The sequence below is a fragment of the Athene noctua genome, chromosome 13, assembly GCF_965140245.1.
Source record: "Athene noctua chromosome 13, bAthNoc1.hap1.1, whole genome shotgun sequence".
NCBI classification, from domain to species: Eukaryota; Metazoa; Chordata; class Aves; order Strigiformes; family Strigidae; genus Athene; species Athene noctua.
In genome coordinates, this window is record NC_134049.1 from 19715540 (window position 1) to 19821462 (window position 105923).

The 105923-nt window shown below is 40.2% G+C and overlaps 2 protein-coding genes across 7 annotated transcripts; both read right to left on the reverse strand.

The window, feature by feature from the left end:
* Positions 1 to 1578: 1578 nt before the first annotated feature.
* On the reverse strand, positions 1579 to 47184 carry DAPK2 (death associated protein kinase 2). Of its 5 annotated transcripts, none has more exons than XM_074917039.1 (10): positions 47089 to 47184; positions 39566 to 39663; positions 21565 to 21786; positions 13965 to 14103; positions 10904 to 11033; positions 9739 to 9787; positions 9034 to 9060; positions 5199 to 5351; positions 4167 to 4212; positions 1579 to 3285 (listed from the first exon to the last, which is right to left on the reverse strand). In XM_074917039.1, the coding sequence occupies exons 2-10, from the start codon at positions 39640 to 39642 to the stop codon at positions 2650 to 2652; spliced, it is 1479 nt and encodes a 492-aa protein (XP_074773140.1). In that variant the 5' UTR covers positions 39643 to 39663; positions 47089 to 47184; the 3' UTR covers positions 1579 to 2649. The 5 variants fall into 5 exon arrangements, with proteins under 5 accessions (XP_074773140.1, XP_074773142.1, XP_074773141.1 ...); XM_074917041.1 differs by lacking the exon at positions 47089 to 47184 and adding an exon at positions 46794 to 46838; XM_074917040.1 differs by lacking the exon at positions 47089 to 47184 and adding an exon at positions 46444 to 46527.
* A 4387-nt stretch (positions 47185 to 51571) lies between these two features.
* Positions 51572 to 90600, reverse strand: TBC1D2B (TBC1 domain family member 2B). Of its 2 annotated transcripts, XM_074917229.1 has the most exons (14): positions 90268 to 90600; positions 83502 to 83655; positions 78374 to 78539; positions 71593 to 71750; positions 70327 to 70553; positions 66535 to 66927; positions 65061 to 65171; positions 63742 to 63935; positions 62784 to 63278; positions 60804 to 60921; positions 59869 to 60054; positions 58427 to 58548; positions 55250 to 55485; positions 51572 to 51905 (listed from the first exon to the last, which is right to left on the reverse strand). In XM_074917229.1, the coding sequence occupies exons 1-13, from the start codon at positions 90589 to 90591 to the stop codon at positions 55290 to 55292; spliced, it is 2844 nt and encodes a 947-aa protein (XP_074773330.1). In that variant the 5' UTR covers positions 90592 to 90600; the 3' UTR covers positions 51572 to 51905; positions 55250 to 55289. The 2 variants fall into 2 exon arrangements, with proteins under 2 accessions (XP_074773330.1, XP_074773329.1); XM_074917228.1 differs by having other exon boundaries at positions 51572 to 55485.
* Positions 90601 to 105923: the final 15323 nt, after the last annotated feature.

Genomic DNA, 105923 nt, shown 5'->3' on the forward strand with positions numbered 1-105923 from the left:
ACTGGAATACAACTACCAAGCCAGATACCTCAAGAAGCAAGAGTACCAAAGGAGAATGGAAGACACATCAGTGAGGATTTAAACATTTTTTTTCAGCAAAATAATTGATAATGTTTGAAACAACAAAATTGCTTATCTCATCAAATGCTATAGGTATAGCATTTGTGCAGATATCTCAGGGGAAATTCAAGGAGCCAAGGTATCAGCTAGGCCTCTTTCTCAGATATAATACACCATTTGCATACAACAGAAATGGGAATTTTAAGAATTAAATATCATTTCCTCATGCTGCAAATGGCTAGTACAGTGCAACAAAACAGTGACTAGAAATCAATTTGAAGTGGAAATAATGTCACTGGCTAAATGTCAGCTGTACAATCATCATGAAAAATTTCCAAGTGCCCTTTCAGCAGTAGAACCGTCACTGAATCAAAATAGGTCACTTCACAGTACTCCCAAGTAATAACTACCTCTCAATTTCTAAATAGCCTGCAAACCAGTGACCTTGTCATTTTCCCAATCATCAGAATATCTTCTCAAAAGCAGTGTGTCAGTGACCTCCTTCAGCTCAGAGAGCACTAGCCTCAAGGACTGAGTCACAACAGTATTAACCTCACCCAAACATGCTCAGGAACAGAGTGGCCTCATTTAACATTCCTTCTCATCGTGACAGTGCATTTGTTCATAAAGAAAATGAACAGAGAATATGAGATCATGGCTGAGGGATGGCAGACTCTCTTTCTCGAGTCCTTTCTGCAGATACTAACTCTCAGTAGGCTTTAAGTTACTTTTCAAGAATTGGAACTTCCCTCATGAAATATCTGGTTCCCCCAGACAGTATTGTGGGCCTTCGAGCTCAAAGGAACCTGCAGAAGTGACAGCTGAAGCATTCTGAGAGAATAAAAAATGGACACAAGTGAAATACTCAATAGTATTTGTCAACAGTTGAGCCCAATTCTCCCCAACCATCAACACCAGCTTGCTAGGGACATCTCCTTGCTCCCTACACTACTTCGGTGGGTTTTGAAATTTTTACAACTTGTGCAAAGAAAGATGCCACAGAAAGCACATCCAGTTTCCATCCTCCAACAAGTGCAATGACAGGAATAGCAATACCCCTACTGAATAACTGTTTCCAGAACTCTGAATTTTCACCAGCCTCTGCTCATCTTTATGAGGAAATAGTAGTGATTGGTCCACTATACACAAACAAGATTAGAATGTGCTTTTATCTTTTTATCTATAAGTAGGAAACATTATTCTTAATGATGTTATGAACAACAACAGCTCAATTTAATTATGCCATTCACTTTTCTGGAAAAGGAGGAGGAAAGCTGGGCAATGAAAAACATACTCTATTATATATTAAAAGATCCACTCTAGATGGACTTGAGCAGTGATGCAGGGATGCCTGGCTACTACCCCACTGACTCCTGTAGCTGCATAACAGTCACCTTGCAGCAAATTCATACAGCTAAGCAAAGGGGCTCTAAACTAGCTGCAGAACCTAGGCTGGCAACTCTTTTCAGTGCTGGCAACTCTTTTCAGTGCACAGAAACTTGACATCTCTTTTTCAGTCACTAACCACATGATCAGGGAACAATTGCATCCTGCATAAATAACTATTTATTGTGTCCAAAACCAAGATGGGTACATCTGTGCATATTAATACAGTATAATCAAATGACTCCTTTGAAATACAAGACAGCAGGGCATGATTCAAATTGGGGTCAACTTTTACTTCCTAAAACTTAAGGAAAAAAAAATCTTCACAGCAAGAACATTGGTCTCAAATCCCACACCACAGATTAAATTAGTGGGAGCTTTGTCATCATCTTTACTGTAGAGAGCAAACTAGAGGTCTATGTTATCACTTATCACTCACAAATTAATATTTGCTCTGGAAAATTACATACACAGTTATTTCATCAGGTCATTACAAGTGCCCAGTTATATCTTTTGAATAGGATTTCATTGGTATAGGACAGGAAACTTAGCTGAACTTTAAACTAAAGCATTAATCAACAGCTAACACCTTTGATGGTAAAGGATTTCACCCTGCATAACAGGCCTAAAAAATAGTCCTAACTTTTCTTCATCAGCAGCCATTTCAGAGAGAATTCCCACAGTACTAGCTAAATATTAAATTACTACACCATTTACTTTGTTTTATAGGACAGATTCAACCTTTGGAAATATTTCTCTCATATGGTCTATAGAACTGCCTGCAGCAGGTCTACATGACTGCTTCCTTCACCCAGCCAGAGATGCTATCATGAGATTTTTATTAGTTTCCAGGCACTCAGATTCTGCTGACCTACTCTTTATTCCAAGTTAATTACTTAGTAATTTTCAGGAACTGTAATACATGAAGTAGTATGATATAGGCAATGCAAAAGACTGTAGGGTTAGATGTGTCCATACCACTGTGATAATCTAGTTCCTGTAAATTCAGACATCAAATGTGGGAAAAAAACTTCCACACTACAAACCACCGGCAGTTTACACTTTTGGTCAGCACCTTGAACACATCAGAATTTCTATTTTAGTTCTAGGTAATGTTGCTGTGTAGAAGCTACACATTGACCTTCTTAAACTGCTCTACATTGAAACAGGCAGCGAACTCTGCACCTAACCTGATCTATAACATTACTGATTTGATTCTGCTACATCAAGATTCAACCCTGCAAGGAATTCTTCACAGCGAGATCTATTTAACAGCTCAATTAATGATTCATTAATATCTTTGTTGAAAACAGAGTCAGAGTTTCCATTCACACAGGCTTCATTTTCCAGTTGAAAACTACTCATTAAATCCTGTATCCACTTGAGTTCCTCAGAAAGTTCTTGACTGAGAGATTCATACTGACTCTGCAGATCAGCATACTTCCCGGTTATGCCTGTAAGACTAGCGCTTACAGTCTTGATATCATCTTGTAGATGTCTTTTCAGGGATTCAATTTTACGGTATTCATACTTCAGCTGAGATAGCTTGTGCCTCACGCTTTCATTCTCTTCTTTATACCAAGCTTCTTTCTCATTATAAATGGAAACCAGAGCATCAATGTCCTCCTGTACGGAATCATGGGATGCAGCCAAAGTGCTGAAACCCCGTTCCATAAGTGAAATGTCTTCTACTACCCGGGCAAAGCGCTCGAAGTTGATGTAGGTATTGTTGGGAGGCATACTCGAATGGCACTTTATGGTGTACTCTCTCAGGCGTTTTGTCTTCAGCTGTGTGTTCTCAACCTTCTTGTTTTCTTGGACTTTCATTTCTTCTTTCAGCTGGTGAGTCGTCAGACAGAGGAACCAATATTACTGAACGTTTAAAATACAGTGCAGTAATTCAAAAACTCTACACAAAGGATACAGTCTGAACTTCCACAATGCGGGGAAGATTCTCTGCTCTCACAATTTTCCTTCATGCATGTGATTAAAAGGAAAAAAAACCACACACACACAAACCCAAAAACAAATGACAAGTGACATGCATTCATTCCAATGTGATAAGTATGAATAATAGGAACACAATTTATTTTCATGTTAATTTTTAGCAGTTAACAGTCTCAAAGCTATCAATATTTGTAAGAGGAAAAACAATAATCCTGAAAAACTCCAGTTAATGTTTTGTGCAATGCAAAGAAAACTGAATTTAATTCTCATTAGTTATGCTGAGATTAGCTAAATGTATTTCCAGTAAGAGACTTATCCACAGAAGTAATCAATCTTTATGATGAAAAAATACATACAGACACACAAATTTAAGCAAATCAACACAATTGGTACAGCAGTTGTATCTTGAGAGAAAATGTATTTTCCAAATTGGCTGTAGTCAACTGCCAACTCAAGAAAGCACTAAACCCAACACATAGTATATGTCCATGCAAACAGAGAAGGAGGATGGAAAAATGCATAGCCCAGTCTAACACAGGATACTGTAATGTGCAACAAACATCAAAGCTTTTGAAAGTTATGATAATAAAAGAAGTCATATGCAGAAATTCAAGTATTTAGTCAGATCCCACCAATTTCTTCCCAGTGCATCTTTAAGACACCTAGGGTCTCTAAGTACTTAGAGGGCATTTTTCCATTTAACACACAAATAAGAGTGAGATTATTGTCTCTGCTTTGCTCATGGTAAAACATCTGTCTTTATTCAGTCTTACCGTTATCCATGGATGAGACAGAGCTTCCTGAATTGTAAGCCGTTTCCTAAAAAACAACACCACAAAAAACAGCCTTGAATGAGAAATATCTGGTACATAAGTCCATTGACCTGCACTTCTCCCAGGCTTTGTATGAAGCATTTATAAAGATAATGCCAGAACTAACTCTCAGATTTCAGGGTTACGTTTCTCCATGAGGCATACTGCTTGTGTGTAGCTTAGCAATCGTTCTGATCAATCCCAACTTCCTTCTGCATTGTGGCAGTTTGGTGAATGACACACTAAGAGCACTGAGAATCAAAGGCAGAAATGCACAAGGACTGTCTCTGCACATGGGACAAATACCAGTATCACTGACTTGTCCTTTCTTAAAAGGAGGTTGCTAGACATGTGCAAACACCCACCTACTCTAGTTCATTCTAAGGCCCAAGGATTTTCAGAAATCTAGACTGAACAGTATTATGATTATGAATATGATTCATAGGGAAGGAGATGCTACTTCTGCATGAGCTTTATTAAAAGCAAGAAAAACTAAAAAAAAAAACCCAAAAAATCTGTGGTTCCTATAAACTGGAAATAAAGATCTGCATAGCTGTCACACAAATTTTAGGTGATTGCAACAGATGCAGAGAGACTTATGGAACAATTCCATTGTGACTACATGTGAAAATTTCTCTGCTCCTGCACCACTGGTGGCATATTCTGGATCATGTCACCACCCTGCAAGTAGTTCCTAATAGACTGAAATACTGGAGTGGTAGTTACTTTTGTGCACCATTTTCAGCCCTTCACCTACGCTGTATTGTATCAGCTTGACTCAGGTGAGAATTTAGCCCTGAAAGTGAAATTTAACTAAGGAGATATGGTTCCTTTTCTTAAGATTTCTGGGTGCAGCCATTAACTAGGGGCACAGCAGCATATTTCTGTCTTGCTCTTGAAGGGCGATACACGGCTGCAGGGAAAGCTTTGCAGATTACTCTTCAAGCTATGTTTCACCAGGTTTATCTTAGGAGACAAACGGACCCTTCTTACCGCGTATCTTTCACCAGGAGTTTCTGAATAAAATCTTTTGCCAGATCACTAGTATTACTGAAAAATTCTTCATCAAATTCATAATTCACAGCTGTGATGTTGGCAAGCGTTTCTTGTTTAGTTTCTCCAAGGAAAGGCGATGCACCACTAAGCCTAGATAAGCCAGAAAGAATAGTCAAGTGGAAAAATAAGCAGCAGAGGTCCCCTAATGAAATTACAGTGACTGTGTATCATACACTCAGGATTATTTGTGGATCTCGTGTTGTAGCAGCATGCCACATGGGAAATAACAGGTCCAGCTTTGGCTCACTACATCTGTGGTTACGAATCAGGATCATCTTGAAAGTCTCTAGTGCAGCACTAATGTGTACACACAGATAGAAATGCACACCGAAGTCATTGCTAATCAAACAAGAAAAAGCTTCAGCTGAGGAAAGTCTCTATCCCTATGAACCCACAAATGCTGTCAGACAGAAGCTTCTATTGGCTTCAAGCAGATGAAGTAGCGTTTCTTTAGATCTTCTTTGGGTAGGAAAAGTTCTGCCTCTACTGCTTTTCTGTCTACAGAGATACTGGCAACTTCCCTGCACAGTGGGTTCGGCCAAGAGACCTTTCTCAGCTGGAACCAAGATACAGCGTGTGATCGGAAGTCAGATGCATGGTTTTGCCTAGTGCCAACCCCGTCAGAGAGGTAGGGCCATGCTGCTCGTTAAAAGGAATCCACAAACAAAAGGACATTGGCTGCAATAAAATCCAACAGCTTCTGAACAATGCAAAATTTCATTCTGTTGGCACTCTACTCCAACTGCAAGGATATAATGGAGACATCATCACAATAAAATGCCATTCAGCAATCTTTACTTAGAAAAAGCTTTCATCCTGCTTTGCCTATCTCTCAGCTATGACTGATGACCTTCATCTCTGATGACTATTTACTTCTGCTCCATAAAACTCAAGTGTCAGAACAGATTCACTGCAGACTCCTCCTGCCCTGCCTTCGCTCCCCTCCCCTTCCTCCCTTCTCCAATCCACAGGGATGCTGACTTGCAAAAGTCTAGTTTACAGAAAATGTTATTTATACCAAGAAAATTGATCTCATCCTTTTTTTAAAAATCTTCTGGGCTATTATTAAGCTTATCTATTAAGTCTAACTTTGATAGCGTAGTTTCAGGATACAGCAGGCTCAAAACAGGACTGCAGCAAACTCCTAGCATCTAAATGGAGGTTTTGAATAGTAAACTGCTTGCTTACATGATCCTGCCCAACAGACCTTTTACCCTGTGTGTATTGCCACTACCATGTTGACTGGAATTTGGAGGTAAGCAGAAAGTTAGATGGGACCACCTGAGCTATTCAGCCCAGTCCCCAGCTACTATATCTGGTTTTCCACAGAATAAAAATTAGAGTGCATAAAGTGTTTCCTCTCCCTCTACAATCATACAATGACACCAAAGCAGCTGACACAGCAAGGCATGAGTGAGGTCCTCCAGTTGTCTTTGATGCAGTAAATTTCACCCCATAAGCCACAGTTGATCTCACTTCTTAACAGGTTTTACATACTGCCTCTTAAGCTTTTGTTCCATTTCTGCTAGCCACAAAGAAGCCTACAAGCAGGCACATCGCCAGAGAACATGGGCGTTGTTCCAAAACTAAAGCTTGGAAACCTGCCCTAAAGCCTTGGTTTCTCTTCCCTTTCCCAAAACTGTGCCATGAAGCAGCTGTACTTCCACCTTCTGGCCTTTTGCTGGAAGCCAAAGCCAACAGCACTCTATTCTCCTCTGAAATCTGGAAACTCAGTTTTGAGGTCTGTGAAATGGGAGGATTCTCAAATCCCAACACCTAATGGAAATTATTTTTGTCATATCCTGACTCATTGCCGGGAAACATCTAACAGCAGACCTCAGTATTAAAGATTTCGGCCTTACAACCCACTGAATCACTCCACTGGTTGCTGAATTAAGAACTTGTAGGCATTTTGTTCTCTGCACCTCACGAGGGCATCCATTTGGTTGTTGCCACGTTTGCTAAAGTAGGCGGTATCATTCAACACACCCCATTTATTCAGAATTCTTCAGAACAAAAGGCTTTAAAATTAACAGGCAGTACTAGTTAAAGGCATACACATTTCTAGTACATAGCATATCATGCAAGCTGACCCTTCCCATCATAAAAAGCATGCTCTTCTTTTCTGATCATTTGTAGGAAGACAATTTTCAGCCTTAATTACCATGGCAGTCATTACTAGCCAACCAGGTCAAACAGCTCTCCCTCACTGGATACCCTACAGAAACCCTCTTCATTACTCTGCCGCCCAGGACAGAACTCTCAGTGAAACAGGAAAACCTCGAGAGCAACCTGGCTGGCAGTGCATCTCTGTAATTGCATGGTAAGTATTTCCAACTGCTTATCTTCAACTTTTAAGTTTTCCTCTCATCATTTACAAACACACATAAACAACAATTTACAAAGTTTAATGTCCTGTCAAGTGTAGGGGTCACTGAAGACCAGAGTGCTGATAAAAGGCAAGGGTCTGGACATTATTTTAAACCCCTTTACCTGAGCTTGGGTTCAACAAGTATCCCTCAGGACAGAAGGGAATTTGTTGCACTGAATCCGATTTCTCAGACCATAGCTCTTTTACAGGCTTTGGGGCCCAAGCGATGGATATAGCCCAAGAGTGGATTTAATTCCACTACATTTTCCATCCTGAAAAGACAATCTCTCCCCTTCAAGCCTCCATACTCACACTGAGACCTGAGTTCAGGTCTCAGTATGAGTAAATCCCTTTAATACTAGAATGCACCTTCTTTAGTTAGTCAGCAAGTTAGTCCTCAGAGTCACAAGGAACAGCAGAAGCCCACGGTAGGAACGTTTGGGAGAGGCATTTCCAAGCGTGCTGTATCCACCATGAACTGTTCCCCAGAAGTCACAGGAACTTGATTTCGAGGGAAGCAATTAGGTCCAAGGATGCCTGACCACTTCTGTAACTCTCATATCAAACCAGAGGAAAGAATTCTTGCAGAAACAAGTGCTGTCCCTCCACTGCGTGCATCTGCACACAAGCAGTTTCACAAATTGTCAAGCTCCATCTTAAAACTCTCTCAACTGCTTGCCCCCAGGTTGTTCACGGAACCTCATTTCTTCAAGAGTTTGAGCTTATCATAATTTCCTACTTTTATTTGTTCATCCCCAGTTGACACGCTTCTCTTCTAAAAAGTATGTCTTTTTTTTTTTCCCTTGTGCCTACTGACTGCAATGATACTCCCAACCAGCCTTTGCTTTACTGGCTTTAAGAAGCCATTTTTCCTCCTGTATGACAAATTCTCAGTTCCCAGGGTCAACTTCTCTGCTCCTATCCCAGCTCAAATTCACCTTTTTGAATATGAGTGACTGTATTTACACATAGTAATCTAGACTGCTGCCTTTACAAGCAAATTAAATCAGTTGTTTACCTGAAACAACTCAGTTTGTAAATGATACTATTATACTTGCTATTTCTATTCTCTCCACACACCGGTAGCTCACGGCCCTTCTCCAAGGGACCAATATGCTTGGGCCTTTCCATCTTCTACCACTTGGAGCTGATGAGGTCCCATAAAAAGTAGAAATGCCTGGTGATGCTAGAGATGTTTGTTCTTCATCTGCTCAGAATACCCCACTTCTTTTACCCCTTATTTTAAACTTTAAAAGGCTGCAGGGTAACATTTGCCCATTAGACAAACCACTGCCCACTCCATGTGTGCAGCTCATTTCTTAAATGACTAAAGGGAAGCTGTTTCATACTAGTACAAACAAGCTTTAGGAACACTTACAGGAGTGAATCTATAGTACTCACAGTATGTAGGTGATGACTCCAATGCTCCTAAAAAACAAAAGAGATTAATTGCAGGGGTTCTACATGACATGTATTCTTCTTAAGGTACACCACATGAAAAAGTCAACAGTAGCTGCTATATAGGCAGGAGAGTCATTGTGGGTTCAGAGAACTGCTAATCTCTCTCAGAGAATGGTGTTTCAGGGAAAATGTGAATTTTACATATAACTTAAAGTAATGGGGATATTTCAAGTCTTTTTATGTATTTCTACTTTGGCAGGTATTTACTACAGTACACATCAGTAATACAAAGAAACAGAAGCAAGGATGTTTTATTTGGGGTGACTTCTTTTGCCTGCCTTCTCAGCAGATCAGATTAGTACGCACGTCTCCTCTGCATGCAGTGCTCTTATAAATAAATAAAGCTGTCACAAGCACTGCAGGAACATGTTTTCTTTTAAGAGTGCTCCTCTGCAGTGGACAGTGGCAAACTGTTAACTCTATAACTGCCATCATTAAAGTTTTTCACTGTAATTTTGCAGAAATTAAATGCTTATCTTTTAATTTAAAAGAATGGATAAAAACGGAAAGACAGAACAAAGAGTTATTAACTGCACTTAAGTGTTTTAATTTGTTGCAGTATAATGGATTCTATTCAGAGCAAATTGGGAAAAAGTAATAGTAGAGTAACCTTCAAAAAAGCCAAACACAACATAAAGAACTTACCACATATCTGCAGCTAGTCCAAGCGGTTCATAGTTTACTATTTCTGGAGCTGTAAGAAAAATTTAATCAAACATCAGCAACCGATATAACAAATTTTTACCAGGCTGAATTGAGTAGCAGGTCAAGAATTACCAAGAGGGAGAAAGGGGATGGGTCGGGAAAAAAAAGGTGGTTATAGGATTCACTGTTTGTAGTTTTATAGCCCTGATAGGAATTCAAGTTCACAGGTGTCTAGAAGAGATAGAGTAACCTGGAGCATAACGCAACTCAGGAATAAAGGTGAAGCAGATATATACTAATTACAGCGCAAATTAGAACAAATAAATTATTTCACTTCCCAAGGACACTGTTATCCCTAAGAATCTGAGCTTTTGCTTTGTTTTTAACTGGTGCCATTAAAATTAGTTTCTAATGCCCAGTCAGAAACAGCCCTTAGGCAAGAGACTGTAATTACATGCTGGACTACATTGCTATCCATGTCAAACCCTATTATCTTTACAAAAAACATTTCCTTGTTGGAAAGCATCCCCACATAAGACTGCATACAAAAGACCAAGGTGAGGGAATGAGATGAAAAAAGGTGTCTGTAACTACTGTGTTCAACTGGAATATGAATTACAATTCCCTCCTCAGCCCCCAAACCTCTAATGGAAACAAGTAGAAAGGAGTAGGATTAACCTAAAATCCAAGCAAAACAGATAAGAATTATGATCAGTGAGTAACAAAAGGAGAATCAGGTGGAAAAACTTAAGGGGAGGTGAGGGTTTCGTTCTCAACAGGTGTACAGTGTGAGGCAGTTTTATCTAGAAAGCAATGATAGAGATACCCATGTAATTGTGTACCACAACACAGAGAGCTTACTTGCCCCAGGAAACAAGTAAAAAATTGTAATTTGTATTTGCAGGGTTTCACAATCTCAATCCTGAATTTACATCTCTAAATATTTATTTGGCAGCAACCTACTCTCACAGGAGTAGCCCATCTGGTTTAAAGAAAGCACCTTTCGTCTATTTCAGAAAAATAAAGCAAACCTCTAGATTCAGGTCACCTTGATACCAATGAGATTGAAACTGCCTCTTACCCTTAATTTCTTAATTTTGAAAAGATGTCTCAACCTCTTCATGGATCTTGCAATACAATACAAAGGAACGGGTCGGTCACTCACCTACAAATTCTGGAGTTCCAAAAATGTTTTTAAATTCAACTCCATCTTCTATTTTGTGAGCCAGGCCAAAGTCAATGAGTTTGATGTGTGGAATAGGAATATTCTTGTCTAGAAGCATAATGTTTTCAGGCTGAAAATAACAAAAGATAGCTCTTTGTTATAATAATATTAGTATCTTGGGAAAGTAACAGAGTTTTCAAGTGCTTTTTTTTCCTTCACAAATACAGCACTGTAGAACAAGAAGCACATACCTTTGCCTAACCATTTAGAATTCATTCTTTTGAAATGGATTACAACTATGAAATTTGACATCATTGAATTGACCAGAATGTCATAAAAGCAAAGAAAATCATGTAATACTTTCATTCCTTTAATTCTACCTCATGCAAAATCTGCCTTAATTTTCCCGTTAGCACTCCTAAGTTTATTTTCTTCATGATGGCTATTGCCAGGATGAAAAGAAGAGATCCTTGTTTTCACAATGAGACAGAAGTTTTCCACACAAGTGCATGTAGTTCCCTAATCTGCAAAATACGGCACTAGATTATCAGCACAGCAGCACTGTGATAGAAGTGGAAGCTCGGTTTATTTTGTCCCCTCTTAAAACAGAAAATATGTCCCTGGCCCACAGGGCCTCCTGGGCAGATGTCACTTCCTGACCCCACGGATTTCCAGCAATTGGTGCACACATAACAGAGCTAGCAGATACCTTGTGCAGAGATAGACTGCCATGGCTTGATCCTGACAGAGAGCTGCACCACTGGATATTTTGACTGCCAGCAATTTTACTGATCTGTTCTTGGAATTTACACTGGGAAACCTCCCTATTTCTGCCCAGCTGCCCCTATAGTGTATTGGAACGACTGGAAGATGTCTTATTAAACTCTTCTTGAGGGGTTCTAGTCACATCTGAATCTACTTCGAGAAGGAAAATTCTCTCTAAGACTAAATTCACAACTGCAACACCAAGGCAAGGAAAGATCTAGGATTTACTATCTAAACAGTCCAGAACATGAAAAGAGTTGGGATCAGAGGTCCTAGCTCATATATGATAGCAAGCTATTAAAAGAACATGTATCATTTCTTATAGCATTGTAGGAAAAAGCCAAAGCTAGAACTGTGAAATCAAAGCTAACTTTTTCAACCACAGACTTTGACTTTCTTTACCAGATATAATGGATATTTCATAAACTTACTTGTTCAGCTAAATTCATCAATCTTAGTTACTCTCTACCATGGCACTATTTCACAGGTTTCAGAGTAAACTATGGGTTCAATTTACCTCCCGTGAAGAGGTTTAATGCATCAATTTGTCATAACTTAATGATAAGCTCAAGAGCAACAGTGAGACTGTTTGATCCCCTGCTGCCACTGCCTGGCCTTTTCACAGCAGATCCTAACACGGAAGCAGCTCCTGCTAACACATACTCTCAGTCAGAGCTGCACTGGGAAAGAGAGCATAAAATAATTTATTGTCATAATTACTGGACCAAGAATATTTTAGCCGCTGGCTAACAAGTCTGGTTTTCTTGCATGGATCTAGGGCATATGCATTCACCCCAGATAAATGATGTAAGCTTGTTTAGAGCAGACAGAACAGACTGAAATGGCAAAAAGTCACAGTCACTACCTCTTGGACTATTCCTTAGGTGGTATAAATCACTAGCTCCACTGCAGTCAATGGAGTCCTGTCAAGTGACAAGATAATTAAGAATCATCCTCTATCTAATCAGATCTCTGCTTAAAAAAATACACGTCTAATTTAAAACTAGCAAAACTCCAAACTCAGTCCTATAAAACCCAGGAGAGCTATTCTATGAATAAGTTTTAGGTCATTTGACATTCACTATCAGGGAGATGATTCTTTACTTATCCTTTCTGATTTCTATCTTGCATTTCTTGTCACATCTTCATTGACCACCTGACATCACTGATATTAAATATCAAAATTTGTAGAGATCAGATTAGAAAAAGTTGCACCTATATTTTCACAGTAATTTCAGTCCACTAGGTATTACACTGGTTTCTAAAACTTTCAGTCCTTGGCTTCTGGATTCATGCAGTAATTTCAAAATGAAGTGCACATCCTTTATACGGTCACATACCTCCTATGATTTTTTTCACATGCAGCCTGTGAATATTTGGATGGTAGTTTGCTAACCATTTTCTTAGGTTAGATGTGATTTGTAACAACTACATATATGCCATTAACACTGACTCAAGACCAAGCAATTCCAGACAGAGACAGCATTGAGCACCTTCAGCAGAAGGTATCAGCATATATATCCTGAGAATCTGGAAGAAGGCTATCTAATAGCACACATGTAATTAGTAGTAAACTAACCTGGTCTTAAAGTTAGAACAAGAAACATGTAATCTAGCAGTAGAATTTCTTCATTTTTCCTTCATTTTAAAACACTTCCCTTCTCTGTTTTATTCTACTTTCTCCTAGGGAATAAGTGCATTCTGAATGTATTTCTGGAAGTAGCAATGTCTGAGGCAGACAGTTCTGTAGCTGTGAGTCTGCTGCTGCGAAAGCACTTCCCTCTAGTCTCAAGAGTTTCACTCCCAAGACTCCTAGCTTCAGAGAAGCATGCAGCTAAGAAAGCAAGAAGGCTTTCTGCTAACCAAACTGCACTGGATAACAGATACTCCTCATGTAATTCTAAACACAGCGGGGACTGCAAGCAGCAACAGTTTTTTGTAGCCGGATCTGGCTCTCCTCTTCGCAAAAATACATTTCTTTTGTACGTCACTCTAATTTTTTTTATCATTATTTCTTTAAAACAGCATGCTTTGGATGATACCACAAATGCAAACAGCTGAAGAATGAAGACTTACAATTTCTTTTTCTCAGTCAGTAAATATATAAACCTATCCAGAAGTTAGCCAAGGCCTGATGAAGGAGATTGTCTTCTTCAGAGCACTCAGCTGTGAAGTGCTTTTTAAAATTATCTTACCTATTATTTTAGGCATGTTATCAAATACAGATCTCTAACAAACTGTAGAAGGTACAGTCCATCATTAAAAAACAACAGTAAGTCTAAATCAGTATCTTTACCTTTAAATCAAAGTGAGCAATTTTCTTGGAGTGGAGGTAATTCACACCATCCAATATCTGCTTGATGAATCTAGTTGCTTCCTCTTCACTCAAAGACTCTTTCTGTGCCAGGAAGTCAAAAAGTTCTCCTCCAGAAACCCTTATAAAACACACCAGAAAGCATCCAGTTATCTACTACATCGTAAGACATAAAATGCACAGAAAACTTGCAAATGACCTAGAGTTTTGTGTTCTAGCCCCAGGTGTGCCAAAACTTCCTTTTGGCTTCAGCTCCCTTCCCTGTAAATTAAGCTTTTCCTAATTCATTGATACCACAAGGTTTGATTCATCATTTGATTCATAAAGGACCAAAAAAAGGTACATTGTTTGATGAATCTACAGACATGTACATATTTCAATAGGTAGACTTTGATGTTAATGACTTCAACTGCTATTTCTCAACATCTTCATTTAGGATGAGACAGAGGAAATAGAACAAGTTCTAACAGTCAGGAACTGTTATGCTTCTCTTATCAGTTGCCATCAGAAACATGAGGCAATATAATCTGTCAACAGAATCTCTTTTCTTTCCAGAACAGCCATTGCACTGTTCTAATACAGATTTTCTTGCCTGACATAACTGACAAGAAAGCATTTGTCTTGTCCCGAATTTTTAAAAAGAAAGCAGATTGTAGCAGCTTGGAAGGTACCTAAAATTGTTTTCCAAAATCAAGGAAGTGGTATTAGTTACTATGAGTTTTCACATCAAAACTGAAATACATTCCATGCATATCTAGTACATAAGACTTCTATTTTCATTTTTGTGTCTTGTATTGAGAGTTCCAGTGTTATCTTTCTATATATTATGAAACAGGTTGATCTAGATATTGAATTGGACACCATTGGCAGTTGTTATTCATAATTATGCTTACGTTTATTTTTTCCAGTTCACGCTGCCATTGATATTATTGCTATATTCTTATTCAAATTTACTACTGGGGACAGCGACAAAGCAGTTGTTGCTCTTGGGCTCAGGTGCACCACCCATCTGTGTTCACCATTCAGAGTGCAAGCACAAGATGAGAGATCCAACAGTCGTTGTGGAAAACAAGCTTTTGGTCCTGTTGTCTGATGAAATACCTCTAAAAGAAATGGCAGGTTCAGATGCTCTGAGTTAACTAAGTGCTGTGACTCACAGACAAGTTAGATCACACTGTGGGCTGCAGAGGTCTTTCATGCAATCATTCTGATTCTGAGCCCAGGCTCCCACACAACACTGGTGGTGACAAGATGGCGATTCCCTACTCTGTCTCTTTCAGAGTAAACTATTGTGAACAGCTCCAAAAACTGCAAAGAGAAGTCAACTGCAAACAAGAACAATGTGTCAAAAGCCACAAAAACATTGGGCTTATTTCTTCGCTTCTACTGTTGCTGTGGGTGAGAGCATACCTTGCTGTTCCGAAGGCAGACATTTACACGGGGCCTATTGACTTGAACATTGATTACTGGGTATTTTTTCACAGCTCCCACAGAGTCAGGAACCTTCTAAGCCACAACGAGGCAGGACACTTCGCCTGGGCAGAAGTCACCTCAGTTCACCTGGGCAGAAGTCACTTGATGCTTTAACTTTTACAACTAAATGGTTGGCAAACAAAAGTAAACTTACATGACACAGGAATATGTTGCAACTGCTGCCCCTGGCTGCCACCTCCTCCTTCCTATTAATGTCAGTTACTCAGCCTGTGAGACTCTTACTTGGTCTCCGATTTTCCTTTTAGGTGACACATACCAAGGGTATCAGCACAACCATCAGCTTTGCTGGACAGGTTTTGTTTTGCCCTGTGCATTTCAGAGGCCAGGGAACACTGTATTCTTTCCGTATTGTAGTAGGTTTAGGAGCTCGGTTAATTAGTTGAAAGATTATTACAGCTGACTGTGACAAGTCAGTAAAGACATCTGTAAGTAAAACCTGGTAGTCTCTTGGTGAAATATGTGTAGAGAGAGCAGGCAGGTCTTCTTTCCTTAATGATGTCTACTCAAACTGCCCTTCAGCACTCACCTCTGGCAGGCACTATGGCCCGGCCATCAGGAAGCCAGCTGTACCAGGATACTGTCCTGTACTTTTAACCCTCTATGCACACTACTCTGTCTTCCTCTTTTACCCTCTAAAATCTCCTTGGTGATTGCTTCTTAAGGTAGACTCTTTAATCAGGACTAAGAATAAAAATGTCCTCTCTCAGGTCAGGCCAACAGCCCGTGCAGCCCAGCCTCCAGTTCTCCAACACCCACAAAAGATGATACCACTTAAGGAGAGCACACAGGCCGAGCCATTTTGCGAAGTCTTCCCCCTCACCTTCCCCTAGCTCAGAGGACTGTCCTAAGGATTTTAGAGGAAACCTTCCTGCCTGGAGGAGACTGGCAACTTTCTTTTGAGGAATCTCCTTTGCTACACAAAGGTAGGTCAGAAAATTGTTCAGCTGCCAAGATGGGAGGTACTTAATTCACTCTCTTTCTTGCTGCCCCCAAGAGTGGTCACTTAAAACAGCTGGGTTAGCTGCTCAGGGCACACCAGGGATTTTGCCCCAACAGCAACCTCAGCAACATCCTGGCAACCAGCTACACCTAAGGCATCACTGAAGAAACTGTACAGCTCCAAGAACAAGGGGAGATATACTTGCTAGCTCCTTGCTGTATTTTCCCTCTTCCCTCTAGTTCACATTGACCTTGAATCAGGTTAGGCAGGGGGGACTTCCAAGGTACAGAATACAACAGTAAAAAAAGAAACAAAAAAAAGATTCAGGACTGAAGTCCCTCTGTTACTTTATCAGCAAAAGACTTCCTCTTAAAATAACTACACAAGCGTTTCGTTTTCTGAAGATCAGAGATCAGCACACATTACGAACAGCCCATTAATCTCTTGTGGTATAGCCTACGACATTAGGCTAAACTGCAGAGATCTAAAGGAAAATTCAGTAGAAGAGATGTGATGGTTTCTCATTAACAAAGACTCAGGCTTTAAAACCAGGTTTGAGTAAATTGTACAAAGAGAGTGTTAAGTAGTTTAGTTCAGGATGATTCTTATCCAAGTTAAGCACCTGAACTCCACGAAACCCTCAGGCAGAAGAGGCTAGCAATCCCAAAAGCCAGCCGTTAGGGAATTCCAGAAAAAAGTTCAGCACTAACTCCTATGCAGTGAAACACCCGTAACAGCACTACAACTTACATTTGAACGTCCGGGAAGGTGTGTTTTTTAAATCAGCACCACCTACAGAAGAGCAAATGCTCCTTTCACAAAGGACCTTACGTTACAGAAAAACTCCTTCCTCTGGTTCTACATCTTTCCCTTTCACCATGTCACCTTACTCCCGTGGCAAACAAAGCAGCAAGCAAATGATACCTTTGCTCTTCCTTCAAAGTCCAATACAATACAAACTACAGTGCTGCCTTACTTCATGGAAACAGCTGTTTATTTTGTGTTCACAACCTTGACACCAGTAGAGGAGACTGGCATAACAATCACACCTGCCCTTAAGCTACTTTTGTCTGGGCAAAGCAGTCTCAAGGCAGGGCCCCAGAGACAGAGAACAGCAAGGTCACAGACCACTGAAGAGCATATCCCTGAACAATGTGCAGAAGGAAGGGCAAACCATGTACATGCCAAACTGCACTTAACAGCAGTGGACTTGGCAATGCTCTTCCTGCTCTTGAACAGAAGAAACACCACCTGTATGATCAACTGCAAAAAGTTGTTGCTGTAAAAAGGAGATAGTCTTGCCTCTGCCAGCACAGTGAGTTCAGAAGGTCAACATTTTAGGCAAAACCTCTTTTAAACACCAGGGTAGCTTCTTCAACTAATCAAGAATACCAGGGACATTCTTTTGAAGCTGAAATCCACTGTAGCTTAATGTAAGATTAATTGGTCAGGTGCTATAACACTTATTTTGATAAACTGCAGGGAGTATGAGACTGAAATCAGAGTGTCAGGAGGAGAGATCATCTGTTTACAAAGAGAATTTCATTATATTTATTAGCAATTATCATCATCCTCAATTTGTATACAGCAGCTGAATGCAGTGGCCTCAATCAGGTCAAAACTCTGTTGCATCCAGCCTTTTAAAAGTGCAGTGAGCTACAGCCTGAGAACAGGACACACAAAATATACCAGGCCATGTGAGGACAGAAAAAAGCAGAAAGTAATGAAATGGAAGGTTGTTTTAGCACAAAGTAGCTGCCAGTCAGAAAAAGGAAGCTCCTTTCCTGTTTTCCAAAGCATGGCTACAGAGACCAACATTTGCCCATAGACATATAATTAAAAATTAACAGATGCTTACCATCAGTCATATGCCATCTGTCAGCAGTCACATTTAATCTCCAGGAATGCTCCCTGGCCTAAATGCTGGCTCCCCCGGAAAGCTAGTGGTTATATCATCTCACTCAGGGATCGAAGCCTTACTGCCTGGATTACATACACAAGGTCGAGGCAGGTGCCCTAGGGATTGTAGGGTCTACATACCTTCAGCCACAGTGTCTCTGTATTTCCCGATTCATACATACAGAAAAACGGCATCATTTACTCATTACCTAAAAACTGGAGTAAGTAGAAGCCCTCAGGGTGTCTCCTTGCTTACAGCTTTATTTTAGTACCATGAACTGATAGATAAAGGATATGTCATCATCTGCACAGCTGCTCTAAGTCTCAGAGCTTTGCAAACCAGGTGATATTGATTCTGCAACAGAGCAGGACACAGCCCAAAAAAGCTTAATTTGATGTCTGTCTTCCATCACTACATGACAAAATTCATCCCCTTAGGCAAAGACCATACATCCTTACCAGCAAAGCTCCATTTATTAGAAGAGCTACTTCCATTCTAGACTCTGATGAGTACAAGCACACGATTCTAGTCTTTGCTTTGTGTGACAGTGTTCTGGTTTCCCCTGGTTCTCAGAAGAGATTAGGAAGGCTGAGCCACACAAATACACATAGATATAAATCTGCACATGCACTAAGATAATTTACATCCCTTTCAACTCCTTAAGGCAAACCAACAGCACACACTATGAACAGTAGGAGATGCTTTAGACATAGATCTGTATGATTATCGTGCACACAGTCACACATTTCTATTACAGTCTTAATCCTCAACCATGAAACACCCAGAATGGCCACAAGTCAAGTGCCAAGTTTTATCCAAATTCATTATCCCAGCATGAGTTTGGGTATAAAGAGACATAGTCACTTGGTGCCTCTCTTTTTCATTTTTTGAAAAACTAAAAGAATTTTATCATGGCAGATTATTTTTTTACTCAGTAAGTGACATTAGGCAACTGCAAAGTTTTCTTGAAATGACTCTCAAACTAACACATCAACAGTAACATTATCAGATTTGGGGATATCCAAGTGTTCCACAGCATTCAGATGCAGATTGCAATGCAGAGGTGCAACTGATCTTCCTCTGTGACCTCTCAGCCACTACAGGTCAAATCTAACATCATCAGAATGGTTGGGAAATAGCACTGAGAACTGAGAGCCAAACAGCAGCAGGCAACCTAGTTCCCCTCCTAATTTCACAGTGAAGAATTTGCAACCCTGGACTGAGCTGGGGAAGCTGAAATGAATTACATGACCTACCTAAAGGAAGGACAATTTTCTGTAGCATCTAAGACTACATTATATGCAGTCTGATACTCTAATAATCTTCCCTTGGTATTGCACCTAGTAATTGCGAAAACTGCTGCAGCTGGTCTCTATGTCCTGCTCTAGTTCTGCCAAAACAACTCTTTGTTCTTTTGGGATATCACTAGTCCCTTTTCACAAATCCTCTACTGTAGCCTCTTCAATATAAGCTGAAGTCACATAAACAGGAATAACTCTTCTAATGTCATTTTGATTCATATTGGGTTGCAAGTCATTAATGGACGGACTAGGTGATCTTCAAGGTCTTTTCCAACCTAGATGATTCTGTGAAGGCCAGGAGGCAAAAATAACATTTACACAAAGCAAAGCTCTCCTGGCCAGGCAGGAAAGAGCTGATATTTCCCTTTAAAAAAATCAGTCTCCTAGTCCTCTTTATTTGTTAGGGTCCTTCTACCTCACAGTTTTACATAACTGAAGAAATTCCAACACAAGTACATAAGCGTCAGCATTGAAATGACTGTGTAAACTTTACCCTCCACACACATTTCAGATTTGTGTCACATAACCAACCCCTGCATGCAATCCCCAAAACATAATGTCTTTGAAACACTGTTAAAATGATATGGCAGCTTTCTAGAATGTGATCAGGCATGTCTGTCCAAGTGGCAGACTTTAAGAATCTCCAGTCAGGCAGTAGAAAGAAGCAGAACACATTCAAAACAAGTTGTGTTATAAGAGATTACGTCATTAGTCTGTGGTCTGCATCTGTCTCACATTTTACCTCAGTTCCATCAAACACACAGGAAGGGCAATAGGGTGCAAAAATAGCTTGATGTCTTTGGGATGTAGTATTTCTAGGCTGATGAAACAAGCAGCCAAACAGAATTCATGCAGGTAATTTATTAGCTATTGTAGAGACTGACAATTTTGATACTGCTTCCTATTCTAATAAACCAGCATTTTTCTACAGAGTAAACACCTATTAGCCAGATTTTCTCACTTCCTTTCAGTCAGTAAGATTAAATACGGGCAAAAGCATCAAAGGTGACTCCCTGAAATGCAAACTCATGTTCCAACTAAGCCAAGTCTTTGTTAAAATGACTCCTGACCACACTTCCAGCTTCCCTTCCATTTATTCTTCCAGGCAGGGGACATGCACAGGTTCTGAAGAACAAGCCTCAGCCCAGACAGAGCATCTGCTGCTAGCTGGTTTTAAATCGCTCTTAAACAGCACCAACCAGTTTGCATTACATCGCAAATATACGGTTTAAGATAGTCATCCTAAACCAGCAGCCTGAGTACCCAATGGGTCACAATGCAGGGGTGAGGCTACAGCAGCCCACAGACCCCCTGCTTGGGAGGTTCACTTACGGGCAGAACCTAAATGGCAAAGGTTTTCCTTATCACATGGTGGAACCAGAGAAGAGTGAGCACATCATCTTCACTCCCATCCTGCTGCTGTTTATCCTTGATAGTCTTAAATCTAGGGATTAAAAAAAAAACTCTTCCCTTGCCCTCCTCCTCTCTTTTCCCCTAGTCTCCTCTAAATGAGGAGAATATGGTAGTAGTGAGAATGGCTGCAAATTTTGCCAAGGACTTGGTGGTTTCACATGTATTGACAGAGATGAAAGCAGAAAGAAAAATGAAATGAGCATTCAGTGGCCATTTGTGCTTCTCCCAAGGTTCACATCAGGGCAGCACCAGGCAGACATGAGGTAATCCCTCTGTTAAGAAACTGTTTTCAAGTTGACAACACTCCCTGGCTCAGCAACAATGGCCTCAGCTGATGTTACGGTGCACCTGTATCCCCAGGGCACACGCATGAACTGGGGGACCTGTTTACCAGCAGCCTCATTCAGTTCTCCTGCCAAGATCTGCGAGGCATGAGAACACAACAGTGCCTCTATGTCCTGGCAGCCTCTGCAGCCCTTTCCGGTTCCTATTTCCCTCATCCTACCCCAGAGGATAGGAAGTCCCCTTACTCACAGTTCAAGGATGAGGACTACATCTGTCTTGTTCTCATAGATGTCATGCAACTTGATGATGTTGGCATGCAGAATCTGCTGCAGAATAGTAACCTCCCGTTCAATTTCCTCACGTCTCACTCCACGACGGCTGGCTCGACTCTGTCTTTTTTTAATGAACTTAGCAGCATACTCCACACCAGTGCTTTTTTCTCGACATTTCTTCACTATAGCAAACTGGCCACTGCAAGGACAAGAAGATAACAAAAATTCTCTTAAGCTTTCATATAATCACAGCTTCCCAAATAAGTCACTAATATACAAAGCTTGATCCTGCAACCCCTGAGCAACACTGCTTGTTCTTGGTACAGTAGCAAAGACTATCAGAATTCTGCAGTTAAAGTCACTGGTGCATAACAAGGTAGCCTCCAGCTGTGTCTGAAATTTAGCAAAACCAAGCAGTGTCTGACAAGAAGGGAGGACAAATGTTAAAATCTCTAAAAACCAGTTTGTGTTTAAATGAATCAGATCTGTCTCAAAAGGTTCAAATTGCCACTCCTTCACCGGATAATGCTTAAGGCATTCAAGTCTGCAACACACCACTGGATGTTCTGAAAGGACACATATGCATTAAAGTATTTCCCTTAAGAGTAATCTCTCAGGAAAGAACTCAAAGGATTGATAACCTCTTGGAAATGTAGAACTGGCCTCCAGTAACCACTTTTCAAATAAGAGTGGTTTATTCATATTTCTGCACTTCACTTGACAATGTAGCTGTAAATGTAACTAGAGAAAGGCCTCTAGTTACCTTTGTTTAGACACAAACATTCTCCAATTCTCAAGTTCTCCTTAGATCTTAAAAAAATGAAATTCAAAAACTGTCAAGTTATAAAAAAAAAAAAAAAAAAGAAGAAAACCCAGGTTAAAGCACAAAAATCACTGATGTTAATTCTTTCAAACAAAACTGATGTAGACTCACTGCTCTCCTAGCTCAAGCACCTCCAGCTCAAGTAACAATGAGGAGTAAGAACATTCAGTCTTGACATAAACTTAAGCCAGTCCAAACATAAACGAGGTCAGTCCATTCCATTCAGGATGAGTTTCATTCACTTACTGCTCTCTCTCATTGCTCAATAGGAAGCTCAGTATTTTCACTGATTCAGTGATTTCAGTAACTTTCATACAAAGTATTAAAATAACCTAAACTAATTTTTAAACACATATGTTCTGGTGAACCTTCTTGTACCTAATGGTACTTCAGATTTTTTTATTACTTTACCCTTCCATAACTAGCTATTAGTGCAGACCTGGACATAATGATGTGCAAAGTGCATCATGAAACGGGACACTGACTTTGAGCTGGTAGAAGACAACGAATTAGTGGGAAGTGTTGTAGTGTCAAGAACAACTGTAAGGAAAATTACTCTAGTAGCAGCAGTCTGAGATTGTGTTTGTAAGTCTGATGGCAGGCTGCTGCTGACAAGTCTTGGAGCAGTATCTCTGCAATAAAATCTAGATGAGCATGAATGGAAAGAAAAGTTAACTACTTTTGTCTGGACACTGTAGGATCTCATAGCCCACCAATGTACATCTGCAATTTCAAGTAGCAAGAACAGTTTATTACCACCCTAAACCTCCTCTGCCAGAAACTGTAAGCTGAGGGTTAGTTCTTGTTCTTTATTTTTCCACTGCTAGATTACAGGAGGGATTTATCAAACTCCCTTTTGGCAGAGAGAAAGAAAAAGGCTGTGGAATCCATCTTGTAAACATGCCAGGTATGTACTGTTACAAACACTACCATGGTGGTGAAGCCCACCAGATAGCTGGAGAATTGAGCCTATGGATAAGGTCATGCACTTCAGTCTGCTTTGTTTAACTGTACAATGCATCTTGTGATAACAGTGAGATGAAAAACTGACAAGCTGTAAAGACAGAAGACAGAATAGGACTTCAGTTAAACAAAGTTTAGCTAAAACTATTGCTTCATGGAAGCTGCCTTTTGGCAACTTGATATCAAAGTGGAGGGGTGGTAAGCAAGAAGAGGCTGTTGGCCAGTATCTGCAGAATCTTGTGATTAGAGGCAAGGAACCCCAGCTCAAATCCATGCTCCGCTGTTTTCACAGTAAATTGAGTGAAAAACATGTAAACTTTAAGTCTACCATGTGTTACTCCTTGTCCTGCCAAGCATTCCTTAGACAGAAAAGGCTCAGGTTCTATAAATGAATGGAATCATACTTTTGCAAAAAACATCAAAAAATATTTCACTGCATTTCCACCAAGGAGCAGAAATAATTTTTAAAGTCCTAGGAAGTTATGTGGCCAGGAAGCCACAGTGAACTAATAAATAAGACAGGGAAGCCTCTGAGAACAGTTCTGTCAAATAATTACCCTTGACTGGCATGTGTAAAGCCTAACAGCTGTGCAACATCCTACCCCAAAACAACTGTCTTACCCAAGCCTTTGTCTTGGCACATTCACAAGGCTCTGCTGATGTCCAGCTACTTTACAGACAGACAAAACAAGACAGTGAGCTCCTTTTCATACCCAGGAGCAGCCCTGTTTCCCCTGCCACAATGCACTGTATGCCTGAGATCTCACTCTGTAAAAACTGGCACATCCCCAATCCCAGAATACACATTTAGTATCAGATATTTCCTTAGTCAGGGCATTATATCCAGACTTGCAAGGAAAAGGCTCATCTTACAGATAACCTTCACCTTTAGCTACTGTGATTTTATCAGCCAGGATCTCTTTATAAGAATCACAAACACATGCATTAAGTGCAACCCCTATGACAGCCCTGTAGAAGCACTGAGCTGTTATTGTTTTCAATATTATTATATCCTTCACTGGCTTGGTAAATGAGAGATGCAAGTACAGTTGGAATTTAAATTATGCAGCATACATAGCAATTATATTCAGAACCTTATAATTATATAGTGTACTTAGTGCTTCATTAACACAGATGGCTGGTTGTAGTCTGTCTTAAACGTACAAAGGCAAAGAAATTAAAAATTAAGGCTGTCACTTGGCACTTGCTTGCTCTCAAAAGCTAACACCCCATGGCAGAGACAGCCTCTCATTTCAAGGGGTTCAAACAATGCCAGACAGCCTGAAGTACTTCTTTTTGGTTTTCATACATATCCTAAACACCTCTCAGGAGAGAGGAAGGAATGGATGGGACAAGCGTACTTATCCCTTTAGGAATAATCAGTCACAAATGGAATCAAGACTGCAGCCATTTGTCAAATTCATTAATCCATTCTTATTTCTGCCTCCTGATTTTATCACTACATGCAAACCCTAGGGAACTTAAGAGAATTAAATTCCTACTACAAAATCCCCAAATTTGCCTTAAACATTCTGCTAAAAGAGTTATTTCTGTAGTGCTGAGAGCTGTTTGCGTAAAACATCACGGGTTTAATGGTTTTTTGGTTTGTTCATTTTTTTGCAAGATACAGATCTTGTTTGATCCAGACTTTCTAAAGAGACATGGTACTAACACGGCTGTGTTTGCTTCTTTGAATTCTCTCTGGGGACATAAATTTTGCCAGAAAAGTTCAGGGTGAAACTATTATGAGTACTGATGATGGGAATGATCAGAGTCACTTTTCATTTAAAAAGTCCTGTGATACTGAGGATTTTGTACATTTTTGTTTACTTAAAAGCTTATAAAAATAGTAATGACACAGCACAGGAATTCCTGTCATCTCCTTTTACACATTTATAGTCTGAGATAATTGTTCATCACAATACCCATTCCCTCATAATCTGCTATTTCCCCCCTGCATGTACACACAAACGAACACTCTACCCACTCCTGTCCCAGTCTTTATGCCGTTTCCTTTATCCCTTAAAAACAGGCTTTTCAGACAGTCTTTACTGAGATAGTTTGTGCCCGAGTAGAAGTCACAGGGAAAAATAAAAATTCACTATTACTTAGCCTAAGACATTTAAGACAGTTAAGAGTGTAATTTAACCACAATATTGTCCAAAACCGACACCTACCCAGTTCCCTATTTGCTGCAGAGCACATTTGCTTTGCCCATGCCTGTTCCTGAATTCCCAGGGTCTTTATTAGCACATCACAGGATAATGATAACATAGTTTCCAACCACCTTAAAGACTGCCAACATAAAGCAGCAGCTGGTGTATCTCTCCACACAATTAGCGCAATGCTTTGCCAAGCACTGATACACTGAAGCACACCAAGAGAAGAGCTAAAGGCTGAAGGGACAGGCAGGGAGAAAAGTCTTGGAAAAAGTGTTGAAGGGGTAGCATATGGCTCTACTGTTCTACCAGTTAAATAGTTCATGGGGAGGCCCATGCAGCTATAAGAAAAAGAGGATGTCTCACTGGTATTTTACAATCACAGTCAAAAACGCTTTGGATTTCTTGTTAACTACAGAGCCTGCAAAGTCAAGGACCAAGACAACAGACACCATTTCTGCACCTCCTAACACATTTGCACCTAAACAGCATCAGCTTCCCAAAACTTTCAATCTAGGCTAGGAAAAAAGTAGAAGATAGGAAAGTATGTCTCTCTGACACCTGAGCTGACCGCACCGAGAAATTAAGCCATTTACTTTATCTCACATGTGGAGTCTGTGGCTGATCTTAGACTTGAAACTAAAATTTCACAGCTCTGATGTCCAAATTTCAGCCAAATGACTTCACCAAAATTCATGGTTTGTTAGTAAATCACTGAAATGAGGATGACTTGGATCATAAACAGCAGTATTTATAACATACACAAGATAACTCAGAGGCGAACACTTCCTCATTTTTTATTTTTTTTTTAAAGAAAAGACATTTGTTACCTTTCAGAAATATTTTGGACAGCTGTACAAAAGCCCTGTCACAGATTCAACACAGGCTGTTCTCAACTGTGGTAACAGCTCAAGAGTATTAACAATAGCAGCTGCAACCTGTCAGTTATAATTAGGTACCACATCAAATCTGTCCATCATTAATAATGGAATTTATCCTAGCAATAAAGACAACCTATTATTTGCATTGTCACTATCATCTAAGAGATCTATCACTGAATAAGAACATGGAAACAGTATTACTGGGTGGTTTTGGAGTTCATTTTCAGAAGCATGCTTTAGAGGAGCACAAGTTCATCTTACTTATTTGTGGCGCAGTTTAGGAGAGGATGTGGGAAGGATGTGGGGATGAGAGAAACTAGACAATCCAGAATAACAGGGTAACTTCTTGCTCTTTTTTCGGCTTATTTTTAATACTGGTTCTGAAGGGTAATGCTCTGGGGCAGAATTTGACTTGAGAGAGTGACAGAAGTGCAGCCTGCCTGTTTTGAATGCCTCAGTGCGTAACAGTGGTATTGCTACAGAGCATTAGAATAAAGAGAAGCCTTAAACAACTGTTTGTATAGGTAAGGTTTTATACAAATCTTCCTCTGATATTCCAGAAACACCACATAGCTGAGTAACTGTCATGAAATGCTGAAAATACGTAAACAAAATACAGGTACAGGTCACCTGACTCCAGTCAGGCTCTCTGAGGCCAGAGTAGGGAGAAGTTAGGAAGCTGATTCTGTCTGTCATTTGAGAAGACCAAACCATTTCTTTCCCAAAGACCAAACCTAGGTTCCCTTTCTGCGTGTTCAATCTATTTCTCTATGTTCTGTCCATATTCATCTTGATTTCATTCATTACAAAATTCTAAAAAGGATTATTATTGTTTGGTAGTTGTTAAAACTTGAAATTCCCATAAAATAGATATTATGTTAGAATACGTTGACAGATAAAATTTACACTGAAATACAGTTTCAAAGAGGTCTTTGAAAACTAAATGAACCTGGAAAAGTCAGCGCTCTGGCACTCTGCCAGTTAAGAGGTGACAATTCCCTAGATGAGGCAGGACAATTTGCTTTGGAACAGATTTGCAAGGGATTTTAGGCAACAACCTCCCACCGTTGTCAGTGGTAATTAGGTTCCTACATACTTGATGGCAAATAACACTGCAGTCTTTCTGTACTTAATTTCCCAAAGTCTGGAAAATGCAGTCTGGAAAAATGAAATAAAATTACAAGGGGTAAGCATACAGCTGGGCCCTACAAATTAATTTCCTGTCTCTAAACATCATCACAATTGCAATTATAGTAATTCATATTTGTATTCACTAAGTGTTCCTGCACAAGAATACATGAACAGAGAAAAAACCAAAATAAAACCTAACAATACCTCAACCAGTCTTTAAACTGCCTAGATTCACATGCAGACTACCGCAAAGCAGGATAGCTTAACCCTTCTTTTCACAGAGCACCTGCAAAGGCAGTTGGGGATCTGAGCATTTAGTTGGTACTCCTTTTGTTTCCAGTTTGGGAGGTGTTTGCTTGAGGCTGGAGTGTGCAGTAAGAAGCCGCTGGGCTAAGCCCTGCCAGCAGTATATAGCCAGGCTCTCGGGAGGGTGCGATCACAGCCTACTGCACAGAGCAAAACACAGCAACACCTTTTCCACAGTTTTTTTTACTTGAATGGTGCCATAACTATCCATTATTCTTTTTTCATGTTGGTTTTGACCTACAGCAGGTGTAGGGAGGTAACCCCCCCCCCCCCAAAAAAAAAAAAAAAAGTTTCCTCTTTCCATTTGAGAAGAGCAGAAAACAGCAATCTGAAGTACACCAAGCTACGGCAGCACGAATGTGGCAATGCTGACATCGACACACTTGGTATTGCTGCACCAGATGGAAAAGTTCATTAAACTAGAGTGGACACAAACAAATGGTTTTAAGAGAAATGGAGATGACCTTCCATTTCCCTTGATCTGCTCCTCCCTCTCTGTTTTCTTGTTGCTTATTATGTTTTAACAAAGTTACACAGAGCTCTTCCTAGCCTACTTCAGTTCTTGCTCAGATGTGCCCTTCTCTCAAGATTGAAGCTGAGTTAAAGAAACTATGGTTGGTATGCCAGCCAGCTGGTTTTAACCATGTAATTACATTCTGGACAATGTAAGGGAAGTTTCCTTGAAGGAAACTTTGCACACCAGAAGTCTCAAAGCCATACAGTGCAGGAGGACAACAAAATTCAAGCCTGACTGCAATTCAGAATTATATTAGACACTGGGAAGATTAATGACACACTGGAGAACTTTCACATTTTTGAGTGCTCCTGTTTAAACTACTTCCTCATCACACACTGAGGAAAACAGAAACACCTAGGTGCTAAGCTCAGCTCACTCAGAAAGTGGGGCTGCCTCAGGCACGTCACTTCATCCATCTACCTTACAGCAATACCTTGAAAACAGCAGTCGTATCCATGGGAGAGAACTAGATGGTTCTGACTTGTGTTTCCATCAAATTACGAACACACAATTCTGATTTAAGATGATCTTCTACAGAAGAGTAGGGTAAACATTTCAGTCTCACAGCATCCTTTCCCACTACCCAAAACATGCCCTATGTATCTAAAAAGCAAGATTTGGGGCACAATAACGTACACAAGGCACCATATACAACAGCCTACTACAGGAAGGAGCTTACAAGAAAAATTTAAAAATGAGCTTTCACAATATAAGCAGGTGTTCGCAGTGTGAATAAAACCAGGAATTTTATATTTGTCCTTTTTTCCTCACATTTAAGATATTCAGCTGTGGGAATGCAAATCTTAAAGGGTTTATTTGCTATTACAAACCCTACCACAAAGACAAACGGCATAATTCACATACGTGCTTGCCTGTGCTTAGGAATCCAAAACAGAGCTTAGAGATCTAATTTTAGGTTTACTAGACTTTGCAAAGTTTGCCAGTCGTTGGCTCTTTTTCTCTAATTGGATGATAAATTATGTTTGGTCCCTTGACACCAAAAAAAAGTCATCCTATCAAGTGTCATAAATTCTCCAAGCTCTAAGTCAACATGATATCTTTAACCCTGAAAGCAATTTTATTTATGTTTACTGACAGCAATGGGTTCCTTTACAGTCTCTGTCATAAGCCAAGTCAGCTTCACCCTCTGTTAGTGTCACACTGCCCTTTCGCCAGTGAATGAGCTTACAGGATTTTTCTGTGATTTTTGCATAACCTACAGTTAGAGGCAAGTAAAAATACTAAAAGTACATTATGAAATCATCAGATGTACTTTCTTAGGTTAATATACCTAAACATAACCACAGATAATAATGTCTACCTAACCTGAATGCAAGACTTCTCTAGGTTCAAGAAGATGGCTTACTTAGTTTTAGCAAAGGGCCATTTCTTCTCAGTTACAATTGGTTGTATGTCAAGTTTTATTCATCATGCCTTTGTGCCACTAATAAATTCAGATTGGTTGTAACTGGCGATCTCAAGCTTAGAAAGTCTGCATCTTATTACTTTTCCATCTTTTTCACTCCTATTTCTTTTTCTTGGAAAAACTACTCTAATAATTTATCCTTTCATGGTTGCATTTTTTTTAACTTTCAAAGCAAAGCCCTTGAGAATTCTTGCTGAATGCCTTTTTAAAAAAACCTCAAGCCTGAAAAAGCTGTTTTCCTCTCATATTTAAGAGATTGAGAGCAAATGCTCTACTGCACATAATTTTATCAAGCTAAATACAATCCTTTCTCTTTCCTTACACTTCAGAAATGACTTCTGCTCGTTATAATTGCACTGGCATGCTCTTCCCAGCAGAGAAGGGGAGTCTGTCAGTAACTTCTGCTACAATCCATTTGTATGCTCTCAGCTCATTTATGAAACACAGCTCAACCACAGGCCATGGAAGGTTCACAAAATACATGCATAAAGCGCTTTCCTGGAAGTCTTTTGTAGGAAGTCTGTGGTCACAGCAATAAAGAACTGGAAGCCTTCTGTAAATGAACTATAGCAATAATTTGTAGTATGTTTTATTTTTTATAAACTTTTTTTTTTTTTTTGTAGACTAAACCAGAATTTGGTACAGCAGAAATTTAATCTAAGCAGTGAATAAATAGTACATCCAACAGCACCGTATTTACAAAGAAACTAGAGTACTATAGCTGGAACAACAAACCAGAAATCCTAGCATGGCAGGGTCACTGAAGGGGAAGTATCTTCCTGTTTCCATAAAAAGGTCATGGAATGAAACTAAAAAACCCCCAAACCTTAATCTGTTAAATAGTCTGCTGACACCCTTGATAAATTCATAAAGAGCTTTAAAAATAAAATTGTCACAGATGTCACCATCCTGTTCAAGGTGTAAATAAAAAGTGAGGTTTGGTTTGATTTTGGTTTTGGTCTTTTTTTCCAAACAAGATGCAAAGTGGCTACCTCTCCTAAAGCAACCAGAGAACCTAAACTGTGGCAGATGCCAGATTATGACAGAATGATCTAAAACTTTTTTTTTAATAGAGCACTTAACAGGAGCTTTGCTTTGCTAGTAAAAAGTAGATAAATTCTTCATGTGCGTGAAAGATACAGAAGTAAATCCAATTCACAATACACTATGTCTCTCTTTTGAACCTTGCACGCAAGATTACCACAGAAAAATCGCTAATTTACCACAGCCCAGTGATAGAGATTGGAAGCAAATTTTTAATATGAGAAACAACTATCTTGACTTAATTTCATGTTCACTAAGTGCCCTGGCAGTCTCAGGGTGACTTCAAATCAATTAATGTTGAGAGAAGTACCACGATACCACTACTCTAACAATATGCTAATTTTAAAACCCAACTAGATATACTGTTTTAGGGAAACAAAAAACCCCAAACCAAAACCAGCTGCCACTTTTAAATACACTGGCATTTTCACTGACAACTCATGTTTTACTAACTGACTGTATAGTACTCTAGAATACAGTGACTTTACAGGGTAAATTTCAATATTCATAACAGGGAAGTTGCTGAGCACCTTTGGACATATGCCATCTCTGATAACATCACTGGCACCTTTCATCCACCTCTCTTTACAGCCCATGCAAAGGTAACTAACGCATTCTGGCCCAAAGATCTCCACGTTCCCTGCCAGAGGAGAATCAGAACAGTACAGGACTATGGACTCAAACAGAAGGCTCTAGTTAACTGGAATGAGTAGAGAGCAAATAAACCATTTGAAATTCAAAGCAAGATTTAATAATTCTAATGTTTCTGAACAATGCTATGAATTATTACAGGCTATCAATAAAGTTACATGTTATTTGCATTACAGCCAATTAATGATTTAAACACTATTTTGGGTCATTAGCCCTGAGTCATGAGAAAACGTGCCACCTACTGAATCACCACCAGCATCTCCTGAAGTTGTTAAATGTTTTTGGAAACTTCCCAATCACACAGCAACAAGCAACATGGCCCTTATCAGCTCCTGAGGCTGGAGGAGCAGAGTCTGCAGTGATATAGCACAAGCCCAGCAATTCTGGCAAGTTCCTGATAGCCTGGCAAGCATTCTATGTAATCTGAAGCTCAAGAATAAAATGCACACGATAAAAAATTTTCCTCACTTATCACACTTGGCTTTTAGATTGAATATCAACTCTCAGAGTGGTAATGAACAGAGTCCAGAGACCTAGGGAAGGTCAAAGCTGACTCACGCTCAGCAGGAATAGCTGATTTGATAAGCTGTTCCTTCTGCTATGTGGAGCAACACCAGTGCATACGTAATACAAATGCTGAAGGTTAGCACACTGTACCTTTGTGTTTAAAGGTCCAAATCCAGCTAGACGTGGAATGAATGTAATATACCTGGGAGCAGATAAATTCTAAGAGGGTAGCAGTATTATGGTTAAATGATTTTTCTCCTTCCCCATGTATGAAACAGATGGAAATTACACTGACGTTTTAATCAAGATTTTAGGAAATTATGTGTAAGGACAAAACCACAAACGGTTGCTGAAACTCCCCTTTCACTGCTCTTTGTGGATTCTTCTGGTCTGCCAAAACAAGAGGTGGAAATTATCCCATCAGCTTATTTAATCTTTACTATATTGAAGAAAACTATCTCCTCCCGCAACAAGACAGCACTGAAGCGACATTATTTGTTCCCTCCACTCTTCCTACATAGGAAACAGACAGATCAATGGAAATTCTCTCTTTGTGAGGTTTATAGAACCACAAAACTCAGATACGAGGTTAATTACCCTCTCACAGAACCAGCAGATTCTGTAGCAAGTAAAGACTGCAAGTCCTGACTTCAGGATACACAATCACCCACTTACATGGTGCAACTGCATCTGCATTATGGGCTGCCCAAAACAGGTCAGTGACTCCAACCCAAACATGCTGGCAATAGATAGAACAAGTCTAGCTGCTGGAATATTTTATGAGTCTCCTCACCAAAGCATCACTGCACATCATGCTCAGCTATTACAACAGATTTGCACTCCAGTTCAAAACTGCTGATGCAGAGTTTTTAACAATGATTAATAGATGTCACCTTGCTTGATAGAAAGACAAGCATCTGCAAGCCCTACTCTGCATAAGATGCTAGTAATTTGTCCAGTGCTTTATCATTGTTCGTCCAGTGGTGAGCTGTATTATGTTTATTTTAGTTGTATTTTTGCTCCTAAGTAACATTTTTCATCTCAAAAGCATGGAATGAATACCATACAGTCTATTTTCTCAGCTGTTCAAATTTCCATCTGCTTTCTACTGCAATTCAAAGTGGGAAAAAAGAGTTTCATTTTTATAGAAATGGCAAAGCAAACACTGGGATTAGGCTTAATATTCAGTAATATTAAAGACATGACTACATGTGAGCTTTCTGAGCACTACCCACTGGGGTCACTCAGCTTTAATTATACATTCAAAGCCTGATACAGACTGAGGAGATACACTGAGATCACTTCCATCATCAAGATGGATGCTGGTAATAAGGAATTCACTTGAAAAAAATGCATAACTTTCTTACTAAGTAAGGCTAAAACCAGTTCTAAATAACCAAGGCCAGTTCTTCTCAGTTACTGGAGGTACAGCAGCTTTGTTGTTAGAAAAAAAATTAAACCACAAAACCTCCCACTTTCTGTAACAAATCAAAGATTTTTGGAAGCAGTTGAAAGTACACTGAAAACTAGCAGGGAAATCTGTTTTTAAAGGAAAAAAGCTAAGATCACTCACTCTGATAGAAGGAATAAAAAAAAAATCCAAAAATAGTGACTTTATCAGACAGCAAATTACAATCATAGTGATGATAAGTACTGGATGCCAAAACTGTTTCAACAAAAGATTCAATACACATCAAACATGTGACATAGAAGATTTTTGTTACAAAAAATACTAATAGAGGTGCTAGTTAGAGCTCAGTAATTTAACTTGGGTTTTGCATCAAAAGCAAAGACTTGCTTTGTGTGTTTTGTAGGAAAAAATAATCCAAGGCTGTTCTTCCAAATTTAAAGAAGTAATTGAAATTATAAATTAATCTAAGAACAGTTAAGGTTCATGTCTGAGAAAGCCCAACACTGAACAATTTCTATAGATAGAAAAAACATTCCTGGTATGAAGACACTGTGCGATGTGTGTTAAGGGTAAATTTCCTAGCCCCAGTCGCACTCCTCTGTTTACCAGGGAGTAGCTGGATGACATGGCTTTTTATCATAGATTTCCAAGTTCCTCCCCTACAAAGATTATCTCAGTTATCTTTGCTTTTTGTTTTCATTTCGTAAATAAATACTTAATAGTTACACTGTCAGAACAGTGATTACGTGCCAGGCCCCAAGGTCCCATTACCACTGGTAAAATGTTGTGTTTGCTGTTCTTCTAAGCTTCACCCAGAAAAAAAAGTTTCACCTGTCTCAGTGAGCAGAGCTGATCCTCCACACACAAGGTAGTGAGGAGGCAGGAACTTGTAGCTGGAGAAAGGGGACTAAGGAGGCATGAAAGGCCATTGATGAAAGATCTAGCTTGGCTTTAATCATGAAACCACAACTTAAAAAACCCCAAACAACCAAACAAGAAACATGAGGAAACAACTAGGTAGTGAAATTTAAACATATACAGCAGAAAATTCCTCAAAGTGAAATACAGACCATCCTAACATGCAGCAAGATGTCACAGCCTTGATGTAAAATTCATTTCCACCCTCTAAGCCAGATCCATTCATATTTAGCTCACTTTTGGCATTAACCAAGCATTAACTTGGGATTCTAGGAACTATTTAGGCGTAGGACCCCACTGAAAACAGCCATCTCACTGCTTTAGTTTCCACAACTTAAGCAAGCCCTGCTTGTTTTTCTTGTCAGAAGAAAAGCTCTTACCATTTTAAAGACATGCCCAGCTGCCTTCCTCAGAGGCCTCCAGGCTGCATCAGCAACAAACTGTCATGTCTTTCTCAACAGAGAGGATTTCAAACTAGCAAGTGAACAAAATGCTTTTCCCATTTCTCGTGCATACTGAAAGACTTAGTTTTGATTTAGCTATGATCAGTTCATCAGACTATGCATCTTGTATCCATACAAGATCTCCTACCTCAACAGAAAACACAGCAAATCCAGACAGAAGCTGGAGAAAGTTGAGGCTCGAGATGAGCACAGCTCCCAGTCACTGACAGGTGAGAAACTGGAATAGCAGGTGTTAAGGCTGGCACAGTGTGGAGGAAGGCAGAGCCCCTTCCCTACAGTGAAAGGACAATAATGAGAGAAAGGGGGAGACTTCCTTACCCAGACACATCACTCCAGCGTTTGCTTCTTTTAAGCATGACCTAAGCCCTTGTACGCTGCAGAGAGCTGAGCTGCGGTGAGCAGGACGCTGACTCAGGACACTGCACTGCCCTGCAGGAACACGCTTTCTCAACAGGCGCTATCATGAAACACTTCCAGACAAGCTCCGTGACACTTCCTACCCTCAGCCCAGACTCGACATGTAACAGTGACACTGCTCAGAAGGCACAAATGTCAACAGCTCTCTACAGCATGGCTGGCAACACATTTAAGCAATAGATTAATGACTCTGTGGTACACCTTTTATAAATTACACTGCACATCTCTGAAATTCTGGCACTCCCTGTGCATCTACCACCACTGTCAGTGTTTGCTGGTACAACTGGAAAAGGCTCCTGCAGGTTTGTACAAGAACTCCTTTTCTCCAGCTAGACAGAACTACCCATCCAAATCACAAGAAGTCTTGAAACATTTTGTTAAAAGGCTCTCCAGTGAGCTTTACCACTGCCACTTTCCTACAGAACTATACCGCTAGCTCAGTAGGCCAGTTCCTTCTCTTGGCCTGCTTTGGCCTCAGTTTAAGAGTTTCCACTCTTGGTTGTCTCTTGCTGCCACCTCCCTTGCCACAAGAATCAGTGGCTATTTGACCTGTTGCATATTCCCAAGAAGTCCTTAGCCTTCACTTTCTCACATTTTTCAAGAAGCATTTCCATTGCTTTGGCATGCCATTAGAGTGATCTGCTACAACATTCCTGCAAATGGCTTACATCAGGATCCTCCTCAAAAGAGGCAAACCTGTTAATAGGTTTCTTACCAAGTTTATTAAAAACAATGGTAAAAGGATGCAGTTTGCCATTACTTAAATACAAGCGACATTCAGCAACATAAACTCATATTTGAGAAGATTTTGAAAAAATTATAGGGAAAATCATTTTTTTGAGGTATTCATTTTTGATGAGCAGCTCAGACACAGAAAGAAACTGAATCTGCCAGAAAGCCTGATGCCTTCAAAGCGTGATAGCATTAAATGCCTGGGAGGACTCTATAAAGTACTCCCAAATTACACCATCTACTGCCCTTGGGAGAAGGGTTAAGAGAAGAGAATCTTCTAATACCTCTGCAGGGACTAAAAACTTTATACCGCACTGCTTTCTAGCTCTTCTAGACTTCAGACTAACTAGTGTAACAGAGGACTTTTAAAATAAATATCGCTATAATGTATTCATCTTCAGATAAGTCTTTAAACTCTCCCCATGTCATAAATTTTGAAAAAATAAAAAAAAAAAATCAATATTCTAGTAATAAACTGTATTATACAGCTCAAAAAGGTTCTTTATTTTAGAATGTTGACATTTGCTAAATCCACTGTAGAGGCTCCTCCTCTTTTTAGGCTCCCTTTCAGCTCTTGCTAGAGAACTTCAGTCCCCACAGACTTCACACTTAGAAACCAACTGATACTATCTTGCAGGAAGTAACTTTAAATATACATATATGATAATAAAGTATTGCACACATTCAGCACAGGCCATGCTAAGCTTCCCAAGTATAGCTGCTAGAATGAACATGCCCATCAACAACTTCTTTCCTCTAACGTCACATGCCTGACTTGTTGTTCCCTGTATGTACCCTTTGGAGACGTTGAGCAACAGAAGTATAAACGTAAGATTAATATTTGAAAGCTTGAGGGAATGTTGGAGCTAGGCAGCTAGTTATAACACACAGCTGCAGCTATGGAAAACCTGCTCCCCCTTTCTGTAAAGGGTTTTCTCTCACACCACTGCCTTGGCACAGGAGATAACTGCATTTCCAGCACCCTTTGCATTGCTTGTAGCTCAGCAGTGATTCTGAGCATGATCTGCTTGAGGAGCTCACAAATGCACCATTTGCTGGGTTTTATACAGCTGGATCTGAAGAGCCTTTGCTGCAGCTACCTCAGTGCTGCACAATGACAGGAAGGGTCTAATTGCATCCCCAGACCAGCTGTATCTAAACCTTACAGAGGAGCATTTGAAGTGTATAAAAGGAGCCTCCTTTCCTAAGTGCTGCGCAAAGACTTTCAGATAAACAGGTGCTGGCTGTGTTGGTGAGATCCTGTATTTTAACTTCTGACCGAATCCAAGCTGGAACAAGCATTAGCCCTGTATTACCAACCACTTTTGTTCTCAAGAGGTCACAAACTCAGGAGGGCACGAACAGGACAGACTTCACAGATGTCGTTTGAAAAGCTTTGTTTTGTAAGTGACTTCTGTTGTCAGAATGATAATAAATTAATCCTTTTACCTGCCTGTACTGGCAGCAACTAACAGCTTGTTGCAAACTTAAACTAATAAAAGGCATCTACAGGTTCCAAGGGCATTAGCCGAAAAGATTCTTGCATTTCAGTCACCACAACCTGCTTAGTGTGTTATTTTTCTTCTAAAAAAGCGAGATATCACTTGTCACTGGTCTTAATCAGTAGTTACTGCTCAGAGATATAGAGGCGTGACAACCCAGTGACACCGCACATATAACACACAGTTGAAAGCAGATCTGCAGAGCTCCTCGCAAAATCTGAAAGTGAAAATATGCTGACAAAGACAGTGTTACGTTATATTCATGGGTAAGTGTAAAGTACACAACTTGAACACATTCAAAGTTAAGGGATGTAATTCCAACCTTGCTGTCCTCATCTCATTTGTCACAATTTGCCTATTTCCTTCAGGTCTTTCAGGGAACTTTTTTGCCTACGGACCTCAGCACTAAGCGGACTTGGATTCTACATCTACGAGAAGTATTACATGTAAAATGCTGGGAACTAGAACATGATTTTGTAGTAGAGTTTAATACCCCCTTGTCATGTGAGGATGGCACCTGCTTATGTATACACCTAGTCCTTCTTCTGGCTTATCTAGAAAATTTCTTGCAGAGAACACACCCATTAAAAAAGCCAACAATTTTAGATTCCATGTGTGAGTGTAGTCTCCTCTGGACCCAGCCCATCGCCAACATGTAGCAAGTACCAGCCCCACGGCATAACCCTGGGAGCAGCCACGTTTCTGTGACATGCAGCCGGGAGAGGAGGAGGGCTGCTGTGAGGTCTCTCAGGTAGATTCAGACAGCGAGGGTCAGCCTTTACCAGGTTGTTTCAACTACACTTCTCCATTCAAGAGGCCTAATAACTATCAGCTTGAAGGAAAGAGTAAGGTTCACCATATCAAAAGACACTGGATTTCCAAATCCAATCCAGGAACCAAAGTAAAAATACACTACTCAGTTTCTGGTTTCTCATTTTAGCTGTTTGACTGTTAAAGATATACTATGGCCCCCTAGGCTGAAAAAAGACACACCTTTTACTCCCTCTATACACACACTGAATTTCTTTACTGCTCACCGTTGTCAGATTTTCACTATCAGGCTGATGTTGTCAGGACCAGTCAATACTCAAACGTAAGCAGTTACAGATAATTTAATAGTTGAGGCCTTCCTGAGAGGGAAAGTAATAAAAAAGAAAAAACCCAACACACATCCCCCACCCACCCCCAACCACCTCCCCTTAAAAGAAATCGTCTCAACAACTCTGAAGATGAAATAGCTGGGAGTGAAAAGAATAAGATTTGGCAGAGAAACAGCTTCAACTGAAGTGTTTTAATGTAACTAAATTATTGGCCCTTGAGAAAGGGTAATTGCACATACACAGTCATTTATCAAAACCGACTGCCAGACGTTGGGAAAGAAGCCAACACGTGTATAGCCCTAATTTAGCTATTTGCATATCAAAAAGAAAATCACTGGAGGGTTGGACACTGAATGGAAACTAGCCATCCTCACCCAGAGCACTGTATGCTGCTAAGTGACTGGGGGAGCCCTGTGTCATCCAGCTCACAAACCCAGCAGTGTTCAAGCAGGTGCTAATGGTTAAGCATTACCCATTAACTCCACCTATAATTAATATCTGCAGATAAGCCTTTATAGATTAAAAGCTATATACAGGTATTAACAGGTGCAGCTGAAATTATGACAGGTAAATCTTTTCAAGGAATACATACACAGTGTTTTGCAGGCAGATATGCATGTGTTCTGTCAGTGCTCAGAACCAGCTGAAAACAACAGTGCTGTGCAGCACTGTTCAAAACAAGAGAAATCCAAGCGCTGCGTCTGTGACGGCGGCACCACACGTTCCTGTTTCCTAGCTGGATCAGAGAACGGGCCAGTGAACTCTGTCTAAAGCACAAGCACGGATGACACCTATCTACAAAAGACAATATAAATGTACCTTCTGTTGCCCTAGTTGCAAGAAAAGAAGCAGGAAAAATAGTTAGCACACTTAACCTGAAAAAAAAAAAAATTAAAAATCCTATCCTAAGTTCAGTTTTGTACATTGCAATTGATTTAGGCTATCATGTAGAATCGTTCTAAGATGTGGCAAATATCTGCACATGTCAACTTTTGGAATAGTGTGGTGTCATCAGTACAAACTTACCTTCCTAGCTCTTCCCCAATTTCATAAATGTCCTCCACCTTCTGTTGCTTAAACACAGCCATGCTTGGACCTTTCATTGATGCACAGAGATGATGTAACTAGAATATTAAGAAAGAATGAAATTCATTATTATCTTCCAACAGGCAAAGAATCAGTAAGACATATTTCTGGTATAGTCACTTTAGACCCACTGCAGCTCATTCATGGCCAAAGTTACCACTGATCAATCAAAAGAATTAATTTAGCAGTCTCAGCCAAATACCGAGGGTCCCAATCTGGAAAGAGGTGAGCACCTATAAAGTGAAGAGGGTTCTTTGTCCCTCACTGAAGTACCTGAGAACATACTTAACCAGAAGCGCAAAACACACCTTGAAACATAAATGGGACAGAATTAATTAATAATTTGACAAAGTTATGGACAATAAAGCTTCTACACTACGCTAAATAGAGCTAGCACGAGAATCAGCCTCACAGGCTTCTTCATTAAAGTGTCAGCAGGCAGGCCATGAACAAAGCAAACCACAAGGCAGAGCTTCATTTTTCTCATGTCAAGAAGCTTTTCTGAAGCACGTAGGCAGGACAGCAAATGGAAATCAGAACTACTGTTGAACAAAGGCATTGTGATTCTATCTATAGGGTTTTCGGCACAACATCTTTCATCACACACTAGACATTTCACAAATGAGAGAAGCATGAGCAGCATTTGTTGCATGCATTAATCTGTGTAACCGTGAATTTGTTTCCTGAACACAATCTTTTAAGTTGATAAGCTCTGTGAGGTCTGGAAAGACAAGCCTCACATTGGTGCATTTGAGCACCCGGGAGTGCATTATGCTGTGCTGCTTTTGGAAGAGCAGAGATCACATTATTCCTTGGGATACACCCACACAGCAACGTATCTTAACAGAAGGGATTTTAACACAATAACCAGCTGACCAGTTTACAACATGCTTGGTGTTTCCTGTGTAGATGAACACTAGCATTATCCCCAATGGCCCAAACAACTTCCACTATTTAGATGAGAATGTGTAAAATAGCTGTAAGGCCTCTAGCATCCCGATAAAATCTAACTGCATTGAGCCATACAGTTACTCTCACAGGTGTCTAGGCTTCAGCAGCGTATCTGTACTTCTCAATGTAATGTACGTTGCCATATGAATCCCAGGTGCTGCTTGCTTCAGATGCACTGGGGGCTTTCACATTCTGCACTTCTATACAGCTCCTGCATGTTTTTAAATAGCGGTCTTTGGCATCCAACTGTGGCACACTGCAAAGCGTATTTCACAAGCAAACAAAGCTCTATTTTGATCCTTTAGAAATAAGCTCAATTCAATGTTGCAAGAAGATCCAGCTATTTTAATAGATCAGCAGATGACTTATAAACCAGTACAAAGTACCAAAGAGCAATTTTAGGGTTCCTGCCAAGTTGAAAGACACATATTTTTAAAGATTTTTCTATAACAAAAGCACATATCATAAGCAGCAAATACATTGTAAAAATCTAACAACTTGTCAAAACACACACAGCCTTTGTCATGCACTCACTCCCCCAAAAAAAAGACTGGCTGCTTTGTTTTCCCCCTCCTTTTTCATAAATCATTGGCTTCTAACACATGGGAGGCATGTTGAGTATCAATTCAATTCCTTTCCAAATATGTTCCTCCTATTGTTTCAAAGGAACAGAAATAGTATCTTAGTGCTTCTACATACATTTTTTTGGCTGATTTTAGAAAAACCTATGCATTAGGACAAAAATTATTTGACTGCTTTATTTCAAGCAGAGGGCTGCTGCACCAACGCTTACATTGGTATTACTTGGGAATAACATTCACTCTTTCAAAAAATTAGCAATAAGTAAAAGGGTGCCAACAAAATCAGGTATCCTCTCTTAGGCACTCAGCACCAGTTACACACACAAGCTGAGAAGTGGTACCTGCCTCCATCCCCTAGTAACACAATTTTGCATAATTCCGTGATGGCTCTCACCATATGTTTAACATCTCTGTGCAGTGCATCCTTTTGGTTTGTCATTTCCAAAGCACATGGAGATCCAGGAGGACTTTGTGACCATTTCTCTTCACTCCTTTCCCTTTAACAACACACTTATTAGGTGGGGACATTCTAACAGCCCACACCCAGCCTACAGCCTGCTCTCTGTACTCTTTCCTCCAATACGGAGAAGACACAGGGCACATACATTACTCTGGCAAGCCCCACTCCCTCTCCCCAAGGGACCCACAGTTTCACTCCTATTCATGATGGGAAATATTTCAGCTGTACGTCAAACCTGCCCCCTCTCCTTTTTGAAGGGTGTATATCCGCACAGCTCATGGGATAGGTACGTACCGTGATGTGCCATGACTAACGCACATCTGTGACATGACCCAAACACATCCATTTCTGTCACAGTTCAGAAATTACCATTTCCACTGCATGACAGACACTTGCAGGTACCTCATGGAGGAGAGGGAGGTGCAAGGTATCCTCAGCAATAGCTTTCATGCCCTTAATAGCAGCCTTGCTGGAGGTCTACACTGCAGATGCAATGGCTCTCGTAAAGGTTCTGTGAAGCCTACTGCACTTTCACTAACCAATCTGTTCAAACCCCAGTTTCAAAACTCTGCAATGGAGACAAATTTGCCTCCCACACCTTCCTGTATAACTGTGTTCTAGAGATGATCTCTCTTATCAAGCTACCTAAGACAAATGATCGAAACCACACAGGTTGTGACTCTGAAGACCAGAATAACCATAGCACTATTAAAGTATACTGTAGCAATCAACACTTGCATGGGGGAGCCTCAACTAGGTGCACTATAATGTGGATTGGGTTTTTCCACTTCCACTTTCCATCCCCATACTTTCTGACGTTTTTCTGGCTGATCCTTACTTTGCCTACATTTTCAGAATTTTTCAAGATGAAGCCAGGTGAACTGTTCTGCTACTTGGCTCATTAATTCCCTTCCCAAAGCCACATTCATGCCTGGGACAAAAAATAAATAAAATCAATAAAAAGAAACAACTTAAATTCTGCTTTGTAAGCCAATTATTGTATACCTCAAGCAACCTCTCATAATCTCAGAAAAACAACATTGACCAATATTGCTCAGGGCTTGAAAAAACAGTCAATAAATGCTTTAGTAGTGTTTACAAGAATGAGGTAATTTCTGAGCTATTGGCTCTATACTAATTTTATATGATGTTGCTTGCAACTGGTCAGACCAGGATTTTCTGAAGTGTTGGTGCAAAGCCTAGTTCAGCACCCACAGACTTCAGAAAATGCAAAGGACAAAGCCAAGCCTTGCTGAAAACCCCAAACCTTCTGCTCATCCTGAACTGCAAGATTCAAGACGCAAGATACAAAAGGCAAGTACAAGAAAATGCCCACATATTAAGAGATACTGCTGAGACTTGCCTACAGACTAAATCTCTCAAACTGACACTTCCTTCATCAGAATACAAGGTACATGGCTATAAGTAACATGAATGCAAACACACCTAAAAGAAACCCATTGTTCTAAGAGAGAGTTTGTCATTCAGAAGAGCAAGTTGAAAGATTACTTTGAGAATCGGGAACCCATCCGAGATGCCTCGGAACACAGCCAGTTTATATCCGACTGACAAGTTTACTCATTTCCCAGCACCCCCCCAGAGAACACACCTACTCGTGCAGACGCATAGAATCCATGCAATATTATCTCAAAAATAACCAGGAAGTTGTCACCCCTTTTACTGATGTTTTAACTTACGCAAAGGACAAACCAGCAAGCTGACTCCCACACCAAGGAACCGTTCAAGCATCCAAATCAGCTCAGAGCCTTGTTTTTGAAGACAGAACGCAAAACTGCTCCAAAGTGTCCAGGCCCTCCAGTCATACCTCCGGCGTGCTGGTGTTTCCCATGTCTATCGCTTCACATTATCTTATACTGCCTTCCACTCTCATTACTTCTGCAGATATCTCTCCTGACTTTTGCCCAACTTTCACAGTTAGTAGATGCCCAAAACAGATCATATACTTGATTCAAGACAATTACCATTAGCAGATACACAGCATAAGGGTGATAACAAAAGATAACCTTCACGCACTTAAAATTCAGCTGAAATAAAAATGCCATTCACAAGCATAAACATAACCCTCCACAGATATTATATGCTGATCTTAGGAAACTAAGGTGATTTCACATTCTAAGATTTAAACAACAATGTTTTTGTTGGCTCCATTTGCAAGTACAGAGCACAAGTATATCAAAGGGGGAATGAGAGCCTTAATTTTTTCCTCTAGTCAGATAGTGATTTCCTAATACTGGTCAGTGAAAGCAGACTGAATTAGAGATCTTTGACTCATTCAGACAAAGAAGTTGTACATTCATGATGTGATGAACTAGCAACAATCAACTTTGTTCTCTGATACACTATACTAACACTTCTGGGGCACGTGCCCAAACAATATTGCAATAGAATGAGTCAGGACCATTCCAATCACTTAGGGTCTCCACCAAAATTCATTAAAACCAGGAGGATGGGGAATCTCCTGCAGTGAGTTTTGGATCAGACCAGAGGTTTAAGAGCTCCAACGCAAGCTCTGCGGAGGAGATAACCTTCTGTGTTCTTACACAGAACACCCCTGGTCTTATCCTCAACCACCATGTTGGAGCCATCTCTTCTATACCAGGCTATTTGCTCTAGGATTCCTAGCAGTGAGTAGTTTACTATGAAGGCCAGCTTCTACTCCGCATTCATATTACTCACCATGTTTTCATAACGATACTTCATAGTATAGTATAAGTATATGGCACTTCACCTTTTACTCCTGTATCCAACACCGCTTTACACATCCCAGCTATCACAAGGTGGCAAAGTATTTTTTATCCTATGCAAATTGTTTTCCTACAGACATGTAACGAAGCTGCAGCAAAACTAGAAATACAACACAAACCTCTGAGATTCCGGTTTCAGGCACTAGAAACACATCCTGCCTCATCTCTTCACATTCCTAAACTGCTGTACCATCAAATGAGATCTTATTTAGCCTAAGAAATCAGTTTCCCATTGTAACCTAAGGCATAAATTTAAACGCATGTATTTTATATCAGTACAAACGCTGGATGTAGATATTCTTATTCCAGTACAGAAATGCCTCCTTAGTGCTGCCCGTGCTGTGTGTAGAGGAAATTAATCTAAAAGAATCCACTATTCTAAAGAGGGTGACAGAATCCACCTTAAGAGGAGCAGAAGAAATTAAGTTGTATTCCTCTCTTTTAAAAAGCATAGGTACATTATTAGCCTGTCATTACCAAATTATTTGACAATCAATGACTGATCTATACATGTCAAATCCACGATAAATGTCCACACACCACTGAGCAAGAGCAGGATTATAGAAAATAGAAGTGATAACAAAGCCCTTGGATCATTGGCTTGTTACCAACCTCACTTTTTTTTTTTTCCTTCTACCCTAAAGAAACCAGTTTCAAATGACTGTGGTAACATCTCAGTTTTACTTTCTCAAGTACACCTGACATGAGCTGAATCACTAAATCCTTTGCCAAACTCAGAAGCATCCCCTGTGGCATGTTTTTATATTACAAAACACTAGTTATACTAATACAAAATCCAAAACACATTAGAACAGATCAAAGTAACAGCTTCCCTTATGAGTTGTTTTTTAGTACTGAAAAATTATCAACTTAGAATCAAAACTGGACTGTTTTAAATTAGTAATTTGGAAAAACCAACCAACCAACAAAAAAAAAAAAAAAAAAAAAATCAAACCTGCCCACCAAACAAATTCAGGTGATACTGTCTTCTAGTTTTGGCACCTTACACTAAGACTAAACAGATTTTCATAAGCATTAAAGTGCTTTCCTCTTTCACCCTTCTCATCCCCTTTCTTTCTCCTCTTTTTTGTCCTAGAAGAGACTAAGCAATTCCAACAGCAAACCCCAAGTAATTTTTATCCTCCTCTTTCATAGTCAAAGCACAGTTAAGTTACACTAATTTCAGCAGACCCTTATTTTTACCTAAATATTTTCCTGTCAGAAAACAGTAGCCTAAAAATTTCTCTGTCAGAAAACTGAGGCAGCTATCACTTACCACCTGTGTGCCTCTGAAGGACACACCACACACACAACATCCAAGACTCCAGTCCCATTACAGAATCGCTGCTCCCGCTGCGAACTCCCAAGGGATCCCTTCCTGACCTCCCAGTTCACCCCGCAGTGACTATGTGTGTGCTGACCGACCAAAGCCCGCATGGCCAGGCCTACGTACCGAACGCGTTTGCTCTGCAGCTAATTCCGGCTCCGCCGCAGAGCGCGACCGGCCGGGGCTGCCGCGGCAACCGATCCCAGCCCCAAAGCCCTGGCGTGCTGGAGCCATGAGCCCGGGGCAGCCCGCAATGCCCGGCACGCTGGCATGGCATCCCAGGGCCCGCTCCCGCCCCTGCGGCGCCTTCAGGGATTATTGCTGCAGATAGGGCACATCGCTGCCCCAAGCCGAGTGAGCTCTAGCCTCTGTGATCCGCTTCTCTTGCACAAGCAAATAAAGGTCTGAAACTCACAAACGTTTCAGAACAGACACCTCTAGAGAGGGTCAGAATCGAGCTTTTTCGCCACACGTTACGCAGGGGAGCATACTGATTCTGGTCCTTTTGCAGCTGGTGACTGCTCAGCCAAAGCAGGAGCAATTGCCACACGCTCCCAACCTCTCCTGCACACCTTCATTCTTGACCGTCCCCTAGAAGGACACGGGCCAGGCCAAAGCAGCCCCGCTGCGCTGCTCACCCCGGGACCCCGGCGCGCTGCTCAGAGGAACAGGCGTGAGAAACCCGCCGGATCCCAAGGGAAGCTCTCTGAAGGAAAAGCCTGGAAGAAACTTACGGATAACACGGTGAAGTCGCACAACGTTCGCTGAACGCCGTCAGTAAGCTGAGGCGTGAGCCCAGGACCCACGGCCCCTGATGGCTTTGGGCAGAAACAAGGCCGGCCGGAGCAGCGCGCAGGACGGAAGGGTGGGCTTCTGAAACTCCTGCGTCCCGCAGCCCCGGGACCTGCCCGGGGGTCAGCGGCAGCTGCTCGCCCAGGAGGTGATGCGGGACGACAGCTGCGGGACAGCGGGCACGCAGAGCCCGGGCTGGAAACGCCGTTAAACGCGCTGCCCGGCGGGATGAGCGGGGGCAAGCCGCCACCGAGCGCCTCCGACAGAGCTGCCCCGCAGCCACCACACTGACCTGCGGGGCGAGACCCCCCGCCCGGCTCCCGGCCCGTCCGCGACGCTGAGGGGCGGCCCTGCGGGCTCCCCGGGGCCTGCCCCGGCCAGGTGCTCTCCGCAGCCGCGCTGCTTCGGCCGCTCAGCTCGGAGGCGGGCGGGACGCAGGGCGGGACAGCGTGAAGGCGGCTCGGGGGCCGGCGGGCGGCACCGGGGAAGCGACGGACGGACGGACGGAGAGAAACGGGGAGGCGCCGAGCAGGGGAGAGGAGACCCCGGCGCCGCGGAGGGCTTCGGGCGCCGCCGCGCCCACTTACCGCCGGGCTCCCACCGGCGCTGCCTCGGCGCGCAGGGGCCGTGCCGGGAGGCGGCTGCGGGGCTGCTCCCCGGGAGCCGCCGGGGCTGCGCCGGCCGCCCGCCCCTGGGCGTGCGGGAGGGAGGGGCCGCCGCCGCCGGCAGCCTCCGCGCCCCCTCGCGGACCGCGGCGGCCCCGTGAGGGGGTCCCGGAGTGTCCCGCACAGCTGCCGCGGGCCCCGGGGACGGAGCGGGCTCGGCTGCAGGGTCGGGGGCAGAGAAGAGGAAGTAATCCCCGGGCCCGGCGGCTTTAGTCCCCGGGGCGGAGGCCGGGACCCCGCGGCGCGGAGCCCGCCCCTGCCCCGACCGGCCCCAGCCGCGCGGTGCGGGGCAGCCCCGGAGCCGAGGCCGATCCTCAGCCGCTGCCCGGAGCGGAGACGGAGGGACGGGACAGAAAAGCGCGCTCCCCCCGGCCCCGGGGTCGGCGCCCGGCTCCTCGCCCCCAGCGCTGCGGGCGCCCCCGGGCTCGGGCCTCGGCCCGGACTCCGGGGGCTGGCGGGGGCGCGGCGGGGCCGCTCCGGGCGGAGCGGGGCAGGAAGAGCCCCGGGCAGCGCCGCCGGGTCGCTTGCCAGGCGCCGGCCCCTGCTGCCGCTTCTGCCTAACAACCGGTGGAAAGTTCGGTAAGAGCTGGTCCTGTCCCGGCTCCCGGCAGCGATCCCACACAACAGAAACTCCTCCTTCAGCCCAGAAATGAAAATGCCCCGCATCTCAAACACTGTCCTCCCTTGTTTATGTCAGTTGGGCTCCGTTTCATCAGTGGTCAAGCTGAGTTACTCTGCAATGCGAAGGGAAATTCTCAAGGATACCTGTAACAGCTGCTTGACAGGGCTTCAGCAATACATTTTTGACAGGAACGTGCTGCTTGTGGGCAGCCCACAGGGCAAATAACCCGAGGACTTGGCATCCCAGAGAAGTGACAGCCCGGCCTTCCCACCTTTGAGATGCACAACGCCTTGCAGAGCATCATAGCCCTCCCCAGCCGATTAGGGAATAGCTCAGAGGCAGGACCTGATTTCTTCCACTTTAATAGATTCAGGATATATGAAAACAATACCAAGGAAATAAGGCTGAGGAGGTGAATTCATTACAGGCACTTAATTTGCATAAGCCTTGTTCTGTATTCTATACAAACCTAAATACAAGCCTATATTTTTCATTGTGCGGTTTGAAACTCAGCATTACCCAGTAAAATTCCCCGTTGTTTCAAGAAACCACTGTGATAGAATGGCACATTTTCAGTCCTCGCTGTGGATCTCAAAATGTATTAATATGCACTACTGCAACAAACATTTGCAATACTGTTTTCCAAGTTGCCCTAGACCAAGTGTTGACTACCAACAATGACATCCTTCATCTGTTTACTCTCCTGTCTTAAAGACATTCCCAAAACCTGTAAAACTAGATTTTCTCCCTCTTTATTTGGCAGACAGTAATTGCAATAAACACTGTTTAGTCTGTTTAAATTTATTCTGTGCATGTTAATAGCTGACACTTGTTAATGAGGAATGATGTGGTATTCTTCACACCTTCAAAATCAAATATAAATGCCAGGCTGCCTTCACCTCCAATTCTTTATGCAGTTAAGATAATGCAAAGCTATGACAAGTTATCATACATAAATAGGCGGTATCCTTCCACTGCAATAAGTTGCAAAGATAGATTCATTTTAAAATAAAATTTTATACTAGGCAAGTGCCCAAAGGCAGTGTTTTTTTATTATCACAGTTAGGAAGAAACTTGGCTTCAGACTTGTTCCAAGTCAAGAGGACTGAACTGTGTCCCTGCTCGCCTGCCCTGGCAATGGTGTTCACAGCCCAGGAGTTCCACCCAGCTCTCCTGGTTCCAAAATGAAAGTGGCTCCACCTGATATTACACAGGGTGGAGGACAGGAAACAGAAGAGCAATAGCAAAGGTTTCAAAGTGCAGTGGTAAAATTCAGAGCCCTTTCAAAGGGAAAATAAAGATATTTCATTCCTCACCTTTAGCTCTGTCATGTGATATGGTCATGTGAATGTCACAGCAATCCTCCTACAGAATTATGAGAGAGGCACACAAGGAAGGACACCTCTTTTGTTTGCTGCTAGCTGCAAGGAAGGGGACAAACCAGCATGGTTTTTGCGAGAGGCCCCAACTGCTTTTTAAATCAGGACAAACTCTTCCCTAGCCCATGAATAACCCCAATGTGAGATGAATATCTGCTGGCCAGCCCTGCAAGGTCTCCAAGAAAAGCAAGTGTAGTTTGAATCTCATCCCTGATGCCCATGTCCATAGGGTTTGCAAGGCAAAAGACAGGTTTTGTGTGAGACATTGTTCTTCCATGGTTCTTTAATTGTTCACCCTTAAAAAATACTAACTCAGATTTCTTTGTAACATCTTTGGCAATCAGGGCAGAAGCCTTTAAGTGAATACAGGACAAGAGCAAGAAGGAAAATTCAAAGCTCAGTAGTGTTTGAAGCAGGCAGTACAAACACTGCAGCATCTGCTAGCCATGCATTTACCAGTCTCCTTTAGGAAGCAATAAAGAAGGAAGCCCATACCTTACGTTCCAAAGGGGGAGTCCCAGGCTTAAATATCAGAAAAATACCATCTGCATTTATAAAAACAGTTAAATAGTTTATTTCACAGTTTAATCACCAATCAGTTCATCAAGTGAAACCTAAAGGCTTAAGAGGCAGCTCACTGTGAAAAAGGTTAACTGTTATACACACAAAAGGTGTGCCTCATGTGAAACACATAGGCAGGATGCAAGCACTCAAGGCTAGGAGTATCTTAATTAAGGCCAAAGTGATCTTAATTTACCAGGTATATTTTAGTGTTGAATGTTTTAATTACTTTACTTCTCTTTATAACATCCCAGACTAAGTTAGGGTAGAGAATACAGAGTTTTCTTGTTTGGATTTTTAATATCACATTCAGTATAATCAGGGGTTTTGCTTTCTAGTCTACTCCTCTGAAAAACTACCACTGTAGATGGGTGTAACTGTAGAGAAGTATGGTTTTCACAGCATAGTATCATGATTAAAAATACCACTCTACTAACTTCCTTGTGATTGAACCTTTTACCTTCTTTTCCAGGGGGGGAACTTCCAAGGCAGAGCACACCCTTCCTCTGCATTCTCTGAGTGAATATACTTCATGTGTGGGAATTCTTAAAGCTTCAGCGCTACATGGACTCTGCTTCCAGTGAGGTCAAGGAGCTGCAGATAAGGAAGCTATGTTTAGCACTTCTGAAAACCCTGCAGAATGAACACCTGACATACTGTAATACTAGCAGACTTCAGTGTGTTCCCTGCATCTCTAAAGCACCCAGAACAGAGTGAGACTCTGCAGGTATTTGGTCTCAGTTCAGAGTAGGCAAGCTGCATCTGTCCTCTCCAATCAAATACCTTATTCCCAAGAAACACACCGATGACATACATCAGCTATATGCATCAGCCACACTCGCATCCTTGTTGCAGTTCCACTGGGAACAGATGGCTCAAGCTCAGTCCCAAGGAGGAAACAGGAGCCTCAGCTGTTCTTGAACAGGCCCCAGCAGCTGCTAGGGCAACACAACCTACCCAAGCTCAGTATGTCAAGCGTCCAAGTGAGGACATTGCTCCCTGTGCACTCTCTTCCCAGAATTTTTTGTTTATTTCTTCAACTTAAGTTTTCAGTATACAGGACAGGAGGTCCTTAGGCCATAGTCATGTTCTGCCTCAACTGCTGCTCTCTATCCTGTTTTGCAACCCCTTTGAACAGATTTCCAGCTGTGCCAATATCTGCTCTTAACAGCTTGCCATTCTGCAGCAGAGCCAGAAGACAGGAACTGTGCACTATTCACCTCTACTATAAAAGACCTGCTTGGATGTGCAATTAAAGTGATCTAGCTCTTATTTTTCCTTCCTCGCAAATATTTAGTTGTTAAGTTTTATATCTGAAGTAGCTGAGATATTTGGTAGCCTCTTTGAGTGAATCAAGGTAACTCCAAAATGCAAAGATCATATCTGACGTTGAGGCTAGATTTCCAAATTAATTCAGTAGTTCATTAAATTTTCAAAGCAGCTGAAATTATGCACTTGGCTACCAAAGGCTTTAGCAGAACATCAGTGCCCAAGCCTACTGAAGAGGCTTGTGGTGTGAGGAGATACAAATACATACGTTGTGTAAGAAGTCTGTTCCCTCTGAACACTCATGCAAATTTAAATCTACTCTCCTAAGAAACTAAGGACACCAATCATAAGTTTACCCGGTCAGCATCACCTGCATGCAACATGCCTATAGCTCACATCTTCACGCTTCAAAGCCAAATTTGCAAGTATGTTCCTCTACAGAGACTGTCTCAAATCACATTATCAGATAAAATCACCAGCTTTACTACTGGTTCGTTCTGATGGCACCTGCAGTTATTTCCATCTGTTACGAAAAAACCCCACAAAACAACAAAAAACAAACCAGAGCAAACTGTAAAGTAATAAACAATTTATTTTTTTCTTTACATCATCTTTATGAAAATAACATCACTTATGTTTTGTGATTCAATTTTCTTGTACCGCATATTGCCAATTTCTAACATGGCACTTAAGGGAACACTCACTTAAACAGCTACACAATTTCATGAAATTGATTAATTTTCCATTTCTCAGTTAAGCATGACTGAACATACAACTGTCAAATTTAAGACCACTCATTCATTCCTGATGTCTTAAGGAAGAAAAAAAAAATCTTTCCCTTTCTGCTGAAGTATCTTACCATGTTTACAAAGACTGAGGGGAAGGGGAGAATCCCTCACAGAAGACACCTGAAGGGCAACAAAAAAAAAAAATCCTTTTTATTGATTACATAGCTGGCAAAAAAACCCACCAGTCTGATAACACTGGATAATAACACTATCTGTACAGTGTACAGGTAAAGCTGAAATACTGTGCAGTTTTAACAGCTAGACATGTAGTGCACCAATTTTTTGCCTATTTAACAGAAGGTAATGTTTTAAACAAGTAACCAGAAGTTTCACTGGAAAGCCATGCATACATGTATGAAAACAGAGGTATACTCCACAAGATGCAACTTAGTGGGTTGGTTTACATCACATATATTGGGAACCAGGCATAAGGAACTCTTTTGCACATATGTGCATGACCTCAAAGTTAAAAAATAGTCTTAGTAATCTTTATTTGTATTAACAGGTCACTTTTTCTAGTAAGTGGACTGGCATGACTCATGCACTGGTTCAGAAGTTTACCCCTAGATACAAACACTAGTTCAGTTTTTCCAGGCCAGAGTCACATTGTATTTTTGCTTGGTTTCACTGGGTTTAAATACTGCCTGTGTATCTTGCATGTCCCTAACTAGTTAATACTCTTCAAAGTTACCAGAGTCAACACCACTAGAAAACTGAGTCACCCAAAGACATTTGCAAAAGCAAGGCAAGCTTCCCCTGCCATTGCTTCCTGCTGCATGCATCTCATTTTTGTTCTATGCCGACTTCTAGTGGTCAGAGGTTGGATGTCTCTGCAATTTTTTGACCTTTTAACTAAGGCATCAGTAATGATGCTTAATAAAATGAAGCCAACAGCTCGCTGGGAACATGAGCATAATAATACCATCAACTCATTTCATTTTTGCAAGCTGACAAAATAACCCAGAGACAACACGATTTCCATAAGCTTCCTAATATTCATGAATTAGGTTCACATAGTGGCGTAAGAAACAGAGCTACTTAGCTTTACTGTACAGCTAGGTAACACCTTACATAATGAAACACAACAACACATACACACACACAAATTTAACCATCAGCACAACTGTAAAAAAAAGAAATGGTCCTGTAACATCAGAGGTCGTGTTTTGTCCACTAAACAACATCCTGAACAGTTGCCCTAAAGTTAGTTTTATCTTCACAGCCTAAAGACTCCAATGAAATCAGTCTGAAAGCATCTGAAGTCATAGGACTAGTACATAGTGAGGACTCAAAACCAAGGAAAAACAGACTTCTAGGAATAGGGTAGGTACATGCTTCTAAATTCTTCACGTTAACATTTCAACCGTTGACACTGGAAGGAAGATCTTCAGCTTAGAAAGATTTCATTTAACACTTGAAAAAAGATTTTAAAAAGTGGACATTACAGATTGATTTAGAGACCAGCTCTTTCAAAACCAAGACAGCATAACTAGAAAATTAGAAAACCTGGTCCCATTTTTATATTCAAACACTGATGGTAAGTAAAAAAAAAAAAAGAATACAGTACATGCAATAATATGAAAAACTTGCCTAATAAACTCCAGAGTAACTAGGGAATAAAAAAAGCCCAAACTACTGCTTACAATAGGTAGGGGATATTTTAGAAGACAAATAACATACAAATCAAGATGATCATACCATGTGTCCCTCATTGGCAAGGATTTGTTGGCTAATTAAAAGTCATATAAGAAGCATACATTTTATATCAATAGTCCTGTAAGTTACAACATTCACCACTGATTAAACATTTCCCTTCCACATAAACTGACTGGTAATATGCTTATTTAGAGAAGGCTACAAATACATTCTCAGAAAAAAGTGCTGTGAAACAGAAGCAGTCTTCCTGCACACACTGAAGTTTTCTAAAACAATGACATGACATGAGTATAGCTGATAAAGAAGTCCTACTTGTTCTCAGAAAACCAAAAGAAAACACATGAAGTAGAAGCTTGATGCACCTGACCATTCCTGATCACCATTTTGGTTTTTGTCAATTAACCACTTCCCCAGAGCCAAGTGATGTGCTGCCTAGTATGTGAATGCTAGTTTATCATGACACATCCAGACACAACGTTTAAGTCAGTCCGACACACTGAAGATCCAGCAAACTCAAGAAAGAACATTGTGTAAGTCCAGAGAAGAGCCAGCAAGAAAGAAGCCTTCCTCATCCTCCAAACCGTTTAAGAGCACTGCTAGTCATCAAATGAGAAAGAATGGCCTCCAGTCACATTTCCGTAGGCAGAAACACTAAACACCCCAAATGTTTCCTTACAGCTGTCTTGTAGGACGGGCATGCAATACTCACAGCAAAGCTGAGCACGTTAAGAGAATATTGAATTTTTGTGCTGGAAAAGGATCTTCGATTTCTGTGTGCATGCTGTGACCTTTAGGCTCCTTTGATAAATATTTGTTTTAGGAATCCTATCACTACTGCTATTGTACAACAGTTATACATTCATGTAAAAACAAGGCTATGTTTCTTCTTAAAGATCAAGACTTCATCTTATTTTAAGTCCTAAATAGGAAGAAGCATTAAAGTAAAATTAAAAAAAAAAAAACCCACAACAAAACCTTCAACAGATACACAACTAATAAACTAGTAAAACATGGTACTCCTGTGACAAGCTCCATTCTTCTTCCATAACAGCTGGGTTTTGGTTGTGGCTTTGAGTCATTGCAATCCAAAGAGTGAATAGAAACAAAATTTACTAAACAAAATTTCCTCTATAAACCACTTTGTCTTAAATGAGATTCTTTATCAACATAGCTGCCCAGAAAAGCATAAATGAAGTTTGGTATCACTGTTTCAGTATACAATGAACCTTCAGTGACAAATATGTACTTATTTTACCTTTAAATACATATATTCAAGTGTTCTGTCTGATGATCCATCTCATGTCACTTCAGGAAAAGACAAAGGAATGTGAAAGTTCTTCCTATGCTTTATTCCATGCTTTTCTAGTTTGTGACCTCAAGAACAGCTAGTTTATTCAAGGACATGATGAAAACCATTTACTGAACCAAACTGAAACCAAAAAAAATTATGTCCTCCCACATTCAACCTGCACTAGAAAAAAAACATGAGTATATCAAAAAAATGCAGAATGGCAATGAATGTAGTAAACAGAGCGTGGACTTTTCTTCCTACTGTTTCACATACAGGCACTAACAGTGTAGTGCGGGGAAACAACTGGCAATTCAGCTGATTGACTAAACTGAGACAGATACTAAGTGCTCTACATACAATTCCATGAACATAAATGTAAACAGAAGTGTTTGGCCTCCATACAAAGCAGTATTTCTGAAAGTGCTGGGGTCTGGAAATCTGTCCTGCATATTTCCAAAAGCAACTAGTTTACATTCTATTTGACAGGGTTAATAAAGTGTTTTGGAGGTTAACTCACTTTGGTCATGATCCCAAAGAAAAGTTTATGTTGAGTAGTTTCAACTATCCTCCTCATCATCACTAATAAGGTCTCTCTTTTCTACACATGTCTCTCGTTCACGCAGGAAGTCCTCACGAATGGCTTCTAGTTCAGTTAGTTCAAGACGCACTTTCTCCAGGTGGTAAGTCCTCCGGTTCCTGATCTGACGTAATGGAAAAGGATTCAGGTCCCCAAAAGCAATAGCAGTCAGTTTCCTGGAAAATTACACAATGTTAGAAGATCATTCATTTATATTTTTAAAAAACAGTTTTGAACTTCATCTCTATCAGTATTTAGTATATGGCTGATACCTCTGGTCTCCTTCACATACCTGACAGGTCTCTGATGTTATCAGTATTGCAAGAAAGCTCCATAAACCACTCACTTTTAAAGTTATTTCAACTGATGAAGTGTTAGCAAATGTTCAACAGTTTGCAAAGCCACCTGGCAACCTGGCAACTCTGTATAGTGCTGTAGTGATTACAGCCTTGACAACACTGAACATGTAAGCTTGGCTGCTCAGAGCTTCACTGGCTAGGCTGAATACTTGGTACATCCAGTTACCCCATTATAGGTTGGGTATCTTCCTCCACATAACTCACTGAAAACTCGTCCAATCCCAGGACTATCAGTTCCCAAATTATCCAAGATAATGAAGTGTGAGAGGCTAGATAAAGCCTGGGGTAATACAAATACAGACAAGGATAACACAAAACATGTATAAACCAAACTTTATGATACAGTGGGAAAGCTCTGCTCCAGCCAGCAGAATCCCAGAGATGTCTGAGCCAGTGTCAACTCAAGCTCATCAGATCACATAGCAAAGCCCCACGAGAGTATCCCTCACCTTCCTGCATCATACTGCATCATCCTACCATTCAGTCACAGCAAAACTAATAATTGATCTGCCTAATCAGTCCAAAGACAGAGTTAACTGCATCGTCACTGCTGACCTATAGCTAAAACATATCTCACGATTTACTAAGGGAAAAAGGGGAACCAGAATTCAACTTGGTCTAGTTTAATATTTGGGTTCATCTGATAATTAAGAAAACTTATTTGGACACTTTGAGACTAAGCTCTCCCTAGGTTTGTATTTTTGAGTGAACAATAATGATCTCCAGCTATTTATAAACAGAATATATTCCAACAGCTTCTCTACCTGTGTACAACATGCTATGGAACACAACTTTCATCTGTAGACAAACATAATTGTGACATCCTATAAACTAGAGTATAATTATACACATGTCTGTAGAGACTTTTCTCCTCTCAGGAGCTTAAACTTAGAAATTTTGTGCTAAGTAATTTTCTAATCCATTCAGGACATTCATGAAACCTACAAAAATAATCTTTCTGCATTTTTCCTCCACAAGATGACAACCTTTTGTTCATATCAGGAAGAGCACATTCTACATGTTTTTGTATTGTTTAGATTTTGATGCTGTAAAACTTACACAAAAATGGTAGACTAAGAAACAAGGTAGTTTGACTCATGCCTTATCAGTTCTAGCAGGCAAATTCATATCCCCTAGGTGGCACTACACCACTACTTTCAACTCTGACCTAAAATCCTAAGAAAACATTTCCAGACCAGCACAGAGTATTTTTGTATTGTAAACGTCTTTGATGCACTGAATTCTGTCCTCACCTGAACTCACCATCTGCCAAAGATATCCAATTAGCTCATTTTGTTAGCACGAAAATGAGATTTCTTCCAGAAATATTAGAAATCTTTAAAATAGGTTATTTCAGCACCAGAAAGTTTAGTCAGGAGAGCCAAGACATTTCTGTTACATAATTGGAAAAGAAAGGGAAAGGCAAATCTGCAGCTCTAATTAAAATATGAAAAATTTGTTCAAATTAGGTAAGAGCAAAAAGTTTTGTTTTTTAAATGCTCCCCCCCCCCCCCCCCTCTTTTGCAGTCTTTAGTTTCTGGTGATACTGCTGTGGTACTACTGGTACTGCATATTACACATTTGATTATAAGCTATAAAATAGCCTAGTTATCAATTATAAAGTATCTACAAGTTTGTTCTATTTATTGTTTTCTGTTAAGTACATACTTCTCTGTCACTTCCAGATTTGGAATCAGTCAGCATTTATTTTGGTCATAAACAAGCTGAGTACAACAACCATCCAGCATTTTTCAAATTGAAGGGGGGAACACTAAAATACAAAGCACCATGCAACTCCCCCTCAAGAGTTTCTGGAGAGGTTTCAGCAGAGCAAACAACATCTGTTATCAAGACTTTTATCATTTAAATCAGTTGCAGAACATTCTCTCTTGCATCAGTCCCAGCAATCTTTTTAAGCACAGAGTAAGATTATTCAGTTTTAACTTATCTCCAGTCAAAACGAAAACACAGGAAGTAAAAATAACAAATAGCTCTTGCAGCAGGAGCCAAAGAGTAAGCATAAATTTATATGGAATTTATTACGATAAAAACAAACACATCTGATTCCAGCATATGATTTTGTACTAAATTTAAAATCAGCAAGTTTCAATATGTGTGCAAAACATTTTCAGACACTAAACCATTCATAATGACTTCTCTTTTTTAGATTAATCTGCTGCTCTACAGTCTTGAAACTATGAACCTAAAAAATATTAGACCCTAATTTACGAACTGTAATTCCTATGCAAGGACTGAAGAACAGAGGAGTATCTAATTTTTATTTATTCTCTGCTACAAACTAACTGAAAATCAGCTGGAGTTACATGGCATTAGGCTATGCATTAATGAAGCCTAAGAGATCTAAACCTAGTGGGTCATAGCTCACATTTTTAATACTTGAGCCAGAATATGGGTTTTTTAATCATAAAACATTTTATAACATAAATTGTATCCACAGTGCAGGGGGACACTTCACCTATGGTTGAAATTCTTAAGTATTGCTATCATGATACAACGGCTAAACAAGACCAACCTGGAAAAGTAATCTCTATCATACCTAAAAATTTACAATTAAAAATTTGTCACTTAAACTTTTGTCTCCACTAGATAAAACTACTCAAGAGAAATCTTAGTAGTTAGTTTCATCTGTAGTTGCTTTTATCTAGATTAAAATCTGAACTAAAAAAACCAAACACGACAGCCTTCTTCCATGCTCAGTTACAAGGCTTTCAATTATACACAAGTTTGAGTTACCCACCTAGCATCAAGTATAGTGCGTGTGAAATATCGAAGGTACTTGAAAATCGACATTGAATCTTGCAGTTTTAAGATCTCCTCTTCTTTGTATTTAAAAAGCGCCAGGGCAAATCGGAATATTACCTGATGAAAACATATACAATGTTTGGTTCTTTATAAGAACAGAATGCCCTAATTCTCATTATTATCTATTATAAACTCAAAGGAAAAAATGCATTGGAGCTATCTAATCACACCTCTGTCTCCCTTCCTGCCACTCCCTGCCCCATCTCCCATTTCCAAAAGCTGCCAAAACTTCTCCTGTGACCTGTAACGAAGACAAGGTGTTCTGTGGCTCTATCCAGATAGAACCCAATATTTGGTTTATAGCATACAAATTCTTTGAATTTTGAGTTCCTAATTCAATTGTATAACAAAGACTGCTGGGCCTGTTGAACTCATTGATTGCGTGACTAAGTTTGGGGTTTTTTTAAACAGAATGTTTTCCAATGCTTTGAATTTTCCCAACACATTGTGGGACTGATGCCAAAGGAACCTGTGATACCAGTTTGTCAATAAGGTTTGGCATGAGCTGAAAGAAGCATTATTTCCCTTCATTCTGACAAGGCTTCAGTAAACTCTGAACTTTGTCAGTCTGTACCTGGCTGCCTTCAGAAAATACCATGACGCTTAAAATGGATTTCAAGAAGCCCACAACCAAAATATCACTTTGTGTTAAAATTCTCAGATGACGCCAACAAAAAAAATCTAGCTAACACAGTTTTGTCTACTTATTTTATAACTCTCCTGTTCTTTGTAGATGCCTACAACATCTGCTTTAGTGTTATTATTGTGTTTGAATCCAAAGACTTTTTTCCTGCACCGTTTATTTCACTGCAATTCAAAAAGTACGAAACAAACAAAAATTCTTTCACCCCATCCCTTACTTTGATATAGGAGCCCAGATCATCATTTTTTGTCAGTTGTACTTTAAATCTCTGCAGAAGTAAAACAAAGTTGCTGCAGAGACATGCTAAACATTAGCACTTTGTTACAACTAATTTTTATATCTTTTCAATACTTCAAATTCTGCCTCCTTCACTTAAGCTTTCTTCTTTACAAAGAGTAGCTCTCTTTCTGATATAATTACTTAACACTGGACACCTGCACATAGGAGTAAACAGCACTGCCTATAGCTTTACTTTTCAAAGGTAAGAAAAAAGGTGGTGAAAGGAAAATACTTAGCATTTAAAATTCTTCCATATAACTCAATCTTATAACTTTCAGAACACAGATAAAGTGGAAAATGTTTTGACTGGTTATTTATGCACATTTCCTCCTTTTTTTCCTACCAGTGATTTTAACTGACAGGATTCTTGTGATCTTTCTCCACCTTGCACTCAGTTACACCACAGTATTTTGTTACCAGGTAACAACTGAAAAAACACAGTTCATTCAGTTCACCTTTGGTCCCTCATATAGGAAGGAGTCCCAGATTTTAAAAAGGATGTCGCTAACCACACTGTCCACAAATACCACAAGGAACCAGTTGAAAGTTATAAGAGTATAGTCAACTTTATATTGTTCAAAATGAGCATGCAGTCGTGGAAGCTTCTCACTCATTAAATCCTTGAATACTCGCTGATCAACCTAAAGAGATGACAAATAGGACATTATTGCTCTTAGTTTTTCAACACATAGGTCATTCAAAGTAGGGCTTTGCCAATCTGTAAGTGCAAGTTTTTCAAGAGCTAACCAGGAAACCTAGGACTGTTTAAGTTAACACTTCTAAGCTATATCCACCCAAAACATATGTAGCGACCCCAATGCACACCACCCTTGCTGGCACAACCTTTTGCTTCTCAATGCACCCTCAGCCTCACAGGGTTCCTCACACACAGCGGTTGTGTTCCTACTACAGCTCACTAGCACTGCATTCCTGCAAGAGAACCACAGCAGAGGACAAACTGGTGGAAGACCTGGAGGGAGGAGGCAGCACCTAACAGAACATCACCTGGAAGTAGAGGAGTGCTACAGCATATACTGTTCTCAGCAATGCAAAATACACTCTCACCCCCATGCTCCCAGAGAGCCCATAACTGTCCTGTCCTTCCCCCCCCCCCCCCCCCAGTTTTGAGGAAAGAAATGATAAATAAGTTCAGTCAACATCACAAAGCTAATAATCAGAAAAGGGGTTAAGGACTGGAGCTCCAAGAAGGTCACTGAACTGGTATTTCAGTGTTATACTCAGAGTCCTTGTCCAAACATGAGCCCTGGTGTCTGGAACTCACCTCTGTCAACACAACACATCCCCCAGAAAGGCCTATCAGACAGTTTTTCAGGAAAGTTTGACTGGTTGCAGTTTACAGGACCAGGCTTTATTTTGGCAGAGCACATACCTGAGATCCTAGCAGTGTCTTAGTATAATAATCACGAGGCATGAAAACTTCCACTATTGTTACTAGACACCAAAAAGCATCTTCCTGTTCCAAGTACAGAAGTGCAATCGCTACCAATCTGAAAATAGGGTTTATTTGGAGAAAAAGGTTATCACTAAATGCATTAAGAACAAAACATTTTTCTTTCCATACATGTTTTCATATAGCTTTGCATACATGTCTCTGTTCAGCAGAGATAAATATATTAACAAAAGAGCACTAAACAGCAAAATTGTTAATGAAGTTTAAGATGGGGCAGTACAATGCCTTCTCAGACATGCCAATTATTTTTATTCAGTTACATGAGAAAACAGAAAGGCAATAAAGTTATTTGCTGGAAGCCATTTTTCCAGGAACTAGGGCAAAATAATTAGACGTTTCCAAGGCCTAAATATACTACTCTGATTCCCAGACTTCTGTCTTTCATTAATGAATAGGAAAGAGAACAGATAGTTCTTCCATTTCACACAAAGTTGTTCTAAGTTTAGAAAAAATCCTTTCTAGCAAGTTTATAACCATTAAGATAAATATAAGTAACACTTTTTTATTTATCTACCATTGTCTTCTAAGGAAAAGAAGACTAAACTTGTTCTAAGAATTTATTGAAGTAAAAAAAAAAACCTAACCAAAACACCAAACAGCAGCAGCATTCCTGGTTTTTCTGTTTCCAATGATCATTATGAAAGAAAAAAAAAAAGAGAATGAATTCACATTACTGACAGTTGTTTGAATATGAAAGGTTACCTCCAATATATTCTTCTAAGTAAACTTGTTTTATTTCTGTATGCAAGAGGAGCTGTAACAACATGAACTGCTTCTGATGTTACACAGCTTAATAAGGTGATCCCACTTTAAAAGTTTAAAAGGAGTAAAACATGCAGTAAGTATCTAATTTGCTTTTAAATTCTGCAGGTATATCCAAATGCAGAATTATTTACAGTAAAACCAGAAATGCCCAAGGAGAAAGATAATGCTGCACAGAAAGATAAAATTTAGCAAAAGCATTTCTAACACCTTCTGGTCACCAGAGATAGGTTGCTCCAAGATTGCAACAGCTATGTTTCTTCAGACATGTCTTGTTGCCAGTGACAATATTAATGTATGATTTACCTACAGAACATAATCACTAGTGATGAATACTCAGAAAAGAATACTTCTTATTACTACATTATTCACTACCTCTACTATTGCTACCACCACCTCACTGCCCCTACTACATTATTCACTGCCTTTATTCTTCTACTTCTTCAGTGCAGTTTCAAATGATAAAGCTGCTCTAGTTCAGAAGTATCTTACCTTATTCTAGTACCTAAATTAGTGCACACATTGACATCTATAGTAATATATCATGCGGATGAGGCAGGCTCTTAAGACTAACACACCTGCTTCAAATAACACCTTGCTTTACTACAGATCTCAAAGTACCAAAACTATTTTGGCAAATGCCAATTGCAATGACTCCAATATTTTCTTAGTACTGTAACATGAGAATTATCCTTAAATTGATTACTGCAGTTCTGAGTGAAGACAGCTTGAAGGAAATGCTGAAATGTGTGGCCTTAACAGTACAAAAAGCTTTAAGGTACTTATTTCTGCTTGTTTGAAAAAGGTAAAGAGACTAACGAGTTCGTGCACACAAAATCAAAAAGATCCCCTACAACTGAAGACAATGTAAAACTACATTTAAGTAGCCCGTTTCTGACATGGGTTAATTCCAGTTCCAGTTGCCAAGCTGATTTTACAGGTTTCACAACCCAGGTCTTCTGTTTTCTAATTGTTTTATAAATGTGATAGTTATTTGTTTATTAAAACATTATAAATTGTGAACATACAACCTGTAAGGCAAATTGCTGTCCAAAAGCATGTTGCTATACACATGATTTGAAAGGCTCATTAAATGTTTCATTGCATAGTTAAAACTCAAGATTTTCACATTCTTACCTGTTAAGCCCTTGGCAATATCCTATATCAGGATTTCTCCATGAAAATGCCAGCAGCACATTTCGCAGCTTCTGGATCCCTTCTGATGTTGGGGAGGAATAATGTTTGTTGTTTGGCAAAGTTCTCAAGAGATCCAACTCAATTTGTTTAGATGCAGGATTTTGTTTTTCCAGAGCATTGTGAAGCAAGGTTTGGAAGTACCCAGGAACAGTGCTGTCCTTGAATTTTTTAACATGGAGATTGACACACCATTTCCATATCTTGGAACGATGTTCATGGGGAATTCCAGATCGAATAAGATTCTTCAGTTCTACACAGCGCATCATCTCTCTATTCATTGTGCTTGCAAGATAGTTTTCCCATTTTACTCCTGTGGAGATCTCTCGATTCTCACTGAGAGAAAGTGATCTCAGGTCCAAAGCTCGTGATTTTGCTACTAGTTTCTCCTCATCATCATCCTCTGGGACCGTCTGAAAACCATATATATCATATTCACTGAAATGGAGGGGAAAAAAGATGACTTTTAAAAATGTGTTCAGTAGCCTTGAAGCTCTCAAGTTCCCATCCTAAAGTTGCTTCAAATACCCCTTAAGCCACTCCCCACAGTTTTCAAGTTTTAACAATTATGTTTGTGCCCATATTCCAATATATATATACTGCTACACAGATTGATTCAATTAAGAATATGGTCAAGTTCAAATGAACCCATCTCTTCCCCAGCTCACCTTCAGCAGCTATACGGCAACATCTGAGTCTAAGTTTTATACTGTATCATAAATAAAACAACAAATGTATTTATACAGCCAAAATTATTTCATTATGATACTGTTATTCACTAAGGGAAATACATTAAAAAACCCAAAGCCTGCAAATATATCTCCACTGTCTGTTTGCCAGTGTTAGAACTGGGCCCACTGACCACGACCCACAGACGTTTATTTAAATAGGACCAAATTACCTGACCAGATGTGGTTTGAAAAATGCTTGTTCTGGTTGTTCACTAGTTTCTGCTTTCAAGGCGTCTTCCAGTAACTGTGTGATGACCTCACGAGCAGGACTCTGCTCCTCAGAACAAACAGGAGTTTTCATCTCTTGAAGCAAGATCAAATATTTACTTTCTATCTGACAGAGTTTGGCTTCCAAGCTAGTATACTGCAGAAAACAATATTTAATATTATAAGTCTTCAGAAACTTACTTTGCACTACACTACTTTTAAAATCCAATTCAGTATTAATTCTATTAGTTTATGTTGCTTAGAAACACGTATGTCAGAAGTCAGCTTTACTTTCCCATTTTTTGTAGCACCAGAAAACACAAAGCAACCCTTATACATGAAAAACAAAAATTATATATGCATTTTATTACGCTACTGTAAAATTCCGTGTATAAAGTACTTCGGAAAGAAACCACAGATACTTGTGGGGTTTTACAGCAAGTCTTTTAAGGCAGAATAGTAGACCAGAGATTTTCTACCACATGTATTTTTACACGCAGAAAATCTGAGCAAGCTTTAATTATCATTACATTGTATGAAGTACAGCTCAACCATTTGGTGCTTCTAAAGTAACAGCTTTAGTATATGCATGTTTGAACAAAAAGAACTTAAACGCCATCTTAAAGATACGAGTTAGCATGTAAGAACTATAAACACACACTCCTATGCAGCAAAAATACAACATTTAGACCTGGCCGCTGTGTGCATCATTTCCAAAAAACCCCAAAGCAAACCCTAACAAACCATAGCTTCACGTTCAGGTCTTGCCTTAGCTACAGATGTGTGCATTTTTCCTAGCCCCAGGCAATGGAAATCATCATTATTTACCTGCAACTTCTCTACACTCAAATTCATCTATACAGAAACACACTCCACATTCACCATACCATAGTCATCTTTCATGCTCAGGAAAAAGCCCTACTCAGTGACATAAAAAAATCTTACACATCCTATCTTTTGAATACTTCAAGAAAATTATTATAGCCTGAATTCTGAGGAAACAATGTTTTCAGAAATATACATGTCTATGTTCATACATTATAAAAAAGTTCCACTGGTTAACACGATTTTAAAGTAAATTACTTCTTTCAATAATGCATTCAGAAAAATTAGTCTGTAAGGACTGGGTTTGGGGGGATTTTTTTTGTTAAGCTATCACATCTAATACATTTAAACTGTTACATTTCCATTCCACAGTTACATTTCCTGTGTAGATTTACAACTGAATTTTTGAAAACTGTTTAGACATTGCCAAAATGAGAACATGCTGTGTTAGTCTGACCTTTGCCTGCCATTCTCTCTCTCTTGCTTCTGCATTTCTTCGTAGAGCAGAAAGTTCCAAAATCTCCTTATTTAAAAATTTATTCTGGGTCTTATAACCCTGAAGATTGTCCTGTTGATAAAAAAAGCAAACTGGATTTTTAGTTAAAATATCTTACAAACAGCAAATGCCTACCAGAGAAAGTATACCTTAGAATACAGAACAAGCAATTACTAACAGGATCTAATCAATAAAAATATCAGAATAAAATCGAGTAGTATTCTTAGTCTTCACGTAAGTCAAGCACACATGCCAAATACAAGCACAGAGGTGTACTGGGCAGTGCTATGCCTCACTTGCATCCCTCCCAGTGCTACACTCCTGGCAGAAGGCAGCTGGTTGCTGCTGCAGGGAGAACAGAAACACACACACTGAACACATCAGAGAAGTCATGGTGCTGCACATCAGCCAGAAGCACATAACATGCAATGCAAGAAGGTGGGGAAAATGCCCCTTGAGTTTTGGTTACCCTCACCAGTCCTCATTTAAACTAAAAGTTTGATGTCTGTCTCCACACAAAAATAAAAATCCTTAGCAATAAGTTTCCTTGCCTAATCCACTCACCTCCAGGCTACAATTACCTCTGAAACCTGAGGTTGTGGGATGAGGGAATGTTGGTACCCTCCCAACAACTACAGTACTCCCACACTCCATAGCATCTACAAGCTTTGGTCTGCCTTCTCTCAAGGCCATCGATTTCTAGTTTCAATTTTATTTTCTAAAATTTCCCAGGCTCACATCTAGGAAAGAAAGTTATAAGCGTTTATACATATTTTAAATGACTTTCTTGTATTACAAATCCCTTGGAATGTTAATCAATTTGGAATATAGTATTTATCCAAAGGCAAGAAAGCATGTTTAGAGCAAAGCAGGTAACTTCAGTAACTCCATTAAGAACTTCTGACACATTCCCTGAGGTAGGTTAGGGGGGAAAAAAAAACCCTCTGATAACATCTAGAGCAGCATTAGTAAAACAGGTTCTTATACTCCTCCCTCCTTTTTTCTCCTGGGAGCTTCCCTTTATCATTCCACATGCTCTGTTTCCTCAATTTTTATATTTAAAAAACTTTAAAAAAAAAAAAAAGCAGCAAGCTTTCTGGTTGGTTTCCTCCATGCTTATATCTTCCTCTTACCCTTACTTTTTCCTGTTCCTTTGATTATTTCTCACATCACTCCTCCTCCACACCAATGATTAAATAACAGAAAGTATGGGACACTCTACTATAGATGTACAGACCAGCTCAAAGTATAAAAGTCCTGTTTAGATTGCCACATAACAGTTCAAAGTGTAGATTCCAAGCAGAGAAAGCCTCAGTTGATGAGTATCTTGGAGAACTGCTGTAGTGATCTCCTCAAACAGTATAGCAGACTAGAAAGTGGTTTTTATAGGGAGTAGAAATTCCCCTATCCATCAAGACAGAGACATTGCTCTTACTTTTAGTCTGTCCAGTTCCTGTAGTTCCTTATTAGTACAGGTGACCACAGAAGAATTCACTGCTCCACTTTGAGAGGCTGTATTGTCCTCACACTCACTGAGTTGACGAGAGAGTTTCATGATCACTTCATCTTTAGCTTGAATAGTTTCCATCAGCATACCCAGCCGCTCATTGAGTTCTCCAACTTTACATTTCAGATTCTTTACCTCCTGCTGAAGACTATCTTTTTCCAAATTTAACTTTTCGAGCTGGTTGTTGAGACCCAAAATCTGGTCATCTTTTTGGTGCAACAGCTCTAATTTGTCTTTGGGAACCCCCTCACAAAGATGGCTTGTAAAATACTTATCATACTGGGAAGATCGGACTGTTTGCTGCAGAAGTCGCACAAGTTCCTGAAAATTAAAAAAAAAAAAAAAAAAAAGATTGTCATGAAATTTCAAGCTTCTAAGTTATAACTCAAGAAATCTAATGTCAAGCAAAAGAAAGCTTTGGAATGGGCTTTGCATGTGAAACATCAGCTTATAGAAGACTTCATGGTGTGTTTTAAGGAAAAAAAGGAAACATATGACAAGATTTCTAGCAGGCTAACACCTTACAAAGACTGGCCTATATGGATGGCTTAAATACCTTTCACTGAGCTAAGGATCCTGCCTAGAAAGGCTACAACACATTTGGGAAGAGAGTTGACAGTTGACAGCTGTGGCCCAGCAGTTACGTGGAAGCTTAAAAAAGCCTTACTTCTAAGAAGCCCTGTTGTAAGAAGATAAATAGGAAGAGGGCTTAAACCTAAAAAACAACAGGTGAACATTACAGAATGGAAAAGGGAAAGGTAACTAATTGCTCTCTCTCCTAACAGATGCAGAGAAAATGACAACAGAAAATACATGCTGCTTTGCTGAAAAGGAAGTCTTTGGAGGACTGTTTAGAACCAGCCAAGTAATTAACTGACTTGCCATAAGGGAGAGGAGGAGTCACTGTCTTTTTTACAAAAAGTGAAGAATCAAAGGCTCTGAACTAGAACTTTTGAAAACAGTCTAACAATTCTACCATTTTCATCTTCTTCTCTCTCATACTAAAAAAGAACTACCTTTGCTCCTGGGCTTGCACAGATCCAGGGCAATTACAGCATTTACTGAGTTCCACAAAATACCTATGTGTTTTACTTGGGAAATCATGGACACACACACATAAGAGAAACTGATAACCCCACTTGATTCATTGCTGGAATGAGATCTTACTATGACCTTAAAGAAATGAAGGCTGTTACATGCAAATTAGTCAAAGTGAAAATTAAAAGAAAAGAAATACTGTAAGAGTTTGCCTTAGCTACTACCAGAAGCTCTCCAAAAGCCAAACTAAAAAAAACAAAACAAAAAAAAACAACAAAAAACACACAACAAAATACACAACAAAAACCATCCAACAAACTCAAAACAAACACGAAAATGAAAAACCACACACAAGAAGATATTCCAGATCAATAAACACCAGGAAAGCAAGAACAGCAGACCACTCACAAGTCTCACTAATCTGGATTATTACCTTTGCTGTTTGCCATGTTTGGTTAATGGTTTAACACTGTGGAACTGTGGGAAGGCCAGTTCAACCCTAGAACCATTTGCAATATTTGTCAATGAAACTCGGAATTTTTAATTTTTAATTTTTTTTTAAATAGCTCTCTGACACTAATTAAGAATACAAAGACAGAAATAGGAATTGGTTTGATGGAATTCCTGAGAACTTTAGAGTTTAGTAATACATCTGAAAGTTTACAAAGACTTTGCAAGTCTTAGAGATATGCCTAGAATGAGACACTGAGTGTTGCAAAGCTCTAACAGAATTGGGTTTGTTTCCCCACAACAAAAAAGTGAACAAGAGAGGGCTGGGTCTACAGCATCAAATATCAAGCTATAGTCTTCAGAGAGGTCTAGGAAGAAACCCTTGGATCTTGAAGAAAAGGTTTTGAGAAATTAGATTTTCTTCTTCCTATCTTAACTGTACTTTGACATTTTTCAGGTGTTACCTTAAGGCTAATGTGTCCCAGTTTTGGCTGAAATAAAGTTAATTTTCTTCCTAGCAGCTGGTAGAGTGCTGTATTTTGGATTCAGGATGAGAATAATGTTCATAACACACTGTTATTTTACTTGTTGTTGAGCAGTGTTTATACTAAGTCAAGGACTTTTCAGCTTCTCATGCTGCCCTGCCAGGGGACACTGGAAGAGCACAAGAAGCTGGGAGGGGATGCAGCCAGGACAGCCGACCCCAGCTGGCCAAAGGGCTGTGCCATACTGTGTGTCAGCATGCTCAGTATACAAATGGGGCAGGGGAGAGTTAGCTGGGGGCCCTGTGCCTCAGGAATTGGCAGAGCATCCATCAGCAGGTGGTGAGCAATTGTATTGTACATAATTTGTTTTGTATATTATTATTATTTTCCCTTCCTTTTCTGTCCTGTTAAACTGTCTTTATCTCAACCCATGAGTTTTACTTTGTTTTTTTCCTAATTCTGACCCCCATCTCACTGGCAGGTAAGAGTGATCAAGCAGCTGTGTGGTGCTCAATTGCTGGCTGGGGTTAAACCACAACACACTGGACTGTACTTTTAACAACAACAGCTGGATGATTTAATGGCCATAGTTCAGTGACAACTGACCATTCTACTTAAAAAAAACCAAAACCCAGACATAACATACATGCCAATAGCCATGAAGTTATCAGAGAATCTGAGACAACAGGGACATGTATGGTAGATCTTGCCTGCAAGCAGCAGCTGCAGAGCAGATTATCAGTTCCTATCAACTCTCTAAAGAGAGGAAACCACAATACCAAAAAAAATCATCTAGTCACCCAGGTTGACAGGAAAACATCCTACTTGTATGCTGCTGCTGTTGATCACAGTTCTAAATCTAGCTCAGTATCAAGAGTGAGGATATCTCTAGCTACCTAAGACACCATTTTTCTTTTCCTTCTTATTAAAACAGAAGCAGCTGCAAACACAAGATTGCGCTAGATGAGTGAGATTTCTCACAGAAGCTGGCTCAGAAGCACAAATGTACTTCTAGTAGAGATAATACCTAAATGGGTGTAAATATGGGGCTCATACATTCCTTCTTTGATTTCTCTTTGATCACCTTGCACAATGGAAAATACAAATAGCAAAAGGAGAAGTTCCATATAACACCTAAAAATGATTTCTTCTTAAAATGAGTAGAAATTCTTTTAGATAAAACCAAGGTATTTAGTAAATTGGAATTATGAGGGCGTACAAGTGTGAACACTGTATGAAGGCAGTACTACATACACAGACTTACAGTTAGGCCTATCATTTACAAAACTGTGATGATGCAGTTAGTTAAAAAAAAAAAAAGAGAGATAGAAGTCAGCCTCACCCCCTAACCCTATCCTCCAGAATTAAAGGAATGGAAAACCCAAACAAAAAAAAGGACTTAAAAAGGAGAAGTTCCTCAGGAATTACATGTACTAATGGCAAAAGAAGTTGTGATTACCTGCCAGGATCCTGGCAGACACTGAGAAAACTAGTTTCAGAGAATAAGGAAAATATATAAACCTAGTTAATGAACACTGTGCAAATCAAAAGTTTTGTTCAGGAACCTAATCTTCAACAGATGTAAAACTTGGCCCTGTTTCATGACTTTTTGTAAACAAAGGTTCATTTAGCACCATTATTTTATAACAACCAGCTCTCAATGCAGTTAGATGGCCATAAAGGGTAAACTCACAATCACCTGCCAGATCTGTTCTCTTTAGTGCACTTTGCCTGAAGGCTTAATTACCTTTTGGCTCAAAAGATCTTTCTTTAGCTTTTCCAGCTCTTCTTGCTGGCTTTGATACTTCAGTTGCAGCTCAGAGACTAGTTTGTTGCCATTACCAGAACACCACTCAGTTGGAGAAGAGTCGCTGCTGTTCCGGTTTTTACTCGATCCAATCATGTCTTTTAACGGGCGCCTTGTTTTGTGTGGAATGCGGCCAAAATCAAATGGAAAAGCTGAACTAGTCAGTCCTGCATAAAACAATTTCTTCTAGTTCAGTTCACTTAGTAAAAAGGCATTTCAAAGCATTCAGATTTCTTTTTAAAAATATGCTCATTAAAATCAGATTTGCAGCAGCATTTAAACAGCCCAATACAATAGTGTTAAACATGCCTCATCTTCCAAGTCGCGTCCTTTGGTGCGAAAAGTATATAGCTCAAATTCTTCTTCCCTCCCGGATAAAAGATTTATCTTTTATTAATTAATACTTGTGAAATATTAATTAACATAAATTAATACTTGTGAAATAAGACATGAAAAGAACGTTACAATTCATTACAGAAAATAAGAGATAAACCTAATGGCAAAGTAAACTTTACTTCAAGTAATTAACAGCTCAGAAGTGATCAGAGCAAAAACATCACTGATATCATAACATACTGTTCTTTAAGAGGCATTTAGTGTAAAGTTTCACCTCCATTTATATAACCATGGGAATATTCTTAGAAAGAAAGATGTTTTCTAACAGATTAAATCACTTGAATATCAGCTAAAGTGCTCTTAAGGAGCTGTAAAAATGTCTTCACAAGGTTATTCCAGACACTGGTCAAATGTGAGAACAAGTTACAACCCATAGATGAGCTGTCACTGCATATTCATCCCTGCTTTTTTCCACCATTTCAGAAGCAAGCCTATATAACATGTATATACATAGTTTATAGAGTCTCAAGGCAATTCTGCTTCAATGGGCAACACTGAAGTGAGTAATCAAAAGCCTCAACATTTTCCTTCATCCTGTAACTTTGCAACTCTAGTGACAAAACTAGAGATGGTAACATGCTCAGGGAATCTGAAACAGTAGATAACAAGGTTTGGTATTGTATTGTATCCGAATGGCAGGTAAAAGACATCATAAGGAATCAGCTTTTTTAAAAAAAGAATTTGAGAGCTCTGGATGTGGTTTGTGAAGAAAAGATAAGTTTCTATTTATTTCCTGGAAGTAGCCATAACACAGTACACTATACTAAAGAAGGTAAGGCATATGCTCCCCTTCCTTCCTCTCACTTCTACCTTTACTTCCTTCTGCCAGGTGCTTCCTCTTTTCTTCCAGTGCCATCGAGTCCTCCAAGTCTTTTGGAGTTGGGTCTAGCAATTCCCACTCTTCAGTGGTATAAAATATGCTCTTGCGGTTTTCATTATTTCCTTTTCTCAGAGAGGACATTGAGTTTCTGTGAAAAAGACAGCATGAGAAGTGACAAAGAATTCTCCATTTTGCATTCTTTTTACAAAGGGGTTTTCAAAACAACCACTACCGTTGAAACAGTGCAAGCACAGACAAAATCAATATGAAATAAAAGCTCAAACAAAGCATATCCTACTAAATAGCACCTGCTATCAACAGTGCTATGTGTCAAGAACAAAGAATTATTTCACTTTAACAGGATATTAATACCTATGAGAGCACTATGGCCTTTTGCATCATCCTCTGTATTATCCTTGTTTTGGCAGTGGGGAAAAAAAAGTAAGATTTAGAAGCAGCATCTCTTTATTGATCAGCTATTGTAGTTTAGCGTTTTAGAGTAACTGCCAAGCATTAAACAGAACAGCATGCAGTCAAAATGTATGTTATAGTTTCATATTCTGGAGTAACATTAAACTTGGGATCATCCAATAGACCTGCTGTAGCAGAATTGCAGATGACGGACTCCTTAGCAGTTTCTTTTTCCTAAGGTGGAACGTTGCCAATTACCTGCAAGAACATTTCAGAGCCAGTCTCTACATTCCAGCCAGATAATTCTATAGAAAACCAATAGCAGGATAAGTTTACCCCACCCAGCTTCCCCCACAACCATCATGCAATCAGAAATGTTTAAGTCAACACTTCCGTCCACAGGCATTAATGTGCTCAGTATTCTAAAGTCTTTGTTCATCTAGAGGAGATTCTACATCAATCCATATGAATCAGTTTAATATTTTAGGCATAAAGTTGGAAATATATTTAGTATTTCATCATTTTCTACACAGTCTGTGTAAGATAAAAGACCCACAAAGATGCTTTCACTTAGTCAACCACATTCTCTCTTCTTACTCTCAAAACCTTAAGCAGAAAGCAACGCATATTACACCTTCAAGATCATTTGATGATTCAGCCCAGTCTTTCAGCTTCACAACAGATTTAACATCAATATGAACTCTAAGCTAATCATTATGCAGTGCAAGATTCCTATAGTCTACTGAACCAATAAATAATCAAGTACAATTAAAAAATAATCCCAAAGGTAATTAATACAACTATTTCAACAACCAATTTGCAAATTTGACAAAGATCGAATCATACTATACATTTAATCTTCTTCCAGAAAGAATCACAATTTCTGCTGGGAGCAAAAAGCCTCATTTTGTTCAGACCTTTCATTCAAATTAAATAGATCAAATTGTGTGATTATTGACATCCTTGGACACCCAAAATTAGTAAGTGTTACCTGGCATCTCTACAGCTATTCTGAGTAGCAGTTGATGTCTTACCATACAACCCATCTGTTCTACTCTTGGTCAACTTCAGTATTTAAAACCTGTCTGAACACCACCTTTTAAAGCTTGAAAAAAATCACAAGGAACAAGAAACCAAATGACTTTTTCTAGAAAAGCTTATTCAAAAACTGCTATGAGGCCCATGAATAATCATAGCTGATGCTAGATTTTGTAAAGCTTTTCCATAGGATTGTTAACACCACTGATGTAGCACTGCTTCATTGCTGTCTATTAGATTAAAAATTAGTTGAATTTTAAAAGAAGTATTTATTTTCTTAAGCACTGTATGACAAATACAAATGGACAAACAAATATGCAGGACCTGATCATACGATCTAATGATTCTGTATTTTTAAATATTTTGGGTTTAAGTCTTATTTTATGACTATATAACTTGAGGTTACTATAATTCAGTATATTTCCAAGTCTATATTATGCAGAAAGAGATACAAGCAGCTGACAGCATGAAGATAAAAAAAATTCAGGCCTAAATGTCTATATATGCCAATTAGTACTTTAACACAGATTTTAAAGTGTAAAGCATGTTTTAACTTCAGTTACTGCAAATATACACGTAGCTTAACTCTAAGACCTCACTTTTTTCCAATTATTTCACCACTGCTACCTAGGATGCAAATGCAGTTATTATAGCAATAGCTTCTATGTCAAACACATCATAAATGTGTCCAGACAGAAGGATAAGTCTTTGATTAAGACAATGTGCTGGGTTTGTGTGTGACAGGAGTTTCTGGGAGTGGGGGAGGGGGCTACAGCAGTGCCCCTGTGAGAAGCTTCTCAAAGCTCCCCCAGGGCCAAGTCAGAGCCGGCTCTGGGCTGAGCCAGTCAGTGATGGTGGCCACGGCTCTGTGATAACGTATTTAAGTCGGGGAACCGGGGAGGGGGAGCTGGAGTTGGGAGGAGGAGTTGTGAAGGAGACACCTCTGCAAACACCGAGGTCAGTGGAAGAGAGGAGAAGGGGCAGGGGTGTGTGTGCCAGAGCAGAGCCCCCCCTCAGCCCGTGGTGAGAGGGCCGGCTGTGCCCTGCAGCCCGTGGGGGTCACCGGGGGAGCAGATGCCGACCTGCAGCCCGGGGAGGACCCCACGCCGGAGCAGGGGCTGCGCCCAGAGAAGTCTGGGACTCTGTGGGAAGCCCCCGCGGTTGTAGTTCACTGCTGGGAGGGCTGAAACACGTGGGAGGGACCCACACTGGAGCAGTTCGGGAAGAGCTGCACCCTGTGGGAAGGACTCACGTTGGAGAAGTTCATGGAGGACTGTCTGCCCTGGGAGGGACACCACGTGAGAGCAGAAGAAGAGTGTGAGGAGTCCTCCCCCTGAGGAGGAAGGAGCGGGGGGACTGACCACAGCCCCCATTCCCTGCCCCCTGCGCCTCTAGGGTGGGGGAGGTAGAGAAATCAGGAGCAAAGCTGAGCCCAGGAAGAAGGGAGGGGTGGGGGGAAGGTGTTCTTAAGATGTGGTAATGCTCCTCACTGTCCTACTCTGTTAAGTGTTGTTGTTAGCGTTCGAATTAAACTGATGATGCTCTTCCCCTAACAAGCCTGTCTTTTGCCCCTGACCATAATAGGTGAGTCATCCTTCTCTGTCCTTACCTCCATTCCCAAGCCTTTTGCTGTATTTTCTCCTTCCCATTCCTGAGGGGGAAGAGGTGAACAGCTGCTGGGTAGTGATCAGCTGCCCTCTGGGCTCAAACCACAAGAGACAACTAATAGGTTCTTAACAAATAACGTGCTCCCAGCAATGCAGAGAAAACTCTCTTAAGTTTTAGAAACATCTTGATTCAAACTCCAAGATTTACGTTAAAACTAGTCACAATCCAGTAAGGTAACAGATAGTGTGCATATATTCCAAAGGTGATCAGATCTCAGCCCTGCTCCAAATTGCAGAGAATTGCTGGAGAACAGAGGAAAACAATCAACTACAACAGTACAGCTGTTTGCATACGTTTACGTTAATAATGTTTATACCATTTTAGTGGGGCCTTTTTTGCCACCAGCTTTTATAGTCACACTACTATGTAATTTTTGCTTTCTAAGATTAATAATTAGTATTGCTGTTACAAAAATATTAACAAACTTGCCCTGGTTCCACTCAAGAGGTCCAATACAACTAACCAGACCTTCTTGTGATACACACTCAAAGAATGCTGTTCACCCCAGTAACAAGAGATTGTCTGTCAATCAAGAAGGGATAAATGAGATTGCACATATTAAAATACAAGACTTACATGACCACTTAATGCTTTTTCACAGGGGTTCCGTTCAAAATGGTTTCAGCATGAATGGAAGCTGGGTAATGAGACAGGCTGTCAACTAAAGGACCCCTGCACCATTACTGAATGGTTTTGCATATTAATTGAGCATCGTTCATTGCAGGATTGAATGAGCAAAAGATATGGGGAGCAGAAGCATGTAATAATGATCATCTTTCATATTTAAGCAAAATTAGTACAAATTAAGATTATACATGCCTTACCCCTCTTTGGAGCAGCTGAGGACAGACATTAGAAGGAAAATCCACTTGTCCCTAACAAAACCTATCCTGAAGAAAATTCATCTTTCTTGTGAAAACTGCTATAGACTCAAGTCCCAGAGCAAATTTATCTTACTAGATACAGGAACTTAAGGGCTCATGACCTGCTACCTCAAAACAGGCAGGAGCAATGCTAGCCCATAGCTTTTACGACATGTCACTGCAAGGCCTGTGATACAAGGACACAATCACCTGCTTTGCAACTTATTATAGTAACTTACAATGTTTTCTGAATATTGCTTAATAATCCTGCTTGCTCTGACTGTTCTGTGGAAGCTTACCAAAAGCTACTGCTACTGTGTTCATCAAAACAAAGCAGTTTTCTGTAGAAACTTAACAAGAATTACTATATTCAGCACAAATGTTTCTTGTCCTTGGAAAGCAGATGTGTTCCAGCAAGTTCAGGGATAGATAGCCATAGATGGGCAGTAGAAATTAACAGACTGGTGCTTTTAGATAAGATAGAGGTGGTAAACCAGTGGGAACCACTCTTATTTAAGAAATTGGCTAAAATAATCTGCACATGCTCTGAGGAAGGGTACAAAGTGAAAAAGACTGTGAGCCTTCCTCCAAAAGACCCCCAAAGATGATCACCACGAGGCAATGCACAGGCACAAAGATAACAAACTGCTGACACCAGCCCTCTGAACGAACTCAGCCTCACTTATGCACATGTATATTTGTATCAAGTAATCCAATTAATAGGTATATCCACACTCTGTAAGTTTTTGGTAAAATGTGCTGTTGGTATGCAAGCTTTGTGGAGAAATCCCCTTGCACCCCAACGCTGGAGTAAACACTCCTGCTTTATAACTCTGAGTTGTAGAGTCTGTTTTTCACAGATCACCTGTGCTAATGTGAATAAACATGTCAGATGTTCTAGCATATTACCACGCAGCTAAAATAACTTCTGACAAGGTTGTCAGACTTATCCCAGTGATAGAACACATGGCCAGAGACAGTACACAACTGTACACCTCACGCTTCAGATTTTAGCTGCTGGCTCAGTAAATCCTCTGCAAAATGGCTTTTCAAAAGCTCAGAAGAGGATGTTTGAGCATAACAAGCAATCCTGACAAAGACACCATTTCCCACCGGTATCAGCTTGTAGAGGGGAATACCTGCTTTAAAATTCAGAGCACATGGGGGCACTAGAGCACTCCATATAAAAAAACCCACAGAACATTTTAAAAAAATGCTTGTAGATACAATAGATGTTATCTTCCCAGGAATGTTTTCAGACAAATGAACCACTGCAGCTGCGTATCTCCAGAAAGAGTGGATTGGGGAAGAGCAGCATTCAGCCTGAAAGAGCTTCAGTGTGAAACCTCCTTACATGTTTATTCCCAGAGGTCTACAAGGAGTCCAAGACATCAGGATCACATCTATACAGAGAAAGGCCAACTCTGAAATACTGTGCTACAGTATCTGCTGGGACACTGCCACTAGAAACATTTTCCTCCAACCACAAGTGCTTCCCAACCCACAACTTCAGTGCTGCCTTTCCGCTCCAAAAAACATTAACACACACCAGCCAGGCAACACTGAGCAGCCTACCCTGACACTGTCCTTCTACATAGACTTTCTCAAAGCCTATCATCTGCAATTCAGAAAAAAAAAGTTTTAAAAAGCCAGAAACACTCATTTCAAGTATGCAGGAATTCACCTAACAAATTGCTTCATGTTATTTTCCTTCTATTATGACTGAATTTAAGTTCTACCAAAGCAAAGTGGCTACTACACAAACCCAAGAAGCCATACAAGATTAACAGTTTAAAGGAGACATGTAGTAACAGGATTTACATCTTTCTTAATCCAGCCATAAGCCACCTTTTCTAGAACTTAAATGACGGTCTTCACAGTAGTCATAAAAAACCACAAGAACACACAACAACAACAAAAAACCCAAACCAACAACAACACTTTGTAGCCTCTCAGATCTCTGTGCTTAACAGAAAAACTTCAAAACTAATCTGTTTAACTTAACACTTCTGATAAAAACGAACATTTTACAGCTCAAGAGGGATGTGGTCTAGTTAACCAAAGCTACAGCTCTGCAATAGCCCTAACATCCTTTGTGTAGAAGCAGAAGATCCATCTATGTGGGCACAGCAAAACGTAAAAACATTTAGAAAGAAACCCTAACAGGAGAGCTGAAAACCAGTAAGCCTGCTTTCCTTAAAGCAATTAATACAGAGTAAACTCATTAAGAGTGAGGGTATAAGATGTGGTTTTGCTGTTGTTCAGAAGGGGTTTGCCATATTTTTGCTCAGGAATTCAAATTACATCAATTCCAAATTTGTGCCATGTGCTTTATTTTTTTAAGAAGAAAATGAAGAACAATATGTTTTGATTTTCAAGACTAAAAATACTTCATTAGCACTACATACTATGACTACTACAATGCTGGCAATTAGCAGCTCCATTACACAATGAAGGACAAAAACAGTACTAGCTGAGAATAGAACTGCCGGCTCCCTGTTTGGGTTCAGAGAGCAAAGCCATCCCTGCAAGTGCTTTACCACACTTCAGTCTCCCTTTCAAGTATCAGTAATGCTACACAGTGATGTTCAGCTATGCAGTTCAAACAACTAAGTAGAATAAAGAAACAGTTTACTTGAGGATATACAGTCCAATGTACTGATCCACCCCATCACCCCCAGTTGTTCCAAAAAGCTCTGCCTATCACATACATACATCTTTCAGGAGGAAATAGTCTCTGCCAGCAACTGTCAATCTCATGATAGCGCTTTCTCCCATGTTCCCAACTTACTTGATTTCAGTACTCCATTGTTTAAGCGAGAAATTGATGGCACTTGGTTGGACTGGTGCAGGTTGGGAAGCTGCCTGTTCCCCCACCAGGTCTGTAGGAGAGGTCTCCACAGCTAGAATATTTCTAGCTCTCTCTGCTGAAGCATTTTGACTTAGGATACTCAAATCTACGTTAAAAAGGAAAAAAAAAAAAAAGAAAAATAGGCAAAACTTTCAGTAAGTAAACAAATAGTGGGTATATAAAGTCATATACTACTAAATCTGCTAGTAATGTAGTTAGGGTTTTATTTTAAATTGCAACGTAACTTTATGAAACACTCTGTTCAAATGAACTTTAAAAATAGCACAGTGTTTTCCTCAGTGAGCTCTCACCGCAGCCACACATTTCTGATAACATGTGTTTAGTGCTTACAAAACATTATTTCACAAGTAATTTACAATCTCAGCCAAAACTGATTAATCTATCTTAAGCAGCTATAAAGCCATAAAAATTAAGATGGATTAATTATATCAAACCACAAAGCCCCCCTGTAAAACAAGCTCAGGTCTATCAGAACTCTAAGTCAGGAACAGTGTAACTAAAATACTGACACAGTTTTCAGGGTGTGCTTCATCCTAAAAGTTACTCACCCTAGAAGTGACACTGCTGCTGCAAATCAGTGAGCTTTACAGACTTGAGCCAGCTCTGTGCAAATCCAGCCTGGGCATTCCCAGAGCCAAGATTATTAACATGGGCACTGCAGGCACAGCAGAGACCTACCAGATCAGCAAGGATTTACTAGCTCTGGTTAAGCTGAATGCAGCTATACCTACATTCATCCAGCCAAACTCTCCTGTGCACTTCAACAAGTCAACAGATGAGGCACAGAGCCATGCAGACATGCAGCTCAGGCCCAGCACTGCACACATGCCAGCAAACTCATGCAGGCTCCGAATGGCTCCACAGGAATCAGCCAAGAACTGGTGCTGGCCCTGAGCCAGAGCTAATGAAGTCCAGAGGATCCAAGCTGATCCAACAGAGCTAGCCAGGTCTCCAACACGTACTGTAGGATCTGTAGTATACATGTTACCTCAGTGTTTCCATTATCCTGGATAGCTTGCTTTCTCCCTCACCCCTCCTCCAGCCGGCAGAGGGAATAGGAAATACAGAGTATGGAATACACTATGAATAGCAAAAGCATAGAGTGGTTTATGGCCTTCTACATACCCTCTAAACAGGCAAATTAAAAACAAGCTCAAATGTAATCTTCAGGTTCTTCTCCTTATCATTCACAAAGTATTGAAGTAGATTAAAAAGTTTTGAGAACAGTCTCAGATTTGATTCAACAGTTATATCAGAAAACACACTGGACAGGCTTCTGACTTAAATGATTCTCTGCAGAAAGAGAAACCCCTGGAAAATCTCAATACCCTGTTTTATCCCTGGTGAGCCTTTCAGTCTTCGTTCTAACAATTACCTGGCACTAGCAGCAAGACCATCTTTAAGCAAGCTGTACCCTCCAATTACTCGGCAGACAGTTTTATTTAGTCCATATCGAAGATTAGAAGCAGAAAGACGGAACATTTTGTGATAAAAATACCAAATATACACTACAAATCTCAAACCCTTGAAAAATGTTACCTGAACCATAAGTATATGGTGTCATCTTTCAAATACAGGTAAAATTACACTGCTTTGACTTATTTTATGAACAGTGCTGATAGAAACTTCTTCAGTGCCTTACTGACCAAACTAGATTTCAAATTCTTTTGGACCTTGGCTGTTTGAGCTGAACAAAATTCAATTAATATAAATGAAACTAATATTGATCATGTTCACTGTGTAAAAAAAGGGGAAGATAATACAATAGTTTCAACTGAAAAAACCAGCCACCCCACCCCCAAAAAACCCCACACCAAAACTCAGGGGCACTCAAAACCAGGCTGGAATACTAACATTCTGCTTTCATACTTACAGCTTGTTTCATCTTCTACATGTATGATTTAACAAGACTATAAAATCTCTTTGTAGTATGGGATGAGTAAATAAATTGCTCAAGAGCTGAATTTCTAATAAGTGCATTTCCTCTAACAGACATGCTAGTAAGTCTGGCTGAATCTTCTGACCTCCTGAGGTTGTTCATTGTACACGATCTGCTTACACCAGCCAGCTGGTTCATTAGAGGTATGAACTACACAGCAGATAGAGCACAACAACGTAATGTGGTTGCTAATGCAGTCACCACAAAAAAAAAAAAAAAAAAAATCTCGGTTTTAAACTTATTTCAAAACACAACAAACTTATAAAATACATACCATTTTTTATTAATGCAAATTAAGAGTTGAGGAATAGCACAACTGAGAACTGAAATTATAAAAACTACATTAACATCCAATTAATTCTGAGGAAAAAACCCATATCCTATGAAGAAGAAATCATTTATTTGACTTCCATGGTACTAAGACAGCTCCATGACAAATCCTACAGAAACATTTTTGTAACATTAGCTTTCCCACTGCCCACTCTGAAAATTATATTAAAGTATTTTTCACTACCTTGACTATTCTTAAAAACTTGTAAAACTTGATCCATAAAGCATTACCTTAGCTGCACCAATGTTCCAGTTAGTCCAAAAACCAGGCAAGACTACAGTGAGCAATTTTGTTTCTGGACTGAAGACAGACTACTTCCCCATTTAAAACAATACTGATAGCATCTGTACTCAAGTACAAATGCCATCACTCAAGTCCAGATGCTAGTACTCAAGTACTAGCAAAACAAAACAATTTCTATGTTCAAGCATAAATCACATCAACAAACGCACATTCAATTTTTAAAAACAAAACAAAAAACCCACCACAAGACACATATCTCAATCATCAACATGGAATCAGAACCTTAAAGAGACCTGCAACTCTATAGGAATACTTTTGGAGTACTTGTTTAAAATGAAGAAACATTCACCAACCATTCAGGCTCTTTGCACTTTCCCAAAAGAAATCCCTACATAAAACACTTCAGTTGATGATAAAGTCACCACTGTGACCTGTCCTCAAAAATTAAATACTCAGATGCTGTTTCAAATTACAAATAATACAGTTTAACTGCAGGCTGTCCTGAAGGTAATGGATCTATTCAGCCCATACATTTTACCTTGGCATTCCTTGCACTGGATTTTTTTTTTTTTTTAAATTAAAAAAAAACCACACACAAATTGTTTTGGCTTGCTGATCCAGAAAACCTCCAACAATTTACAGAAAGGAAAATACCAGATCAGTGATCTAAAGTGACTGTGTTACAACTGCTAGATGTGATGCAAACCAGGAGCAAGGGAACAGTACCTACACAGACTGCAGTGACAGCAGGTTAATTTCACGTTGTACCTAAGCTCTGAGGGAAGCAGCACAAACAAGAAAACAGAAACCTGGGGCCAAGTTACATATTATAGTTGATCTGATACAACAGCCTGCTGACAAAAGAGGGCAGTCCTGCCTACTCCTTTAGTCTGCCTTCCTGTATATAGCCATTATGCCTTGTTCCCTCCCTTCCATGAGCTCTGGAAGTCACCTGATTCCACAGTAAATATATTCCACTCATTAATTTAGCAGGAAAAAAAGAAACCCCTTCCTTTTTGGCTAACTGTTGAACTCAACCAACTCAGCACAGGGTCAAACACACACCACAAAAAAGGGAAACTACACAGCGGAGAATGAGAGACTGAAGGTAGAAAGGCCAAGGTTTACAAAAGCAAAAGCCTGTTACCCTTTCCAACACCTGCAAGCTGTTAGATCTTTGCACACCAATACATATGTTCTTGCAGCATACAGTTTGACAAGCTGCTAACCAGACTGTCTGCTGCCAGAAAGGTGGTCTCAAACCATCCCTCTTTGCATTCCCAGCAATTCTCTTGGGTTAATCCTGGCACTCATCTGTCCTTACAGTGAAGCACTTCAGGAAGCTACCCTGGCCAAAAACTAACCTGGAGAGAAAGATGTTTCCTGCTAGTTGCACTCCCTGCACTAGTGTAAGGAAGGGCGAGACCAGCACCAGGGCTAGATCAAGGGAGAGAGCTGGGCATTTAAGTTGTGACTAGCTGTTAGACTGGTGTAGCTGAAACATCAAGCTGAGCCCCTACAAAAACATGTACTCTCAAGCCAGCTGTGGCTGAGCAAGCAGCCAGACTGCTCTCAAATGAAAGCAGTAAACTGGGTTAGAGGACAATACTGCAGCATGGGATCTGAACTGGGGGAAGGGAGAGAAGGGTGGGGAAGATGACAGCTTAATATTTCTGGATTTACAGTATGAGCAAATTGAAATCAACAAAATATAAAATCTGTTGATGAAACATGTCTGACTTCAATACTCTGTTTAAACCCAAGAGAGCTTTACTAACACATCTAACTTGGCTCAGAACAGGATTTCACTCAGTCTTATTAATGGATAACAGAAATCAACAAGGAATCCATTTCTGTAATAATTCAGGAATACAACAATTCCGAAGTGCCTGAGCAATGTAGTCAAAAACACAGAATAACTCTGTATGATACACTGATACATTTTTATAATTCTGACGCTAGTCTAAAATTACATTTTGCTTGGCTGAAGGTATTAAGGAGACTGAATTTCACTTACACAGTATCAGTGCAAATCTTCCAGTTTTAAAAGGCAGGAAACTTTTATCCCAGTCAGATGGATCCACCACACCATACTTTTTCCAAGAGCAAAATATGGTCATTCAGAAGGCATAATATACATGTTCCCATTGAAAACTGGAGTTTACATCTCCAGATACTTAACACACCAAGCTTTTAAGCTACTGTGACCACTAAAAGACAACTTACCTAACTTAAATTGTACTTTGCCACTTAATGAAACCTAGTCACAGGACTACTCCATTTTGCTTAATTTCTAAAAGTCTGCTTTTAAAGGAAATCAACAGGCTTTGTAAGAAATACAAAAATCACACATAAAATTACATTTATGCCAAGTAATTTTAGCATCATCAACATATGCAAAGTTTACATAGAATTACTTGATAAGAATATGTGACAAAAAACTTCCTAAAACTGTTCTCTATCCTAGCGCTATGCCTTGTACTGATTAACTGACACTGAACAAAAACAGTGTTTTGCTCAAATTTTCAACCTACCAGGGTTGTCTTTGGCAACAAGACCTTTGGAAAAGTCACTTGGTGTAGGGGAAGTTCGGCTGTCCCTTTTCGCAGCATCAAGGTTGTTACAATATTCCCATCTCTTCTGTTGAAGTTCCTGAAGCCAGTATGTCATATCCTGACGAGTTGCAGCCTGCAACACAGAGAACCAGAGCACCGATGAGATCACTATGTGTCTTTGGTATATGAATACAGCAATTCCAAGTGCAATAAAAAAAACCCAACACAGCAGATCAGCAACGTATCACCACCCAAAACCAGTATGATTTAAAAGAAATAACCATCAACACAGTAGATACACCTTATGCACACATATACATCCCTGACTTCCATGCCAGATCCATCTTCCATTAGAAGTAGTCACATGCTTTCTTTTTCCTCCAGTTCTACACTCAAACATTAGAAAATGCTGAAGCAGCGTCCTATATTTTACACACAAGGTGTTGTTTAAATATATAACTACAAATCTGCATTATTAAAAAAAGGTCCCATACACACTCAGGAAGATTCTCATTTTCTCTTTTTTAACTCACGTTGTCACCAGCAGAATCCACAAATTAGTAATGCATTGTAATGTTTCCTACTTTAAAGACTAAATCTAAACTGATAATCCCATGGCCTAACTTCTACAGAAAGGTCATATTTAAACAAAAAAAAACCCAACATGAATATTTATCTACAAGCCTACAGTAATTAACATGAACAGGTAATAAGCATGCAAGAATTCAAACACATGTTTAAGCTTCAATAAGAATCACAGCTATAAGAATCATTTCAAAGTGTGTCAAATGCCAATCTACAAGTATCAACAAGAGACTAAGTGAACGTAAATGACACTGCAGGTGCTCACTTGGAAAAGGCATTTTTATTCCAACACACATCCTCAGACACCAATCTAGAACAAGCACTTGACATGAGTAACATGGTGTGTTCAGGAACAAAAAGTTAACACTTGTGAAGAGACACTCACCTAGCCCTTTGGCTTGTAAGCAGAGTGCTCACCTTTCTGCCAGTCTTTCTCCTACCATCACCCAAAGTGCTTGGTGGCATTATCAATGAAAATCCCTCATTACTTGCACAAATTACTGTGTTTACTTTCAAAGACAATTTCAAATAGCTTCTTGTTCTGTTTATCACAACTGAAGAGGGTACCTATGAAGGACACAAGTGCAAAGGAACAAAGAGCAACAAACACCAGATTCCCTTACAAAGAAGTACAGCAACTGCATAAGCAATACGGCAAACAAAAAATGATGCTTCCCCAGGGTGCTCCCTCTGGCTCAGCAATCTGCCATCTTAGTATTTAGCAATCACAGAGATAGATTTTTATTTTATGATTTGGCTTTCTGTAACCACATGAGCTTTAACATCCACAACATCACATGGCAAATGGCTCCAAAGCGCTGTGCAAAGAAGTTCATTAGAAAACAGACAGCTATTCCTCCAACTGCTGCTCCAGTTCCCCTCTACACCATACACATGATTAGACCTAAGATATATAAATCAAGTAAACATTCATAAATCAAATCAAGTAGTGAAATAAACCAAATTGCAATACAAGACAACACTGCAGGTTCACTTTGTTGGTAAGCAAGATATTTCTAATCTGAAATGGAAATTAGTTTCATATATTTATTCTTGCTTGCTAACAGGAAACTGGAGGAAAACACTTCCCTCAAAGACAAGGAAAAGAGTACTTAAGAAGTGTCTATGAGGTTTCTCAGAAAGGGTCAGAGACTGGGACACCAGGAAGCATCAATCCGCACAGCCATCACTGGCAGGTCTGGAAAGACCACAGCAGCAGGTTTTAAGTCTACAGACTCCGGTCACTTTTTGCAAAGAGTAAACGTCTCCCCTTCTATTTCTACCACAAAAGTATTTCCTTTGGAGTTTTATCCAGTGGCAAGTCTTCATTTCTGGTGAATTTGAAAGCCTATATTCCCTTTCGACAGACTTACACACAGGCCTTGTAAAGCAATGTTTTACTGTGCTCCAGCAGAAAACCACCAAGAATTCAGAGCTTCCACTAGCACAAGCTATAGTACTTCTGTGGTTCTCTCTGCTACCACAACATAGCTCATGAGGCAATTCACCTGGAGTCAATCTAAGGTATACCTACAATTAACTTCTGCCCATGACTAGTTCAACTTAATGAGCCTTCTTCACAGTCTGTCCCATTATCCTCTCCCCAACAGAAAATTGGTTTTAGAAAACCATTAATTGATTTTATTGGAGTTGCTCCTTGTTGTGGCTTTCAAATTCCCAACTGCATTTGTTCTCTGCTGAGCAGCACATCAGCATCCTCAGCTTACAAGTGATGTCATTGTCACACCGAGTCAGCTAGCAGTTATGATCCTTTATTGTAAAACAGGATAGTAAAGCGCTACAAGTACTTCATTCCCCCATCTTAAGTAACTTTCTAAAGAATTACTCGGTACCCTGCTGCTGCACCCTGACTGTTACTTTGTCTTCCTTCTTTCACGTACATGGTCTTCCTTCTCTTATGTACTTTTCTACTCTCATTGAACAGTTTTTGCTGAGTCTATAAGTATCTTAATTGTTTGCTTTACAAGTAGAAGAGTATCCTGAGAATCTCTGTTAAAAATTTGTTTAAACAAAATTAGTCTTTGAAGCTTGTTGTTTGAAATGGGACTTTTTTTCTTTAAACCACACTTAGAATATTTTAAGTCTCTCTCTCCCCCTACTCCTAAACAACAGAAATTTGCAAACATTTTTTTTAATTCACTTTACCAGTCAAGAGAAAGGAACACTTCCACGCTTGCGCCATTTCTCATGACTTCTCTGAGTATGTGGCTACTGCCCGCCAGGAGAGACAAAACATTTAATGAGGTGCAGCACTGATCATATCTCACAAAAAAATCCTTATCTGTACTGAACTATTGCATGGCTCTGCAGTAAGAACGAACCTTAGCTAATCACATTTTAATGGAGACATTTCTACGAGAAGAAAAACTACCATAAATGTAATCTAAACCAGTGCAAGATAAGGAATTACTATTGCAAATTTACAGGCAACAGCAGCAACAAAAGCCACTCTAAGAGAGCAGACATACAGTCCCATGTATTTCTCCACATAAATGATGGAAAATTATTATCATTTACTTAAAACCATTCCTCTATACTCTCCCAGTGAGGATGCTGCAGGAACTGCCTCCTTGCAATGCATTCATGACACAAACAGAAAAATTTTGGGGGGAAAACAACTCCCCAGTGGCATCCTCCACCTGGACCCACTGGTGGATCATAAATGCCAATATTCAACACTTCCAGGAAGAGTCCAAAGAAATTCAACAAGCAGACATGCTATTTTGAGGAAACTCATGAAATCTTTCTTTACTAATCCTGCTATGCTCAAGCAGCAAATTTGGAGTCAGGTGGCTTTTTTTTGGAGGGCAGCCCAATTTTTAATTAAAGCATTGCAACCACTAATCAGCAAAGTTAAAAAAAAAAGTATCAGCTCAGAAAAGAAATCACCTTTACTGCTCATCTACTTTCTAAGCTGATGTTGGTGTCGGGTCCTAAGGCAATACTATTTAAGCTCGAGCACTGCCACATCCTTAAAGATTATTAACAAATTAGAATAAAAGCTCCAACATAATTCTGACTTCAGGAAGTTTGGTGTCCAATACGTCCACAGATCTGAGCTCCAAAACCTGCAGTGTCTGGAATGCTTACTACTTGGCCAATAACCCAGAAATTTTTCTTCTTTAAGAAGTCTGTGCAATTTCTGTTGCCCTCCACTTCCAATTCACTACTGTTCACAAAGAAGTTATCCACACGTAAGAGACTAGACACACACTCTATCATCACTGGCCAGTGTTTCTTTGTTTCAAAAGCAAGTGAACTGTGCTATTATCCAAACAAGAGACTGCTTTAAAAATAAAGGAGAACTGACCCCTTTGTCCATTTATATATATATCCATAATACTAATTCTTTTCTCCATTACTGACAGAACTCACTGTGCAAACACAGGCAAATATTCACTTGACTATATCATCAGCATTCTGTGTTACAGCAAGTATTTGTAGGATCAGGGCCTTGTCCTGAAATTATTCTCCAACATCATCTATTCATAATTCATGAAGAACACATTTTTCTCTGCTTCTTTACCTGAAGTGATGGTACCTGTTATATTTTAAATGGAAAAAGTTTTTTTACACACACTTAGCTTCTTCTAACATACTTTAACTGTTGGAAATATACAGAAAAGCTACAATCATGCAAGTGTCAGGTTGGTTATCTACATATCTAAACTGTGGATAATTTGCCTTATTTGCTGTAATGCTAAAGTATATTTTTCCTGAAATTGTCATCGAACTAAGGAACAAACCCCAAGTATCATACAGTCCTCATCTTCCATTAAATGACAAAGAATGAGCAATCCAGATGATGAAATCGTTACATTTATAAAAAAATGAGGCATTATGAAGAAATAATGCATTCCTCAACAGCACCATCGTTTCAATCTGGAATTCCAGCTGCATATTTCTTACTGCTCTTCTCAACTTATAATACTGAATGGGAAAGACCAGATCATGAGATCTGGAAATTTTGAACAAGCAACAAATTGAGGAAAACAAGGCATGTGAGTTAGAGGGTGAAGGCTACGTTTGACTTGACTTTATTCCTCGTGCTCTGTGTGTAATGTTTTCTTGATAGATTAAATCACATTTGTTTTCAGCAAGGTCTGGATTGGCCAGTGTGAAGGTTTTTTGGGGTTTTTGTTTTTTTAATTTAACATCTTGAGTTCATTCTTAACTCCATGTCTACTTAATTTAGCTGGAAGTTGTTTTTAAAGGCCTTAAAGAACTATCATGTTGGTTAGAAGAAAACTAATTCCAGCTGCAAAGGCCTTATCCCTTGGTGAATCACACAGCCACAAAAAGGCCAGCTGGTCCTGCAATATCTCTCAAGATTTTCATTAATTCCTTATTTATTATATAAACACCTATAATGCAATAGCATTTTTATGGACAATTACTTGGCCACTTTAGAGCATCGTAACAATGATAGGTACAATTTTTTTTTTTCTACTAATTACAGAAATGACCTTGACTTCCTTAACTGTCACCTTTTCTCAGCCTCTGTAAGGGAAACATGAAGAGAGCGCCAATCCATGCAGGTTCTTTCCTAGAGATTACAGGAAAAAACGAATACAAAAAGAATGGGCAAAGCAATAACATCACAGACTAAAAGATACCAAGAAAAACATGAAAAAGCTAACTCCCCATTTCTTACATTTGTGCATCGGTGCTGAGTGTGATTTGTGTCTTCATAACTGTAGAAGACACCCAAGGCTGCTACCTGAGCACAGTTTGACAGACTAGTTACTTATTACACAGGTGGCATATACTATTTCCCACTATAATCCTAACAAGAAACGACATGTTTCTCAACAAAGGCCCTTCTATTCAAAAAGAATCCTCAAAAAAAAGTGCATTATGTACTTTCCTAGAGATTTCCACATAAAAATCACTAGATACTGATTAAACAAATAAAACCCCTCAAACTATATAAAAAAAATAATCAAAGCTTACACCAAGTCTGTGGTTTTAACTTCTGTAACATAAACACTCAGGCTATAAAGGCAGATTCATGTGAAAGCAGTAAAAACTTTGGTTATGGCTATACGAAAAAAAGGATAGTTTTAACACGACTGTATGTAAATCTGGTTGACTACACTGCTTTTCCTTAATCAAATACAGTTAAAATTATGTTAGTCTTCTAGTTAAGTTTCTAGTCTAGTTTGCTTATTCTTTACTACATTATATTTATCAAAACAGAATACTGACAAGCTTTACACAATCACGCTCTACAACCTCCGTGGAAGTTTGAGCAATGGTGTTAAACGCTGTTAAGTGTATAAGAAAGATCTTTTCCAATGTTCAATAGGAAGTTCTGCTGGTTTACTTTATGGATTGCACCCTAATATTAAGGATCTTTCTCGAAAAGAACACAGTTCACGTGAAAACTCACATTGAATGCACAAGAACATTCCTTGCGGGAAATACATTACTTAATAGCAATCAAAAATAATGGACTCAGGACAATTTATTTCTTTATTGAGTGGAAATGGTTTCCTTGTTTTTGTTTTTTTTCCCAAGCATGACAATAAAGGGAAGATATGTGAACCAGTCCTAACATTCACCTCCCGCCCTACGAAAATCTGAGTCCTTGCAAAGACAATGTGATAAGCAGCCTCTGCTACTATCCGGAGACAATTCTTCCTCCTCCTCCTCTTCCTTCCTCCCAAAGCAGTCTAGATGAAGACTTCTGCCACACATCATCTTTTCACAATAAACGCCTCCGAAAGCGAAAACCAACCATTGCCTCTCAACTTCCAAAGCCACAACCCACCCGATTTCCTTGGAAATCTTTTTCGTACCCAGCCTTTTCCACAGAACCCGCTCGACCAAGGCAGGCAGCCCACCCTCCTCCCACAGGATCGGGCTGACCAGGAGCGTTTTCTTTCCCTTCAGAATAACACTTTAAAAACAAAATCACTACGAAAAAAAAACAAAAAACAAAACCTAACACAAGAGCCAGCCCGACACTGCCGACCTACCCTGCGTTTGCGAAATATTACTTCTCTTCTTCCGAAGAGGACACACGAACGGCAGCGGAGGGCAGTCCGGCAGCGGAGGCGCGGCCAGGGCTGCTCCTGCCGCCCGCCCGCCCCGGCGCTGAGGGGACGGGGACGGTCCCGCCCGCCCCCCGGCCTACCTTGAGCACGGTGACGGCGCCGCTGGGGCTGTGCACCTCGAAGGCGGCGGCCTCGTCCCCCGCGGCGGCGGCGCCGGCCTCGGGCTGGTGGTAGCTGAAGCAGGCGGAGGCGATGTCGAGGTGCCCGAGGGGCAGCGCCTCCTGCGGCCCCTTGAAGTAGTAGAGGTAGCAGCGGCGGGGGTCGAAGACGAACCAGCGGCTGCGGAAGCCGCGCAGGGGGCCCTTGCCCGACAGCTTCTGCAGGTACCCGCACAGCTTGGGGGCGCCGGGGCCGGCCTGCTCCCCCGCCGGGCCCTCCTCCGCCTCCGAGCCCGCCGCCGGCATCGCCGCGCCTCGCCCCGCCGCGGACGCAGCCTCGCCCGCCGCGCAGGGAGCGGGAGCGGGCCCGGCCCGCGCCGCGCCGCCTCACGGGACTTGTAGTGCGGCCGCCGCCCGGCCCGGCCCGGCCCGGCCCGGCGCTGCCCGCGCCCCCGCCCCGCCCGCCGCGAGGCCGAGGGCCCGGGGCCGCCCCGCCCCGGCTGCCGAGCACGGCCCCGCGCCCGCCGGCGCGGCGGGACGGAGCCCGGCGTGGGGCTTCGGCCCCGCACGGCCCTTCTGCGGGAACTCGGCCCGACATGGGCCGCTGCTGACGTGGAGCCGCCCAGCGCCATGCCCGCGGGCCCTCGCTGTGCTGCTGCCGGCCTCCAGCACTTCTGTGACCACGTTCCAAACGGTGGGCTAGCCCGTGATGGCATTAAACCCCTTCCCGCGCTGGGAACTGCATTACTCACTTGTACCCTCCATTGCCAACCTTTGCCTCACGGGCCGGCGCAGCAGTAACCAAAGAGTCTGGGGGCCACGCGTCTTCACCGCCTCTCCGCAATGTTTGATCTTACGTGCCGAACCCTTGCTGCTCTGCCTGATGATGGGCGTTTAAAAATCTCTCCCAAATTTCATTATTTACGGGGAAAACTATGGAACATGCAGGCAGCTGTAGTTTACAGCGTTTAGACTTGTGAAGGGCTGCAGGCCAGCTTATTTACATTTTTATGCTTCAGTGAAATGCCTAGCACATTTTGGACTCTAGAGACCTTTTAGTGTTAATAATAAAGAACTTCTATAAGAGAAACTTCCGCACTGTGAAGAGCTCAAGCTGCCGTAGGGAGGTAACACGTAATTTCACATGATCTTTCCCTGTGTTTGGAATGCAGTATATGCCTATTTCCATCAAACGTGCCTAACGCTCTGGGTACAAATAAACAGTCTGATGTGCCATAATCGTCCAAAAGTGGGAGGAGACAATTCCCTGTTTAATGACATTCAGCTTTTCATTCTCAGCCTTGAATACAGCACAAAGTGTTCGCTGTCAAAACACTTGTTGCAGTGGTTGGAGCTAATGTTTGCAATGGTGGTTTTATTAGGATTACACTATTTGTAGGATTTTATTAGGAGTATCTAGGTTCATCTGACTGAATTCTGAAAGTTTGGAAATTCAGGTTATCCAGAAATCCTAAATTCCCCAGAGCTTACTCTGTCCTAACTTTTAAATGCCTTAATTTTTCAATAAAAAGTAACTGTCCCATCTGCTAGATACTTTTTTCATTCTATGCTAAAGTATGTAGAGCTTATAAAGCACTTGAATATTCAGTGTGGTTGTCCACGGGTTCCCCTTTGATGTTGACATAATGGATTGCAGAATTCTTCGAGACCTCCCCTCCAGATGTCACCTACTGATAAGAAATGTGTCAAGTGAGGAAATAGCCAGTGGTCTGTTAGCAGAAAAACTTGAGTAATTTGTTATAGAAACTGAGGCGTGGAAGTTATCTCCCCAGTTAACTCACATGACATGAACTGTGATCCACTAGAAGATTACATGTTGCAAAATAAGGCTAGACTTTTTTTTTTTCTTTTCTTTTTTTTTTTTTTTTCAGACTAGAATTACTGATTCTGCTCTGCCAAAAGTTGAGGTTTTGTTAGTAAATGTGGAAAGTAAGAAGGGTTGATCCTGCTTAAACAACAGGTTTCTTCCATATATATTGCTAACTATCTTCTTCCCAAAATACAAAGTATTCTTGGTCTTCTGGTAGCATCTTTCTTGGCAAGTGTCATTTGTCAGAAAGGGAGTTACACAGGGAAAACACTGATTGCCTTTAGAAGCTGCCAGTTCCTTATCTCAGTCATTTAGACAAGTTTAAGTGTTCCAGCACTTAACCCCCAATCTGTTACATTATCTCATCAATTTAGTGAAGCATGGCCTTGTTCTGGGCACTCATGACTCTTACTGGCTATCGATTATTAGATCTTGCAGCAAATCACAGAATCAATTCCTAAATCCTCAAAACTTTTGCTGTCAGTACTTCTCTTTTTAAATTTTCTGTTCAGCTTCCTTACAAGACTCAAAGCAGGAGAATCCCCTAATTTCATGGTTGATTTATGTAACCAGAAAGTTCCCCTTCTTGGGAAATAAGTTCCTTATTTTGTGTATGCCCTTTTTTTCACAGATGTGGACCGGTAAGTAACAGCTGTGGTGAACAAGGCCAAGTGCCAGGTCCTGCGCTTGGGCCACAACAACCCCCTGCATGGCTACAGCCTTGGGGAGGTTGGGCTGGAGCTGTCTGGAAGAAAGGATCTGGGGGTTCTAACTGACAAGCAGCTGAACATGAGCCAGCAGTGTGCCCGGGTAGCCAAGAAAGCCAATGGCATCCTGGCTTGTATTAGGAATAGTGTGACCAGCAGAAGTAGGGAGGTGATAGCCCCCCTGTACTCTGCACTGGTGAGGCCACACCTGGAGTATTGTGTCCAGTTTTGGGCACCTCAAGATGAGAGAGAGACCGAGGTGATGGAGCAAGTGCGGAGGAGGGCAACGAAGCTGGTGAAAGGTGTGGACAATAAATCCTGTGAGGAACAATTGAAGGAGCTGGGTCTGTTCAGTTTGAGGAAGAGAAGGCTGAGGGGAGAGAGACCTCATCACTCTCTACAACTACCTGAAAGGACATTGTAGAGAGGTCAGTGCTGGTCTCTTCTCACAGGTGATTAGTGACAGAACAAGGGGGAACGGCTTTAAACTGCAACAGGGGAGGTTCAGACTGGACATTAGGAAAAAAATTTTCACAGAAAGAGTGGTCAGACAGTGGAATAGGCTGCCCAGGGAGGTGGTGGAGTCACCATCCCTGGATGTGTTTAAGGGTCGTTTAGATGAGATGCTGGGGGATGTGGTGTAGGGGACAACTTTGTAGAGTGGGGCTGGTGGTTGGACTTGATGATCCCAAGGGTCTTTTCTAACCTGAATGATTCTGTGAAAACAATGCTTTTCCTTTTACCTGCTTCTTCCTTTCATGTTTTCATGTCCAGAATGCACAGATGATATAGGTGACATTCTATTGCTAACAAATGTCTAGAAAACAAATATAAATAGCATCTCACAAGATGAGATTTCCCTCCTGTCCAGAGGCGAGGGCCAACAAAGCATGTAATTGCTAACAATAGTGCAACAGTCAAGTAAATTTTACATAGAGTGAAACAGTGGTTATATTCCCAAAATAACCACAAAGCTTGTCAAATATTAAAGTATTTGAATTTTCCTGTTTTCTGTGTGTTTTGCTCCCCAAAATTAATTGAGTAATAGCACTTCTGACTGAATATAAAAAATAAAACTGCATTTATTCTGAAAAATGAGAGACTGGTCTAACTCATTACTATTATAATGGTTGTATCTTACAATGAATATAAGCACTCACAAGTTCTTTAATAAGTTCACATTTCATTCTAAAAAAAAGTAAATATGCAAGAAAGAGAGGCTATCATTAGATATGGAGGCAGAGAGAGTACAGTTGGTGCATATGCCAGGCTCATGCTGTCATGTTTAAAAAAGTGCAGGAAACACCAATAAATTGCAAGCAGCACATCTGTACCATGCTTTTGGTTAAAGTGAGATCACAGCTCCAAAATTAGAATGGCTGAGAGGGTACACTGCTTCCTTTCACGAAACAGAAAGCAAAAATTACTTTGTCTCTTGTCTGATATCTTTAGAGATACAAGGATTTAGAGATAAAACCCAGAGTTTTTCAGAGCTCACACTGAACATCTACTGGTTTTTGTTTTCCAGAACAAAGAAACTACAGACAATGGCCCCCCTCAAACCCCCTCCCACACAGTGCCAGTCCAAACCTGCAGGCTGAGATACAAGCTAAAGGGTTACTTTTATTGCATTTTAACAAATAATTTGCAAGTTCATCTTGCAGAATTTTCTTGCGGCCGGCTGAACAGGAGCCAGCAGTGTGCCCAGGTGGCCAAGAAGGCCAATGGCACCCTGGCTTGTGTTAGAAAGAGCGTGGCCAGCAGGGACAGGGAAGGGATCTTACCCCTGGACTCGGCACTGGTGAGGCTGCACCTCAATTCCTGTGTTCAGTTTTGGGCCCCTCACCCTAAAAAGGCCATTGAATGACTCGAGCATGTCCAGAGAAGGGCAACGGAGCTGGGGCAGGGTCTGGAGCACAGGTCTGCTGGGGAGCGGCTGGGGGAACTGGGAGGGTTTAGTCTGGAGAAGAGGAGGCTGAGGGGAGAACTCCTGGCCCTCTGCAACTCCCTGACAGGAGGGTGCAGAGAGGGGGGATGAGTCTCTTCAACCAAGTAACAAGTGATAGGACAAGGGGGAATGGCCTCAAGTTGTGTCAGGGAAGGTTTAGACTGGATATTAGGAAGCATTTCTTTCCAGAAGGGGCTGTTGGGCGTTGGAATGGGCTGCCCAGGGAGGTGGTGGAGTCCCCATCCCTGGAGGGGTTGAAGAGTCGGGTCAACATAGTACTGAGGGATCTGGTGGAGTTGGGAACTGTCAGTGTGAGGTTAATGGTTGGACTGGATGATCTTCAAGGTCTTTTCCAATCTAGCTGACTCTGTGAATATTATCCATGACTGTCACTGCCAATATAAGTAACTGTCCTCTGCTACAGACTGATTATGCATGCTACTTGCATACAGTATTGCACCACATCATTTCAAAGAGTGAATGGTTTTGGCCTACTACTATTTAAGTTCTTTGGAGGTCAGGAACCAAAAACTTTGCTAAGTTTTTTTTTACCAAAGAAGACAGGCAAAATCTCCAAACTGCTATTTTGATGCAGTCTGACATGTCGTTCTACATTCCTCTGCCTCTCAGTCACCACAATGTCCATGAAGAACATCATATTATTACATTTCCAGAATAAATTATTTCCTTATATGCAGCTAAAGAATAACATGGTCTCTACATTTTAACTGATGGAAATGGTTCATATACTTCTTGTTCTCCATTATTATTCCTTAAACACTAGATGGTGCTCCTTTCCTGTTTCACATTTGCCATTTGTGTTCCTTTCTCAAAATGGAAAAAAAGATGCAAAACTTGAATAAGCAGGGAAACTCATTTGTAGTTTCTGATTCAGTAGGGAAGATTTAATGTAACTTCAGTTAACTGTCTCATATAAAAGCAGTTGAATATAGGACTTTTTGTTGCACTGCATCTTATCGAGAACTCTTCACTATGAAAAAGCAACAATTACACAATTCAGTGAATGGCAGCACTGATTTCTAGTTACACATCTGTGATCTGACTTGCAAAGATATCCAGGCAAGTTGGTAGCCATGTAGAAGAGAGAGTCAAATTAGACCCCTTATGAATAGAAAAGCAGGAACTCCTTAACTTAACTCCTTAACTTAGCAACAAACTTAACTCCTTAACCTAGCAACAAACTGGGCAATCCATATGCACATAATCGTTGGCTTGTCAGCATTCATGTAGACCCAGACTGGCTAGAGAACTGTTATAGAACTTGATAGGAATGCTGAAGAGGATAAGCAGAAGAATTTAGAGTACTGTTGTAGAGACAAAAAGATTAATGGGCAAGAGATATAAACACATATAATGACACAATTAATAAAACACAATTATTTCAGCTGATTACAGTAGAACTTGTTTCCATGCATATACTTGATTCCCAGTGGAGAACCTAAGAATATGTACGTATAATGGGGACTCATAGAAGTGTCCTGTAAAAAGATCAGAGGAGATCATAGAATACACTTTAATAAAAATCTTCAGATAATTCTGGTCTGGTGTAATTTTTTTATATTACAAGGAAGCATTACATACAACAAGAATCAGGAAAGATCCAGTGGGACAGAATGGATCACAGGTTTTATATCCATTATCTCACAGAGTGAGAAATAACTTAGTGAATGGTTGTTTAAGGTTACCTTTATTCCCTTTATAGCAGTTTAAGCAATGCTGGACTAAAGAGTTTAAAGATGAACCCAGAATATTCACTTTTGATAATCAGTCAGAGTTTCTCAGAACAGCAGAAGAGATGGTAAAGAGTTATCCTGCAAAGCAAGAACCAAGAAAGAAAGCAAAAGAGATTAGTACAATTAATTTTGGAGTTGATAATTCAGAAGTGTTCCTGTGGTCAGAAGTCTTCCATTGCACTATCAAAATGGAGTAGGGGGATTTCTTTGGGATTAGATGGCCATATCAGAGAGCTGGACTAGTAAAAGGAAGGCAAGCTATCCTTAAGCTGCAGGGATTCCTTGCCTTGCTTTATGTGCATTGTACTATTCTGCCCAGGGTACTACTTCATAAAAGAACTGCAAGGTGCATAAGGGAAGTCCTCAGACTACATACTTGTGTCATCAGATTAGCAAAGTTTGTAGTACACAAGACAAACTACTTCACATAAAACTAAAAAGAGGAAAAGAGGTGACAGGAAAAAGTGTATCACTGCTGTACAAATATATGTTTGTGCTAGCATTTATCTACAATACTTAGTGGTGACAGTTTCAATGTAGTGTTTTTACCATTTATTTAGTTCAGAAGGCTATTTTTAAGGTGGAGAGACATACTACAGGTCTACTAGGTTACATATTTTCTGTCAATCTCACCTTGCTGAACAAAGCCCTTCTGAAAATCTAAAAATATGGTGTTATATTTACATAACAGTTCTACAGTCTATCAGTGATTTAGGACATCACATCTCATTAATGTTAGAGAGTCTCATTTTTTTTCTGTTAAGTTTACGAGCCCATTTTCCCAGGTGCAGTGGCTGACAGGAACATTTGCATGACCTGCCTGCACTAGCAGAGATGGCACAGAATTACTCTGGCTCATGGTAACATGGTCAGATTCTGTGACCTCAAAGCTTTTAACCATTCTCTGATCCAAATTGTGCCCAGCCTGTTTTCTCACCTGTCAATCACACTGTGGTCCTTTTCTTGACTTTCTAACTTTCTAATTGATTTCCCAGTACACCGTATCCCAGCTGACACCTTTTCATTGTATTAACTGCAACCACGACATTTTCTCCAGTAGCTCCTGAACTTCCTCCATCCCGTGTATAGAAGCTGTGGATCACTTCCCTCCCTCCATTTAAATCCTAACAGAAACCTCTCCAAAGACAGAATAGTTCATAGCCGAGGTTTAATGCCAGTGTGAGCTAATGGCAGTTACGGGTATCTCGTTCCAGTGGACTTCCCCAGGAATGGTGGCTAGCTATAAACCCTGACAAGCCCTTCATCTGTGTGCCTCGGTGGGTGATTCAATGTTAGCTTATAGCTACAACTTACACACGAACCCCAAGTGCCAATAATACCCACTGCTGTAATTCTTATTCAGATGTGCTTTTCTTATTTCTTACCATTTTTTCTTCACTTTGAATGTCCGTATCATAGAAAGCTCAGATTCATCTCCCCAGTCTTTAGATATTTGACTGAGGCTTAAAGCTGCAGTTGCAAGTTCAGTATAATCCACACATGGAATGTATGTTGCAAGTAGAAAGTATTTGCTCCAGCTTCCATCTAGCATCGATGGCAAACCAGCAGATATTGATGGACAGCACATCATTTCAGTGTTTAAACTTCAGTGGGATGAATTCCAGCCTAAATGCTTTGGAAACGAACTTTTGATGTGGACTATGAAGTGCTTAACATACTTATCAGTTAAAAGTATGACTTTTAACTAATGACTACAGTCATACCGGCTCTTTGTAAATAAACTTTCTTCAAATCCTTTTTATTCTTAACTTTATCTCAGGTCCATTCACCCCTTTTCAAGAAATAAGTCAAATGTTCTAGTAAATGGTAAATGGATTTGTCAAAGCTGAATGGGATCAAAAAACCTTAAAGACGGTGAACTGGAAGACGCTTACATGTGTTTTAAATAAGAATCTGTAACTGATATAATGTTATCTAAAAATAGGCAATTTAGCTAGACTATTTGGTCTAGAATGCAGACTACATTTGTCACAAGAAAATGATTTTGCAGGAAATCCCTCTTGCTATTTGTTTCTGCTCAAGACAAACATCACCAGAGCAGCTTTTCCTGTGGTTTTCTGGTTTAGAACTTCTGGCTTTGGCTTTGGATAAAGACAGGAAGCACATGGAAAACTGAGGAAATACAGATCCAAGGTTAAAGTCACAACATTCAAATCTGGAGCCAAACTAACGCAAAGTCCTTTCTAAGACAGATACCAAATAATAAAACTATCTAAGAAAATATGACAGGAAAATCATCCTGTCATATACTGCTGCTCTCCTGTACCCAATTTGGCTAGCAATATATGCCAAATTTGCAATTATACTAAATCTCTGGCAGTAATAAACACTTGTTCTGACCCTGTTACATTAGTATCAATGGAAATTTTGTGTAAGTCTGGAAAAAGAGATCTGTGTCCTAGGAAAAGATACAAAGTACAGATGTTTGAGAAGGGAGAAATACTATGCCATGAAGACCAAGCTATGTTTTCATGGCACATGTTCAGAATTGCTCCAAAACCAATTCAGTTTACTGAAGGCAAATGTTTTCCATTGTCCCCACCTCAAACCCTAACTGCCTCTTGCAGCATCACCTTTTATTAATACTCACACTAGCAGATGTAAAACTGTAAGTGCTTGTGCTTCACAGCAAGTACTGTGAATTGCCTATTGATTAGTCTGAGGGTTGCCAGCTTACACTAATAATAACGCATTCTTACTGCCCTTTGAGGGACCTATGAACTCTCCACAAATATTATGGAATACATACCTTACTCAAGGCAATTAATGGCTAGAGCAATCATTTTTATTTGGAATCTTCCGAAGGCTTTGCTGAGTTAATCTTGGGCACTTACTGGAGAACTACCAAGACTGCTGCATACTGACATAACCCAGTTATTTCCTGAATGTGAGATCTACACATAGAAGCCACTCTCTCAAAATATTCTTTCATGAATTTTCATTTAGAATTAATTTCTCCTGAGAAGAATTTGGGGACATATATGACAACATCAGATTTATTAAAACAAAGAACTTAAGACTTTTTCTTGAAATTTCTGTCTTCAGAATCTCTAATTGAAAAGGAGTATCTAATGTAATGTATTCTGCAAATGTAGCAGAAAGATAAGAGGGCTAACAGAAGCTTGTTGGGAGAAGGCTGATGAAAGAACTGAGAATGAGTAAGGAGTAATGAGGACAACTAAGACAGCTTATTTATTGCCAGTGCACTAGGTGTTGATTCAGACTCTTCAGTCTCAAATGAGACATAATTCCTGAAGAAGTGATAAATTTACCTGAGCAAAGAGTAAAGGGGCAGGATATGGGACAGTAATTGTGGCGAGCTGTAGCACCAAATGTATTCAGATCATGAGACAAGAAATATCAGTTAAGAATAAAACTGAGGAATACACTGAATAATACAGCATGATGCGGAACCAGAGCCAGCCCTGGCCATGCTGACACAGTGTTTTGGCAGGGTAATTGTGTGCCTAAAAGCAGTGTTGTCCTGATACAACTATACTACTTCTGGGACTGAAGATACCCTCAGCACCCAAAACTACACTCTGCTGTCTAACTGTTCAAGCTCACCTGGGGTTGCATTGCCCCATGCAGATAATTCTGTGACAATGGGAACTGGATCCAATTCATGCTAACATGAATTTCAAGTTCCAACACTTGTAATAAGAAACTCATGTCTTATGTGCCAAACATATAGGTATCTCCTTTGTAGGACGAGTATTTAAGTTACGTGGGTAAAATTAGCACAGGAAAAAGCACTTATTAAAAAAGAAAAGCGTCTCAGACATTTATTAATGTCACTGATAGTAATGTACAGCAGTGAGCTGGAAGTCACCGTTGAGCTGTGAATTAGATAAACCAATTACTACTTTTCAGCCTGAGCTCATTACTCTCACTCTAGAATCCACTTTAGCAACAATTTTTATATAAGCAAAGGAAAACAAAGCTTTATGTACAGACATTTCCATTAATGCTGATACCCAGGAAGGTAAAAAAGCAACTTGGCATGTTTAAGCTGATGCTTGCCCATTTTTTCTCAGTTTAACATCACTTAAGAGGTAAAACGATAGATGGTATCTTGTGATCTTTACCCTGGTCAAGGCTCTCTTAGAGAAAGAAGTTTAAACTGTAAAAATACTATAAATGATCTGCAAAGAAAATAATTTTTTAATCTCCTGTATTTCTTTATGACATAGATCTACAGTGATTGTCGCTTTTGTTACTTTTTCATTCTCTTCAGTTTTATGTTAAATAAAACACAGCTTGTGGGTGGATTTTTTCTGCAATACTGCTAGAAGATTCCATGAATAAAGTAATTTTAGTTGAGATAGCACAGATGTTAAATGTTTCAGAAAAGAACTCTTCCCTGATGTATTTTTTAGGAGTCTTGAATTACAAAAAGACAATGAAAGGTAAGGAGCAGCTGTGTGCTTTGCACATGTAGATCAATGTCTACATGAAGCTAATACATACAGACTCGGCATCCCAGTGATATGAATCAAAATTCCTTGCCCTTGCAATCATTCAGGTTTCAGTCTCAAAGGATGTCACAATTCAACTACAAGCAGTTCTGTAACCTCCCAAACAGTTTTCTAGTAAAAGAAAAATTCAAAGTCCCAATACCCTTCAGACATACAAAATGGTAAGGGAAAGGGGAAATTCACTTCTGATACTCAGTAGCAAACTTTGTTGACTATTAAAAACCCTGTAGTGGCACTAACTTCATCTGACTACTTTAGCTAGGACTTGCTTCTGTCTCAATGGTTAGTTCTATAAATGCCAAGAAGAATTTAAAAAAACATCTATGTGTGTAGAATTGGTGGTTTTTTTCTAAAAGTGCTGGATTGTGGATATGGGTTTATGTTTGAAAGCAACATGATTTAGTTCATAGTGGGTTTTAACCACAGAAGATGCAACTATAAGAATACACATCTACTAAACTTTACCTTTACAAACCTGGGGCTGTGGAAAGGGTTGTGGGGTGTTTGACATGGATTTCAGTGACAGCAAAAAGCAGACCACAGATCATCAAGTTACCACGTGAGGCTGGACTATGTCTTCTTGTAACTTACAAACATTGCCATAGTATCTTAGTGGAAGGTGGAACGGAATGACCCTGTGCCAAGAAAATATATACATCAAAAAGTTTTATAAGAAACAAAACAAACAAGATTCATATGATTCCGTTTAGACTCATGGGTTCAGCATGCAGAACACATGAGAAAAAAAAATCAGTTTGACTATGAAAAGCTGTATGTCACCATCTCAATATTAGCCTTGCATTAGAGTTGATAAAGGTGTTATCCCATCTAATTCCAGAGCCTGACATCTAAGAACCAGAGACATTATAGAAACTTTAAATACACAGACAAACTGCCAAGGCTGGGTCCTTTGAAGCATATAACTGCCTAGGATTAGATTTTTTCCTCTAGAAATACTCTGTGGGACATGACCTAAAACTGATTTGTGGCATGATGCAGAGATCTACCAGATGATGTATCGTACAGTATGAATGGATTAAATTAATCACTTTTCTGTCTTCTCATAAGCAAAACCCTCTCAGCCACAGCTCAGACAGACTTAGAGATAACTTTCTTCCAGCGATAGGTAGCTTTGCTTGAGTCATATCCTCCTTGGTTTCATTAGCAGCAAGAATGAACTGCGTTGATCTTTTGCTAGACTCACTGGCAATTCTCATCCTGGCTCATGACCTATTCTTCTTGCAGTGCTCAATAGCTGCACAATGCTCCTCACTCAGAACAGTGTTTTTCACACCTGGTTTGACAGTTTACAGTGAGAAAGCAAGACGTTAAACATTACGAGAGCATTTGTACAGCAAGTTCCTCCAGACTTGTCGGAGGGCTGACGTATCCATCTTCGTGAACCCGTCTCATTGCCGGTGGCACTGGATGAAGCACAGGCCAGATGTGGGTTCAGGGGACCGCACACACTGCAGCTGCTGCCGTGGGCATTCTGCAGCCTCCTCCCTCTTCCAGCAAGCAGCCCAGGATTCAAGTAGGCAGAAACAAACAAACTGTCTGCCCCTGGCACTCTTAAGGAAAATGTTGTTTTAGAATTGGATGTTGACAAAAAGATAGTATGAACACTGCATGGCTTTGCAAAGGACACAGATTTTGGACCAAACAGGCAGGGGAAATCTCTGACCTAAGCTGTCAGTATGGGTCTTGTTTTTATAGAATACCATAAACCTCAAATTACTAGGCTAATTGTGGATGCTTAAAATATCTGAATAACCAAGAAGTAGAATGGGCATTTAAGAATTCATTGGCCACTTCTGAATATTTTGGGCAGGCTTTTTTTTTGGTTTTTAATCTCCAATAAATCATTCAATGATAAAAGATCTCATAAAATTAGCTCCAAAAGAGGAACCTGGATCATTTACATTTTTTGTGAAATGGATGCCACTATATTTGTCATTCCCATTAATTTTAAACCATTTGCAAATGAAAGAACTAAAGCATTTATGCAGTTATGAAAAGTTCAAAATTACTGTAGCTAAATGGAAATACTTTATTAATATATATAGATGATTTGTTTTAAAGCAACATGCACTAAACAACCCTCCCATTACTATCACATAAGGACGGAAGGCTGCAGGACTAGAATGTTCAGTTTTTACAAGACCACAAGAACTGTGACTACAGCAGAGACACACACATACTCAAATCCCACACTCTGCTGACCTTTCGAAGGTATTCAATATTTTATGAAGAGCGGGATCAAAGTGGCTTTATGTGGTGAAGTGCAAAAGGTGCTTTATGCTTCCTCCAGTGTGTTATGGAGAAATTCCACTCCTTTTTTCATTCTCCAGTGTCATACCTGTGAATTCAGATGATGGATGTGTCATCTACTTCTTAAGCTCACCATGAATTCACACAGCTTTTCGTTTATAGGTCAATAATAAACCGTACACTGCCACTTGCCTACCAGAATGTGTTGGTAACAGTTGTCTCAGTGGCACCTTCTTGAGGGGTGGTTTTCTTGCACACACAGAGTGCATTTTCAATCAGGTTCATGAGGTCAAATTCAGAGCAAGCATTCAAAGTGGTAGTAAGGTAATGGAAGTCAAGCAACTAAGTCACAGTATAGGCTGAGAGAAACAGAATAAGGTGTACACAACAAACAGACATGTTTCATTTCAGGATCTCTCTTTTTTATAAGAGTATTTAAATGCTACAGTGTTTTTAAATTCAAATGTGGAAGGGTGAAAAAGTCCAGACAGACACAGCTTGCTTTATGTCTCTCAGATACATGGATTTGTAAGGCTGTTCCTGGGGCACAGTCTAACTTCTGCAGTGGCTGAAACATAGACTGAGTGCAGGCCTGTAAAATAATGCTGATGTGTAATTTTGCTATAGGGAGAAGGAAAAACTACTGTAGGATGAGTAAGATAGAAAGAAGCTGTGTTGTCTTTACATAAAAGTTGTATCAAAAATGGCACAGTTTGTAAGCTCAGCATAGAGAAGATGATGGAGACTTGGTTTTCATGTCTGGCAATATGCAGAAGTGGTGAAAAGTCTGTGGTAGACAGTGGTTCACAGAGACTACAGAACAGAAAACAGTGGTCAGTGGGCCATAATGGAAAGTTAGAAAAGGCAGAATGAGAAGGCATGACATAATTTCTTATCAGCAGGTGCTCTCTCAGTTGAAATCTTGTGGTACAGGCAGACTGCCTGTAGAATCATGCTGAAATTATTAGCTTGGAGTTTCATGCAAATGAGACTGGCTTAAATATTACGTATATGTTGGTGACATAGCAGTTTGGGCTCCTCTTCCATATGATTCTATCCAAAATTTTGACCAAAATGTCTTGCATCTTTTTGTGAACTTTGGAAAAGCTCTACTAAAAAAGATCTAATAGCACTCTGCACTTTTGCAATTCAGCTGAAGATAGGAATACAATAAAGAGACATTTTTATTCTCCAGATCCCGAAGTAGTGAGAGTACTCCAGAAGTGCTTCTAGCTATTTCCATTCTGTTCAGCTCACTTTCACTGACCATGTGCATTCAAAGAAGCATCAGGCCAAAATTCCATTCTCAGTTATTATTAACATTTGACTACAACTTTTTCAAACAGTTTTTATCAGCTCATTATGCTTATAGATGAAAGATGCAAAAGTCAAATCATAAATCCCCACCATTCATCACAGATGATTATAAACCAAAGCTGAAAACAACAAAACGCAAACTTCTACTGTGAGCCAAAATCATTAAAATAAACCAAAACAGGGATCTAAATTATCTCATGAATTCAAGAAGAAACATATAGCCAGCAACACCACCACAATGTCACAATTAGCAGAAATACTAAAATAAAGGATATTAGAAAAGCAAATCCCATTCACAAAAAAGAAATCAACTATGAATCTTGATTAAAAATTATTGCCACAATTGTCTTTTCCTCCTGTCCCTATAATGGATTTCTAAGCTAAAAAAGAGTTTAGAAATTGGCTGCCTCAGCAGTCATAGAGATGACTGAAGTTCCTACTTGGGGCAGAATAAATCAGTAGATGACCAGGGAAGTGTCCTTGACTCTCTTTCCTTCTGCATACACTTCTTCATTTTCACCTTTTCTAGTGTGACATAAAAAGGAAATTAATTAGAATCAAAGGCCATGAAGAATCACATTTATTTGTAAATTATTAGATTCAACAGCAGTAGATTAGCTATCAGTTCAAAAACTCCACCTGCATTACATCTTAAGGCAAACAGGATAGGAAAAGGTAGGAGGTTTTATAGGTCTCAAAACCCAGGTCACTGAATCAAGCTTCCAGGGTTTCATCACAGAATTCATAAACCTCTCAGTTTCACTGTACTAAGTCAAGATTTTTTTAGGCTCTCCTCACATAATAGGCCTAACTTTTCCTCCTCACCATACCTTTTCTCTGCACTGGTATTCTCAAAGTTAATACAAGAGATGAAATGTAGAAATGCAAAGTGCTCTACCAGTTCTCTGCTCAAAATAAGGAAAAATTAAGAAATAATGAGAATATACCATAAATAGGTCACTAACTGGTATGCTTCTCTAACAAAGCTATAATTTTTAATACACTAAATGCAGTGGACTTTATTTCTACATCTGTGTGATCAGAATAAGCCCCAAACTTCTTGACAAATCTGAGACCTGAAGCCAAACTAGTGCATTGCATTAGTTCTCTGACTAGCATATAATACATGAGAGATTCCTGAGTGAACCTTCAAACCATACACTGACATTTTCAAAGGGATATAACACATCTCAAGTTTCTTCCCAGGAGGATTTTGGTCAAAATATGAAGATACTGTTTAAAATGTTTACTCTGACTTTACCAGAATTTGTTTTATCAAATGCTTACTCATAATGTTGAGGGCAGTGGCAT

Bases quoted from the DNA above. Each gene is read 5' to 3' on its own strand.
- DAPK2 (XM_074917039.1), bottom strand. From the start codon at position 39,642: ATGAAAGGTCCAAGCATGGCTGTGTTTAAGCAACAGAAGGTGGAGGAC. The intron at 4,213-5,198 runs GTAAGAAGGGTC...GTTGTTTTTTAG, and splicing joins CTCCTGGTGAAAGATACGCG to GAAACGGCTTACAATTCAGG. The intron at 3,286-4,166 runs GTAAGACTGAAT...ACGACTCACCAG, and splicing joins TGTCTCATCCATGGATAACG to CTGAAAGAAGAAATGAAAGT.
- TBC1D2B (XM_074917229.1), bottom strand. From the start codon at position 90,591: ATGCCGGCGGCGGGCTCGGAGGCGGAGGAGGGCCCGGCGGGGGAGCAG. The intron at 71,751-78,373 runs GTAAGTTGGGAA...TCTTTTTCACAG, and splicing joins CAATGGAGTACTGAAATCAA to AAACTCAATGTCCTCTCTGA. The intron at 60,922-62,783 runs GTAAGAATGTGA...CCCTATTTTCAG, and splicing joins TATTGCCAAGGGCTTAACAG to ATTGGTAGCGATTGCACTTC.